This window comes from Manduca sexta, chromosome 17 (assembly GCF_014839805.1).
Source record: "Manduca sexta isolate Smith_Timp_Sample1 chromosome 17, JHU_Msex_v1.0, whole genome shotgun sequence".
Lineage (NCBI taxonomy): Eukaryota > Metazoa > Arthropoda > Insecta > Lepidoptera > Sphingidae > Manduca > Manduca sexta.
The window spans coordinates 11538254-11682432 of record NC_051131.1 but is presented as its reverse complement, the minus strand read 5'-3'; the positions used below and the strand labels follow the sequence as shown (position 1 = coordinate 11682432).

General features: G+C 33.9%; 1 protein-coding gene and 1 long non-coding RNA gene across 2 annotated transcripts; one reads left to right on the top strand and one right to left on the bottom strand.

Annotated features, from left to right (window-relative positions):
• Positions 1-71992: 71992 nt before the first annotated feature.
• On the bottom strand, positions 71993-93045 carry LOC115445281. Its single transcript, XR_003938810.2, has 3 exons — positions 92958-93045; positions 74884-75110; positions 71993-72297 (listed from the first exon to the last, which is right to left on the bottom strand). It is a non-coding gene; the product is annotated as an uncharacterized LOC115445281 (long non-coding RNA).
• Positions 93046-93110: 65 nt separating this feature from the next.
• LOC115445279 (nitric oxide synthase-like protein) lies at positions 93111-129039 on the top strand. Its single transcript, XM_030171498.2, has 22 exons — positions 93111-93722; positions 103155-103291; positions 105060-105222; positions 108165-108256; positions 109232-109373; positions 110230-110369; positions 117734-117908; positions 119434-119615; positions 124810-124924; positions 125108-125347; positions 125419-125523; positions 125610-125671; positions 125756-125859; positions 125946-126175; positions 126381-126629; positions 126704-126857; positions 126993-127162; positions 127252-127462; positions 127705-127792; positions 127868-128138; positions 128212-128403; positions 128920-129039. Exons 1-22 carry the CDS (start codon positions 93198-93200, stop codon positions 129028-129030), a joined length of 3858 nt encoding a protein of 1285 aa, XP_030027358.2. The 5' UTR covers positions 93111-93197; the 3' UTR covers positions 129031-129039.
• The last annotated feature ends 15140 nt before the right edge of the window (positions 129040-144179 follow it).

Here is a 144179-nt window from a genome sequence, read left to right as displayed (position 1 = left end):
TATGTGAAATCTGCGGCCTGGACTAGGGCAGCGTGATGAATCAACGCCTAAAATCCTCGCTGTACCAGGGCCCGTGCTCAGCAGGGGGCAGTGTATTATAACATAGGGCTGGTATTATTGTTATATGGTGTTGCAGAACAGCAAGTTATTTATAGTTCTTGATAAATGAATGAATCGCTTCTAGCCGAATTTCGGCTATGGCGGCCAATCATAATGGAGATCAGACAGGTAAGCAGAAGAAATTATAGTGCACAAGTGTGTCAGCAATACACAGGTGCATTCTCTGTTCTTTTACTCTCACAGTCCAGTTAGGCGGCAAAACGATATGACTGGAAAGAGACTAGGCCCAAGATCAACGGCTTAACGTGTTTTCTAAAGCACGGGGGTATCACACCGCGAACTTCCTGATTCCGAGCTGGGTCTGAGACCTGAGTAATTTTTAAGATGAAAAAATCCAGTCGCAATGATTTTTTTGGCCTGATACGAACCCATAACCTCAGCGCGGTAGTAAATACTCGGTACCATACAAGTAAATTCTCGTATAAGTACAACTACGCAACCGAGGTAGTCAAGGAGATATAGTGCACAAGTGTATGCGTAGTAACTACACAAAAAACGTTACAAGACGTGTCTCTCGTAAAACGAAGTATCGAAAAAATATCAGAGCCCCACTATAGCCGGTATTGTCTACAGCATTAACGGGTCTCGACTAGGCTGTTATTACTGTCTCACAGTACATCGCTATTGCTAAATTGCGTTTTACATGGAGGTGCAAAATTCACTTTCTTATTCTTTATATGAAGTTTAGTTATGCGTCTACGAAGTTAGAGTATAGTAGTATTAATTACAAATTCAGCCCATTTACTAGTTCATAAAAAACCCTGAAATATAATAAACTGTCCCACAGTAGGCGAGCCTGAGAGAGTTTTAGGCCTTCCATCACGCTATTCTACCTAATTCTTTCCTAAAATGTAAACGTATTAATCTAATGTATTACCAAGAACGCGTCTAAAAATAACCACAATATAAGAAAGTTGTATACCGCAACAATACTTTGCTGAAAAAGTTTTGGTGGGCGGAGTTTGTTTGCGCACGCGCGCTGGCCGCGCTGAAGAGATGCTTGGCAGATCCCGTCGGCGTTGAAGAAGCAGCAAGCAGTTGCCGCGATACCTTCGTGCTATACGGACGCATACGGAGTGCATGCCGGCATCTATGCGTAGTGCGATAAAACTTATAAAGTACTTTTGACGCACGCCAAACGAGCGTACAAAGTTTAACAACTTTCTAACATATAAAAAAAGTTGTGCGAAGTAAGAAAAGTTTTGTTTGAATGAAAATTCGTCTTTTTAATGTATGTATTGATTTTGAAATTTAATAAATGCATATATTATTTGCAAATGAAAATTTTGGATATAGGCAAAACAATGATGCAATTATTTTAATGCAGCTAAATATAATAATTTTAAGAGAAAATCAACGGAGAACTTGATTTAAATTTATCTTAGCGCAAATTATAATTTAAAATAAACAAATAATTTTTAAAATACTATTTAAAACTTTTATCAATTTAAAACTATTACGAATCAGTTAAGGTACTCAATACAATTTATTCCGCGTATTTATGGACATAACAATTTAACGCCAAATTACCAAAATAATTACAATTTACTGTAAACAATTCACTTGTTTTCTTTAAGAGCTACGGAAACGTTCGAGATGATATTGCATTGAATTTTTATTTTTTATGAAGTAGATTTTTTAAAGGAAATAAACACTATTAATTTTAAAACAAGGATACACAGGCAGTATTTTATTCTATTTTGCTGTTTTTTTTTTTTTTAAATTCTAACGTAACCTTATTATTATAACAAACTACAAACATAATATCGATTTATTAGAAAGGTACGATGACTGTATTTAAATTAATGCTCGATGAATAACAATTTCAAATAGTTGGGACAACTTCTTTTCCGAAACTGTCACAAAAAAGTACAATTAAAACTTTTTCTTGTTCGACTGCATTATTTTTGGCTGTATTTTAGTGACGATTGCTTATGCGTTTTATAAAGTCTAAAGCATTTGATAGCTTTATTTAATATCTATATAATATTATGAAGTGCAATAGGTTTTGTGGTAGAATTCAAACTAATCGCTTCCATCATTTACATGCATTGGCCTCTGAACTTGGGGGTCCTGGGTTGATTTCTCGGATTAGGTACTTGCTCGACTTCTTCGTTTACAATCTCTTATAAGAGTTTCAAGTTGGGCTGCTGACCCATAGTTAAATATAAACAAAACTATTTTTTTTTGTATTATGGATTTTTACAAACATTTCGTGTCACGGATTATTGGTTTAAAAAAATTTATTATAATATTTGCAACTCGAAACTGATGTAATCTCAGCTTTCCATGCCAGGTGGAAGAGATAATATAAAAATGAGAAGTAAAATTATTTATACGGTAGTATGACCGCCGATAGCTTGGTTCCTAATATGATCCACCATCCAGGTCTTTTGGTTTTTAAGTTTATACTACTAAAACGTACTAGGATTTTTTGTTAGTTCTTTATTATTATTAAATTTTAAAATATGTAGTGATGATATATTACAATCTTATCACAAGATTTTCTTTATATTTTTTCATAAAACGATTTTAAAATTAAGTGGATACTCAGTGATTCCATTACCTTACATACGTGAAAAAAATTATTGCCGGAATGCTAAATTAAAGTAGGAGACGGGCAACTAGAAGAATACGAATATAGTTGAGTTCATGACGTAATAAAAAACCAATACGCCAGTCAATTAAATAAAAATTAAAACTATATATTCTAGTAGAAATTCAAAGGCGCAAAAAGGCGTTGCGAAATGCGTATTACTATTAATTCACTAATCAACAGTTTAGGTAATAATTTTGCACTTTAATAATGTAACCGAAATTAATTGTTACTAATAAAGGTCCTGTGGTCGAAATTCGACCGTCGAATCAATATATTTGTAACTCATACATAATTTCTTTTTCGGCATTTCTTACGAACTTATGTTAAATATCACATTCCTCCGAGCGCGCAATGGGCTAAAACGATTTTAACATTTTATACTAAGATAAAATAAATTTGCTGATCATTGAACAATTGAAGTTAAATTCAAGTTACACAATCGATAATAATGTTTGCATTAACAAAAACCCGTTCATCATAGAAACAAGATTAGGCAAAACTAAAAAGTTTGCTAATTCGTACAAAACTTTTCTAATTTGTTCCCATACCGTAAGTTTATCTTCCACTTCCTTGAAGAAACATCCCAATCTTAGAGTTTCGGAAATAAGGAAACAGAAGAACTCTGATTTGATGGTAAATGCATTATAATTAATTGTAGGTATTAATTGTACAATTTTCTATCATTGTTTTAAGAGATTGCTATATATTAATAATATTATGTAAGGTGTTTTACGAATGAAAGTAGATTCTTCGTTTGGACTCTACATATTTCTTATTCCCTTTTCTTTCATTGTTCTTATTTTTTCCGTAAAGTTAACGGAGAATTTATTATATTTTGTTTATGGGCGGTGGAAAATTCGGCAAAACTACCTGTGATAATAAACTATAGGTCTTATCTATATCAAGCATCAAAGGCCTGGTTAGACTGAGGTAGTTTACTATTAAGAATGAGTTTCGATATCAAGATTGCTGTGGGCTCTAAAAACCTTTCTTCTTTAATCGCTATTAGATTTCTTATAATTAGATATAATTCTTGAGATATTCTTATATTTCCAGAGATCTATTTTAATACGTGTACGTGTTCACTCTGGAATAGACTTTTTTTCACGGTATTTTCTCAGTGCTATGACTCCTCTTTTTCAAACGAAGTTAATTTTTTTACGGTTGGCAGCAGCTTAGCTGTGCCCCTGGCCTTGCTGCGGTCCATGGACAATAACCACTTACTATTAGGTGGAACGTTAGCTCATGTGCCTTAGTAAGCAATAAAAAAAAATCCATCGCGGTGATAATTTCTGTAAGTTATACAGAACAAAAAAACTTACGATTATCCACCAATTTTCTAATGCAAAATTACCCTTACACACAATAAAGCTACCGTAGTAATGACACACGCGAAACGTCGGGCGATTTTAAAGTCATTAGCCCTAAAACAGCTTAGTAAGTCGTCGGCTAAAATAATATTTTCGAACTCACCGCCGGTACCCTAATAATGTCGCATTTGCGGTTCCGTGAGCCCGAAACGGCTTGTAATTATGTGACGTGGATTCTTTCATTGACGTCATGGAACCACTATAGAATATCTAACGGTGTTTATGGAAGGTGTTACTTTTAAAATTTAATCAACGCCATTTCTTGGTTTGAAAATTTTCAAATTTAGAATAGTGATAATTGATAGATTTTGTTTTTTTATGATGTTGGTACTGCAGCCTAAGTATTTTTTTTATTTATAAAAGAAGTTTAGAACAGTATACAGTTACGATGACTTATTTATTTTATTGAATAATAATGAATTAATTTGTTTAATTAAGGATGTGTTTTCTTTTTTCCAATAATTAAGCAACTAAGTAAAAGTCTATTCATTCATGGGATATGATCTTGTTCTTTTAAGTTTTTGTTCCTCTTAAAAGCTGATTGAACTGTCAGATAAAAAACCTTTTAGACCTAGAAAGATGGAAGCCTATAAATAGAAACGGCGAAGATAAATAGAATGAAAGGCGCATGTCATTCGTATAAAGCTTACGTAATTTATTTATGACCCAGAGATTGGTTCATTTATCTATTGCCTTGTAAGAAAAAGGACGTGCGAAACAGTTTATCAAAAATACATACTTTTCACATACATGTAATAGCATAGGATTTGCGTAATCATATTTATGTACGTATTTCTTATTGATTTTGGCAAATACACAATAAGGTCCTTATGCATATCCGGAAATTTTAAGAGAAAACGAATTCCAAATGATCTTCTGGTTACTGCACTGGAGGGGAATGACAGAATGACAATCATCACCACCCTCATTACCGTTTACAATATCATTTACCGTCCTCATTACCAGAGTAAGCCATACATCACATTTTAGTAACTCTCACTGACCAATTTGTTTATTTGTAATTTTATAGCTGTCAAAATGTTTGCGAATCGCATCAATAACCATCGGTTATTATAATTATTGTGTCAAACTGGAATAAACCCTAATAATGAGACACAGAATATAATATTATGTACGTAAATATCTGTCCCATTAGTTAAATAATTCATATCGAAAAACTTTTCCCATTTGTCAGACCAGTGCTCAATTAAAAGAATGATGAATGAACGATTCGAATATTGGATCATAATTTTTGTAATAATATCTAGTGGCGTTAATGGAATGGATAGGTATAATATTTATGATCAATTATCTATGGATATGTCCAAAAACTATTTTTTATTCGATAAAAATTCTAACCAAGATAATTAATATTATGTATGTGGTTAGCACTCTTAAAAATGAGCTTATTGAAATAAATCATCTAGTTCTAAAGACTTCAGATTTTGAGATTTCTGTAATGTTATTTTATTTAAAAGTTACACTTAAAATGAACGCTTTCGAAATTTAAATGTAGTTTGGAACGCATCCCCGAAATAAAATAAGTTGTCCAAAATTTTGTTTATTTGTCTCTGAGAATACCCGCGAATGACAATTGTTTTATAATCTATTTTTTTATATTTATTTAATATTCGGGAAAGACAATAACTGAGCTATGTATAAAAAAATCTAGATAGTTATCTATTCCATCTCTTTCGAGGAATCAATGAAATTCTTTTTATGAGTAACTTCGTTACGACAATTGTTTATTTTTTTTATAAATATAGAAGTCCAAAATTATTATTTTAATGATTCCGAGCTCCATATTTATTATTTACTAAGTTTGAGGTTGGTTAGAATTTGTTTGAAATAAAGAACCAGCGTTCATAGAAAAAGCTGACATGTCCTTTCGTTCGATTATAATAATAAAAGTTTTTAAGTAATGGTACTTATTCAATAGACAAGATGGTTTTGTATACCGATTGTATTGTAATTTGTAAACATACAATACAGTTAGGTGAATAAAGAAAAAATCATACAATTATAGCTTGTTCGAAAACACAATTTTAAAAATGGAATCCTCGCTGCTCGCAGTAATCATTTAATGTAAATTTAGAGGTCATGCTATTTAAATATCAAAGTGTAAAATTAATTTAAAGTACACAGCTTCTTATATATTTAAGAAAAGTATCAAAATAAATCAAAATGAATAGTTTATACATATTAATTAAAATCAGTTATGGCAAAGTATCTATAAATAAATAAATCCTTTAAGCTACATATTTTTTGATTACCATATTTTATGGCAGAATATTTTTGTTTCATCAACATCGCCGGTAGTGCCAACATGACAGGTAAACTTCGTTAGTGCCGTTCACACCTGATTAGTTCACACGATGCCCCCAGCCACTTGTCAAATAGAGCGCTAGCTGAGCGAAGAACCAAGTCGTGCAGGTACTAGAAACATTACGCAATTACTGTCAGTGGAGGTAGTTGGGTAGCCCGCATGATGTTACTAGAGTCGGGTTCAAAGGTATGATATTGAAATACGTTTAATGCTGAAACCATTGATATATATGTGCTGTGTACTTAAATTTGGCGTTCCGAATGTTCACTGTGTTCAACTGAATTGAACTGTTATCCATTCAAACTGATTTTAGTATGGTGTCAATATTGATGCTTTTGGCTGTTTCGGAGTGGCGCTCATAATATAAAAACGCTAGTCTAAGTGCAAACTTGGATGTGAATAAAAAATATTAGTCAAATAAGTAAAATTATTTGTTGTTCAAGTGAATAAATAGATTATAACAGTGAGGTTTTGGTTGCCATTTTAGTTCCGATTTTGAACAAATAGTTTATATGGACGTTCGTGTCTATAGAATATACGTCAATGGTTTAAACACTATTATATTAGATATTTTACTCTGAATTTTGTGATAAAATAGTATATGTAAATAGTATTACTAATAAATCTGTTTTTCTTTTATAAGTTTCTGGTAAAATTAACAATGAGTTTTAAAGCTTAGATGTCTCGAATTTTAGACTAGGTTAGGTTTCATTGTAAGGATTCGTACTATAATAAATAATTAGAACTAGGTGATGCTCGCTACTCCGCCTGCGTGATAGAGCGTTCTTGGTATAAGAGTCTCGGTATGTAAGGGTGAAATTTTCTGTAAGGCCGACATAACATATAGGCACTAATAATATGCATAAATGCGATCTGCTAGTCGTTCTAATGATAATTAGATTTCGGATAAATTACGATAAAGAAGCTGGAAGGAATCGGGTTGTATGGCCTTTTCATCACTGGTGTGCATATTCAAAGTTAAAAATTAGCGTATAATGTTACTATGTAAACCCACATTGTCTATCTATCTGATGCTTTTATGCATTTACTACTAGTCTACATGTAAACATTGTAAAATAAAATAAAATAAAAAAAATGACAAATTTTCGCAATTATAATATTAGTAAGAGTATGATTGCCTCGGTGGCGTAGTATTGCGTTCATGAATTAAGTATTGCTCTGATTTCCCGGGTTCGAATCTCGGGTCGGGCAAGGTAATATTGGATTTTTCTTCGTCCGGAAACTGATATTTGTGGCGTGAGGCGATAGGTTCGCCACCACCCACGTTATGGTATGGAATACACATGATGAAAAATGGGTCCCATAGTACTTTTACCTAGCTCTGAGGGATAAAAGCATGGTGTGTGTATTTTCATTGTGTTTAGGATTATAATAAGTGGGCCATTTCACTACATAATTCTAGTTATCTATTTGCTGTTTGCATCACTTTGAACCCTAATCCATACCATTGATTCAATATTCGACTATAAAGTAGGTCACTGCCAAAACTGTTACACGTAAATAATCAGTTTAGATTTCATTGTTACTTGACCCACAATGACATTCGGCATGTCAAAACACGTCTGACATGTTGTGACATGCGCGTTAATGCCTTTGATCTTTATGCTATAGTTTTGTCGTACTGTTTATCATTGCTAATGTTATAACAGCTTCATTCCAAACATATGTCGTTACTCAGTATTAGTAGTTATGATCCAGTCGAGTTTGGAGATTATGCTTACTGGTAAACAAGTAGTTAGCATGATGTGACGTATTTCACAATATCCAGAGAATAATATTTTTTTATATGCGTACGGCAAAGGGACCCCTCTGTACCTGATGGTGAGTGTAGTGTCCCCACTAGAACTAGAACTAGATCCCTAGAATATCGACTGATGAAAGATGATTACTCTTCGGCAATCGACGCAATTATGCCGGCCTGTTAAAGCCGGATATACACAAGCTGACCCCGGAACGCAGCACACTTACGTGGGAAATTATTCGGGTTTTACACCTTGTGTACGATGGTCGCTAATCGAGCGGATTTTGTTCTAGGTACAAAAAAAAATGTTCTTGGTGCTATGTAATAAATAAAATACGAGTACGGATTAGTACGTTTATTAACTAATTAGGCGGTTTGCAAGCGACTGATATCAACTGTCTTGCATATTTATATACCAACACAGTTCTAACAATTTTATTTCACGTAACAATTTCATTCATTTACGACCGGCTTTCGCTCAGCGTCTTTCATTACCCGCGTCGATAACATAATAAACCAGTCTAGTGTGGATTCTATAAATATCTCTTGTAAAAACATAGTAGAAAATCCAAGCGAAGTTGTCTCTACTGCACTCGCAATGAACTCCCTGTTGGATTTCAAGCAAACCAATATTTTTACTAACACTTGTGCTGCAGGGCTGGGTTTGGTACACAGGCCTATAGGAAATATTGTGCATACAGGTTTTCTACTAAGGCATTTAATTATAGATTAGTTTTAAAAGGTGTATAGAAGAGGTGTAAACCCTTTTTATTTAGTGCTTAAATCCGTTAAATTCGATGCTTTGGTATTTTGATAGTGCTGATCATCATGACTTTAACTTTACCCTCATGTCCATCATGTCCCTTTGGATTATAGTCTACGATTTGATGACAAGTTAATCAATAGTCATGTAGTCGACAAGAATATTTGTTAATAGATTTCATTTTTATTTATTAAGTCAGTTTTTTTTTATTAGCCCGTATCATAATTCTTGGTGAAATTATGCATTATTTAAAGAGGTATATTGCCTTATTTAAAGAACATAAATAAGTAAATAATACAATTATCTATATATATAAAAATGAATTGCTGTTCGTTAGTCTCGCTAAAACTCGAGAACGGCTGAACGGATTTATCTTATCTTGGTCTTGAATTATTCGTGGAGGTCTAGGGAAGGTTTAAAAGGTGAGAAAAATTCGAATAATTGCCGGGAAAATCCTCAAAACAGCATTTTTCTATTTCCCATACAAACGTTTTCTAACTAATGCGTAGAGTCAATTTGAGCTTTATTGCTATTGTATAAAGTTCACTGTTGTCTAAGCAATGTAGGTGTGTTCCTAACATCAAAGCAGTGTGCGTTGGAGCACAGAATATAATAATGTAATGTCGCGTTCTGAAACTCAACAAAAGTGATATCGTGGACCCGACTAAATTGAACAGTCACAAAATTTAATATATCATTAGTTATTTGGTTGGCTTCACGATATTATTTCTTTTGTTTTACTTTAAAATGCATGTTTTCGTTATGGACAATTTTTGAGCTACTTTTGCATATCTATACTTATAATAAATCTGTAGAGAGGTCAATTCTGTACATGAAAAATATTTCCAAAATAACTGGGGGTGATTAGGGATCGATACTGATGCCAAAAATGCAATTAGTAAAATTTTTGTCTGTCTGTCTGTATAACCGTTATAGAAAAAAAACTACTCGACGGATTTTAACTTTACTTGGTACAATTATTTTCCATACTCCTGAGCTGGTTATAGTATACTTTTCATCACGCTACAATTAATAGGAGCATAGCAGTGATGGAAAATGTTGGGAAAACGGGAGAAGTTACTCCATTTTTAAGCTTCCGTCATTTCGTGTGCAACCTTAATGGTTAAAAGTTCCTTCGATTTCACCAGGATCCCATCATCAGACCCTGACCGGACAATCGGACCACCTGCATACCACCATAAATTAAAAAAACATCCCGACAAATTGAGCACCTTCTCCATTTTTGAAACCCGAAATCCACGCGGGCGAAGCTGCGGGCGGAAGCTAGTTACGTATAAAAATACATAATTTTAATTAGTCTTCAGAAAATAAGACACTGACAGCAACAATGAACTTACATAGAAAATAAAATAGCACAAACTCGAAAGCAAAAACAGACTTATTACAGCGTGGAACAGGATGCACCACTGCTCTGACGGAATGTTTTTGCTGTGAATTTCAGTAATTAATAAAAAAACTGTTATTCTTAGATTGCCACAGTGACATAGTTGTATTACGGTACGACTATAGTGATCAGGTCTTGGGTTTGATTCTCGAGCCGGGCAAAGTGATGTTCGGTTTTTCTACTCAGTATTAATCGGTAATCTGGAATTTGTTCCCAATATGGTGATAGAGGCGCTCTCTATCACATCATGGGACGGAATACACACGGCAGAAAAGTGAGTGCACCAGTTAAGGCGTTGCCGATGTGTGTGTGTGTGTCTGTTATCTTAGAGTAATGTTTTTTTTTTAAGTTTTCTTAGCTAAAGAGGTGAAGTGTGGTGTTTTGTTTATCGTTTGTCACGCACCGCTCTAGGTTTGACAACCCAATTATAAAACCAAATCTTCAACAAATAAAGTTTAAAATGTGGCTGAAAATTACGTATGCTATTTCCTAAAGCTTATCATGTCGACAGCCAACAGTTAAGTTATCATATATTTAAAAATGCTCTGCAATTTGACAATGAAAACAAATTGACAGTTCATTTTGAGATTTGGGGTTCCCGGAAGGTGTTTAGAATTTTTGGCAAATTATATAGTAAGTTACGCATTTACGGTTCTCTCTATTAAGAAGAAAAGTAAAGACCGTATTCTCAAACGTTATTGAACTAAGTTCGAAACAATGCTGAGATAATAAGTTTGTTTCCCAGTACTGGCGGCATGAGTTCTCGTTCTGCGTAGGCACAGGGGCGCCGTGATTGGCTACTATTGGAATACATTTTTTTTTATTTAGCACTTCATATACAAATGTATATACGCACTTAATGCCGTAAGCATACTTATATATAGTAATAATCTTTACATACTGTAATAAAATTATCATAGGGCGATGTCTGTACGTAGATATTGAAGAAAAACTAATATTGGGTTATGGTTAGAGCAACAAAACAACAGGTTTTAGAATTTTTGTCTGTTAATATGTTTGTACACGTATCGCGTAAAAATCGCTTTATGGAATTAAATATAACTTTCACCGATGTATTGTTAGGAGTCTAACTTAAAATATAAGCTCCCCTTTACCTTGGGAAAATATAACGCGGGACTTTTATCCCCAAAAAACGTTTGCATGTGGGCGGAGCCGCGCAAAAGCTACTAGAGACTTATAATAACATCCCATCTACATAGTAATATATAACATAAAATATACAAAATATTGTCTATGTCGAAGAAACACTTCTTGTATCAGGTTTAATGAATAGTGAAGTATTTAATTTTGTACACTATTTTATATGTAACAGAAAATACCACGAAAAACAAATTCATCAGTAAAATTTGCATCAAAACGTCACAATTTGCTATTACTGTTATTTCGGATATTTATACTTTTACTATTTATTACGTGGATTTTGAAAACTCTCTTATATTTTGAACGGCGTAAATTTTTTATAAATATATTTTAAAGAAATAATCTATCTTTTTTTCAAATAACATTCGAGTATTGTTCCCACACAAAGATTAATCGGCCAATTTAAAAAGGACGTTCGAAAATCCCTCCATACAAAAAGCCAATGAGACATTGCCACCGCAAAACGTTCGTGATATACATCACGTTACTCCACGGACGTTTATTTTACTCGGAGGACGAGTAAACAATGCACACGTCTCCATCCCAATGATCCGGGCTGGGCTTACGTATACCTGAAATATGGCCGCAGATTTGTCCTGGAACGGTCTTGTTAAGACCGGGTATTCATTGAAGAAATATTTCGTAATTTGTCTTGAATTTTAGTTGGAAAAAGAATTATCTAATTTTTCAAACTACGTTTTTTATATAGCACTATTTTTAAGCAATGTAGGTTGGTATAAAATTAGGCTTATTGATAAAATGAAACATGCCGTAACCATTGCCGTTACTAAATTGCTGAAATAATTTAAATTCGAAGCAACTATTTTGCTCGGTGCTAACTTTTCGGAAGAGTATTGTATGCGGACTCACACAACTATTCAATACACTGCCTGTTATACCTGTTAGGTTATTAGTATCTTATTGTTTTATTTCTTTCTTTAATTTTAAATTACTATAATTAAGTATAATGTCTGTTTATATTTATAATTTTTGTTTAGCGTGAGTTATCTCAATAAATGAATTTCTTTCATTACTATATCAACTGATGTTAGTAAAGTCCATGAAAGTATCTACTAGAGTAAGGGATATTATCTAATATTGAAGCCAATAATACCAGCATATCATTTATTATGTTAATTTTGTGTAATTTTATCCACTTTCACATAACGTCTGATGCCATTTAGACCGCAGTAAGCTAAAAATCTTGTTACCTCGTAAATTTGTATTTAATAATGTCAGTACATTAAACCGCCCGCATTGTAGAGTTTTTAAAATTAAAAGCAAAAATGCCTGCAGGTTAAAACACCAGAGTGGACATTTAGAGGTGTTAAGTATAAGGCTAAATACAAGAGACTTTTCCCTACTAATTGCACTACAGCGTTCTTATTTCTGTGTCATGTGAGTGCTTATTTCTATTTAAGTTATTTGATTAATAAATCCATTCTGGGGAAGAGACATATTATTATTAAGTTTAATTTAATATATATTCATTGTAATTAAAAATATACTGATTCACATAAATTAAAACTTTATTTTCAGGGTAATAAAAGATTTTTTTATTTTTCGGAAAAAGGACATTGTTCTGTGCTCATACATAATTCGCCCTGGAACCAACAGCAATGGAAAAATGTTTATAATATTTAGAATCATTAATAAATTCTCATGACATATTATTTATAAAACGGACAAGCTGGGATATCGCATTAATCCAAAAAGACGATGAGATTTTGAGGTTATAATTGATAGTAAACATTGAAAAGTTTTCAATGTTCAAAGTAGATTTATAGTCCTATCATTTACGCTTTAAATATGCTTTTTATTGATAATATAAGTACCTATCTAATATACATAAGCCCTAAAGATTCATCACTATGTAGGTATCTGATTATTTTTTACTTAAATCAGGCTATTTTAAGACTTGATTCATATAATTTTTATAAGTAAAAAGGTACCTAATTATGTAGTTATAGTATTAACATCCTCTAAGAGTACCCTTCAGAATTTATGTATTTTCTATATATACGTACGTATTCCCCAAAGAGACAGACAGAGGCGCACTGTTGAGCATTCACGCTTCATCAGAAGCATGGCATATTTTACACTTTTGGTAGACTCTTAGGGCATGTAGGATTAAATTAAACAAATAAAAAATATTTTTAGTTCATATTATTTATTTCCTCATCACCTACATTGTTTTATAAAATATTATCTGAGTATTGTACAGGAGGGTTTTTGTTATGGTATTATTTATCAATTCAGTTTTGCCAATCACCATATTAGTTAAATGAATATAATCTTTCATTATATGTACCTCCAATGGTGCAAGTCTTTCTAAAATGATATTTCTGCTATAAACATGATGTGGAGTATTTGTCCTTAATGACATTATTTGATGTGAGCGAGTCCGGAGTTCCAACAATCTATTACAGAGCACGCAGCTTCTACTAACATTCTTACAGCTGAAGTATGTATAGGCTCTTGGGCCGCGGTCCAACATGCTGTATGTACATATAAGATCAAGGGCTACAACCTGAAAAAAAAAACAAACAAACACATTATGCTCAAATTAGAATGGCAATATATTAATATTGTGTCACATGGAAATCAGATTTATGTATTCAAATCTTCCAGCTGAATTAAATGTAAGAAACCATCAAGCATATGACACACATTTTTTAATCAACAATATCCTTGCTAGTTTGCTCTTAAGTTGCCACAGCCACATGCTAAAGTGTGTAGTAGGTAGTATACAGACTCTGGTCGCTGTCTCCATGCAGTTACCAAGAACAGGAACTGAGGAGCGAACTAGAAGTTTGGCGGCAGTTAAACTTGTACGATTAAAGAAAAATGTGCTTACCAAACGAGGCGCTGTCCATTGTTGTATACAATGGCGAATCTGCTCGTTCTCCAACACCATGGACCCGCCAGCAGAGCCAAATTAATGCAAAAAGCAATTTTCATTTCGTATCCGTTATCAATGCCATGTAAATTGTTACATCAGTTCACAAAGTCCAGAAATCACAGCTAGTGTATGTCGATATCGTAATCAATCGCACAGAGTCTTTATAATAGCCGAATCGTCGTATATCATTATATAGTGAGAGTCAGAGAATTATAATATATTATATGGAAAGTGAGAGTCTAGTTTATTTGTCTCTGATGAGTGAAGTGTGAGTGACATTAAATTGAATTGAACAATGAAGTAAGAATTAGGGATACTACTCGACTAGATTCTGGATCGATTATATCGATCATTTATACAAAAATCGATTTTATTCAACATAGGGTTATTTTTATGCGGAAAAATATTTAGCCGGAAAATCTTATCCCGGAAAATCTTTCACACGGGCGGATCCGATAGTAATTTAATACTTTTAATATGTATAATTCATAAATATTTTGTACGACAGAAAAATAAATGTTCGCATAATATATTATGCTCTGCTATCTGTACAAAGCTAGGGCGGGTCGCTAATATAGAATCTGAATAAACAAAGTAACTCAATATGAATCAAAAACTAAAAAAAAACTTTTTTCATAGTCGACTTGATCTATAATCATTTAGTACTAAAACTAACTACTTATTTATTTGAGACGCATCCACTGCTCGATTAAATATTATTATAATAATTAAAGAACATATCGCCTCACAAATCGAATATATTAAAATGATTCAATAATTAATTATCGGTAATTAGATTTATCGTTTTGTCGAACCGTTACATCCCTATACACAATTAGTTGTAAACATGTCGGCGACTTTGACTTTAAGTCGTTACAATACTTTTATATATTCATTTTGGATGTAGCAGCTTGTCCGTTTTATACACATATTTGCAAATAATATAAAAAAATACATAAATAATTATGGTGTTAGTCACACCTTTGTTGGTTCTGGGGCCGTTTTCGACAATGTCCTTTACGTAATACAGATTTGAATCATATTTAATTGGGACTAACGATCTGATAAGGAAAAATTTATATTGTTTAACATCTTAATATTACGGACAGGAATTTGCGTTATGACATTCCTGGGCGAGGGATTTCTTTGGTATATGAGAATCAAAATTACATTTGAAACTATACCTTGTAGATATATTAATAAGGTATTTTATGTACAAAGTCGGCCCTACTTCGGGTATATATTAGAAATTGATTTTGAGACCTTATTATTCTGGTATTTGTTTTATTCTTGATCTTTCAGGCAAATAAGTACCGTGGATGCTTATATAGCTTATATCAGGGTAAGACTATTAAAAATATTACTTTTCAAAAATCTTTAGGTATTTATGCGGGTTTCTTCTTAAACGACCCGGCAAAAGTGCGCCAAAAATATTTTATTCGTTTTTCAAATTTAATTATTCTTAAAATTCAAGATTTTTCCAGCCTATCTTTTTAAGCTCAAACGAATCAAATAATTTACCGATATAATAATCGAATTCACTATCCAATTCACAACACAGATCCAACATAGCTACAGAAAAACCGGTCGTCGCGTCGGCTTAAAATTCATAAAATATTGACAGTGACGTCAGTAACTTACGTATACGATTGCTCTCGTTTTGCCGTCTTTGTTTTTCATGCGAGACACGTCGCGTATAACATATTCATGCCGCTTGCATTTTACAGCGCAACACATTGCGTATTCATACTTTTACTTTGTATATTAACATCAAGTTTGTACGATATCGGACCTTTCTAGAAATTTTGATATTGATCAAATCTGTGTATTACAGATGGAATCATAGATTTCAAACATACAGGAGTTTTTTATATAGTAAAAGATATTTATAATGATGTTTACGTGAATGTTAGACATTATAATAATAATATCAGCCCTGTATTATATACTTACCCACTGCTGAGCACGGGCCTCCTCTACAACTGAGAGGGATTAGGCCTTAGTCCACCACGCTGGCCTAGTGCGGAGTAGTAGACTTTACACACCTTCGAAGAGAACTTCTCAGATGTGCAGGTTTCCTCACGATGTTTTTCTTCACCGTTAAAGCGAACGATAAATTCACAAAGAATACACACATGATTTTTAGAAAAGTCAGAGGTGTGTGCCCTTGGGATTTGAACCTGCGGACATTCGTCTTAGCAGTCCGTTCCAAACCCAACTAGGCTGTCGCCGCTTGTGTTATGTTAGACATTAAATTAAACTATTTTTCAGTTTTTATCGCGGTTTTGAAAAACACATTTGTGTAATTGTAAAATGTAGGTAGATATTGTAACTTTGACTTTTCGGATTACCAACGCCTTAATCCGCGTCGTGATCACGAGGGCTGTAAAGTATTCGAAATTTCGGGAGAAAATTAAACTATAAAAACCGAAAAATAGTTACAAACTACTTATGTTATTTTTGCGGTTTATTGGTTCTAACCCATAGAATACGGTACATTTGAAATACTTTGAAGATCGTTGTAAAATAGACTTTTTGTTTCCAATGCTCATAATAAAAATAATTATACATAATTACAATGTAATTTAATTAAATTCAGACAAAAACTTGAACTTTTAGAGTGGAGAAATGCTTTCAAAATGAAATATGAAAAGCATTCGCGATGCAGCGTACGCGTCCATCACGGTGTATGTAATACGGAAATATGAGATCTCTTTGAGTGTCTTTTTATAGCACGTAGGTAAGTTACATATATTTTAACCGCTTTTATTTTAGCAATAAACACTAACTGCCATTTTCAATAAACAATCCGCTATTTTCGCTTTTTTCGGTTTATCTCAGAAATGGGCCGATCAGAGCAAAGTTTTTTTCAAATGCTTACAAATGAGTTATTTGTAATGGTTCATTTTGGGAATCAGATTGAAGTTTGAGTTTAGGATCGTTTTTGAAACGACTGTTAATCGTTAACAATTTGTTTTTTTAATTAGTTAAATTACTTGAGAGTTAAGAAAAAGAATCAAAACACTAGTTTTCTTTTAGCTATTAACACAAAATATTTTTTTTATGTTAGTCATATTTCTTGAGAATTAAAATACAAAACATTTTATTTTATAAATATGGCCCATGTTTCATTGGACGTAGTTTCTGCCTCCTCGTTCTCCTCTGTCATTATTAAACTACTACAGTTTTTAGACCTTAATAGCAAGATATAAACATGAAATTAATTTACCAGAATTTACCTTATACCTGAAACAAGCCCTTAACTTTTCAAATGAAAAGGATCTCATCGCAAACAATTTGTATCTGGTCAGAGGCCGAAAGGCCATGGTCTGGGGCCTCGATCAACGTCGAACCTCGTGTCTGAGGTCTACCGCAAGATGTTATTCGACGATAATAGTTAATCTGGCCGCAAGATCTCTACGGTGGTAGCTTAACTGCAATAGTATCGCTTTGTAAGCTTTATTTGTCATGTATTTAGAGTCTAAAATCCTCTTTGACGGTATTCGGTGTGGTGCGATCGAGTATGCCTGTTTTGGATATATTAGTGTTTGTTGTCTGTTCAGTTTTAGTAATGCCAGTTTTACAAAGTTAAAATCAATTAAAAAAATATATATAATGCTATTTATAAACTACTGTACAATATTTATTTTTGCATTTGCGTTCTGTGCTAGGAATATGTGAAAGCATGTAAGGTAACGGCACCATTAAAGGCCCCAGTTTTGTAAAGTGTAAAAATTGTAGGGCTATTTATAAACTACTATATATTTATTTGTGCATTTGCGTTCTGTACTACGAATGCGTAAAAGCATGTAAGGTAACGGCATCAATGAAGGCCCCAGTTTTGCAAAGTTTAAAAATTGTAGGGCTATTTATAAACTGCTATAAATTTATTTGCGCATTTGCGCTCTGTGCTACTAATATGTGGAACAATAAGCATGTAAGGTAACGGCACCTTAGAAGACCCACCTAATTAAAAATCTTCATAAAATCATTTCATGAAAGAATATAAAGAAAAAATAAATTACAATGTAACACTACATAAAGAAAAACCTTTGAATAAATTACAATGTAACACTACATATTATAAAATTAATAATAAAACGAGTATCAAAAAATCGTGGAATGTTTTTGCATTAGAACACAAAAAAATACAAAAAACATGTATAGTGGGCGTTGTTAAGAACCGGGCCTTTTTCGGTCACATTACCATAGTTATATTTGTATTTTATTCTCGTTATCAAAACGCTACCTTACATAAATATACGCAATCGCCTACGTTTCAATTCGAATCAATTCAAAGTAAAAGTAGATAAGTGTCATTGCGAAGTTGCCCGCGATAAGGCAACTTGGGCAAAGATCGCGCCCTTTGTGGCAACTTTCTGGCCGCTATTATAACGGCGGTCTTTGTTTTGCGAAACACTTCGCTTTAAAAATATTGCGTCGAATATTTTTTTCGCAATTTCCTTTTGTCCGCGAGGTATAGTGGCGGAAATTTGACCGTTTACAGCTTTGCCAAAGAGTTAACGTCACTTATTTTTTCAGTCTTGGTGTTTATTGTTTCCAATTTTACGAAATACAGAGCATTTTGATATTGAGAAGATACCTTGGGGTTGTCCCGTATGCGCCGAAGAAGGTCACCCCGAGTTTTAGTTGGTATGTCGGTGTAGAGTGGACTAAAATAGGGAATCGGTCCAATATATGCTCATACGAAGCTATACTCAGAGTGTCGGCATTGTCGAAGTTACGTCAAATATGATGTTGCGTCATGTTTTTAGTCAGACATTTATTATACACACAAAAAAATCTGCATTAAACTATAAACTAAAATCGAGATTTTTGGCCAAAATTATTTGTTCATGAATGATTATTCGCACAATGTTAGTAGAGGTAAAGACGAATATGTGGTTTCATCTGCTAACGCAGTCAAGGTGGCTCAGTATATTTTATAATTATAACAATACGGTTTTATAATGTTTATTTGTTACTTCAGTCATATTTTTCTTCAAATATTCACTAATATAATTTAAAATTGCCTCAGGCCTCTGACTTTTCTTACCAATCCTACCTCCATTTTCTCAGAACTTTTTCCATTAGCAAAACAAATCGCTAGTTGCATCCAAAATTCATAAACTAATGTACAATGCAAGTCGCAATATCGCGAGCGACTTGTTGATTCACAAGTTACGCAACTTACGGCAACTTACTAAGTTAACATTAAAATATCGTTCTGAACTCGCTGCGCTCTACGATCTGGATTTATTGTTAACCCTGTTTCACACTGACGGAATAGTGGTACGTCGTGTAATACATGTGCTTTTAGCTTTGAAGGCAAAAAGGCTTCCCTTTTTGCGACTTATTTTTTATGTTTATTTTTAACGTCATCTTGAACTAGATTTTTATTTAATTCCGTCATATATAATTTTTGATTATGGTACCTTCTTTGTAAATGATTTATTTTTTGTGAGTAAACTATATTTACTTAGGATGTAGATCTCATTATTTTTGTCACACAAATGTGAAATAGTTGTCCTTAATGTACAAATTATCTCTCATTTGTATCTTGACGCGAATAATTAACGTTAATGGACTTAAAGCAATGATTCCACTCAGCACATTAAATAAGACATCGTTCTTCCATCTACATAATGTATTAATACAAAATTCATAGTGAATCGCGAGTACACGCGTCAACACAACTTCCCCCGGGCGAGTTCGCCGGATTCCCTGACACTATCGGCCTATGACGTCTTTGTTTTATGCGACGCTCGAGCACGTAACATCGAATCGAACGGTAGGAGAGTTCGCTAAATGTATTAAGGTTACATTTACGTTAAATAAGAGCAGATTCAGTGTAATTATTGGTACAATAGGCCGTCTGTACGCAACAGCTTTTCGTCGCGTGTAGTTTAATTGTCATACGAAATGGTTTACGTATTCAATTCAGATGAAGATGCATGCTATTGAAAAACTCATTATCAATTTTATGTCCTTGCAAAACTCATTTAACAGATCCCATTTAATTTCGAACACGAGACGAATTTTCATTCATCGAAGGTGAAAAATCGAATGATGAACAATAAAACCAGTTAAGTAAAATGATACCTCAAAGTTTTGGTTTCGGATAAGGAAAACAGTTAAGAAACGTCGGCAAAATGATGTCGCAACACTTGACGAGCATGTTCGAGCAGCTCGGTAACTTCACGAAGAACAACTTAACTCATAACAGCAAGTTGATGAAGGAGAAAGAGAATAAGTCGAATGCGAATCACGTAGGAGCGGGAGGGGGCGGGGGAGGGAACCAGCAGCCGTCTCCCTCACACAAACATGCGCAGCCGCCACCGCCGCTGAAGAAGCCTTGCAAGCTAAGGAACGTGGCTTCTAAAGCGGAGTCCTATGATACATTGTACGGGAACAGCACATTGGTGAGTCAATTTAAAATTCTATTTATATCTCAATTTGTTGCAGGTTTTTTACGTCTATCTATTCGTCCTTTAAAGGACATATATTGGTAGGTAAAAATTATATTATGGTGAATATTTTAACAATATCAAACGAATAAAAGAAGGAGAATACTTAAAAAAAGAATACTGGCAAGAAAAGGTGCGACACCTACAGTGCGCGTACAACTCACTTCACTAGATTTTTAATTGCGTATGATTCTCCACTGAATGCAGACATGCAACAAAATTACCAATTAAATGTTCTCAAAACTCGTAAAGTGTATTAATCAGTATTCTAACTGACGTGTTTCATATTTTAGCGTGAACGTAATGTATCGTAATCAGTTTATCGACACTTTAATGTAACTACATCAGTTCGCATTTAAACTAGCGATACCTTATCAACGTCATGTTGCTAAATATATTTTGGTTTCGTAATTGGACGGTTTATTTGAAACCACGTGGTTTTAGTTGATATCTATCGACCGATATCTATATATATATATATAGAAATGAATCCTTATTTCCCTTGGTCATTACATCACGTGTGAATGTGTCATTACATCACTTGTGATGGAACAATTTCGCTTATTTTTTATTGTTCTATTAATTATTGCTCGGAAACCTAAAATTTTGGTGAAAATATTCGTTATCAATGGATGATTTTGGCACAATGTTAGCAAAGATGAAGACGAGTATGTGGTTTCATTTAGTAACGCAATGTCAAAATGATCTTGTATAATTGATTTAGGTTCCCGTAAAAACTATTTAACGTTTATTCCATTCGGATTCTATTTAATTGATAATACTCATAATTTTATTGATTTTTGATATTGATGAGACTTAAAAGGTTTTCTGACATATGTATTATGGACGTCAACGAGTCTTTTTTATGTTTTATCACTGATACTGAATATCCATACAAAATATGGCACATAATTTAATTAAATAACATACTAGCTGTTATCTAGACTTGCCTATTTAAGAAATTTCTAATTCGTAAATGGAAAATATTAATATTTTCCACTCTACAAGTTTAGGCGATATTAAACCATAAATTGTACACAGTACCGGCGCAAAACTATGGTGCAGTTTCTTCTTACAACACAGAAAACAATGTCTTATTATCTGAACGCAAACCATACTCTTTTGTTTACATCGTGTTATAATTTACGATACTGTTTGGGTAACTTTTTTTTTAAACAATATTTAGAAGATTCACGTGGTTTACATGTTAATAGAAAATATTAAAAACTAAAATTCTTTAAAATGAGACCTATTCTAAAACATTGAAGGTACAATTTAATATATCTTCGAAGCTTTTCATTGACTATCACAAACTAATTGAGTCAAAAGAACATGCGATTCATTAGTCATCTCATCTACTATTCAATAATAAATATACGTATTTTTTTATCTTTAATGCAATTATCGGAGTGGAAGCTTCACAAAGATTTAATATTAATTAGAATACTAAAATTGTATGCATATATATCTTTTTTTTTATTTCCTTGAATGACTGAGACAAGCTTGTCGTTCGTCTGATAGTAAGCGATACGACCGCCCATAAACAGTAGAAACACCATCCAACACCATGAATTACAAAGTATTGTTTGGTATTCCACTGCGCTCGCCATCCTGAGACATGAGATGTTAGGTTCTATTATGTCTAGTAGTTACACTGGCTGCAATGTTCTTTAAACCGGAACACAACAGAGACTACACACTACTGCTTGGCGGCAGAAATAGAAATTGCGGTGGTACCTACCTAGGCGGACTTTTAAATATGAGAGACCTACCACCAGTATATCTTTTCATGAAACAAAAAATTGTTAATAACTAATATAGTAATTTTATCAATTTATTGAACTAAAAATAAGCGTAATATGTACAACGTATATAACCATACAAATATATTATAATGAGTACGTATGTACGAATATATGTTTGTATGTATGCGACAGACAAATCGGAACGAGCCACGAACACGAGCCGATTAGGGACAGCTTCTAAAATCGGACAATACTCAATTAAATGGAAAGCTTCACCTATTTTGAGATACGTTTTTGATCGGATTACCTGTTTGCAATAGATGAGATCCACTTTGTAATTTAGTTGCAAATTAAGCCCCTAATACTGGATAAAAATGAAATAGCCAACGAAGATCGTGGAAAATTGTTGTTTGATAAGTATTTGGTATTAGGTATTTTTTGTATGTTTGTTTTAGAGTTGTTTATGTAAATTAACAAATAATTACATATTATAGGATAGGTCTTATTCCTTACCACAGTGTAAACTAGTAATCCGGCCGTGTTACGCTGTATTCGTGAAATGAGCATGGAATTATAGTATTTTGTTTGCCAATTTCTATTGTCTTAATCGCCACGAAGTGCGCATATAATTACAACTTTATACATAAATATAACCGTAATTTTTAATTCATTTATGTCTTATACACACATACCTGTTATTTTTTATTCATTTGCGTTTTTTCCTGCGAATAGCTTTTAGAAGTTTAATATTAAGTACAGTATTAGTCTGTTAAACTCAGTTCATCCTCATTAATTCATTATCATCCTTATTCACTTCATTATGGTAACTCCTATCAATATAAATACAGTATAGTTCCATAATACAACTTCACTCACCATTTCGTATTCATCGAAGAAAGTTTAAAAGAACATTGAACAGTCACATGTTGCACGAGCGGAGTTCCCGATTGTTTTCCCGATAAACATCTTATATTGACATCGACACAGTTCCATACTCCATTTGTGTTCAGTAGATTCATTATAATGGCCCATATTCAGCATAAAAAGGTTTTAAAAGATCTAGGGTTGTTTTTGGTATTTTGAACATAAAATGTTGCTGAGATTTTGAAAAAGTATTGTTTTAGGAAAGAGATTTGGTTTAAGACCTATTAATTTAGAAAAAAAAAACTAAAACAACGTGTACAGTTTTTGCGTCGTGGTGAAAAACCTTGAAAATTTTAATAAATAAAGCAATCTAAAATGGATCCTTATTTATTATAACACAATTACTGTATTAGTTATTTATTTAAGCAATTCTGTTTTAATGACAATTTAACCAACCCTCAGTCCCAAAATTAAAGAACCTGTATATTCGCCCACAGAGAAGATACAACAAATTCACGTAAACTATTAATATCTAATACAACAGTAACTGCACACACATCGACATAAAATGAAGACGCAAAGGCCACAGTCGGTCACGGAACAATGAACGACGAGCGAGTATTGTCTACTGGACTTTGTTTTATTTCTACTCAAACAATCAGATGAACCCCTCATTATAGCTTCAATCTCGTCCCACGTCAAACCAACTGCACGGTGTCACTCAATGCGTAAAATTGCAGGGAGGCTATCATAGACTATAGAATATAACCGTTTTATAGCCGCTTGGTTTCTAATCATGCGATATATCGTGGTCTGGTTTATTCCTATTGAAAGATGGATCGTCTATTCTTAGTATCATGTTCAGTGTTACGCTTAATATTGTCGATAATTTATGCTCTATGTTATGTTATCTTATTGTTGCAGGGAAATGAAATAATTTATCGGTTATCGGTCAAAATATGTAGGATATTTAAGCGGGGTTTTTGCGTGTTATTCATTTTTATTGTAGCGTTAGAAAGTAAAAAAGCTTGAGGGTAATGTGGTGGGTGCCTATTTTCTTATATATTTTCCGGAGTTCGCTACTGGTGGTAGGATATCTTTTATATCCGCCGTAATAGCGTTCACGGTACACAAGGTGTACTACGGTGTCTTCCAACAGGTCGGTGTACCTAATTGGGTCGATTGCCAAAGGGTAAACATATCTCGTCAGTCGTTATTCTATTGGACCTCATTCCACTCATTATTAGGTGCAGTGCGGTCACTTTGTCGTATCAAAAAAGTGTTTTGTCTCATTACAGAGTAGGTTAGGTTTAGTGTTTATTGGATCTTTGACTCCATTGACCGTGAACGTAATAGGATCGCTTGATATACATGCCGATTTTTTGTAAAGTGTACAATGTACAGTCCATTATATGGCAGATTAAACTATTATAGTGTGGGTCTACCATTTTAAAATACTACCACTTGGTTCCATAACCTCCATACAAAGTATTCCGTCTCAAATTTTATTTAAAGAGCTTAAGTAGACTACGAGCGACACAAGTTACCTTTTACAAACGTTTTGACGCAAACGATTTGGTGCACAATCGAAGTGAAGCGTATGTGCAGTTCGTTCCACATGTTTCTCGTTACCGAAAACTGAAAACATATTTTTCCTTTTAAATAGTCCTTAAATACAAGCGACATTCGTTCTAAGTAGTGGTTGCGCAAACAGCGTCGCCCACGTCGCTCGTCGCAGCTCGTCGACAAATAGCTTCGTGATTCGAGACCAGCTCAAATAAAAGTATTTGAGAGAGCACTCCTTGCTTGCTCGGGTTTGCTTTGCGAATATTTTTAAATATTCAACTTTTTACTCTGCGCCTATTTTCGAGATTGTGTTTGTTAAACATTTAGATTATCATATGAAATTTTAATTTAACTTTAGGTATTACGTGCGGAGTTTGTATAATGGAGGATTATAATAAAAATTATTGACTTCTACGTTCCATTAGCTTCAAAAATTAATGGTTGTATAAAAAAAAAAAATTGCCTATACTTTTTAGAATTAGCCCAAAGTCTATGTAGTTACTATGAAATGGTCAGAAAAGGTTGATTTTAACGTACATAAATCCTATAACAGCTATGTCGTGTGCTACCGTCTGCATCAAGACGAATGCTCTGAACAATTGTTCAATTTAATCCCCTCCTCTCCTTTTCTCAGCAGAACTAAGCATGCTGGCATGCGAAACCACAGCTTGATGGTTAAAATCATCACGGCCCGAAACGATAGATTCACCAACTCTACTTTTCCGCACCATTAAGCTTTGGAATAGTTTGCCTGGCTCCTAATCTTGGGTCCTTTCGCTGTAGCGTGAAGAAGCATCTTAGTAGGTTCGCAAGATTGCGTCGAATGTAATGAGATAGTCATCTGTTGCCATTCCATAATTTATTTGGACGGCATCGCGCTTGCCATCAGGAGTAGATGCCGTGAGAGAATAAAAAAAAGCACTAAAATCTATTATTGCTTTGCACCATAAGGACCCATTGAAGTCCATCGATAACTTAAAGTCCGTCCATATTGTATGGCATGTCAATGCTTTTATGAAAATGAAGAATATTCCTGTCCATTATTATAATGCTTTTAAGTGGTGTGCATGAACATTCTATTTTAGTTAAATGACCAGACACGCATGAGTTGCTTTGTTTTGGTATTTTAGGTGAGCTTACTAATATAATATGTTTAAGAGAGAAGGATGTATTGTTTCCATGATTCATAAATACTTTAAGTTTTAAAGTACGCTGACGCTGCATAAGGCCTGTAATCTTACAAAACCACATATGGGATAATTGTAGCAACTTGCTTCGAATTGTTAGTTATCATGTAATTATTGTAAAAATCGTCAACTAATCAATATTTGATTAGTAATGAAATTAATGAGAAAATTCACCTCTCATTGGCGCCACACTGTGTCGAGTTTTTGGCACGTAACAAGATAACATCCATTTCATCACATCAACATTTTTGTCCCCGCATAACCTTTTGCGGAATCATAAAAAAATTTAAACGTCAATATTTGAGAAAAATGTTAACGTATTTTTAAAATATTTGATACTAAACGTAATATGTCACGGCAGATAATCCCCTAGCGTTTTGTTTGTTTATCCAAACAAATTGGTTTCATTTTTATTTGCGAGTGTAGTTAATATTCTAGTTAAACTAGTCACAGCCTTTATAGCTAGCGAGATAGGAAATTCACTTTTATTTCTTATTGTTTTCTAATTCGATTATTCCTTAGTATGTAATATATGCACCATAAATAGTAGATATAGGTAAAATGAAACGAGCATAATTTATTATAACGTGCAATAACTTGTAATTGGAACTTAGACAACCGTATTGTTTGATTAATTATTAAATAGGACACTGTTTGTTTTCCAATAAAACAAAAATTGTTACGTCGTTGCGCTTAGCATACACCGTTTTAAAATATTTAATACATTCACCAAGTGTTCGGCATGATTATTATTAATGACCGGTAAATACATAATTAAACTTTTTTACCATTAATCTTAGTAATTATTTTTAATGACCGGTAAGTTTTGATAATTACCAATTTATAAATCAAACAGTTTTATCGTAACATATACTTAAAGTTTGTTTATAATAATTTAGTTTCCAGTAATTATATTGGCAAATTTTCCTAAGTTATTGAAGCGTAACCAAGTGCTTAAATTGTCAGACACTGATATTGTTCCTCGGGGACATTATTCTACGTAGACGAGACGCAGCGACATTTTTAATCTTTACTAATAATTTATCCTCTTTCTGAAGTATAAAATGCTTGTCTCAGAATAAGATTTAGTATGTTCTGCTTCTTAGTGCAATTAGTCATATTCTGTAGTTTGTGTAAATAATTTACATTTTCTCTACACATTCAAGGAAGGTAAGAGATGGATGAAAATAAATAATACATTTATTAAATAAAATAATCAGTCTGTTAATTTCTTCGAATACTTATTATCGACGGGTCCTACGTTTTTGTACAAGTGCAAAAATACAACTTTACAATTTTAAAATACTGAGGTATAACATTTCAAAACTTCAAAGATTTCTGTTAAACTATAACAAATTTACAAAGTTTAGAATGTTTAAATCGCTCTCCTGTATATTTGTATTTTTACTTATTTATTTGTGTTATCTATTAGAATCCCTAGTAATTCACGCCGATTTTAATTTGTTATATCGGTAACTAAGTATTAACTTAGAAGTCAAGTTATTAAACTTGACTCACAAATAAACGCTTTATTGAAATTTGTTACTTCAAGTTTGTTGCCCCGTTGATTAGTCATTCAATCAAAACTATATTTATACCGTGTTAAATTATCAATGGGTTTCTTTGACAGAAGAGGGGGGGGGGGGGTTAAAAGTTACAACGAATGAAGTCAATTATAAAACAATTTTTTTTATCCTTGTGTATGAAACTGATTGCTTAAAGTTTTCCACATAAGCCGTTTTTAAACAACACTTACATATAAGGTCAGTAATAGTCAAATAAATAGTTATGAGCTATATATTTTGTGGATTAACGCCAGTTATTCCAAAACCTTTCACTAACAATTACAGTAAATAATTTGTACTTCAACATTCATGATTACAATTTGACTGGTAAAATTGAATCCCACTTAAAAATCATGTAAAGCCCGTTTATTGTTATAAAATTTCAATTTAAGTTAAAAAACAAATAAAGCCCGTTTACTGGACAGTAGACACAAAATAAATTATATTTTTTTAAATGACACACATACACACTCACGTCTTTTAACTCCAAAGGGGCAGGCAGTGGCGCAAATAGTGCACCCACTTTCCGCTGTGTGTAATGCGTCCCATGATGTGATAGGCGTCGAGCTCATTGCTATATCGAGCTCAAATTCCAGATCCCGGGCTATTACTCAGTAGAAAAACCCAATATCCCTCTGCCTGACTAGGGAATCGAACCCGAGCCCTGAGCACCACAGTCGCATACGTAATTACGCAATCGACGTAGTAAAATTTTGTCAAAATCTTGTGATATATTCCCAGTCTATTTATAGAGACCGAAAACAAAATCACCCCCAAGGGGTCATCTTTAATAAGTCAAGCAACGGATTAGAAACTTGCTTAATACGAAACTAAGTAACTAGTTCAAAATAATTTTGGCAATATTGTGTTAATGAACGGCGAGTGTGCGGTGAGGGATTAGGAATGCCAAACTGATAGTAACTTGTAAGCTGGCGTGAGATGGACTCTCTAAGCTCCGTGCAGGTGCATCCAAATGTTTAATAATATATAATAATATCAGTCCTGTATTGTATACTGTCCCTCTGTTGGGCACGGTCCTCCTCTACTACTGAGAGGGATTAGGCCTTAGTCCACCACGCTGGCCTAGTGCGGATTGGTAAATGTTGTTTACTTTTACAATATATTTACGTTTCCAATAGAAAAGATTGTCCTGGTAATCAATCCAGAATGTCGCAGTTCCTAGCTTGCTCTAGGTATTTATGAGAATTCAAGTAAAGACAAATCATCATCATCATCATCCGCAGGGTATCTGTTAAACATGGGACAAATATTTTTTTGAAATATTAAGCAAGAACAATAAATATTATGTTAAAGATTGTGCGTTTTGAAAGTAGAATAATTGATTATATTAATAATAGGTTATACTAAATAATATAATGAGTATGTTTTTAAAAAGTGCTTGAAGTTTTATGTGGATATTATAAATGAACTTCTTTTTATATTTTAATTAATTTCGAACTAATGTTTCAATATCTGCATATAGTTAGTAACAGTTGTTGACAGTAGATATTGGTTTACGATTAATTAGAATTGTAAAGCACGTTCATTCAACTTTCTTCATTAACGTCTGGACAAAAGAGGCCAATATTTATGAACAATAGTTAACTAATCTTGTATGGATTGGTTCAATTCACGATTCGTATTTTTGGCTTGTGAAAAAATATGGTAGGTGCATAGGTGACCCTAGAAAATAATTTTTCTTGTTTGATATTAATATTAATAAATAAATTGTTTTTATTTGAGCCATTAAACCAATAATATGCGTACAAATATAAATTAATATATAACATATAACATGTTGATAATTATTCTATAATAGCGTCCACAGTGTTATAAAGGTGGATCATATCATCCTGTTCTTACCCTTGTGAGACGAGAGCCAAAATCTGTATATGGGGCTGCACAAATTGTCATACTTACACAGGAGAATAGTAGCGTGAGATGAAATTTTCCAAAAAGGACCCGACATAATATAATATTCTCGGCCTTTAAGCCGCCCTTGAGGAATTTCACAGCAATTAGCGTGCTTAGGAAGTGAGAGCAAACTAGATTTAGTAGGATAACTACTTATGTATTTGTAACACATTGAATGTCAGAACACGACCATAATAAGACAGTAATAGCACTAAGTAACAACTCTACACTGTTTTATTCATTATCATTATAATTTCAAAAATTCAAATTATATTATGCTGACAGTTCACATAATTTATTTATCATTATTTTTTTTTTACTTCTATGTATAAAATTACCTCTGATTTTTCTAAAAAATTATGTGTGTATTCTTTGTGAAATATCGCTTGCTTTTACGGTGAAGGAAAACATCGTGAGGAAACCTGCATACCTGAGAAGTTCTCTATAGGAATTTCGAAGGTGTGTGAAGGCTATCAATCGGCACTAGGCCAGCGTGGTGGACTAAGGCCTAAGCCCCCTCTCAGTAGTAGAGGAGGCCCGTGCCTAACAGTGGGACAGTATATAATACAGGGCTGATATTACTATTATTAATTTATGTATAATTAATGTGTGTGTGCATACAGGTATAAATACAAGTATATATATCAGATACCAGGTCGCATTTCTAGAGATAAACAAGTATGCAAGTGCCATAAGTATGTTAAAAAATAAATTTTTCGCCCATTTCAGATGCAGGCGAATAAAAAAAGTTACAAACAGTAGCGGTACAGAATTCGTTTCGTTGCGCATCTGTTGAATGTTTCATATTCGAGTTAAAATAAACGAAAACATGTTAATTGCTGATTGCAATTATTCAGCCTGTTGAGTTAATTAAATAACGAGGAATATTGTTTAAAGGTTGGTTTTTATTTGACACAATTGATACGGACAGTTAGTCATGACGAATAAAACCGATTCCTCAACCGTGGTCACTATCGAAGACAAGTATATGTATAAATATAATATGATTTTGATACTAATTTAATGGAATAACTACTACTAACTATGGATAAGTCCTTATTATTCTAAGAACAGTCTCTGTAACCCACATTACTAGCAACGCTAACAGATGGCGCTAGTTGTTGCGATTTAACGATCATAATTCATAACAGTCGGTCATTAATTTTTCCAACAATGTAAATTTATTTAAATGGATAAATTAATTTCCCACCCGGTACACTAATGAACAGTAAATAATACAGACTTAATTGCACTGTTTGTGCCTATGACAAGGAAATTACACATGCAGCGTTGCAGCACTTCCATCAGTTTTGTTGTTCGACTTGTAAAGCGTTTGTAACATCGCTTATTCGTATGATGAAAGCGGTTAAAAAATGCAATCCAATTCTTTGTGTCGGTTACCTGTGAAAGGTTTGAGTTGGAATGTGATTTTGCCTTAATTCGTTAGTCGCGTCGAGGAATTATTTAGACTTTTGTATTTGATGGTATAATAAATGATTGTGCTATTATTTTGTGTCATTATGATCACCATATAGCGGTCTAACACCACGTGGTCTGGTGGTGGGCTGGGAACCGTGAGATTTTGGGTTCGTTGCCTTAACTGGGCAAACACGAGTGTAATTTTTGATTCCAATAAACCTTTTAAGTTGCCACCGTGATAAGAATTTGTCCCTGAAATTAACTGTTTATGGACAATAAAAGGATCAGTTATATTCATTTTTTATGTTAACGCGAATGTTAGACATCGAAATAAAATTAGTTTGCGAATTTTATCGCGGCTTTTTATATTTTATTTTTTTCCGACGTTTCAAAGACTGCAGTTTCCATGGTCACAAGGCGGACTGAAGAAACTAATTTGAAGGCTACAAAGTCTGAATAATAATATTAGCCTTATATTATATACTGTCCCACTGTTGGGCATGGGCCTTCTCTACTACTGAGAGGGATTAGGCCTTAGTCCACCACGCTGGCCTAGTGCGGATTGGTAGACTTCACACACCCTCAAAATTCCTATAGAGAATTTCTCAAGTATGCAGGATTTCTCACGATGTTTTCTACACGGTTAAAGCAAGGTATAATTCACAAAGAATACACACATAATTTTAAGAAAAGTTAAAGGTGTGTGCCCTTAAGGTTTGAACCTGCGGAGATTCGTCTCGGCAGTCCGTTTCACACCCACCTAGGCTACATTAACATTAGGGCGCGGAATAAACATTGCGTAAGTGGTGCACTACTTACGCCTCCGCCTAGCCCTTTAGGATAAGAGCGTGAGCATATGAATGTATCTTTATATAAAAATATCTTACATCGGAGAACGGCCGTGAACTTATGGTTATATTTGCAAACAAAACACTCCACTTATGCCATGTTATTGGTTACGCACATTTTATTGTATCGCTATGAAATATAGCATAGACGTGTAATTTCTGCGGATTCTGACGTTTTATTACGTTCGTGATATATGTGGGGGACGGAAGGTGAATCTGGTGCCCACATTGTTTTATTGTAATACTAACTTTATGTCGCATTGTTAGAGTTCATTTATTAGGGAAGCTATTTTCAGAGCATTGTTAAATGAAATTATGGATACAAGCATTTTATTAGTTCCAAGATAAAAAAGCCAATAAGGTTACTAACCTGTTATGTTAGTTCATATACGGATTAACATCAGACCTTTGAATTAACACTGTAAGACAAAATGCACGTTAATATATTGAATATTAAATGCACTGTTAAATCACAATTAAAAATATATTGCCTGTAAAGACTGAATGAGACTTCGAATGTACTATCGAATGAAAAAGGAACGCATGCATACTACACAACCACATAAAGTCGATATTATTCTGGTTATTTATAAATAGAATTATATTATAATTCTATTTTTAAATGACTAGAATGAATTTTGCATAAATTGTAATTAAAAAAAACAACAGCATGAAGAAATTAATTGTGTTCATATTTATATAATGCAAAAGCATTATAGAAGTAAAATACAACTGATGAATAATAAGAGATATTAATTGAATACGAATTATTGGCATAATAAAGGTATAATAATAGAGGAATTATTTATGCTATGCGATAATATTTTCGTCTTATTGAAGATTGCTTTTATTTTTTTAACCTAAAACAATTCGAGGCACAGATTTTTAAAAATGGAATCCTTTACTTTATTTCCGTTTTGTTTTAAGCTCAAAGCTAATTCCCGAGCCTAGTGCAATTTATATTCATGGATTATAATGAACAACGTTTTTGATAGATTCAATCGAGAAAGCTCTCTCTCTCTTGAATTCGTTGATGAAATCTCATGATAATATTTTTCCATTTGTATTCTGTGGAATCTATATAATAGAACATATTTTGTATTATTCAAAGACTATACTAATAATTCTATAAACGATTGTACATTTAAAAATATTTATTGTTTATGCAAAATACATTTTGTCGAAAATTGGTGGTAATCTGCATTGCTCAGGTTATTGGATCTTCGTTTTATTTTAAGGTACATTGCATTTAAACTGTTTTTTATTAATAATTGTATTACCATAAACTCAATTTCATCGAACATTCTATGTGACCACAAATAAAATTCCATAGAATATCGAATGCAAATATTTTCGCCGAAGATATTTGCATTCATGCCACCCACGTTTTCATTCTAAATCCAATAACATATAAATTCTAATAAAACTCCGAGGCTCGCGGTCTATCGGCTCTACTCACAATAAACGTCATGCATTGCATATGCAAAAACATGCAGCCATAATGCATTTTAGAACGCTACTGAGCTACGAAGCTACACTCGCTACGCTTCTACATTCGCTACGGTTGCTACGCTCGTAGCCCGAAGGGACACGGAGGAACACTGCGCTCTCCGGTTTTAAATACCTGTATTAGGTACAAGGATAGTATTAAATGCGTATTATATTAGTTTAGCAAAATGAGCGTCAACTGGCATTTTTATACTAAAAGAAAGTACAGTGAGTTCTTACAAAATTTGCATCAAAGGCACGAAGAGCAGTGATAAATGTGTTTTAATTATTGAGACATACGGCCCTAATTATAAAATTAACACATAAATTTCATTAGTATCGCGTTCATGCTCGGGTGATTTTAACGGGTCCTCAGATGCCTCTAATAATTGAATTTGTGTTTCAAAAGCGAAATCATATTTTTAAATGTACCTAGGATGGTTAGGATTTACATCCTTTTTCAGTGTTTAATTTGTCTTTACCGCTTTCAAAAACTTATTCGAATTTTTAGGTTTCGAATTTGCATGTTGTCCAAAGATTTTTTTCATAGCCTGGGAAAGTTCGTTCTCACTCCGACGAATACACAAATTAAACCAATTTATTTATGTAAATACCTACGTAATTAAATATTTTTACCTCACGCTGAAACAACAAATTAATTTGTGTTTGACTAATTGCTAAATCCTTGTTAAAACTAGAGCATCCTAAACAAACGGTATAGTTTGTGTTACGTCCGTCCACTATTTATACATTGGACTGTATTTGTCCACCTGTTTCCTCGCAAACATACATTTTTGGTCTTGCTTTGTATCGGCTGTAATTATTTATGCTAATGGCGACGTTCTTAATAATTTTTGGTTTGGATTGATTTAAATTATGTTTTAGAAAATACTTTTTTCTAGGTTTTAATGTAATTTTACGAAATACACATCGGTTGCTTGAGATTGGTTTTTGTTCATCATATATGAGAGATGCATTATGAGAGAAGATAAGCTTGATGCTGTAGGTTTACTATTATGACACTTAATTTAGTTGCAATAAGGTACTACATATATACTTAGTAGACGTATTATATCGGCTACCGTGGCGTAGGGGTAATGTATACGCGTTACGAGTACGACTAGCGCGCTGAAGTCCTGGGTTCGAATCTTGGGTCGGGCCAAAAAGAAATATGATTGGGTGTTTTCATTTTAAAAATTATTTAGTGGCATCGGAGACAGTCATGAAAAGCCATTAGTTCTACGCCTGAACTCTTTCCGGTTATGTTGGATAGCCGTTTCACGGGACTATCAGAGTGAAGGAACAGAGAGTGCACCTCTACGTTGCGTACCCACTTGTGCACTATAATATCTCCTATGTTTCTAGCTAGACAGATTAGCTAATCTCCATTGAGATTGGTTGTTGTGGCCGACATTTGTCTAGGAGGGATTCAATATATACGGTCATTTAACGATAAAAAATCAATGTTATTCCATTCGACAATTCCAGTCGCTCGACATGCGTTGGAACGTCTATCACGTTATTCTAGAATGTTGTTGTAAATATTCTCTACGAGTATGTAAAATGGTGATTGCTTTTTTAATACGAAAACATAAACAATTCGATATAGACATTAGTATAAAGAGAAGTTATAATAATAAGAAAACGTGCACACTTACTCGCGGCTTTTAGGTATTCCCGAAGGAAGGCAAAGATATAATCAAAAGGCGCTTACGTTTAAGCAAACGATTTGCTCATTCTATCATAGAACATACTAATATTATAATGCTGAAGAGTTTATTTGTTTGTTTGCGGTACATACGTACCTATAATATATTTCTTTTATTTTTATTATAATCAATAACACTTAACAATAGTTGATATAGCAAAAGATGTAGCATAAACTAGATTAAGTTTTTGTGTACATCTACATCATCCGTCATCCGCTAAATTTACTAAATATAACAAATACATTAATAAAGAATTGAGTTATAATTTAATCAAGTGCAGTTAATATTAAAGGAACTATATAATGTAGTATAGAAATATTTATAAAGGAGGGTAGTGCGACCCGTCGAGTTCTGATCTACATCCTACACAATATGTTGTGAAGATAATACTATATATACCAGTTTAAATGCGCTAATCTCAGGAACTACTAAACTTATTTTGATATCTTTTACTGATAAGAAGTAACATTAATCCTGAATGCCGTAGACTACTTTAATCCCGGGAATATAATTATCCCGGAAAAAATTTACACGCGGGCAAAGCCACAGGGAAATGCTAGTAAAAAATATGTTCCTAAAACTTTATACTACAAAATATGTGACATTTAAAAAAATCTACATTTGTCACAATAAAACTTTCGACATGGGCACAGCGAGAGAAAATTAGCCCTATCAAAGGCTTATTGGAGGTCCGTACAGTACATAAAATAGAATTTAACGGCGCCGTGTTTTGGGCCCGGTTTTATTATTTGTTTTATAGGTGACGCGAGTTTATTTCGGCTCAATCTCTAAGGGATACCAAAGCTGATGCGTTAGTCGAAATATTTGACTTTTAGGCTTGTTTTCGTAATTTATTGTTTTGTTTGATTTATATTTACTGTTTTTTTAACCATCCTTCAAATCGAAACACAACAGTGATTACACACTGCTGCTTGGTGGTAGAAATAGACATTGCGGTGGTACCTACCTAGGCGGACAAAAAAATTTAAAATTTCTATAGGGAACTCCTCAGGTATTTCCGCACGATGTATTTCCTTCACCGTAAAAGCGAACGATTTTTGATTAACAAAAGTATGCAAATAACTTTTCGAAATAATTAAAATACAAAAATTACAGTGGTCCATTTTAATACATACATAATTTGACAAATTCAGGGCGTGTATGGTTGGCGAGCAGCGGAAGGGACTAATGTTTAGAATAATGTTTCCATTCACCTGCAAACCTTCGCGTATTCAAATAAGAGGTCCATTGTGTTTCTTTCGGTTACTTGTGTTCAAACGACAGTGCGAAATTAAAATGAAACGGACACGCACAAAGGGTTGTTCGTGTATGGCATTATGTTGATCCTTTTTTTAAATGAACATTGTTTCGTATACATTATAGGCGAATGGAGTTTCCATGTCTGCGTTATAGGAAATTGCGGGTTTTTTGCGTGAAGTACTGCGGGTGATCTTTAGAGGCATTTCTTTTTGCCTTCAGGGACCTTATTCTTTATGCCACACATTGTTTTGTCACTACGTAAACACGTAACGCACCGCGTCGCATTTAAGATAGTAGACATTGGTGTATGGAATATTATTTCACGCTAATTTTACAAAGGTGAGAGGTGCGAGACTTGTTAGCCTTTCGGTTTTGAACCAGCGGACATTCTTCTCAACAGTCCATTCAATTCCCAAATAGGCTAACGCCGTTTAATAAGGAATATTAATATAAAAACGATTCACGGAACAGCAATTTAATAAGAATAACATACTTACATTCTAAATCGAATGTAGAACCACAATAACAATAACATTTCCAAAATGTGTTGTCATATTTAGCCGAGAGTTGTTTTACATTCCAGCGAATTGTCGGCCACACAAAGCTTTGATTTTTTTCATAAAAATATACGTGTATTTCCGTCGCAATTTATTCTGATTACGTAGCTATTCTTACAAATTTTATGCTCTGTTCATAATCTGGAATCGTGGGCATTAAAATATTTTGTGCGGCAAAACGTTTCTGAAGAGCGGGTTCGGCCGTTTGCCGTTCTAAGATTAAACTAACATAATTATAATAAAATTCTGCACTCGACTGTCTCGATCTTTAATGTTTTTATCCGGTGTTATTCTTTAAGTAAAATAGTCCCTATTTATATTTTACATTAAGTATATAAGTTCAGTAAGACTGAAGTAGACGTTATACGTGTAATCGAACACGTTGGAGTTTGACCATTGTTATCAAATTAATTAATGTTAAAACTTAACAATACACGAAAATGTTGATGCAGTATTTAATTAAAATCTATGAAATTATTTTAATTATTAATTAAGATTTTTAAACAAACTCAATTCATACTAATGTTTACTTTTTGTTCGCATAGCGACCACCGTACTCAAGGTGTTAAAACGCCATAGTGGCCTACGTAAGTGTATCGCGTTCCGGAATGAGCCTGTGTATATCTGGTACCAACAGGCCGGCATAATTGTATCGACTGTCGAGTGGAAATCATCTATTAGACTCCACTCCTCTTACCACCAGGTGGAATGGGGTTACTTTTGCGTATAAATTTTTTTTTAATAAAAGTTACTTATGCTAGAGCCCCCGGTCTATTCGCACATACGTGGTCGGTTAATTTTCGGTCGAACCACTTGCTCGCAGGAAACAAATATGCAGAACAGCTTTGCTGACGTGTTTCCTAGTTGTACTAACCGGCAAACAGCTTGCTGCTTTGCTTGCGTTGTGGGGATTTTATTACACGTTAGTACACTATCGTTGCTAATACTTGCTTGTTTGTCGCCTATTATATTGGAAGGGTGGACTTTACTCGTTCCTCAATTTTTGATTTCCTTACTTGAAAATTTCCCTAGTTTCATTTTTTTTTTAAATAATTGGGTGTTTTCGTCCGAGGATGATCATTTAGATCTGATGTGATGATGGACGTGATACTTCAAAAGACGTTTGCTTAAAAATCATCTTATTTAAAAATATTATTTATAAAGCAATTACATCTTGCGCTACGCTTGCTATGAAATTTACATTAGGCGTTAAATTTATAAACGTATTTGAATAATTGAGTTTCATAATTAATTCAATTATAACGTATTTTGACACTCGGTGATAATTTGACTACTAAAATTACTTAAGCTCTGGATTAGTGTCAATAAAGTCTATAATGGTGCAGTTATATCGTAAAAATAGGATTACGTTGCGAGTAATGAAACCATATGTTGATATTTGTAGTTGACTAGTTTGGTCTCTTGTTTGCGAGTTCATTTCGTTTATGTACCTCTGTAATATTAAATTATAATAAATAATATATTTTAATATCCTTTTTCTTCTCATATATCGCGTACCTATTAACATACCATATATACCTATTTACATTTTTGGCATCTCTATTTGACAAATTATGCTGGCCCCCAACTATAATTAACCCAGGGCTCCCAACTTTCGGTCCGACTGTTGTGTTACAGTAAGTTATTTGTTCCCGGTATGATCATTGGACATTATACGTTAAAACTAATGGTTCAGAGCACAATTTACTGCCCTCCGTGTTTCACTTTCTTCTAGGTATTCCCTGGACTCTGAAACCCTGCACTTTTTACGATATTCTCTTTAGAGTTGTATCCACTATTTATAGCTTTATTCGCTTTAATAGCGCTTACCTTGTTCGTTTTGTCATTAGTACATAGTATGTACAAATACTTTCCCTTTTTAGGGGTAGACAGAGTATATCATACCAACATCGTGTTGTCCGTTACAGTGCCATCAATACAGGGCGAGCTTTTTGGCATTCAGTCGAGCCTTTACGTCATGTAATTGTATACCTACATTTAAATAGTAAATATGCAGGAACGATATTTTGTCAGATAGTTTCTTCCAACTCTCTTAGTTTCAAAGAGACGTAAACACACTTATAAGTTGTCATGTCGAGTTACCATTTTCTGCCACATATACTATTCATATGTAGTTTCCATGTTTAAGCAGCTTAAATTTCTAGAATATATTATTACATTTATCTCTTCAGAAGTTGAATTATAGAAGTGGATTTGTAGTTGGAGAAGCATGTAATGCACCTCGTTGGGCGCCATTACATAATGGCGTATTTTTATAGCGTGTACTGTAGTTGTTTTCCAATTGAGTAGTTACTAAATATAGAGTAAGATATTCCGGGGAAGTATTATAGAATTAAATTCTCATATATTTAGGAAGTCACCCTTCTAGGAATATACATATAAAAAATCCCATAAATGTCGCTACGCATCGTATTTTACATAAATGAAATACAAGCAATAAAGCCATATTTTTTAATGGAAATTCACATAGTTCACGGTTGTAGTTATCGCATACATGGTCGCATACCGGGCGAATAAAATCTACCGTATATCTAACTGACCTAAATTAATCTTATGATCTTACATTCACTATCAAAATGTCTTCACAACTAAATGAATTCACTGACTTTATTGTGTTTCTTTAAAGCGCTCGTAAATTGCAAAGTAAGATCATTTCCTATCATGAAGTGTTAATATTATTTCCTGTTGCAGTAATTAAGAAGTTAAGACGATCATAACAATGAAATTAAGGAACAATGAGCCTTGAATCAATTATTGTTTGAATATTATCGCTCTTAACTTCAAGCAGTTATGGGAATTTTTGGAACAAGTTCAAAACAGAGTGAGTTTAATATTTTTAATTACGATTTAATTTTGTATAATGTCAAGGCATTGATAGTACTATGATTTTTAATATTATTTTATGTTTTACATTTGTCTGTATTTAGAGTACGTATCCTTTGGTACTGCACAGCACTGCACCTGAAGGTAAAAGTTGAGTGGGGTCCAATAGAATGTCGACCGACGAGAGATGATTGATGATGATGATGATGATGACCGCTCGACAGTCGACACAATTATGCCGGCCTGTTGCAACCGGATGACCACAGCCTAATCCCGGAATACGAGACTTTCCCGCCCTCACACCCACCACCACAACTCCTGCAAGCCAGGATCAGCAGCGGCACGCATTTTGTGACAACGAGCAGTGAAGCTCGGCGAGTCTCAGGGAAAACTAATATGTCATTATCCCGCAACGAAATTAATCAAATAGAAAGATAGGGAGGAGTTGGAAATATTAATTGTCCACTTCCCTCCAGAGCAATGCGGGTGACAAAATCATAATGTAAGGAGGCGATTTAACCTCAAGGATAGGGACGTTTACAACTAGATAAGCTAATCCCGGAATGCGACACACTTACGTGGGCCACAATGGTGGGTTTTAACACCTTGTGTACGGTGGCCGCTATCCGGGCAGATATAATATACTACCATCTGCTAATATATCACCCAATATTGCTTGCATATCAACTAATTTGTATTTAAAGAAACTTTATGAGATATACAATTTTAGAACTATGCTACTATTGCACAGAATTAAAGTATAATAGTGTGAGTAATACTGTTCACTTCTTTACTAATATCTATTATAACAAAATTAAAATACCCACAAATCAATTAACAAATTCAAGACGTGCCCATGACCGCATTCAAAGCTTCAATTTTCGAATACTTCAATAAGCTATACATTATTAATTGTTGGTAGTTAATTGACACGTTATAATACGTTTCTGATAAGTAAGATTATAATTAATGATATTTTTTATTATGGGTGTTTATGGGCATTAACATCATTCAGATGACCATTTACCACCAAAAACATGAACACAACACAAACAGATCATACTTGACCAGCGAGAAGGCAGTGAAGATAACAGTTTCAGAGGATTGCAATCCATTCATGTCACCCGTCATCGTCAGTTGGCCTTCGATCGCTTTTGTTCAGCAGTTTTGGCATGTGATCTCGGAATGGCCAGTTGCTTTTGTTTGTATCGGATAGGGTTTGCGCTTGATACACTTTTTAGGTCAGTTGTTAATGTATCAACACACAAAAAACTTTTACAAGTAACACATATTTATTAAATTAATTAATGATTGTTTACACCAATATTTTGATGCGGAAACAATATCCTATCCTACTAATATTATAAATGCGAAAGTTTGTAAGGATGTGGTATGTATGTATGTATGTGTATTCCTTTTTCACGAAATAGCTACGGAACGGATTTGTATGAAACTTTACAGTACTATTGGTTATACACCAGAATAACACATAGGCTACAATTTATAATGATTTTGTGTAATTTGATCATAATATAACGATAAATATCAAGTAAGTCGGAAAAAAAGTTATCTCGGAAAACCCTTCCCGCGGGCGAAGTCCCGACAAAAGCTAGTAACTTATAAGTCAACTATTTTCTACAGACTTGTTCCACATGCATCAGAATCTGTCTGGAAATATCGTGATATACCTATAATAAAATAATAATATAATAATATATGTTAATCATGTAGCTAGATTTACCCTTCTCGTGTCAGTCATTACAGGAATCAAAGGAAATATCTCTAAACCACCTCTAACAGTTGACGATGTTCATCATCTACAATAGATCTAAGAGGCCAATGAATGAATGAATATGTTTAACTGGTCATCAATATACATTTTAGGATAAAAAGTTACCTATAGCAATCAGAAATAATGGAGCTTCCTACAAATTACTAAAAGAAATCTCTAACTTGGAGGAACAATAAAAAAAACATAACCGTTATTTTTAGTTCTACGTATAAATAAGTAATATTATCAAATATAACTTCCTCACTTTTGTCTCTTTTTAAGGAAGTTTGAAAAAATGAGGTTTGAGATAGGTTGGTAATAATTAACTGACTGCAAATTTTTAAATTTGCCTTGTAAATTTATTTGAAGTTAGTTTCTAATAATTATATTATGTTATTACTATTAAACGCTTTTAGCTGTTTATCTTTTGATAGTAATGATGCATCAGAGCACACCTACTTTAATAAGCGCATAAAACCCTGCCTGGTCTAGGTACCTCTTTGCGTTTTATTCTAATCAACTAAAAATCTTGCGAATAACTCGTTAATGAGGGCCGAAACGTAATCCAAATTAAAATTTAATAAATGATAAATAAAGTATAATTTTGTATGTGAGAAATAAAGTCAAATGGCAAATGTAATCGAGAAGTCTATCAATTATTTCGTCTGGTAAAGTTATGTTGTGTTACGTAAAACCATACGACTAGACAGTAGACACAGTCTGTTATGAAGTTTGCAGACTTTTGTTATGATTTGTAAAGTTTCGAATTCACCTTTCTTAAGCTAAGTTTAGACTAGCAAGTACTGGTGACAATATATTGCGCAAGAATTAGAGGTGTTTACACTAGTGGCAGTAGTGGTGAAAGGTGAAATTTTTCGAAAGGTACCCTGACAGCATATAGGTACTAATATGGAAAAATGCGGTCTGCAAATCTTCTAATGATAATTAGATTTTTTATGGAGGCCGGGAGGAATCTGGTTATATGGACCTTTCGACACTGAGCGGCAAAATTTTAATAAACTATACTTATATTATAAAGCTGAAGAGTTTGTTTGAATGCGCTAATCTTAGGAGCTACTCCACTGTTTGTTTTTCTGTATAGAAAGCTACATTAATCCTACACCTGAGAACTTAGACACCCTTAAAAACAAAAGTCAGAGTGCCCAAAAACTTATTAGACAAGCCCGTAGTAAAGGATGGAGAAACATGTGTTCATCAATATGTGAATCAACAACGGTTAGTGAAGTGTGGCGTCGATTGAAATGGTTGAAAGGATGTAAACAGCCTACCTGTCATGTAGATAAATCAGTTGCTAGTAGACTTCTGTGTAACCTATCACCGGACTACGTTAGTCCCAATTCGCCTGTTTTTACTTCAGTAAATTTGCAACTTGAATGCCCTATAAACATAAGTGAATTAAAAGCGTGCATCAAAAATAAAGATACCTCTCCAGGTATCGATAATATTTCGTACTCAATGATTAAAAAATTACCTGAAAACGGCATAGATATCCTTGTCCAACTATTCAATCAATTTTTAGTATCTGCCTTTGTACCAATCCAATGGAGAAAAATTAGCATTGTCCCTATGCCGAAACCTGGTCGTGACCCATTAAGCATTTCAGCTCTACGCCCCATTTCACTTATTTCGTGTATGTGTAAATTATTTCACATGGTAATAAGAAATCGATTAGAGTGGTTTTTGGAAAAAATGAAATATTTCACTCTGAAACTACAGGGTTCAGAAAATCAAAGTCTACTATTGATAATTTAAGTAACTTAGTGACACGAATACAACATGGTTTTTCTAAAGATCAGATCACTCTGGGTTGCTTTATTGACATTGAAAATGCCTATAACAATATTGATGTATGTGCATTATTACAAATTTTAGATCGGTTGAAAGTAGGTTCAAAAATTTGTTACTATCTTTGGTCATTTCTAAGAGAACGCTATTTAAGTATCCAAGTTAATAATACGTTTATAATTAGAAGTACAAACCGTGGAATTGCACAAGGGGATCCTTTATCTCCTCTGCTATTTAATGTTGCCACAATTAGCATCTGCAATTTAATTACTAATGTTTACGTCTCCCAATATGCAGACGATTTTGCTTTGTATACAGTTTGTAAAAGCCTTGAAGAGGCAACAAGTAAATTACAACAGGCTCTAGATAAAATAGCATTACTATTGCGAGATTTGGCTTTAGAAATTTCACCTTCGAAAAGTAAAGTTTGCATATTCAAGAAGGGAATCAATAGGCACTCTGTATCCCTTAATATTAATAACTTGACACTTCAACAGGTGGATGTGGTGAAATATCTGGGGATGTGGTTGGACCGTTCACTGAGATGGAAAAAACATATAAATGCGTTAGTTGACAAAATCCCTAAATATCTGAATGTATTTAAAGCGCTAGCTGGATCAGAATGGGGAGTTCACCCTAAACATTTACGACGATTGTATATCGCCCTCATAAGAAGCAGAATGGATTATGGTAGTTTTCTATATAACAATAGCTGTCAAAATCATTTATATAAATTAGATAAATTCCAGAATCAATCTCTAAGAATTATAGGTGGATTTATTAAGACAACTCCAATACATGTAATGGAGAGTGAATTATGCTTACCTCCACTATTCGTACGAAGAAAATACTTAGGTAGCAAATATTGGCTCAAATGCCGTTCCTTTAGTAACAATATTACAATTAACTTATTAAATCAATTATCTCAATATGATAATCATCGATACTGGCACAATAAGAAGGAACCACTATTACTTTCAATCCATAACTCTCTTCAAAATCTTCGTATTTACTCCAGCCAGCGGACTGAAATGTTTGCGATGGATACGTGGATAAGCAACCTAAATCTATCTGATGTAATCAAAGTACACTTGAAAGACATTACAGAAGCTAAACGTCAATACAATATTTTTCAATTAAATAACATGTGTACAAACTTTATAAATCGAGAGTTTAAGAACTATTATAAAATATTTACAGACGGTTCCAAGGACGGGAGTTCCGTAGGAGCTGCATTTCTGGATGCTCAGGCAAATACATTCGTAAAATTTAAAATTAAGGAGAATATTTGTATTATGAATGCCGAACTTATTGCGATTTGTGAGGCTTTGTCTTATGCAAAATCTTTAGACAATAAACGAAATTTCGTTATCTTTACTGACTCCAAAAGCGCTTTACAACACCTGGCTCGATGTACCTCGGCTATCCGAGGCACACCGATTGCCTACTCCATCCTTGAACTAGTTCAGGATTTGAAACGTCAATCTAAATCCATAGTACTGCAGTGGATCCCCCTCTCATTGCTATATTGAGGAGAATGATAAAGTTGATATTTTGGCAAAACAAGCTTGTGGTGATGGTTTGAGTTATAATATCCTTCCATTTTACACCGATTGTATTTATTTAATTAAGAAACAGTGTTATATTTATTGGAAAGAATATTTCGATGAACGGTCTAAGGAGAAAGGCATTTGGTATAAGACAGTCCAACCACACCCCCCTAAAATACCTTGGATAGATAATAAGCTTTTAAATAGAGTAAGTACTGTGACAGCAATGAGGCTTCGGTCAGGACACATTCCATCGAAAAAATTTGCTTTTTTGATGAAAAAAGCTACTTCTCCCAATTGTCCCGACTGTAATATATACGAAGATACTTATCATATATTGATGGAGTGTATCCGTAACGATGCTTTTAGAAAAAGTGAGTGTTTACATATTAAAGAGACAGGCAGTGTAAACTGTATTTTGTCTAATCCAATTACGGATGAGGCAAAACTTATATACAAATTATATGATATCGGCATGCGTACTTAGATTGTACAATGTTGTATAATAACTATGATTCTACTTAATCTTAATTATTCATAAGATAATTTGTAATGTCTGTTACGGAGTGACATTATCGCGCAGCGATAAAACTCCTAAAATAAAGAGAAAAAAAAAAAAAAAAAAAAAAAAAGCTACATTACTTTTGAGTGCCCGGGAAAATATTGATTACACTTTTTCACGCGGGCAGAGCCGCAGGAAAAACCTATCCTATATACGTATATGCGACTCAACGCAAGTACTGGAATTATAGAGAGGCAGCTTGCCTGTGTTTACGCCGTAAAAATAGTTTCCAGAAATCAAATTCTGCTTTGTTCTCAGTCTTAACCTCCCTTTAGCATTAGTTCATTATAGTTATATCTCCCTCGTTTATTTATAAAGTACATATTGAAAAAACGGGAAAGAAGAACAAAATACTATATTTCATTAGTAGATTACTTCAGTAGATTATCTCCTTCAAACTTACAAACTGAAAATTCTCAATCATATTTTTTAATGATTTCCATTGTAGGAATCAGTTTGTTCCCAACTCTTATTACTTAAGGTAACAAAAGAATCCCGTGTCGCAAGTACTTCGCAAATTGCCTTATCTCGTTCCCAGTGAATGGAACATCGGCGTTACAAACGTATTTATTGTATCCCTGTTTATCCTCTAAATAGGGTAATACGTATCGCCTGTTAAACATTTTCCAATGACTTTTTGTTCGGTGTTAGACTATGTTTTAGTATGCGAAGTATTTTAATATAACTCAATGGAAAGCGACGTAAGGATTGCTTGCTGTTGGTTGGATGTATTTTATATCCGCCTAGTCAGCGAGAAGTTACAGGTGTTAAAGTCCACCGTTGTAACACGTAAGTGTCGTGTTCCGGGGTCAGCCTGTGTATATCTGATTCTACCAGCCCGGCATAATTGTGTCAACTTTCGAGGGGTAATCATCTCTTGTCAGTCGACATTCTTTGGATCTCACTCCATTTACCATCAGCTTTACTGAAAGGTCACTTCGCTGTGTCCATATAAAACAAAACAAAAATTACATACAGATTATTTAATTATTTGGTAAATTTATTAGTTAAGCTTTTTACATAATCAACTTAACTTTGAATTACAATTTATAATTTAAATTGCTTTTATAAAGGATTTTCTAAGATTTGTAATAACAAAATAACAATAAGACTCAACTGTAGAGAAATTAGGCTGAGATAAAATGATACTAATTATTCGAATCCACCTTATAAAAACACCTCTTTAATGCTAGCACAAGCCCGTCTTCAACGTCAAGACTCCACGCACTTATATTGATAGAAATATTGCAAGCCATTACAAGAAAAGCTTTTAGAGGCACGATGTTGACTTGTTTGCTTTCTATTGCAAGTAAAGTGGTTTTAAATTTTTATTCGTCGGATACGCAGCGTGGTGCCTACGTAAGCTACAATAAACCGACTAATTTAAATTTCCATACAAAATGTTGTTTTAAATCAGTTTATTTTAAGTATGTTCAACGATTTGTGTACAGTATTCTAATGAGGTGGCACCGTAAATAATAAGAAAATATCTAACAATTTTAAAATAATTAAAAATTGCATTTTCACTTGCGCATACGTCGTTCAGTTCATATAGCGATACATTATTAAACATTTGATTAACCTTCAAAATTCTTATAGATAACTATGAATGTTACTTGTTTGTTGTATGTTTTTTGTTTTCTTTAAAATTTAATATGACGAAATTTTAAAGGCAGAAATATCCATGATTATTAATTATTTTTACATTTTTCTTTCAACTGCGAGAACTAATCACTAACTAGACGTGAATTTAAATTCTTTACTTGCCAATACTTGTTTAGTTACCCAGATTAAAGCCGAAACAAAATGTATGAAAATGGACCTTGAGCTACCACCTTAATGGGAACTGTTGACGGCGCGCGCACGTATGACATTATCAGTCTTACTTATAAAAAAATCTTAAAGCTATGCTTACTTACTTCTTGACTAGTCTGCTCTTAAACTTTTAATCACCGACGATGTTTAATTTTGACAGCTATTTAACCACCTCTTAACGCTAAAACAAGTTTATAAGTAAAAATGTTGGTAATCGGTGGTAAAGCAATTGATTAAAACATAAGAGTTTATAAGTAAGAGTATTATCCGCAACGGTTTTCATACATTGTAATTCGTATGAGGCGGGTATCCAATAGCCGATAATTTAACCGCCCGTGCTTACTCTTATCCGAACATTTAGACCTAATAGTGGAACTAACCCTGTAGTTTGGCTTTTCGCAGTTCGCTGCATATTAACATATTTGACATGGAATCAGAGAGCCTTATTGAGGCACCTCGTTATAAAACTTGTACACTTCGGCTACTTTCAATAGTTTATTGATTTAGCTGTAGTTTTAAAAAGTTTAGATTGGTTTTATTGGAATGTAAATTAAAAAGATACAGGTATTTTTGCACTCATCAGATTCTTATACCCAAAGGAGTAGGCACAGTTCTCACCAGTGTGTTTCGTCCCATAATCTCATTTTGCACTAGGTATTAAATATAGTTTTTCGTGTCTGTTTCCATTGCGATACTAAAAATCTTAAGTATATGTATTTATTATTAGTAATAATATTATCTAATTATTATAAGTATAGATTACGTTTTTAAATTTTACTGAAGTCCTCGCGCTGTTGAGTGGTTATGCTGTCACTAGTAATAAAAGTAAAGATCTGCAGTCTCGGTAAAATGTAGCTACCTCGAAAGGTATTCTGCAATAACTATCCAGAAACAGAATTTATAATCTAGCCGTCGAGTGCTAAAACAAAAAATGGTTTCATGGCTGAACATCAGCTACAATTTAAAACTATAGCCCATATTTTTCTCGTTGGTTTTGACACCTATAATATTGGTAGTCGCTATCTTATTATAACCAGATAGGTGGACACAGCCCTTGATCCCAAACTTTATATTAACTTTTAAACAAGATCCATTCGATGTTTTTTTAGAGATCCGACGAATCGCATTCAAATAAAAACATTTTGTGAACTTGTGCGTGTGTCGTTTTATTTACTATATTGAAATTATAAGAATATACATATTAAAGAAATATGTTTCAATTTGAGATTTTCTAACACTAAATTCGGTGAAAATTGTACCATTAATGGACTGGTTAGACAATATAATGTTCATCATTAGTATGTTTGTCACATTGATATCTTTGCAGATACTAAAATTTGTTTTAAATATAATATTCTGAAACTATTCAAAGATGTGCGAATAAAGCCCATATGTGTTGTACTCTAATATTATATAAGCCTCAAACGAGAAAAAGTAATATTACATAATATTATTACGTTCGTAATTCAAATCCCTATTAAGTAACGTTTTTCTTTTTTTGTAATAATAACTCAAGACATTGTGAGCTCATCCTGCGTAGATCGGACTACCCACAGCAAAAATTTAAAAAGTTGTATAATTGTTAAATGTAGGTAGATATTGTAAACTTGACTCAGCGGATGAACAACACGTCAGTCCCCCCTGTGACCACGAAGGCTGCAAAGTCTTCGAAACGTCGGGAGAAAACTAAAACATTAAAACCGCGATAAAATTCGAAAAATAGTTTAATTTTAATAACAATAACTCTACTCTCGTTTTTGTCCATTTCGTGAAATACGTAAATCAAGTTCGAACATAGTATTCTAAACTATTGTTTTTCTTCAACGGTAAGTACATTAATATATTTCCACCTGTAGAACTCAAGAGCGTGAAAATAGTCATTTTATATGACAAAATACATCCATAAAAGAGAGTGGCGACAGTTTGGCCACGCTAAATGAAATCGAAACAGGTGACACCGGTATATTTACGTACGAAGCGTATCCTTTTGTAAAGAGTGTGTCGTCGAAACGGAAACCTTCCTTACCTCGTTTCAATAAATGAAAAATTCCAGCAGAATATTTAGAATGCACCGCGTTTTAGTATGTTCTTTCGTTCCAATACATTTTGTGTCTTGTTTGCTTTACTATTAATTACATTTTGTATTGCACTAGTGCAGTATGGAATATTCGAAGTGAAGATATTGATAATAGATTAGTTATCCGTTAGCTCGGTAGTTTCAAGATGGATGTCTTGGAGGTCATAATTATCTTGAAGACCATCGTCTTAGAAGTTTTAACGAGCATAGAACATTATCATATATCATAGCAAAGTGCAAGCTGTTGTGTTCATGTTTAAGAACTTTTGCCTGTATTATGGAATTAAAACCATATTTTACAACGTTTAAGAAATGTTAGGCTTTAGTTAAAAGGTTTTTTAATAATTATTCTATAGAATAAAATACAAGATTGACAAATTCAATATGCAATTTTGTTGACTCCGCGTTACAAGGTTCTAATTATATTTGATGTGCAAATTGAATCTTCACATGCTTCTAAGTATTTTGCAGTGACAACTTAAGATTTTTTTTCCCCCTTTTTTATATTTCCCGACATTGCTAGTAGTAGAATATATTTTATATCGGCCAGGATAGCGACCACCGTATATAAGGCGTTAAAACCCGCCATAGTGTTGCCAATTTTGAGGGTTTGTGAAGTCTACCAATCCGCACTAGGAAAGCGTAGTGGACTAAGGCCTTATCCCACTTAGTAGTACAGGAGGCCCGTGCCCAACATTGGGACAGTATATAATACAGGGCTGATATAATGATAACTTTTATTTGAAAATTTAAATATTTGACCTAAGGAACATAGTAAGTACGTTATAGCGTACTTGACAGTGTGAGTTTAGTATTTGATCGCCTTTTTAACGATGGGCATTTACAATGTCGCGATACCATACCGTCTCAAGATGGCGAGTGTAAAAAGTGTTACGAATTGTTCTCTAATTAATAAATTTTTTTTGGTATTTTTACTAACGACTCGCTCGTCCTATTCAAGTGCATAAAAAAACTGCTTCCTTTTTCGTATTCAAATCACACTCAAAATTTTGTATAATAACATTTCGTATTGTTGAATTCTTTATTGACTTCTACAAAATGCCGTTTAAAAAGTTCGTTTTATTTAATATTAAAATATATTTCCATCTATGTAACTTTTATTTAGTAATTAAAAAGAAGTAAAGTTTACGTTCTAATTGAGTGAAGATAGTCCAATTTTATTATTCATGGCGGTGTATTTTTACGAGTATTCCAATGTTTCTGAGACGGTAATCCCTGGAGCCGCACGAGATACTAGGCGGTTAAATACGGAACGTGGAAAAGCATGTTTTTTTATTGCTTCGAATGACGAGACGAGCTTGCCGTTCGCCTGATGGTAAGCGATACGACCGCCCATAAACAGTAGAAACACCATCCAACACCTAGAATTACAAAATATTGTTTGGTATTCCACTGCGCTCGCCATCCTGAGACATCTCATTATGTCCAGTAGTTACCCTGGTTACAATGTCCTTCTAATGTATAAGTTGATTTCTTGGCATTTGAGTGGAGGCAGTGAATTTGACTTTTAGCATACACAAATATTAATTAAATGTACTGGTAAAGGCTAATTGATTTAAGCGACAATTTTGCGACACTAAGGCTGACTTGCACAATCACTCACTAAATATGATTAACGCTATCATAATGCTGTCTTCTTCAACTATTAATGAATGAGAGTGACAGCACGAAGTTTTAAATGTGTTTAGCGCTAAACATGTTTAAATCGTTGTGCAAACCGGCCTTAGTTTCTTACATATTTAAAATCAGCACTTTTTTCTGTTTGTTAACCTAGTTCAAATTTTAAAAAAAAATGTCGTTTAAGTCATTTAGCTTTTTAACCGTCGAAATAATTTCAACAGTTTAGACCCGAAGAATGACCAGTCTACTCACCCTTATAAAGCTTGTTTCCATCATAGTGTGGTAGGTGTGACTTTATTGTTCTTCGGAAAAAAAATCGAATTAGTTATTATTATTATTTGTTATCAGGCAGGCAGTTTGATTAACTGATGTGGCTTTGGCCTGCAATGCTCGATCCCGTTTGACTTCCTAGCAAAATATTTGTCAAATTTGTTCTTAATTCATGTGTGTATTTCCGAAACGAAACCCTTGTTGCCTCACCTGGGATTCGAATCCAAACGCTCGCGTTTTACGTCGCTTTACAGTGAGGCGGTTGTATATTGGTTGGGTAGAGTCGATGTATGTGGAAGTTAAGATATAAACTTATACGTAGATAAAATTTATATTAGTAAAATACATTATTACTTTCTGCAATTCACATATATATTTACGTCTTCTCCATATGAACTTTAATTATGTCAAATCACACAACCCTGTGCCCGCAATGTTCTTTTAAAGGGATACAAAGTTTTTTCACGTATATGAATAAGGCGAATCCTTTTAGTAGATAGTCATTCATTTTCTTTGCAAACGAGATTTTTGCAAAATTCATCAGCAGAACAACGTAAACACCGAAAACATAATTTAAGATTACGTAAGATTTTCCTAGTTCTAATAATGAGAAGACATTCCATCAGAACGATGTCGAGATATGAGATTACACCGACACCTGGATCTGTGTAACGAGGCATGAGTACAAATCCCTTGTCGTCAAACGGTAACTCTAAGTCATGACTAATACTCGGATTTGAGCCAAATATGTCGTACCCATTAAAGAAGGGAATTTACAAACAATTCTAGTGAAATGGGTTCGTTCATATTGCGAGGGTGCAAAGATAATTAATTAAAACATATTTCAATTATTTACAATATATTTTAAATTTACAGTGCTTTGTTTGCGACTCTGCCTGCGTTAAAGTTTGTCCTTGCGATAAAAACTGTGTTGAATTTAGTACTTATATACCTTCTTGCTACCAAAGAGTTGTGAACCAGAATTAGCTACTGGAGTTATCTCCAAACGCGTTTTGTCAAAACCCACAATATATCAACAGCTTTATGTAATATAATTTAATATAGGTGTATGCGTAAAGTTAAGTCTGTGATATATCGTACGTTATTTTATTAATTTGAATAGCAAAATTATTTTTCTTTCTATGCTGAGTAGAACCCAAGACTTTACTGTATACAGCCAACGCTGCACCTAACCCGTTACACTGGCACAATGTAATTGCAATTCCCATTTCATTTACAGTAACTCTTTTGGAAGTAACATTCTCCGAAAATAATTCAACAATAAATCGTGCACAACAGACTTAAATGTGTGTTCATTCGCGTTTACTTCCCGTTTGGTGTGAACGAACCTGTGAACGTGCGAGCAAATGTGCTTACTGTTTTTGTTCACTCACATTGTGAACATTTGTTTTACTCTAGAGAGTATTTAGTGTTTTAAAATACAATACATTTTTACTAAAAGTATTGTTTTAATTTTATCGACTCAATAGAGCGGTAGTCAACTTTTGAATTCGAGATCTAGATTCGATGCTCTGGCTGTGCTATTATCTATTTTTTGAATTCCTTACTACCGAATGAAACTGGATACTACGGAAATGACGAGACGGGCTTTCCGTTCGCCTGTAGTAAGCTATACGACCGCCCATAAACAGTAGAAACACCATCCAACACCATGAATTACAAAATATTGTTTGGTATTTCACTGCGCTCGCCATCCTGAGACATGAGATGTTAAGTCTTATTATGTCCTAGTTACAGTGGCTACAATGTCCATCAAACTGAACACAAAACACTACAATACACAACAGTGTAATTAATAGTAAAAAGAGACAAACCTATAAAGTCGCCATGTGTCGGAAAATGTTCATCAAAATTTACTCAAGCGCGGCTAATGAATCGTTTCAAAACCATTTATATTTCACTGCCAAATATAATATCTATTTACAGCTAAATGTGTAATATTTACTGCCGAATACAATAATGAAGCAATTGTTCCAAAACAAATACATTCCGTTATGACGAAACTTGGTTATTGCAATGGAATACAAATCAAATACAAGTTGGTAGCAACGCGTTCAGTGTTCTCTTGACCGGTGCAAAGTTGCATTGGAACTTTGATAACGATGTTTCGAGTTAGCTGAACTTGTTAACAATAAATTAATGTACTCTAGATATCTGTGTGAAATTTTTTATTATTGTCATAGATGTACAGGTAGCTGCAAAAGTAGCAAACAAATTCTGAATTTAAAATTGCTTTTAAACTTTTTTATCCTTATCAACAATCATTTTTTCTTGACTGAAATAAACTTCAAAGGATTTATTTTATTTTATATAAATAATATTATCAACCTTGTATTATTTACTGCTGGGCAAAGGTCTCCTCTGCTACTGTGTTAACGCCTTAGTCCAATACGCTGGTCCTGTGCGGATTGGTAGACTTCACATACCCTTAATTTTTTTGTAAAAAACATCTCAGGTACGCAGGTTTTCTCACGATGTTTATCTTCACCGCAAAGCAAGCGATAATTCATAAAGTATACACATATAACTTGAAAAGTTAGAGGTGCGTGCTCTTGGGATTTGAATCTAAGGACATTCGTCTCGGCAATCCACCTCGCAACTAGGCTATCGCTGCTATTATTGTTATACATAAAGAAAAAGAATATTGCCTTGAAGAGTTTTAATGTTTTGCATTTGTTCAACTACTTTTGTGGCTGACTGTACATGTTATTATAATATTTAAATACGGAAATTTGCGATGGTGTATTGATGTTATTACTACGTTTTCATATTTCATTCTTCTTTCGTATTTTTTAAAAAAATTCCATTACAAAAAATAGGATCGGTGGATTTTCAAAACATAAAATTATTGGAAAACATAGAATTAAAAAAGGGAATAAATAAAGCATGTATCTAAGTCTTAATACAAAACAAAAAAGGTTCAAAATCAGAGAAGCTAGAATGCTTGAATATCAGGGGAGACATTTCTGTTTATTGTCTGCCTTAGTTAAAGTGTAGTTTGAAAAATATTACCCTTATATTTTGTCCTGTCGTGGGCACGGATTTACTCCAATAATGAAAGCAGTAATCTTTGGTCTTCTAGGGTGACTTAATTTGTGATGCTAGACTTATATACCTACCTACCTTTTATAGTATCGAGATTTTCCAGATGTCCAGGTTCCTTCACGAAATAAGATTTGAATTTTAATTGTGAACACACTAAAACTCGAAGTAAGAGATATATTTCCCGAAAAGGTAGTTCTAACGGTCTGGGGTCTAAGCTCTATATCGGTATATATTTGTGATTATCCAGAATAAATGAATTCTGGAATAATGTATGTCTCAACTGCCTCGATGGCGTAGTTGTATCATCATACGGCTGTAAAGCTGAGGTCTCGGGTTTGATCCCTGGATCAGGCAGTGATATTGCATTTTTCTGTCTACCATCAGCTCAGTCTGGAATTTGTTCCCAATATGGTGATAGGCATTCCTCCTATCACATCAAGGGACGTTCACATCACCTCCTATCACATCAAAAGTAGTTGTACTACTTGCATCTCTGGTTACTCCTTTGGGGATAAAAGGCATGTGTGTGTCCTTACAATAAAGTCGAGAGCTAAATGTTAATGTTTGCGTGGTATCGTTTACTAACTGAAGAGACTATTAATTAATAACCCGTAGTTATTATAACGGTCTTCGACCCTAAATGATGATCAAATGGCGGTGCAGTTTATTTAGCAGTACATTTCTGTTTTTCCAAAAATAGCTGTCGATACCAAAAACACCTTCAAATTGCACCATACACTCAAAATTATCTATTACATTATTTCGTACAACCGCGCGTTCTGGGTGACAGTCAAAAACTTTATTGCATTTCGATGTCCCACTATCAGTGTTTGCTTAGTTATCAAGTTTTCGTTTCACTGTCACGTGAAATGATTTATATGACGTCATGAGTTGCGTGAAAGTTCTAATGATGCGCGGATCACGTGTTTATCCCTTGTTTTCGTAATTGTTATCTGTTTTAGTTGGTATTCTAGGAATATGATTCATTGTGTGATATTATTAACTGTGAATGGTTTATTTAGTTTTTTTTTTTTTTATATGTGTATGATGAAGTAACCACCGTGCACCTGATGTAAGTGGAGTGGGTTTATATAGAATGTCGACTGACGAGAAGTGATGCCCCAATCGACACAGTTATGCATGTTTGAACTGCATATACAAAGATTGATGGAATACACGTGGACCACTACTGGGTTTTAACATCTTGGTTACAGTCGTCGCTATCCGGGCGGATACAAAATATATCCAACTGTGGCCTTAGCATAACAAACGCAAATACAATATTTGAAGTCACACACATTTTACATTGAAAAATATTTACGAAACCTCACGCACGAATTATTCCTCTAGACTAAAAAAAACAGCTATAGGAGAACCGCCGTGAAATAAAAAAAAATACAGCTATATAAGGGACAGGGGATTGTGTGGTGTGTCATAGTATTCAAAAATAAATGAAAACAAACTTTAACACATAAAAGTAATGTCACGGTGCAGTTTTGCAACATGAATGAACCGCCTCGACTGGGTCCCTACCACTGTTTCATAGAAAACGTTATATGCACCACCCACAATTATAATGAACCGCGTATAGTACTGCATCGTATTTGGTGCGTTATTAAATACAAAATTAAAAAAAAATACATCCCATAGCGAGAGAGGGCTTTGAAAAATGTCAATATATGCTTTTAAAATTATGGCTAAAACAATATATATTCTAAATAATTAGAATATAGAATTTCGTGATTCTATTGTGTAAAGAGCATACAAAATCTTAGAATAGTGAGAGAGTCTTACGAAACATTTTAAACACATCGCGTCTTTTTATGTAAAACTGTACCCAATTCAATATATTTCCTAAATCAATAGAAATAATAAAATATATAAAACAATATTTATAAGCGTGTATCTTTGATCATATTGTTTGTAATTTTGGAGTGCAATCTAGATTAAGTACTAGCCATAGTCATCATTATTATTTATGTTTTGATTGTATTCTGTGTGAGTCTTAAATAAAATAAAAAAAAAAAAAAATGAAATGTATAAAAATTTTAATCATTTTAAAATACCTAAGTACTAAATCTCACACATGTCAATCAAGCTAAGCTGGATTCCATTTTATAATAATAAAAATCTATCCCCGAACTCATCCGAGAGCTGTGGTTTAATGCGATTCTCCTGGCCCTCTTATTATTCATGAGTATTAAGCCTCTCATAACGACTGCGACTGCTTTAAACTGTGCCTCAAACTTTTACTGATTATTATAATTCGTAAAGTTATATTTGAAATTTTTGGATATGAATTGAAATGGACCCTCGACGTGCTAAGGTTTTTGAATGGTAAGGTTTTATTAAATAATGATTGTATAAATCTATAATAACATTTATTTTACTTGTAAATATAATTGGTGGATTTGAATAAAAAATATAAGTCAAGTAAGTAAAATTGTTTGTTGGTCAAGTGAATAAATAGGTTATAAACAGTGACGTTTTGATTGCCATTTTAGTTCAGGTTTTGAACAAATAGTTTATATGGATGTTCGTGCCTATAGAATATACGTCAATGTATTTCTAAATATTAGCAAAATCTCTAATGATTTGGAATTAGCGCGAGCTTACCAAGCAAATGAATTCTGAGTTCAAAGCTTCCCAACTTATCTAGTACACTGCTACTGGGATTTCGTTAGTTAACTAAGAGCTCAAACTAATGTGCAGGAAAGGTAGAGTTGGCTGTGAGTATTTGATTGAAATTATTGATTTTATAAACAACAAAGTTTTGCTTTCAGGTTAATTTGTGTCAAAGTACTTTTTAGAAATAAAATCATTTTGTAAATCTGGTTTTACATGACAAATATACTTTCTCTGTATCTTGTTATTTATATTGCGAAAACTAAAATATATTTATTTTTTAATTTTCTTCGTTGCAATGATTCTTCATGTCATTCGAGATCCAAATATTCATTAAAAGTAAATTATTTTAGAATAACGTGTAAATGTGAAAATCATGCTTCGTTAATATAATGTTAAATATTTTATTAAGAATTTAATATGTTTTATTTCACCAAACATTAATTCCAAAAGTAAACATAACAGAAAACATGTATTTTCATAATATTTTTATTAAAAAATAAAGGCACATGCTGAACGAGATTCCACCTGTGCCCCATAATACTTTATTAAGCCATTGCCTTCAACATTTCAAACGTTTTTCATCATAACATAATTCCGTAATTACGTACGTCTTACCGACGCGTTTCGAATTTACGAGTTTTGGAATTAGTGGCAGCCCTACGTAACCTTTCGCAAACAATAACAATTGGGGCAACCATAAAGGCACGCATGTACGGTTTTAATAAAAAATATTCGTTGTTCGTTGATCATGTACAATGACATATTTTTTTAGGTATATTTAGACATCAAAATATTAGGGATAACCATACATCACTTTAATTATTCGCATAAAACGTAACGAAGTTTAATTAAATAAGATCCCGTTTACATATCGTTGTGAGAGCAGTTATTGTACTAGCAACTAAGTGTATTTAGTGGCTATCCAACTTGGCCACATTAGTTAATCACATAACTTAGCCGCTCTACTAGAGTGGAGGCAAAATTGTACAGTTTTGCGCGCGCACTTTAATTATAGAAGTACATTGAATAATAAATAAATGAAAAGTACAATTAATATTAAAATTTTTGTATAACTTATAACATTAGTTTATATGACTTTTGTTGATTTATATACGGCTACGTTACTTTAGGTCTTTACATCAAGGATTTTTTTATGAAAATATTTAAGAAGCCATTTTTTTTAAATTCATAATAGTTAAAAATGGGAAGCGTTCCTTCTTTTTTGTAAATAAATCTATCTGTATATATCGCACCAGATTAACAAATGTCACTTATTATAATTCGGTCCCAAAAAGTTTGATCATATTGCTCAAACGATTTTAATTGACCCCAAAAACCTTAACAATTTTCAATATTGGTGAAATCGCTCACTATGTTAATCATTTATACCACCGAAATTTTTCTGGAAAAATCTAAAGTCAAGGAAAATATATATTTTGTAAACTGAGTAAATATTATCACATCTGCCTGGCACTAAACGACTTATTCTAGGTTCCGTTCTTCGACTCTTGTACTTCGTAGTAAGATATGGTCTGGTCTTGCGCATCTTCAATCATATCATGGGCCCTCATGTCCATTTGTAAGACTTCAAACCAGATTTGTAAGGTCTCGTCTTGTTTTGCGCATCCTCGGCGACAGTATAGGCTTTCAAGTCCAGGCTGTCAAACCAGAGATTTTTCGGTGCTCTGCGGGGACCTTTACTCTGTGGAAGTACAGCTAGCAGAGGCAATTGTGACGTTCTCCTCTTAATCACCATACCATCTCAAGTGATATTCCTGAATAATAGAAAAGACAATAAATAACCAAAGTTGTAACATTCTTAAATTACACAAATTACTTTGAACCTGATGGAGTCCCAACAATTTGGCCTTACATTGTATTTCTTAATTAAGTTAGCATTACTTTATATGTACAAGTTACACAGTGTACCCTACATTGTCGAGGATTTGCGGAGTGTTTAAATCCAGATCGGACGATAATGGTCCCTCAGTAAGAGTCAAAATCCTTGTGGTAATTGGTTGTTAGAAACTTAGAGAGTACTGTGTTTAGTTGCAATGCTGTAGAAGTTTTGCTATACTGTGTCTTTGTATTAAAGCCGGTGTGTGGTATCACATATTAGTTGCTTTGTTAAATACTGATTTATTGGCCCTGTTTTACAAGTTTCTAGTAAATTATATTCGACAGTTATCTTATTAACTTACTGGTGGTAGGTCATATGTGAGAATCCGCTTGGGTAGGTAACACCGCAATGTCTATTTCTGCCGCTAAGAAGCAGTGTGTAGTCACTGTTGTGTTCCGGTTTGAAGGGCATTATAACCAGCGTAACTACTGGACCTATAAGACTTAACATCACATGTCTCAGGATGGCAAGAGCATTGGAATACCAAGCATTTCTTTGTAATTCAAGGTGTTGGATAGTGTTTCTACTATTTTTAAGCGGTCGTATCGCTTACCACCAGGCGAACGACAAGCTCGTCTCATCATTCAAAGGAATATAAAAAAATATATTAAACAGCTAATGTAGATAATATTCAGTTTATTGCAATTTGGAAGCATCTATTAGAGTGACTTTTGTATTTGGTTGGCTCATACATTAATGTTACGAGAAACATTTCCTTAGAAGTTTTGAAACAAGCCTTTAGATGAAGTAAGTTTCGAATTTTGAAAATTTATAATCTGTAGCCCTGATTATTGTTAGTTGGTCAATATTTTATAGTTCATTAAACTTATCATTAGATAACTTGAAGCTCTTTTGCTATATCAGCAATAAAAAACAATAATTTTAGAAAATAAAGAGCTCGTTAATATCGATCTTTGCGAAAACATTGCGTGAACTCTTTTGCTTATAAAAGGAATTCTCTGAAAAATAATAGTCTGTATATTGTGTCAAGAGCTGTTCTTTCTGTGACTTGTGAATGTTGCTAACGAAAGGCAAATATTTGTGTGAGGTTCTATTGTATCGCATGTTCATTTGTGTTTGACTTCTCGTATGAAATTAGCTTCGTTCCTTTTTATTTGAAGATATTTCTATTATAGAAAGTTATTTTGTATGAAACATTATAATTGATAGGCATTATTATACTTGTTTAGTATTTTGTAGTATATTGTATATTTACTCATTCGGCAAGCATATTTACACAAAATTATTGTATAGGTGTATTAGTACGGATATAAAGTAATATTCTTATGAAATTTTGTTGAATATATTATCATAATAATACCAGGCCTGTATTATATATTGCCCACTGCTGAGCACGGGCCCTCCTCTGCTACAGAGATGGTTTAAACTTCATGGTTTGGCCTTACCTCCGCCACGCTAGTCTATTGCGGGTTGGCAGACTTCACAAACTCTCAAAATTCTTATAGAGAATTTAAAGTACGTTTGTTTCCTCGCGTTGATGTCCTTCACCGAATAGAAATAAAAGTATTTTAAGAATTATTATAATGTATTCCCAAATTATACAGAAAGTTGAACTGATTTCAGCGAGCTGTTAGCATATTGAATACACAATAGTAATAATATTTTAAAAAATATGTAATATATCTTGTCTTAAATTATTTTACTTAAACTTAAATTTTATTTATTTATTTACCAAGGCACCAACTAATACCGAACACAATCATTCATTAATAATGCTTAAGCACTAACTTACAGATTGCCTTCCTTAAACCTATGCTGTAATTGATATTAAAATCGGAAACTACTTACTCTCCTCCTTACGTCAATTCCCCAATGCTGAGGGTCGTGAGTCATCAGGGAGTCATTTGCGCATGTGGTCCCATCTAGTTCAGTTTTTGACGAAATTAACCGCTTAAGCCACATTAAAAGAGTGTGGTGCGTATCTGATCCGTCTTCTTCTACTTTTGTTAGGATGCTGAAGCTACTTTGAATAAAATAAGAAGAAATATCACCGACTACAGAAATACTTTCACAAATACAACTTTCCAACCAACCGACCAGTACGGCTGTTAACGACGAATTGTCCCGGTCTGTTTTTTTTTTTGTACCTGATTGACGTTTTTTAGCCTGGCAGGGCCGGCTTATACAAACACACCGGTCTTGCGGGTGAGTGCTTTAGGCACTGCGAGCCCTCAAGTGACCATGCTGATTGCGACTCCCTTAAGGGTCATGGCCTCGGCTCAGGACGGCCACTGAGAGAAGATGTGGACATCAACGATTATGGGTAAACCCCGGTCGGTCAACGCTCAGTGTTTTTATAGCAAAAAGTGTCACAAATATCCTCACAAAAATATGTATGCTAACACTTACTCTACTTGTAACACACACACTAGCAAATTTTAGAACTGCGAACACGTTACTTAATAAGAGAGTAACAATACTATCAGCCCTTAGGATTTACAATACAGGTGAACTGCTCAATAGAATATCACAAATAGATCTCAGATTGGCTGGGATCCTTGAGACAGATTTACATCGTAACAATTGTAGCTTGCAAACAATCGTGCTATCGTATTTGTGTCGAGACTGAGCATGTGTCGCCACAATATTTGTTCGTCCAACATTGTACGCTCTGTGAGATCTGGTGGAAACTTTGTTTTGGATTTACGACAATCGAAGCGGTTGTTGCGTTGTTGCATTCTGTTGGATTTGTGTTGGTAACGTTTTTGAACTGTTGTATTGAGATGTCTGCGATTTTGGCAGAACTTAGTAATCTTAGTTGTGTCACAGAATGACTTGGATAATATAATTATTTTTGATTAGTTTCTCCAGGGAATTTCTAATTATAATATAACCATCGATAAATATAACCTATTGAAAACATTGCGAAATGTAATTAAATATTTGAAATCATCAGAAGTTAGTTACAATATGCGGAAATATGGCGTTCGTATACCAATACAAAATGCAGCGCGGGCTAGAGCCATCAGAATTGATTTCTCTATCAAACTATGTGTTCGTTAATCTCCGGCCATTTTGATTGCTATGTTCGGATGTAGTGGCAATGAAAATTGTGTGCTGTAAATAGATCAATTTGCTATATTGCTAGTATTTCAACAATGATTTTAGTAATAAGTTTAATTTGATTGCTATCTGTTTAAATCTGTTTTTGTTCAAGATTCGCCTTCTTGTCAATTTTAATACAATTGGATTTCACGTCTCATTCAAAACCACGTTGCCTTATCATTTTAAAAGTAGGACCAAATTCAGCACTAACTGGCTGGCCACTGATGACTTACGTACCCAGTGGCGACTGGCGTTACTACGATTTTCTTTTAGTAAATATAACATCTACGTGATCAGATAGAATGTATATTTTTCAATCGTATAGCAAAGTTTTGGTACTAGTCCACGCAGGTTACCTATCTTTAATTCATTGGGGCGTATAATGCGGACCATACACTTGAATGAATGGACAGTCTAGCTCTAAACTTTCTAACTAGTGATTCAAGGGATGTAAATCAATTTTATCTGGCTTGTATTTCAATCTAATTAGAATACTTGACATGATTTTACTTCTGTCACCCCTTACCGATTAAAGATGATTTCTTTATCTGTTAATTTAGCACATTTAGACATAAAATGCTAAAGTTGCTTTCGAGTATTCTAAGGTCTGATTAATAAACGCAACTCAGCTCACTCTCAAGCGCGATATCAGCCGAGACGCTGTCATACGAAGGCTGGCATCTTAAGACAGTCGCTATTACATAAATCCATAGTAACACCACCTGAAATGATATTTTAAGTCACTATATGTCTTACTAATCCATCGATTTGGACCTTTTTTACAGCGACGACTCAGCTGAGAATAACCTCTTAAATTACAACTTAAGTTTGATTTATTGAATAGTTCAGTACATTAAATATCGACTTGAAAGGACATTGTTCTGTGCCCATACATAATTCGCCCTGGAACCAACAGCAATGGAAAAATGTTTGTAATATTTAGAATCATTAATAAATTCTCATGACATATTATTTATAAAACGGACAAGCTGGGATATCGCATTAATCTAAAAAAACGATGAGATTTTGAGGTTATAATTGATAGTAAACATTGAAAGCTTTTCAATGTTCAAGGTAGATTTATAGTCCTATCATTTACGCTTTAAATATGCTTTTTATTGATATAAGTACCTATTTTATATATATAAGCCCTAAAGATTCATCACTATGTAGATATCTGATTATTTTTTACTTAAATCAGGCTATTTTAAGACTTGATTCATATAATTTTTTATATGTAAAAAGGTACCTAATTATGTAGTTATAGTATTTACATCCTCTAAGAGTACCCTTCAGATTTTATGTATTTTCTATATATACGTACGTTGTACGTATTCCCCGAAGAGACAGACAGAGGCGCACTGTTGAGCATTCACGCTTCATCAGAACCATGGCATATTTTACACACTTTTGGTAGACTCTTAGGGCATGTAGGATTAAATTAAACAAATAAAAAAGTATTTTTAGTTCATATTATTTATTTCCTCATCACCTACATTGTTTTATAAAATATTATCTGAGTATTGTGCAGGAGGGTTGTTGTTATGGTATTATTTATCAATTCAGTTTTGCCATTCACAATCACCGAGTCCGGATTTCCAACATTCTAGTACAGAGCACGCAGCTTCTACTAACATTGTTACAGCTGAAGTATGTATAGGCTCTTGGGCCATGGTCCAACATGCTGTACATATCAAGGGCTACAACCTGAAAAAAAAAAACAAATAAACACATTATGCTCAAATTAGAATGGCAATATATTAATATTGTGTCACACGGAAAGCAGATTTATGTATTCAAATCTTCCAGCTGAATTAAATGTAAGAAACCTTCAAGCATATGACACACATTTTTTAATCAACAATATTTTTGGTAGTTTGCTCTTAAGTTGCCACACCCACATGCTAAAGTGTGTAGTAGGTAGTATACAGACTCTGTTCGCTGTTTCCACGCAATTACCAAGCACAGGAACTGAGGAGCGAACTAGATGTTTGGCGGCAGTTAAACTTGTACGATTAAAGAAAAATGTGCTTACCAAACGAGGCGCTGTCCATTGTTGTATACAATGGCGAATCTGTTCGGTCTCCAACACCATGGATCCGCCAGCAGAGCCACAATTAATGCAAAAAGCAATTTCCATTTCGTATCCGTTATCAATGCCAGGTAAATTGTTACATCAGTTCACAAAGTCCAGAAATCACAGCTAGTGTATGTCGATATCGTAATCAATCGCACAGAGTCTTTATAATAGCCGAATCTTCAATGATATAGTGAGAGTCAGAGAATTATAATATATTATATGGAAAGTGAGAGTCTAGTTTATTTGTCTCTGATGAGTGAAGTGTGAGTGACATTAAATTGAATTGAAAAATGAAGTAAGAATTAGGGATACTACTCGACTAGATTCTGGATCGATGATATTGATCATTTATACAAAAATCGATTTTATTCAACATAGGGTTATTTTTATTCGGAAAAATATTTAGCGGGACCCTTATCCCGGAAAATCTTTCACACGGGCGGATCCGATAGTAATTTAATATGGAGAGAGTTTGAGGCCCCCGGATGGAGGGACAGAGAAGAACGCTACTTTTTATATGTATAATTCATAAATATTTTATACGACAGAAAAAAAAATGTTCGCGTAATATATTATGCTCTGCTATCTGTACGAAGCCAAGGCGGGTCGCTAATATAGAACCTAAATAAACAAAGTAAATCAATATGAATTAAAAACTAAAAAAAAAAACTTTTTTCATAGATGACTTAATCTATAATCAATTTAGTCCTAAAACTAACTACTTATTTATTTTAGACGCATCCACTGCTCGATTAAATATTATTATAATAATTAAAGAACATATCGCCTCACAAATCGAATATATTAAAATGTTTCAATAATTAATTATCGGTAATTAGTTTTATCGTTTTGTCGAACCGGTACATCTCTATACATAATTAGTTGTAAACATGTCAGCGACTTTGACTTTAAATCGTTACAATATTTTTGTATATTCATTTTGGATGTAGCAGCTTGTCCGTTTTATACACATATTTGCAAATAATATAACAAAATACATAAATAATTATAGTGCTAGTCACACCTTTGTTGGTTCTGGGGCCGTTTTCGACAATGTCCTTTACTCATAGGTTAGATTGATTTAGTAATACGACCCTTAGCACTGACGTTCATGGACGAAGTTCAACTTAAGACTATTACAATTTGCTAAGAATGCCCCTTAACCATTTTTTTTTTGGTTTCGCGGAGAAAGTCCCTTATTACTACCGCCCAGCCTTCGTGGGGGGCGACTGAGCGGTTATGATGGGGTAACCGTGCCTTACGGCCCGGCGTTGAGCCGCCCAGATTTGATGACGACCTTCGGGCGACCGCCGGGCCGAGTCCATGCCCCTTAACCTGCAGTCTCGATAAAATAAACCAATTAGGGGCATTACAGAAGTTTCCCAGGAAATGAGGTGCAGTCAATGCGTTAAAAGTTTAGAACCGAAGCAGTCTTGAGGAGCAATCTAAATTGTGCTCTGTAGTTAAGAATTTAAGTTTTTGATGCTTCGGCTCAGTGTAGACTATCAACTTACTGCACCAGACATATAATACAACATTATGGCAACGAGCCATTATTATTTTTAGCGTTTAAATTTAAGCAACTATTCATTAATAATTATCTGTTATCAATCCTAATAAAGTCTTTGTGTTTATAATACCAAAAAAAACCTCTTGATATTATAGGTATAGATAATTGTGAGAAATCGACTAAAAGTTAGGGCTAATTTCAAGGTAGTGTAGTCTACAAAACGATTACTTCTGACAACTAGAAAAAGATTCATAAGGCGTTGTCACCACCTTTAAAAAGGTTACGCATCGATTTTGCGCTGATCTAGCACGTATTTAAGGTTTTGGAAAATGCTAATATTATATGAAATATGTACGCATTCAAAATACTTATGCGGGTTGCAGACAGAATACTAGCCTAAATTAGTTCAGAGGCCGTATTTAAGACACCTTTCTACAAACGCTAATGATAATAAAAAATGTATGGAAATGACGTATCCTAGCGATAAGTCTGTCATTCGGATATGGTATTCTCATACTTGTTTTTGTTTACTCTAAGCGTAAACGACTGTAGAAAGTTAGCCTCTGCCGTGCTTGCATAGGTGAGAAAATTACAGTATAATAGTAGAATGAAAATAAATCTAAGTATGCGTGTTACGCTAAGCTAGCTTACCTTAGTTTTTAGTCTGCAAATATTATTACGAATGTGGTAAGCCATTTTTATACAATTCAACGATCGGATATTAAAACAAATAATTGATATACAAATAAAAATTACCTATTTCAAACTATCAGCTCCTATTTTGTGTTGGATTTAGCGATACACTCACCTCTATCACATTATGGGACGGAACATACTTTACGAAAAGTGACGGCTCTGGTTGCACATCTGCCTACCCTTGCGGAGATAAATGCTAATGTGTCTTTTGTTTTTAAACTATGATAATTTATACATCGCTAGTCTTATGCGTATTAGTAGAACGCGTCTGCCTATAAAGGTAGCATAACTCATAACATAGAATTCCTAAGTACTGTGTTGCATGCTCATCATCTTGATACGTATAAACGTCAGATATTAAGATTAATGTTCTGTTATTACATTGGCAACAATGTTCTTTACGCCGAAACACTATAATTCTAGCATAGAAGTAGGTAATCGCAGTCCTTATGCGGGATAATGGCCGATTCCTCTAAATGATGTCAAGGCCCTGTTCGCAACAAAACGGTGTATTAACCGTATTTTTAGAAGCTATCTATTCGACAGTTATGAAACATATAGAAGAAAATTAAACATCATATCCCAATATGTTATCGTTACATTAGGTGTTGCAAATTTTAGGATATTATTTCATTAATTTTATTATGAAAGTATCACTAAAATTGTTGATTCTATGTGTCTCCTCCTCAAGTATACATGTTGTTTTTCCAAGTATTTGATAGGCAATTTATTAAGAAACATTTTGATTGTTTAAAATTGTTAAAAGACCTAAAATTAATAATTTAAAGCCTTACTCTCGCGCCACTAATATATGTAATGAATACTCTAGGTCGTTTGCTCAGAAGAGAGCCTTAACTACTAAACAGATTCATAGCGAAAATGGGTCAATCAGAAGTTATTCTTACAAATTGTTTATTTTGATCGCGTAGTTAGCAATTAGCATGGGCGCCGGGAGAGGGGTGCATGTGCACCCCCTCTCCGGAACAAATCACAATAGAAATAACTGAATGACAATGAGAACTATTGACCACAGAGGTTTTATTATTGTTTAGCATAATATACAAATACCTTTGCGATGTTCATTTGAAAAAAAAAAATATTGATGTTATGTAGTAACTACTATAGTGTTCAGATGCAGATGCTGCTCCCTAAAAATAATCTTTGCAGTTAGGATAATGAATTGGAATTTTCTTACATGAATCTAATGAATGGGATATTTTTTTATATTTACTAATGCTTGACATAAAGAGCAATTAAATTAATGGTCTCAGAGCATCCTACTCATTGCAGTTTATATCTTTTTATGTTTTAGTATCTGAGATATAAAACGATCTCTTTTATTATCGCTTGAATCACAGTTTAAGACGTATGTTTCTTGATCCTTGTCGTAACAAGACATTTGATTGAGCGATTGCTTTTTCGTTTTTATGACATTCTATAAATGCATGTTATGATTTTTATAGTGAACTAGTTTAATGTTAGATGAATTATCGCTTGCTTTAAGGGTGAAGAAAACATCGTGAGGAAACTTCCATACCTGAGAAGTTCTTATTAGGAATTTTAAGGGGCTGTGAAGTCTACCATTCCGCACTAGGCCAGCATGGTGGACTAAGGCAAAATCTGTCTTAGTAGTAGAGGAGGCTCGTGCCCAGCAGTGGGACAGTATATACAGTATATAATACAGGGCCGATCTAATTAATGTTAAACGTAGAAATAATAATAATTTTCGGATTTTACTGCGATTTATTATATTTAAATTTTCTCACGACTTTGTCGTTTTGGATTTAATCGTGCAATGCTAAGATTCCAAAGGGACACTTTTTTCATGACTTTGGTGGGTCCGCTGTAAAATAAGGATAGAATATAAAAAAATCATTACAATAAATAAACGTCGAATTTCAAATTATCTGACAAACATATGGGCCTCATTATGTATTGTCACTGTAGAGTATTTTAAGATGTTAACGTGATTTAATTCTCACGGAAATAACTTTCCGCATTACTGAATTAAAAACAGCGCCATCTGTCGACGTATTTAATAAATATCGCACCCATTTATTGTACACTCGCCGACAGATGTTCCTAGAATGCAGATAATTATCTCCTCTCAGAGTCGAGCCTTGATTGGAGATTAAAACAAGGGACGTCAACCCGACAATATCAACTCTAGTCGTGAACACGGCTAATAGAGTGGTACAGTCGCGAACAAAAGGCTGGCGTTTAATATATTATGTATCGAAAGATATTGCAGGCTATTAGTTCTATAAATGCAATTATGAGTTGTAAGGTTAACAATTTATTAGTACCCTTGTGGTCTATATTGCATAAATTGTTTTTTGTAGAGAAAGTAAACAGATCTTATTTTAAACGTTAGTAAAAAATGTAAATTATGTTGTTTAATAAACAACGTATGGATTTCAGCCAATATCAATTGTAGATAAAACCGATAGTTAACATATACTTAATGCTCTAGTGACAGCCGACAAAAAATTGCGTTTAGGTCCAAACCTTCATAACGATGAGAAATAATGAGACAACTACGACACTTCGCTAGCATTAGGACATAAACTTTGAACAAAGGACTCTACGTTTGACAACATAAAGTTAAATTAGTTGTTGCTTAATTCTACCACAGTTTTTTTTATAAAACCTTTTACAATTACGAAATGCCAGTAGGAGTAATGTGTAAATATTTTGAACCTATTTTTAGAAAAACCTCATTTATCAGACGTGGTTCTAAGAACATTTAGTAGAAATATCCGAATGTTTGTAATAAATAAAAATAACACACAACAGCGCACTTTTATTGAGCTCTAAACAAATCGGACGGACGCAAACCAGACAGCAATTTAATAGATAATGGATTCTTATTGCTGAAGTAGTATCGGCTCCCTCTACATAGTGGCAGGCAATAATATTAGTTCGATTCCCAGATCGAACACGCCATCTTTCTTATAATATTATAATATCAGCCATGTATTACACTATGCCACTGCTAGGCACCGTTCTCCTCTACTACTGAGGGGGATTAGGTATAAGTCTACTATGCTGGCCTAGTGCGGATTGATAGATTTCACACACCTTCATAATTCCTATAGAAAACTTCTCAGGTATACAGGTTTCCTCACGATGTTTTTTTCGCCGTTTATAAAGTCTATCTTATACTTATTAATATTAGAAATGCGAAAGTGGGTGAAAAATATATCTTTGTATGTTTGGATGTCCGTTAGAAGTAAACGCAGAAACTGCAGAACGGACGTATCTCCGTGTGCCAAATGTCACCCGAGTCCGTGGATTACCACAGTTTTTATTGCGGTAATTTGCTGCAGTGGGAAATATTTGAATTTTTAAACAGATGTCGCTGGTGTCGTAAATATTATAGTGCTAAAAATAGGTAGTTGGTATAGGGATTACGTATTAATATTTTTAATATTGTTTCTCCTCTAGATACGAAAAGATAAGTAGTAAAAGACGATTATGCCTTGTCAAAATTTTACCTATTTTGATTGCAATATCAAAATCTCGAGCGCCTTTTTAATAATTTTCGTGCCTATCTGTACAAACCTTTACTCTTATTTCTTTTAGACACCGTCGTGAATAACAAACAGATTTGTTCACCAACAATGACTTGTTTGCCGATTCTTAGGAGATATTTACACAAAGCGTTTCTTGTCATCGTACCATTTTGAATCTTCAGCGGGTATCTCGCGTAAATACGCCCCTATTGCTTGCCAACTTAATTGATTTTGCTCTCCGTTTTACAAGGTAATTTTCTTATAATAATTAAACGTGCTGTGTTTTTTTTCCTTGTTCTAAAAAATGGAATGGAATTTTAATTATCAGAATAATATTATACGATAGTTTCCAGTGAATTATTAATGAATACAAAATGCAATGGCTATTGCGAAATGCAACAGTACGCTATCACTTTATATTTTTAATTGACGCTGTGGATGGATGTTACTATCAAAATAAATGCAGTAACTGCTGAACGGATTTCGATGAAATTTGCCCCATGAATAGACCAATATCCTAGCTTAACATTTAGCCTACTTTAATCTTTTGAGTAGACGGGGCTAGGTACCTTCATAGCTCTGGATTGATTTAAAGAGTTTTGAAGGTGGAAAAATTTTTATGCGGACGAAGTCGTCAAACCTTACCAACAAATATGTCTTTATCACTGTTACTGAATTTGTTCGACTAAGCACAATAATTAAATCATTTAAATCTGAAAAGGCATTCCCCGGGTAATGCTGAGTAACGTTAGCAAGTAATTAGTCACGTTAACGTACAGCTTACGCAGCGAGTGTGGAATGACGTATGAGTTACAGAATAAGGACTCAATGACTCCCAAAGGATATAGCAATTGAATTTGAACTTTGTTCAGTGGTTCGTATGTAAGTTATTACAAAGTACTGATATGGCGTGCATGTGTGTGTTTTTAAATAATAAAAAATAATGTAAAATAGTGCTGCTTGCTTTGGGAAAGTTAATTAATTTTTTTTTTACTATTATTTTGTAGACACCGTCTTGAGTTTTTATTAGGTTGTAAAATTGTGTAGTGGCGAACGTGCTTGTAATCTAATTACACAGTAATTTAATTATTAATTTTTACATTTAATCCGATAAATTGCATTTTGCATTTAATGCGAATGAAAATAAACGCTACTTCTTCGAAAGCTCGACAAGACGACGGCTAATTTATATTAATTGTGTCGACTGTCGAGAGGTAATCAATAATCATCTCTCGTCAGTCGACATTTTATTGGACCCCGCTCCACTTACTATCAAGTGCAGTAGAGCCAATTTTCTGTAACCGTATTAAAAACACGACACGCACGCGTGACTATAAAAGTACTGGGGCCCTCTACTTGTGGTGCAACCAACAAGCGCTTTCCATTTAAGGGCTACTTTAGACGCTGCATCAAATCGTTCAAGTTTCCGAAATTAAGGGCACCTTATTGTTTTAACAATGGAGGTGATAAGGTGGTAAGTCTCTCATGTGTGAGAGTCCGCCTGCGTAGGTACCACCGCAATGTCTATGTCTGTCGCCAAGCATTGTGTAGTCATTGTTGTGTTCCGGTTCGAAGAACGCTGTAGATAGTGTAACTACTGAACATAATAATACATCTCATGTTTCAAGATGGCAAACGTTGTGGAATACTAAACAATATTTTGTAATTCAAGTTGTCGAATGGTGTTTGTATTGTTTATGGGTGGTCGTATCGCTTACCATTAGACGAACAGCAAGCTCGTCTCGTCATTCAAAGCAATAAGAAAAACATCCAGCTTGTCCCAGTAGAAACGGACCCTAACGGACTAATAAAAGCGGTTGTAAAAATTTTAACACATTTTAATAAAGGAGTTTATTTTGTGCTGTCCGTGGAGACTTGGCAACGGGCCAACAATCATAAATGGGATTCCAGTTTTGCTTTAAGGGAATGCTTTTGCAGCGGGATTTTGGGTTTGGGTAAGATGATCATCAATACAAAACGTAATTTCTGTGACTGTACTAGATGCGTCTCTGCTTACTCTTTGGGGATGAAACATGGGATTATAGTATTGTATTCCGACGCTGGTAATATTGTGTATCCTTCTGTCCATTGGTTTGTATCCGTATACTACTAGATATAGTTGTTTCCAATATTGCGCCATCTTTATGAGCTGCATGTAAAGTGAAGGTGTTTAAAAATAAAATAAAACAGGCATCAAATATTCCGCTAATATCGTTTACTTTAAAACATGACTGGTAGATAATTTGGGATAATACTTCTATAATAATTTTAGCTAATATTTCTTCCGAAACTGTATCTTCCACCTTACAGTAAATATGACATATTCGAAAAATAATTCCATAATATTTTTTTAAAATATAGCTTCTGAATGATCGCACAACCTATCCATCTCTTTCATAATAATATTAGATAATATACCTTCTGACCTTTAAATCTATCTTCCATCTCCTTTCAACAGGCAAAATAACAATTAAAAACGCTGTTTTTCTTCAAGCGGTAAAACCTGTAAATAAAGTTTCAGATAAATAAATGAGGGCAGTGCAACGTACTCTAACAAAACAATCGTTTTCCAGTCCATGTTTGGAATATCTTTACCGTTATCGTGCTTACGAAAATAGTTTGCGTAAACACTGTCTGCAAATATTATGCTCCAGGCCAACTAAACAGTAAAAATAATGGGAAATTACATTCTATTTTTATATGCAAATAATGGTTTATTGTTTTATTACTTTGTTCTTTGAGTTCTTTGATCACATCGCCCCCAGATCTGGTGATTATTTTTTTTTTGTTGCTTTCATTGACGAAATGAGCTTGCCGTTCGGCTGATGGTAAGCGATATAACCGCCCATAAACAGAAGTAACATCATCCAGCACCTTTAATTACAAAATATTGTTTGGTATTCTACTGCGCACGCCATCCTGAGATATGAGATGTTAAGTCTTATTATGTCCAGTAGTTACACTGGCTACAATGTCCTTTAAACCAGAACGCAAGAGTCACTACATACTGCTGCTTGGTGGCAGACTGTATCGTTGATTACAAGGCAGTGCGGCAATATATTAACTTTCTTATTAGTATACTTTGTTTCCTTGTAACAGAGTGGCGCAGATGTCTTCTGGGCGCAATGTGGTGATTGTATTAGCATTGGAACGAAAACGATATATTTTTCTTTTTAAACGTAATACTGGTTATTGGGAGATATTATTTTCTATATTATCTCTTCTTGAGCTCCTCGATTTTTTTTCTATTCCTAAGAATTTCTAGGATTCTAGAATTATATTCTATTTCTAAATTAGTTTGCAATCCATTCATCATCATCAGCCAGGATGTCAACTGTTGAACATGGGCCTCCCCCAAAAATTTCCAGATCGACCTATTGTAAGCGGCGCTCATCCACCTCCTGCGACTTTTGTTAGGTCATCTGTCCACCCCGTGGGTGGACATCTCACGCTGCGCTAGCCAGTTCGTAGCCTCTTCTCTATAACCTTCTTGCCCCATCGGCCACCAGTTCTGCGAGCTATGTGCCCTTATGCTATGTTTCATCCATGAAGGCTTGAGATTTACAATTATGAACGTTACTAACCTCTTGTATCCCTTTTTTTTCGCGGGGAAAAACGCGTTATCGTTACCATCAAACTTCTTGTATCCCTCTTTTTTTATAAAATGTCATAACTATTGTCAAACACTTTAATGTCATATACCTTAATACTGTTTACTGTTAATGTAAATATTAAACATGAGCATCCTTATCTTGAGTCGCAAATGAGCTTAAGGACAATAAATCGTAGTCTCTGATTTGCGAACAAACACCGCTTAATATTTAGGTTGGTAAAATGTTAAGATAAATGCATTATGTAAATAATCTTATTTTTACTGGTGGTAGATCTCTCATATGTAAGGGTCCGCCTGGGTAGTTACCACCGCAATGTTTATTTCTGCCGCCAAGTAGCAGTGTGTATTTACTGTTGTGTTTAGGTTAGAAGAAAATTGTAGCCAGTGTAACTTCTGAACATAATAAGACTTAATATCTCATGTCTCAGGATGGCGGGCGCAGTGGAATACCAAACAATATACTCGTATGTATATTGTAATTGTTATGGATGGTGCTACTGCTGTTTATAGGCGGTTGTACCGCTCACCATCAGGCGAACAGCAAGCTCGTTTCGTCATTAAAAGCATTAAAAAATAGGAACTAATATTAAAAATACGAAAGTTTGCAAAAGTGTTTGTATGTTTGTTAGAAGTAAACACAATAACAACTGAACGGTTTCGGGTGACATTTACAGAAAGGTAGATAATGTCACATAGCTACTTTTTGATCTGGTGATTTGTTCCCACGGAAAATAATAAAATATTGTAATTTGAATTTGATCGTCGTTCAGTGTTTTAGAATCTTTTGTAGCGTGAAAGGTGTAACGCGTGGGTGAAGCCGCAGGTAACGTCTTAGTTATTAAAAAAATAAGGGAAAGAAAAAAAAAGAAGAGTAATTCCTTTAACTTTTTGGCCTTACTAGGTTAGTAGCTAATTTCGAATTTCGAAACTAAATAACGTAAAAAAACCCTAACCTTACGTAATAAAATAAATAGTAAACACTATTCTGTAAATTAATTGTGTTATTTATACACACATTAGTCGTCTTACATTATGCATTCTCTTCCCGTTGACCTATCATGTTCAGGTAAACACATGACAGGGGCGGAACACATGGTGTTTACGAAGACGTTCCGAATACAAATTCGGTCGCCTTTAGTACCTAATGGAGTGATCTTACAAGACGTATGTATTTACTAGACCACGGGGTAATGATTAAGTGTTGAAGTGATCAATCATGATTAAGTAATGTAGATTCTATAGCAGTTTAGTATAAAAACTAGAGTCTACAGTTTTAAAGCTTACCAGTAATCCTATGATAATGAAATTTGGCTTGCGTAGAGTGAGAAAAGTAATAAATCCAAAATATTTTGCAACTTTCAAATTAAGAACAGGATTTTTTGCATGGTACATTAAATAAGTAAAATCGATATTAAAAATGTTTATCTTATTATTGCCTAAAAGTCTTTTTGAATAAGCGTCGCTTAAAATTCTTACTTTTATATCTCAGTGGAGGCTTTTCCTTCTCTAAATGGTACACGCAGCTGCTTTTATGTTTTCTCTGCCATTTGGCTATTACAATAATTCTCTTTTCCACTCCTATCTAGGAGTATATCTTAAATTAAATTAATTCTTGGGAACCAAATTATAACTGTGGTGTGGCATTCTGCATACCCATTTATTTGAGCTTGATGATATCTGCAACGGTCTGGATGCAGGTGGCGCTGCAAGGTGGAAATTACGAGATAATTATCTTCTGGAATATTCCATTCCACAAAATTAAACAAGGAATATTTATTTGTTTCATTAGATGTGGACGTTGGCTTTCAAACTTCCTTGTTTGAAGAAAATTGTTTTTATTCACGAGTTATTTCTGTATATTAGTTTATCAATAAAAAATTTCATGGGAATTAAATCGAACCGTTACATTGTAATCGACTTTATGAGAAATATCACAGCTATGAAGAGTCATTTTGACATTGCGTTACTAAATGAAACCACATAAGTATTTATCTTCTTGGAAATAACACTTTGCAATAAGTTAGTCGAGCCGTAGATGTAAAATAAAAAAGTGTAAGTTTTGAAAAAAAAAATATTAATGAAAAGTAATTTTAATTTTACCCGCCCTAATGTCACTACTTATTACTCTAAGAGGATTCACGAAGTAGCAACATCATACTTTCCGTCAGAAATACACTCACACACGTGCCATTTTCGATTTAAACTAACAAATGATCAAAAAATTAGAAAAATAAAACTAGGAGTTTTGGTGAAAATATAGGTTATTTATGGATGATTTTTGGCACAATGCACAATGGCGAGTAGGTGGTTGCATTTAGTAACACAATGTCAAAATGACCCTGCATATTATGAATATATTGTACATGTTTAAGCTCACGTATTTACCGTTGAAGGGATACACAGAAGTGCATCATTACACTCAGGGCCCTTATTCTGTATGATAGTGTAAACGCGTAACGCGGCCGTGTCATGTTATCTTCGAGAAATGTGTGTGGAATGGTATTCTGTAAGCCAAATTTCTATAGTCCTAAACATGATGCGTTGTGTTACGTGCTTGTTGCACACTGTCAAAATAACGTGCGGGATAGAGAATAAGGCCCCAGCCCGTCAAATCTTTATGCATCCTGTGTTATAAGGAAAACTCCATATATAAAAATATAGCAAATTCCATGGAACTTCTACCTTTTTAAATATAAAATATCCGCTTAAATACTGACAAAGGTATTTTTATGGGGAAGAATCATCATGGCAAAGATTAAGGAAAATCGTTCCTTTCGCATAATTTGTTACATGTCTAAAATTGTTATTGATGGCCTCAGTACTATCATTAATTATTAAGGTTTAGATATAATTTTTAAAGAAAGTTTAATAGAAAAAGATTTGAGCAAGTCACCAAACATTTATTGTAAGAAATAAACATTGTTATTTACGTTTATGTTTTGATTTAAACTTTATGTCTAGACATTCTGTAATTAATATTGGCGGCGGTCTAGGTTTCAAATAGTTTTTATTGACAGATCTATAAGTAGGAGTAAAAGTCCATATCCATATTATATTTATTATAAAACAAAATCCCCCGTCGCGTCCATTTGTTTGAACGAGATAAACTCAAAAATTACGGAAGGGATTTTGTTCGTTTAGTTTGAGATCTTGGGAAGGACATGGGCTAGTTTTCATTCAGGAAAAATATAAAGCGGGACTTTCATCCCGGGAAAATAAAAAACGTGAATTTTCCCCGATTTTTTTCACGCGGGAAATGCTGCGAACAAACTTAGTTTCAGCATAAGTTTTAAAGTAATAGTAACAGAAACCTGGATAAACTCTCAAAGTATTAGAACGATTTAAAACGGTAACACATTTTCAAACTTTCGCATTTCTTAGTAAAGAACTTTATTACGTCTCAATAAGATTACGATTTGTTTGAAGTTTATTAGTTTGTAATCTGTTATATAAAGAGACAAGAGGAGACCAGCGAGTGGTGTTCCGTGACGTATCTTAGATCGCCTCTGCGTTCGCCGAAATTGCTTATTAATAGATCAACAACGTATCGAGATTTTCATGAAAGTTATGTGATTATTGAATTTGTTAGCATTAACGATCATTTTATATATATGTAGTTGTAGGATATTAAAATAAAACTATTTTCGGATTATATTATAATTCATTCTCACGTTTCGAAGACTGACTTATGTCTAACATTCGCGTAAAAATAAAAAATCATTTTATAGGATCTTTTAGAGATTAATTTATTTAAGAATTAGTAAGTATTGCCATCAAAATAAGTAGTTGAAAAAATTCGAAACTTCGAATCGTGTATATACTTTTGTGTGTAAAAATCACTTTTACTTCACCGAAACAAAGTAAAAGGGATTTACTTTTCTTCACACAAATACTAAAACATACTTGCAAAATTTATTTATTAGTGAGATTAAAATATTCACATAAATAAAAATACAACACGCTTTTTTTATACTGGAGCTTTATAATACGCAGGCGCAAACATATGTACATAAGAAACAAAAGCGGCGATAGTCTAGCTGGGTGTGGAACGGACTGCCAAGACGAATGTCCGCAGGTTCAAATCCCAAGGGCACACACCTCTGACTTTTCTAAAATCATGTGTGTATTCTTTGTGAATTTATCGTTCGCTTTAACGGTGAAGGAAAACATCGTGAGGAAACCTGCACACCTGAGAAGTTCTCTACAGGAATTTCGAAGGTGTGTGAAGTCTACCAATCCGCACTAGGCCAGCGTGGTGGACTGGGGCCTAATTTCCTCTCAGTAGTAGAGGAGGCCCGTGCTCAGTAGTGGGCAAGTATATAATACGGGGCTGATATTATTATTTATTATTAAATATATGTATTAAATACATACCGACAAAATAATAAAATGATGCAAAATGTAGCATGCAGGCTGGTTGAACGCTGTTCCTTTTTCAAATATTGTAACGCATTTTTGTTCCATCGAATTTCAAATCACAACGATTCTAAAGAAGTTTCACTTTAAATAAAACCTATTATCGTGTATAGGCTGAATTTATAAATATGTTTTATTATTTTTTTGGTTGAGTGTACAATGGCATCATATAATGTATTTTTATTTCGCATTAACTTTGCTTAAATGTATTTATTACGAAGTTACGAGACGTCGTATGACTATTTATGTGCACTTAGCATATCCGATAAATTTTACTGTAAAATATACGACAACAAAAAAACAAAATCAATACGTTTACGGCATGTTAATAAGTATCCTATATAAAAAACCTTTATATTTATTTTAAGTATTGGGCCAGCAACTGTTCTATAAGATCTTTTTTATTTGCAACGATTTAACTAGGTTGGACGATATCGTCAAAATTGACGAAGATTAAGAATAGATTAAATAAAATCATTTGCCCGTTGATTTTCATCTTTATAGATTTTTGCTTGACATGTTTAGATACAGTCATGGATGACAACTAGTGAATTTTATGTTGTAGCTAGCATTACACATGACTCCGGTTGAAATATTTTTCCCGGGATAAAATTCCTCTTACTTTTCCGGGACAAGAAGTAGCCTACGTCCTTTCGATGGTCCAAGCTTACTCCCTACCGAATTTTAAGAAAATCGGTCACAAGTTTATCCTTGAAAGCGTAACAGACAGATAGTTACTTTCGCATTTATAATATGCAACCTTTTGGTCCCAACTTCGCTCGGGTGAAAGAGTTTTTCCGGGTTTTAAGTTTTGCTACATATTTTCTCGGGATAAAAGTAGCCTTCAAATTTTAACGAAATCTATCCGATAGTTTTGGAGTTTATCGCGTTTAGAAAGACGCGGCGCGGGGACTTTGTTTTTAACCAACTTCAAATAAAGGAGGAGGTTACCAATTCGACGTAAATGTTTTTTTTTTTTTATATATAAGGAAGAAAGGATTAAATGCCTTTCGGTAGGACTTTCTATTATTGACTAAAGATTTCTGGCTGTATATGTTAGGAATGGGATATGTGGGAGAGTAATAACGCCCTTAGAATTTATAAACTGGATAGTTTATTTACTATTAGCAGAGGTTACGCTACATCGGATGTATAACAGTAACAGCCACTGCGAAGGCCATTTTCTTCTTCTTGTCATTTTGCCATCGTTATGGAAATCCCAATGACGTACAAAATTAGCCAGCTTAATTGATATAATATGAAACCTTCGACAGTATAGCAATTACTAGATGGAGATTCACTTCACTTATTTTCATGATAACTCTCTTTCTATTACAGAAAACACCTAAAATTCAAATCACGTTACTTCATTACAACCGCATCTTATACATTATTAAGATACGTATCTACGAAGTGACACCTTTTTCCTTTTCAGGGGCAAGCAGAGATGTGATATTTTGCCAGCTATGTTAGGTGCTACAATTACAATAAGAGCGCTAATTTATTGCAATTACTAGCAATTTCAGACTGAATGATATCGAATAATAATAATATCACTTTAACATCAAAATACTACATTCAAATAAATAAATGAAAACATTCGAATAAAAGCAACGTTTTGTAAAAACTCGAATGGTGATGTAAAAAGTAAACCAATTGTTTAAACAAATTAAATGCTCAGAGTGGGTAATAACCAATGAACCGTGAATGGCAATCAAAGTATCGTCTCTAGGGTTGTAATCATTCGAATTATTGAAATGTCTAGACATTTAAATATGAATGTGAAATCGAATTATTTCGATACATGACTTTTATATCAAATCAATTAAATTGATAGTCAAAGTAATTATGACGATTTTTGTGGATGTTAGGTATTCAGAATTTTTATTCGTTTATATTTTGTATTCGGACAACCTTTGTTTTTGCAAATAATGCTTTATCGGTATCATCATTTGGTAAGTGGGACGGTTATGTTGGTTTCACCCGTCTTACGGCCCAATGTCGAACAACCCTAAGTACTGTTTATTTTGAACAACGCGCACAATATGACTGGACCTTCAATTTTATTTACAAAACCAATTGTTATTTATTCCTTTTTGTTTTCCATATATTTTTTCTCACAATCCCGTTGGATGTTTTGTACTAAAGTGAATTTACTTTTAGATTTACCGCTGATCGAATTGATTCATAGATAATTTTTTTTTCAAAATAATTATTTTTAAGTGTTTATTCTTAAAGCGACAGTATTGTAATATTTAACAATTGTTATATCCCCTTATAATAATACTAGCGACCCGCCCCGGCTTCGCACGGGTGCAATGCTGACTATTTAATGGATGTTATTATTATACATATAAACCTTCCTCTTGAATCACTCTATCTATTAAAAAAAACTGCATCAAAATCCGTTGCGTAGTTTTAAAGATTTCAGCAAGATTAATTCTGAAACAAATCATCACTTATTCTCGAATCGAATTCTTACACTGAGCCATTATTTACAAGTGCAATAATTTTGTTTACATCTTTTACAAGGCGGGAGTGACATTTTTTTGTTAAAAATATATTTCCAAAAATGTCACAATTCTTGTTGGTATTGACGGTGTAATTATAAAGCGTGACCTTAAATTAATTTGAGGTAAGGGCGAGGTCACATTGCCAGTTAATTTTGCGAAATAATGCACCGGTACATACAGGTTATTGAATTGACATTGACAGCTTCCGTAGCTTGGTGAGTTTGTGACTTACAATGAGATCTAATTTGATTCTCGGAACGGGATTTTTAATATAAGATATTTTTCGAAAATATAGTTAAATCGCAATAGATATAGGTGGTTAGTTGTTTTTTTATAAGATGCAAATGGTTTTGTTTTAGATTTAATTAAAAATACTTTTATGTTGACCACAAATCGCTTGTGTGGCGGTTTTTTATTTAAATCCCCAGAGGTTTTGAAACTTTGAAGGGACAATTCGTATTTTTAAGGATTAAATAAGGATCCGCAATCTTCTCTAATTTTAGTTAAAATCTGCTCTAAAGATACTAGGTTTTGGACTTTAATTAACTAATTGCGTAGATGAGGAAACTTAAGTCCCAAGATATTTCACTAAAAAATTACCAACAATTGTGTTTTCATGTGATCACCATTTTTAGTATACATTGTTATACCATGAATTTGTGTATTAGGTAGTCAATGATTTTAATTGTGACGATCTAAGCGTTTAGCAAAGTTACTTTAGCTCATAGTTGAGATATTTTTTCATATTTATATGCAGACCACAAACTATATACTTGGGCTTTATCAATAAACCTGGATACATTAGATTTGATAGGCTGACAAGAGATGACTAACCCTTGGCAGTCGACACAATTATGCCGGCCTGTTGGAGCCGGATATATACAGGTTGATCCCGGAACGCGACACACTTACGTCAGCCGCTATGGCGGCTGGCTTCACGCCGAAGGGATAGGCAGAGGCGCAACAAGTGCTCGTACTTTTCGCCATGTGTATTCCATCCCATAATGTGATAGGAAGTGAGTCTCTTGCCATATTAGGCAAAAAACCACACTTCGGGCTGATACTGTGTAGAAAAACCTAATATCACTGCCCGACCTGGGGATCGAACCTCAGCACTGGAGTCGTACCATAATACAACTACTCCATCGAAGTAGTCATGAATTAACATGGGAATTATTATGTTAAGATAAGTCATAAAATTCTATTTAGGTATTTTCGGGAGAATATGAATGCATAATATTGTGTATATTTAAAGTGAAATGAACAATAATGTATGCGGTAACACAAATATCATATGACACACAGCACACAGCGCGAGTGATGTAATTAACAAAACACATGAGAATGAGACAGCATTTTGGCACGTGCCACTATCTCTCGCTTTCTAAGCTGATCAGCTACGTCTGTTTTTGCGAGTTCATTTAAAAACAAATTTTGTTAGAAAACACATTGTATTCTAACAACATTTGTATCGTTTTAATCCAATAAAAAATTGGGGATATAAAATATATCCTACCACCAGCAGCATGTGTACTTCAGACGCTAAGCAGCATCTTGCAATGTCTTATTCTGATCTGACAGACATTGTAGCCAATGTTCATCAGCCATTTGAAGTTTCATAACGCTAATTTTTCCATTTATTTATATATCCTATTTATACTTACACCACAATGGCGTTCAATCGCAAAATGTCGCGAACTCTCGGCGTAATCTCAAATTAATTATCTCAGAATTGATGTTTGCAGAACATTCGCCAGTTATTACGATACCGTCTTCGGTGAGATGAATATTTATATCGACAACCGTTGGCCCGCCTGGCTGGGCATTAATTAGAAAACACCCGGCAACTTATTAACCGAGATACCGTAGGTTGCAAATTTCGGCAATATTTACCTAAATATCTTGGCGTAGATGTGTGATCGGTTTTCACAGCCAAAAACCGTTTTTCAGAATCGCTTTTTGGGTCGACCTAATTATCAAACAAGAAATGGTTATTCCCGCCAGATGACACTTTCATTCCACCTCGCTTACTATCAGATGCAGTTGGGTGACTTTGCCACGTATGTATAAAAGTGGGTTGTCTCATGATATATAATTACTGTCCTCCATAAACTCTATAATTGGTACCATATAGACGTAATTCTAAATTCTGATGGTGTTATAGCCATCGGCAGTCCGTGGAGAACTGCGCTCAGGGCAACGGCGCGGCGTATTGATGGAATGATTGCTAGATCAGGCAATCTTCGTCTCTCGCATTCCATCCTCTCTTTGTGGCCATCCTGAGCCGAAGAACGCAACCCGTTACAGGGTTGCCTTCACCTATTTTCAAAGGGTTGTGAGTGCCTAAAGCGCTCACCTGAAAGTCCGTGTGGTTACGAAAGCCGATTTGCGTCTGGCTACTGGCCGTTAGGTCAGTTAAAAATAAGCCTTCCGCAAACAGCAAAAGGCCCACCAACTAGATCAAGTTGTTTGTAGACATCTATACTGTTTGCAAGCAAATTAAGCAATATAGGTTGCTTGGATCGTTATTAAATGGTATGAAAATCTAATGAAGATAATTATTTATTAAACACACGAAATAAACGCAGTATTAGTACAGAAAATGCTGTTACAATACTCTTATCAGTACTAAGGATTTGTTGCATAAGCTAAGGATAAAATAGTGGTAAATTAAATGTAATTTGTAATATTTTTTTATTTATAACTAGCTATTACTTGCGGTTCCGCTCGCGTGAAAATATAATCACCTTCATAAACTTATACTTTTATAATTAGTAGGATCATCATAATCATCAGCCTATATTTTACTCCACAGCTGGACATACTCCTCAAACACGCGCCATTTCACTCTAATTTAACATTATTTATATATTTCATTTAGTAGATTAGTAGAATTAAAATATTAATTTCGTCATTTACCGAATGTGTCAAACAAAACGCGATGGGTGTGGAAATATTTAAAAATCTGTTGAAAGGCGCATTACATGAGTGGCTTCCCCGGTAATGGACAGAAATAAGCTTACGGTGTTAATCCCATCGAAAATATGTGACAAGGGACAGAGTTCGCGACAAAATATATGGGGCTATGTATTTGTCGGCGAAGGAACTAAGATTTATGGATGTAAATATGCGTCGGAGTATTTTTTTTAAATCAGTAAGGCAAAGTCAATAATTTTGTGTCCGATATGGCAATAGACTCGCCCCCTATCACGAGAAGAACACACTCTCACCTTTTCAAAAGGGGTAGGCAGAGGCGCAACTAATGCGGCGATTTTCATTTTTCGTGAACATGTTGCTATATCGGGTACAAATTCCAGAGTCCGTGTTTTACTGACCAGATACTCTCAATATCACTGCCAGGCCCGGGATTCGAATTCAAGACTACAGGGCGAATGTCGTATCGCGTACGTTATACAACTAAGCCATCAAGACAGTCTTTATATAAACAATTCTATACCTTTTTCCAGATTGTGTGCTTAAATTATTTAAGTCGTTTTTACTACGAAACGCTAATGAGTTACAAAAAATACTTTGTTAAACTGACATAATAAACTTTAGTTTGTTTCAGTGTTTTATGTAACTGCTTTGCTGGGGGATAGCGTATCATTCCACATTTAATGCTATGACACTACAACTTTGTCTAACAAAATGTTACCTGAACAGAGTACTTACAAAAATTCCATTTCGACGATGCAAATGTTATAAATAACAATGTTTATTGATGATTTTGTACGCTGCGTGGTAGTTTGTTTTACATATCGAGATCCTAAAAGGGCGATTTCCTTAAGTACAGTGGCGGATTAACCTGCTAACATTTAAAATTTTATTTACATGCTTGTTCTAGTTATTTTAGTTTTAAAGCCAAACTCCTGAATTGATTTTGATAAATGCGACCAATTTAGATGCATTTTCTTTTAAGTAAAAAAATATTTTTTTAATATACCTATGTCGAACTGACAACCACCGCCATTTTTTTAAGAAGGTTAATAAGTGACAACTCGCTTTGTCCCATATAGTTTCCAAATATTTTTTTCTTATAACTTAAGGTGGTGTCCAAAAATATACTCTGCATATAAAACTCCTGGGGTATAAAACATATTATTTATCTATGATATAGAGATGTATTTTTTTATATACTGATTCCAAATGACTAGGTTGAATAAATTAGTCCTTTTAAAACTTAAAAGCCCCTTTGACACATAAACCGATAAAAATGGTTGCCAATTTCTCGTATATTGGGCAGGCCGCAGTGGCTTTGCACGCGCGATTAACTTTTTTATTAATACCCAACGGCCGGTGAGGCTTTGACGCGATATCAGTCAGCTAGGATGATCACGGCTAATCCACTTCGCAACTTCATACCCATGCCTGAATTTATGGAAATGGGTGTTTTGATTTGGTGTTTGTGATAAAAAGTAATGGAAAATCGAATCTTAACCCATTTACCAGCGGAATGTTTGCCGGCAAACATGACAGCTACATGACATTACGTGTGTCACGGGAATATAAACTTATTATATACCACATAACAAGGTTATTTTTCCGTGACACGCGTAATGTCATGCAACTGTCATGTAACTGTCATGTTTGCCGGCAAACATTCCGATGGTAAATGGGTTAAACTAGGTATATTGCGCGATGTCCATGATTAGCACGGAGTAGATGTTGATGGTGTTATTTAGGTATGTTTTGATAGTTTTACACTATTCCTTTTTATTATTTTATTGATTGCTTTGAATGACGAGATGAGCTTTCTATTCGTCTGATGGTAAGCGATACGACCGCCCACAATTTTATAAAACACCATCAATCGCCTTGAATTACAAGTATTGTTCGGTATTTCACTGCGTTCGCTATCTCTTGAGACATGAGATGTTAAGTCTTATTATGTCCAGTAGTTACACTGGCTACAATGTTATTCAAACCGGAACACAAGTAACTACACACTGCTGTTTGGCGGCAGAAATAGACATTATGGTGGTACCTACCTAAGCGGACTCTCACATAAGAAATCTACCACCAGTCATTTGAAAATATTTCTCACGTAACTGAATTTATCTAAAAACCTATGTTTTGATCCCACCTTCGCCTACACTCTACGCGAAAGATATTTTCAAAGTTTATTTACTATATAGCCTATATTTGCTCCAACTTTTGTTAGGTTACCCAAATATCTTCAAGTAATATACCTAATCTAGAAATAAACTCAGCAAATTTCAGCTCTAAATAACTTATCTAAATTTATAGCAATATTTGTAAATCATAAAACGATATCCAACTTCCCAAGTGGCTTTTAAGATGATCCGAAACAAACTTCGTGGTACAATACTCATTAGTATACGATTTAACATAACTCTGGGGTGCGAAACTTTCCACATAAATAAGGATTGTGAGAATTTCGATAAGTTTTAAACTGTTATAAAAACATGGATTATCGATTCATTGTTAGTGTTGTAAATTATCGTTTATTCTAACTAAGTTACGACCGCGAAAGAATCGTGTAAAGTTTGTGAAAAAAAATATTCATGTCAGTTCATTTTGATATAATTTATTTAGTAACACAAACACATTTAAAAACCAACCGCTACAAAAGGAAGTGATTCAAGACTATTGACTCTTTGTTAATCTTCTATTTGTCGCTTATTAATTATGATAAATAAAACACAAAGAAAGAAAAAATTGTGAAAATACATATGTTCATGTTAAGTTGTTGTGATATTTTAAGTAACTCATCGCCCATTTAAAAACAATATGTTACAAAATGAACATTTTCAAGACTTTTTTTTATTCATTCTATAGTTTTTGGTTACATTTTCAATAAAATTAGATTGATAACTCAATTCTTGTAAATATTTTTTAGGGATTTTCCTTACAGGTGCGAAATATAATTGAAATTAAAAATATTACTGCATTTCATATTTTATCCGTGGATCATTTTGTAACTTTTGTATCTAAATTCATCAATATGAAATTACGATTTTATATAATATGATTAATAAACCATAAGAATTTTTCAAGGCATGTGATGTCTGCAAATCTGCACTAAACCTGCATGGGGGACTAAGGCCTAATCCTTCTCAGTAGTAGAGGAGGCGGTTGCCCACTATTGGGACAATATATAATACAGGGCTGATATTATTAATCATACTCACAAATCTATACTTATTGATTGACCATAATTCGAAGATACCAATTGTAATAATGTCCAATAATTCATTAAAATGTTGAACCCGTGTTAGATATATTTGTTAACAACCGCGATGAATTTATGAGCTCTCAACTTGAAATATGTAGAGTCAGCATAAAAAATAATGTATAATACAAGCATAAATTAAATTCTGAAACTTCTTAAGAATATTATGTCATTAAGGAAATTGTATAGACAATCTATTGTTGACAGTGGCCCGTTATTGGTTGTAGGTGCCTCATATGTGAGAGTCCGTCTGGGTAGGTACCACTGCAATGTCTATTTCTGCCGCCAAGCAGCAGTGTGTAGTCACTTGTGTTCCGGTTTGAAAAACATTGTAACCAGTGTCTCTACTGGACATAATAAGACTTTACATTTAAAGTCCCAGGATGGCGAGAGCAGTGGAATACCAAATAATACTTTGTAATTTAAGTTGTTGGATGGTGTTTCTACTGTTTATGGGCGGTCGTATCGCTCACCATTAGGAGAACAGCAAGCTCGTCTCATCATTCAAAGCATTAAGAAAAAAAACTCAAAGGCGAATATCGACAAAGGAAAATTGGTATAATTAAATTGCTGAACATAAAATATTGTAAATCTTTTTTGTAGTGTCATTATATCTTTTAGATAACTGTACGTTAATCAAGTAATAGCTTGGAGTACAAAACATCAGTATAATTAATATATCTGAAAGGCATTACACATGAATTAATTAAATCGTGTATGCCATTATGAAATAAGTTTTTGTAACGTTAGCAAAATGTAATACTTGACGCAGTGTTTCGTTGTGCTTAATCAGCGTTTTTGCTAACCCTACACGCTGGGGTGGAATCGACAAAATTAATTCATTGTTTGTCACGTAGTTGTGTTTGCGTTTTCTTTGTGACTTTTATTATGTTAGAACTATGTTTTACACGCGACTTTCTGTGTATTGAGTTAAGTCTTATATAAAGTAGGAGTTTATTTATAATGTTTTAGTTAGGATAATATATTTTATTGTTTTAAATAAGTAGGTACAAAACGATTTGAAAAATTACAATCTTATTCCTGTTAGAATTTGAAGTGCAAAAATAATTTATTTTTATATTAGTTTTATTATTACCACCTACATATTACATTTTGTACGAAGCGATAAAATTTTCCTATTAAAACTTGCAGCCGAAAATTCAGATCGAGTGTTGTAAAAGTTTTAATCGGATGAATTAATTTACTACCGACCGTTGTTTGGTTTTGCTCTCTTACTAATGAATCTAATTTTTACGATGCTAAGGCAGCATTTACATTGAAAGATGCAAGTTTTGTTTGATTATGGCCTGTTTCATAGTATTCAAGGACATTACAACCGCCAGTTAACGAATAAGAGGTAGGCACTGTTTCACAAGTTTCAAGTAAATTTTATTAGACAGTTATCATATTAAACAGCTAATATAGGTAATATTTAATTTATTGTAATTTGATTAGCTTTTTTTGTGGCTGACTGTACATACCGCAATTCATTAAGTAGATCTTACATAACTCATTATATCTACAATTAGTCAAAACAACTATTGAGGGCCAAAGACAAAACTATTTATGATTTTGCAGTCAAAACATAACCGTCAACCAGTTTGTTTTGATTTAAAAATTCTTAATAGATTATTTAGTATGATTGCGTTCATCGGTTAGGTTAAGAATTTTCTTACTGAGCTTTTACGGTGTTATTACAAAAAAGTTAAATACGCGATGAACATGTGACTAGAAATACGCCAAAGGAGAATGTAATGTACCGCTCCCCCCCCCCCACACACTAGCACGCTGGAGTAATTTCTCTCGGATTGAAGATGTCTATGGGCGGCTGAGAAAGCTTGCCAGCGGGTAATGGGTTTGCTCATTTTCACCTAACCTGCGCACAAATTCTGTACGACTTCGACCATTTTTATATTCAAATTCTGTGTGATACCTAATTATCTTACGGTATAGCTACCTTATTTAAGATTTTTTTCGGTATTGGATACTAATTAAAATTTGTACAAAGTATTGATTAATTTTCTGCCTTATTAGGAAATACTTTATATGGTAGATGATTACTTTTTTAAAATATATGAATAAAAATTGTAGGTCATCCAAAAACGAATGGAAAAAGAATTTTCAAAATCCTCACAATAACAAGTTAGTAAGAATCTGATGGAAAGGGTAGCTACCAAATAACAGTAACAACAAACTGTGTCGTCATCGGCTATTAGGCTACGTAGGTGAGAAAGAGATAGCGCGATCGCCACGCTCCCATTTTTGTTCACATTAACTCAGATATGAATATCTGCTTTATTTTTTAACCAATTTTTATGCTAATTTCACAGAAATAATTATTTTTCGTTTTATTTCTGTTACACATGGAATAATGGACAAAATCAAACCTAAAAAATTAGCCTCTTATAAATTGCTCTTAATTAAAATTCATGAAACATTTTAAACGATTGAATTCGTATGACCGATTTCCTTATACTCGTATGGTTGCTTTTCGCTTTGAAATTGCCTGTGTAGTGTGTAGTGGAACTAATGCCTAGTTTCAGAACGTTATTATGAAATGAAAAACCAGTATTTCGGATAAAACAAAAGCTTGGATGAGTGTTTCAGATTACTTTAAACATTTATTTTAAGCGAAATTTTCCTTTTTGTCGGTGCAGTTTGCTGGCGTATGCTTTTGTGCCTTTTTTATATTGCAATATGTTAATTTATTTTCTGCATACCATTTCATCTTGTTTTGAAGTATTTTTACAGCAATATCATATTTTCCCTAGGTAGTTATATTAGTGGCGTAGTTATATTAAGGTACGACTGCAGTGAGGTCTCAGGTTTGATCGCTGGTTCGGGAAAAGTGATATTGGATTTTTCTACTCAGTATTAGCTCGGAGTCTGGAATTTGTGATTGAATTGGCGTTAGGCTGACCGCCTATCACATCATAGGACGGAATATGAACGACGAAAAGTGGGTGCACGAGTTGCGTCTCTGCCTACCCCTTCGGGAACAAAAGGTATGTGTATTCAGTTTACGTCAGGGTTTGCTGAAGTCGGTCTTTCTAAAACGTTGAACGCTAATTTACCACTGCCTCATGACCCAATTATATTTTCTAATCAGCCTTCGACGAGTTGACTGCTCATCCGATGGTGATCGATCCTCGCCCGCGGACGTCGCCAAGCTTAGCGTGAAATTCTTTTTTTAAACCCACGTACACAGTTAAAATACAAATACATAATATAGTTTCATTAATTAATGTATCGAAATGAAACAACCGCTAGAATTAACAGAGAACGAGAAACAAACAAACCATTACTCTTTACTTCAGGATAATAATCACATGATTAACAACATAGAAACGTTAAATCACACAAACTGCCGTTGGAGGTAAATAATATGATTCCGCATTCGGGGACAACGCAAATGCATGACTTTGTTCAAATATTGTTAATAGTGGCACATGACTAGATACCACGGTAGCTCCATGTTTGGAGAACTGATAACATCGTGAGTAATAATTAGTTTACATCTATTTGCCAGATGCCAAGTTTATGTTAAGGTGCATCGAACCTTTATATTGCCTATATCACACACACTTATGCCTTTTATCCCCGATCTATCCCTTTTATTTTTAAGGGGTAGGCAAAGACGATTGGTGGTCTGAATTTTCGCCGTGTGTATTCCGTCCCATGATGTGATAGGGGACGAGTTTATCGCTATATCGAGCATAAATTCCAGACTCCGGTTATCTATTATTTCGATTTATTACCTATAGCTTTTTTTATTTTAGATAGACAATTTTTGGGAAATTTAGACATTTTAGGCACTCCACACACATTAGCTACTAAATGCTAACACCAGATAAAATGATGAGAACCCAAATATCACCTTATTGTAATTTTTACGGTGTTAATCAAAGTACATGAATTAGATTACTTTGTTTGATATCAAAGAAGGAATATAATGAAATAACTGATAAAATAACATCTTTGTCTCAGGGTGACACGCATGTTTGCTATTCAATGTGTAATGTAATTAAAAAATGGATTGAAATTGTACTTTTTGTATGTGCATAGTAAAGTGACCCTTCTGCTCCTGATGGTAAGTGAAGTGGGTCCAATATAATGAGGACTGACGAAACATCTTTCGTTAGGGGTAATCATCATTACCCCTCGGCTGTCGACACAATTATGCCGGCCTGTTAGAACCAGATATAGACAGGCTCATTCCGGAACGCGACACTTACGTGGGCCACTATGGCGGGTTTTAACACCTTGTGTACGGTGGTCGTTATACGGGTGGATATAAATATGTCCACCAGCAATTAAGTACTTATCAATTCTACAAATAATAATATTGTATTTCTTCATTTGATAATCCTAAGATTTGGTTTTTGTAGGTAACTGCATTTTAGCTAGCAGACGAGATATCTGGTCCCTACCATCAGCATTGCACTCACCAAAGACATTTATTTGTACGCAACGAACTTTTGCTTGTATTTCCGTCCGCATAGAAAACCTTTCCCGGTATAAAAGTAGTGGAAATATTAATCCAAAATTTATGTTTGTATTAAACTGCCTTATGTTTGCCTGGTCCGAACACAGCCCTAAGGTCCTCTGGGTTCGATTCCTGGGTGGGGCAAAATGATATTGAGTTTTTCTGCTCTGTATCAGATTGGAGTGTAGAATTTATGCCCGATATGGCGATAGGCTCGCCTCCTTTAACATCATGGGACGGAACACACATATCAAACAGTGCATCTAGTTGCATCTCTGCCTGCCTCTTTATTGTATTAAACTTCATAATATAAAGCATAGAAAGAAACAAGATTTTAAACCATTTAACTCAAGAAGGCATCAGGAAAGTCGTATACAAATCGATTTCCAATACATTGCGATTCGGGGACTAAATATACCTTCTTAAGTAAAGTAGGAAGATTATTATGACGCTAGATTTCACGGGTCGCTCGTACTGCAAACTTACGATAACCTTTTTAGTGCTATGAAACACCCTATCCACGTTTATGTTCTTTTGTGATAGCTTCGGATTATTTTTCTTTAAAAAATCAACACTAACCTAATCGGAGATATGAATTAGTGTAAGTAGTATATTGTTCGGTCTTATTTTAAATAGTTTTATTGAAAATAAAAAAAAATATTATGGTAGTTGATTAAAATGTTATTTATTATAAGTTTATGAGTTATTACAATCGGGCGTATGGGTTAATTTTCGACACATACTCATACTAGTATTGGGCAAAAAGGAATTTAATTACAAATTTACAATTACGATTACAAATTACACGGAAAAATAATTCTAAATTCGATTAAAGATTACTCGCTTAATTTATTGATTTAACTATATTTCTGTTTAATGTAATCACACATAATGAGATAAATGATCGCTGATCTTGACCAATAAAATGTAAACATTAGGATAAACACATATTAAGTTAAGATTCGTAGTTTAAAAGTAAGAGCTTCACGGAACAGAAGTGAATAAAAACAAACATCCTAACCTGATAGATATGCATTCTCAATAATACAGTACAAGAACATAAAATTAAATATGGTGGTTGTAAAGAATCTATTTTGTAATACTTACCTCCTTTTTGTTATGCTTAGGCTGAATAACACCCGTGCCATTGTCGCCAACAAAAATGGCGGGAATTTCGCTAGTGTCGATGGATGACTATTAATAATATTTGACATTATTCTAAAAAGCCAATTCGTAATGTATTAAAGGTGTAAGTGGCGTTCTTGTGAAATGTTATGTATGTTATTAATTTGTATTAATAATATAATACAGAGATTTTGGTGTTCATAATTCGGCATTTCTCAAGGGACAAAAAATAAATGGCGAGAAGTGGGCACATTAGTTCCGATTCTGTCTACCTCTTCGGGATATAAAGCGTATATGCCTGAGTAAAATTTCGTAGGGAGGCGAAACTCATCTTTTTGCGCGGTAAACATAAATTATATCAAATAACGTGTGCCTCAGTTCCAAAAAAAATTTTGTTACGTTGTTTGACATCGTGCGTTTGTTTTTTTTTTAAATAATATATAAAATTTCCTTATATACAGCGTACATGGTATTTTTGTAGTTAATTACCTTTTTTTTTGATAAATAGAGACTATTGTCCCAATTTTTATCCTTTTTTTATTTGAATATAATTTAATTCTAAGTAATTATAATTTATTGGGTTGTAAACGAACATTAAAGAATATTTCACCTGTCTCTAAAGAGGTAGGCAAAGACATTTTTATTTATAAAATTAACAAGATATTATAACTAGTACATAGAGATCGATTGAATATTTGTAAAATGTAAAAATAGATCTGCAATTATAAAAAAAATATCGCCTCAAATCATGAAATAATGGATCACAATCAATTAAAAAAATGCGCATAAAATAATATCACACATCAATATAACATACCCGTAACACGCGCAATCATCGACCTAAAAACAAATAGGTTCGCACTTTGCAAAACTCACGTCACTTGCTAAGGCTTAACAAATATTAAAAACTGACGCGTCTTAGTTCGGCACGTTAGATAAAACACTTATAAATACATGAGCGACACCTATTTTAGATTAGTGCGCCCGCGAGGACGCCGGTGCCTTATTAAATAACTCTTTGTCTCGCATAGAGAAATATAAACAAAATATTAACACAATGGCCCCTGGTGTCATTCAAAACTCTGAAGCAATTATAAACGATTCTTTAGGAGTTATAACCACGGTACATAATAGAGATCTCATCAATGAGCTGATGAGACCTGCCAAAACATGCCCGTTCGCTACAGCAGATACGACTGTTTCGGGAATTGAGACTCCTGTATCAAATGGGAAAGTTGAGGCTTCTATGCCAGATGAGCAAATTGAGGCTCCTGTATCAACTAGGAAAATTGAGACTACTGTATCAACTGGGAAAATTGAGGCTTCTGTACCAAATGAGCAAATTGAGGTTCCTGTATCAACTGGAAAAATTGAGGCTCCTGTATCAAATGGGAAAACTGAGGAGCTTGTACCAAATGGGAAAGAAACAGTTGTGCAGAATGGGAAAGAGGTCCAACGATGCGTTAAAGTGGAAGAAGTCAAGAGGCCGGTGCGTAAAGTCATTAGACCGAAAGTGTTGAAGAATCATGAGTCAAGAGAGTATCTGTACGATCGCCTTTACGATACTACGTGTCCGCGCGTGGTGAGTAATATATAAAAAATCTAACATATAAAAAATATGAATTAATTTCTTTTAAATTTAGAACGTCCAGAATATTTTTTTCAGTTTGACTATCGTAATTTTATTTAGGATTTTTGGCGTTATTAGTCAAGAAGATACGCAGTTTTCTTTTTTTAAATATAATTTCTAAAAAATGACAATATATGATAAAAATTCGACATAAATATTTAAAAATATAATTCCCTAGTTCCATAGAAAATCATGATTATTTTATACATAATTAATTTCTAAATCGTTATTTATAAAGTCAAATTTATATCCTATTCCAAATCCGTAATGCTATAATAAATAATTGTAAACTACTTATGAATGTAAATGAGCTTGAACATTGTGTACTCACACGTATTTACAAAAGATTTGAGCTCACGCCTGCTTTGTAAATACACAGACCTCGAGCAATCTGGATAAGTCTCACGTTAATTACATTTTTAATTTAAGAAAATGTAAGCAAATTTTTATATAAAAATGTAACATCGCCAAAAGAGATAGATTTTACAATGTAGGGGCCGATGAAAAAATGGCCATTGACAATTAACACACATTGACTATTTAATATTTTATATTGTCAGATTGTATTATGACCATAATATTAAGCCCCGTATATTTTCTTTGTTTTTTTGTTTCGCAGCTCATCGTTGTAAATTCTTTATTCTTCGAATTAAATTAGGTATATCTAATATAGTACCTTGAGGTAAAGTTTAATGCTATTTAACTTTCATGGGTGTGTGAAATTTGCTCTGGATTTTTAATGTCGAACTAAGTTTATGACTTACCTGCTATATTATTCAGACATCGTTACTTAAAAACCACTAGAACCGAGCGAAACTTGAGTATCGTGGGATGTTAGTATTTGATAAACTGAACATATTTTATGCCTTACTCTAATTTTATTTAGAAAACAGGCAAAATTTTACGTTAAAAAGTGTGTTCTTAATTTAAAAATGGATTCCAAATATGAAGTAAAAAATTGTTGCATATAAATTATTCGCGTACAAACTTCTTATCCAGTAACAAACGGAGTCGCTCTATTGATACGGCGAACAGCGTTTCTGATTTTATTACCGACGTAACAGTACGTTTCCACCATTAAACGGTCCGAGCTCATAAACGAATGGCCATACTACCGGCCATTACGGGTAAAAAACAAACACCACGACTGGAGAATTGAAATGTGGTAATTGAAAACATACCGCTTATCTAAATGCGGTAGCGGTGGTTTTACGTTAGAGGGTTTTAAATGGCGTAGAAAAATTATTATATTTTGTAATTTGTCGGTTTTTAATATATTCAAAATTGTATATATTATTATGGCGTAAATAAAATCAAACTGCATTTTAGAATTAATTATATTTCGAATAATTTTAATTAGGTTAATAAAAACATAGAAAAAAGTGCTATTTCAAATTTGTATGAAACTAAGTGTCGCAAAAAAATCTCGCCTAAGTCAATTACTCTTTCAACGGACGATATGCGTTACATTAAGTAAATGCTATTTGATGATGAAATACGTAGTGATTAAACCTCTTTACACATATGTATATTTGAGACTTTTATAAGCCGTCAATCTTACAAAAATACATTTTTTTTTTAATAATTACGTAAGAACAAAATATAGGGAACCATAACGGAATGAATTTTCCAAGAGGAAACGTTTACTTAAAGTAACAAATCTTATAGATTCAGTGCGAAACTTGAAGAATTGTTAACGTTAAAGTTTTAACCAACTCATGCATCTGAAAAATGATACAATATTTATTTCGCATTTTCTCGCTGCGAAGTACTTCGTGAAGTTTACGTGAAACCGCTCCGGGCGTTCCGAAGTTACTGAGCCCAAAACTTTGCCTCTACATACTAAGGATAAGCGGATCATGATGTTCCGTTTTAAAAAATTTCTAAACTCGCAAATGCTGGTTTTAGATTTAGAATTTAGTTTTTTTTTTAATTAAGGCTGGACGGTGTATTCTATTTCTTTTTTTTTATATTGATGATAAATATATGTATACCTAACTCATTTATTAATTCTAATATAATCTTTGAAATTTAAAATTCGAATAGTATTGATATTTATGTGCGGTCGTCAGAGCATCTAAGTCTGGATATCTTGTCATTAGGGCTGATTTTCCAATCATCAGATTTTATTCGTAGGATTAAACACAACACAAACTAATTAAAGATGACAATTGAGTGTATAATATTGTCAATTGGTCTCACTTATATATTTAAATGGGTTATCATTTATTAAATGGATAACTTTTATTTGGTTAATTCAATATTTTTTTCATATCAGCTCTAAGTTGTATAACTATTATCAATATTTTATTAAGCTAATGTCACCCTAGGGACCAATAAAATTTACTGGTGGTAGGATATATTTTATATCCGCCTGGATAACGACCACCGTACACAAGGCGTTATAACGCGCCATAGTAGCCCACGTAAGTGTGTCGCGTTTCGGGTTCGGCACTCATATCCGGATTCCTACAGGCCGGCATAATTGTGTCGACTATCGATGGGTAATCATCTCTCGTCAGTCGACATTCTATTGGACCCCACTCCACTTACCACCAGATCCAGAAGGGTCACATTTCCGTGCCGGTATAAAAAAAATTGCAGAAATAATAGGGTACCGGAATCATTTTTGTTCTTTACTTTTATCAAATATTTACTTTATATAAATTATAACACAGAAGGAATTTTTTAAATCCGGTAAGAAATCAACAAGTTATAAGTCTTTGAATTTCGGTGGAAGGGGTAATTAACAAGAAACAGAAAAGAGACGAAATATCCACATGTGACGTCATCGGGAATTACGACGCGTGCGAAAGAAAGAGATGTAGCGATATCCCCACATCGCGCCCACTTCTGCACATTACAATATTTTAAATATGAATTACTCGCTCATTTTTTAACCAATTTTTATGCAGTTTTCGCAGGAGTACTTCTTTTTCATATTATTAACCATTATATATAGAATAATGGACAAAATCAAGCATAGGCCGGTCCCCTATTATAATTTAATGATGTCAGTTCAGGTACCCGACTATTACTAGACGCAACACCACTTACTGCTTTGTGGGGGTCTTAAAAATTCCAAGCGATTTCATTATGCCACATCACGTAAATGTTGAACAGGCTGCCTGGAAATGTAGGTTACTGTTGTAAAGTAAAATGGAAAATACGTCATAAATCAATCTTATTAGAACATAGATTCCAAAAATACGTGGGTAATCTTAACTAGATGGCGTTAGGAATGGTATTTAAAATGAACGTTTCGTCGTAGCCTGTAGGCTGGCGAGACATTTTGATATAACTGTGTTTTAGAATAAGTTTTTTTAAGGAGATATTTCATTATGGTTTTATAATTCCAAGAAAAATACGCAGTTAGAGATAAATTTTTCTTTTAAATACTTATCGGTGACAATTTGTTAGGGTTTTTAGGACGCAGTATTTCTTTGTGGCTTAGTTTCAGATAAGTTAATTTGTTTGCGTAAAGGTAAACAAACTCTAAATAATATATTTTTCCAATTTTAATAATTTAGTGACCTAAATGTGACATGAGAGAAAAAATGACGAAAATTCCTATACAGAATGGTTTATGTTGAAAAACCCTACCAAGACAAACCATTTGAGACCCTATCTAAGTTTAAATTATCATGTAGAAAGTCATTGTGGCGGCACACATACGTTCTTTATAATTTAACATGTACAGAAGAAATTACTACACATGCTATTAACACAAGCAAATTGCGAATTAGGAATTCAAGATGTTGAAATTACCTCGCGCAAAGCAGAATAACTTTGTGCGGTTTGTTTTATAAGTGATTTATATCTGCTAAGCTTGTTAGGTGCTTATATACTTTTATTTGCTTATATATATTTATTTTTTACTTTATCATTTATTTGGGAGCATTGGTAAGAGTGACTTTTGTATTTGGTCGGCTTATACATTTATTCAGAAGTTATGAAACAGGTCTTAAGTATACTAATTTTATCCTACCCTTTTTATATCCTTTCACTGGCTTACGATCACGGCTTTATCCGTGTAAAAAAATTGAGATAAAAGGTTTTTGTCCGGGATAAATTACAGCCTTTATTTTAAGTCCTCAAACATATTTTGTAATAATCAATATGACCTAACTTAGGTGCTCAATTCCATCATCTTTTGGAATCAGATACACATTTTTATGTTTACCTACTTATTATTTGTCTTCAGATATATCTTATTGTTCTGCAAATTTTATCACGACATGGAATTTAGACACAACTAGAAGAGACATTTGCTAAGCGTGTTGAATTAATAAAGTATAATAAAAATCAAGAACTATTTAGAAATAAAAAATATAATATAGTTTATCAATTTTTTTTTTAAGATATCGTAAGAAAGTCCTATGATAAAACACACACACACACACACACGCACACGCAACACGCATTTATCCCCGAAAGGGGTAGGCAGAGGCGCAACCAGGGCACCCACTTTTCGCTAAGTGTTTTCCGTCCCATAATGTGATTAGGGGTGAGCCTGCCAAGAGTCCTATGATAGACTAAATTAATTAAAATGCTATATTTAGAAAGTAAAAACCCAGATCCAAATATTTTTTTAGTAATGGGAAGCTACATTGTCAGTAATTTTAGCTACTTTTTGACTTAACAGCTGCGTGAAGGCGCGTAACAGCTATATTTACGTGTAAATTGCAATGTTTGAGGGTCTGTAAGAGAACAATTCTCAAGGATTTCAACTTTGCAGCAATCCATCAAGGCATGTCTGGTTTGTTGATGGTATCTTACCCATAACTCAGTTTATAAGCATTCAAGTCACGTGTAATTGTTTACTTAAATTATATGAATACTGTTTTGCGTTAACGCGTATGTATTTTTACACCTGTTGCAATACAGACTTTTAATAACACAATTATGAAGATGGGTTTTACGTTTAAGAATATTATAAACTAGCTGATCCGGTGAACTTTGTACCGCCATATTTTTTCTTCTGTCTCATTCGCACACTCATTTTATGAGATTTTTAAATATTTGCTATTATTTTTTAAACATTTTTTTTCATACCTTCTCCTGACATTAACGAACACATTAAAGAAATATTTATCGAATTTGGTGCAGTCGTTTCGAAGTTATGCGCGTATAAACATTTCGGTGATTTTTTTTTATATAGATTACGTTATGACAAAATCATATTGATTATTAATTGCTTTTCGATTTGTTTTATATTCGTAAACCAAATGCATAATAATATATTGTCATAATAATAATATCAGCCCTGTATTATATACTGTCCCACTGCTGGGCACGGGCCTCCTCTACTACTGAGAGGGATTAGGCCTTAGTCTACCACGCTGGCCTAGTGCGGATTGGTAGATTTCACACACCTTCAAAATTCCTATAGAGATCTTCTTAGTTAAGCAGGTTTCCTCACGATGCTTTCCTCTACTGTTAAAGCAAGCGATAATTCACAAAGAATAAACTCATCATTTTAGAAAAGCCAGAGGTGTGTTCCTTTGGGATTTGAACCTGCGGACATTTGTCTCGGCAGTCCGTTCTATACACAACTAGGTTATCTTCGTCATATGACATTTAAATTTTGTCGTGACCTGTTTGGATTTGTTTTATTCATTCATGAAATAAAAAACCATATTCATTGACTAAACATTTTGGGATTATTTCCACGCGATTGATAAAAACGTTTCTTTGGAATGTCATATATCAATAAAGCAGCTCATCAGAAACAATAATTCTTAATTATTATTTTTTTTTTAACTTATTCTATTTGGAGGATAAGTGGTTTTCCGTCCAATTAATGAGTTAAAAGCAATTTAATAGTAAATTAAGATATGTCCGAACTAATTAATTAGAAGACCCTAAACTTGAGTTGGGAAGCGGATAGTATGGACTGCTGCGGTTACAAAAATATGTTGCGAGTCTAATGTAGACTTCATGTTTATTAGTACATAGTTCAACGAACAAGTTCTAGGATGGGAAACGTTTACGAGCGGCAGCTGTATTAAGTGGCCATTAGAGTCTATACTACTAAATGGATATCTAGAAGTAGTGGTGGTAGAATTGTAGAAAGAGGTTATCAATAAAAAACCGACATAGAAGGATTAATTATAGTTTATTCGGATAATTCCATTTAAATTTTATTTTTTTTAAATTGGAAATGCGATGTATATATATCTTATTGTCGACGGAGTTATACAACTACAAAGATTACTTTTTGAATATAGAATAATTATGAACGTGAATTTACCAGGTTCTTAGAAAAATTAATGCCAAGATTAAAAAAAATTATAGTAAAATTGTAGAGTAGTGCGTATTTATCTTAATTATTAAGTAAATAATAATATGCTTTGTAACGACGTTTATTAAATATCAACATTAGGGATTTGAATGAAGATGGTATTTGTCAACGAAGCTTCCAACTTGATACTCAAATTGAGCCATTGCACGATCAATTTGGCATCAGTTCAATCATTGACTACTGTTGGATATTGACGTTAAGTGAAGTTGCGTTTCATGTGGGAAACCCAAATGTCGCCACTATTATCTACTCCTTTAAGTCTAGCAGCATGTACAATTTTTTTCCCGGCACGAGAATATGACCCGTCCTAATTGTAAGCAGGGTCCTGATAGCGTGTTTGATTGAAACTGGAAACACAAAGGCTGAACTTGGACAGTGAAATATTTACGTGGGCACCATATTTGTCTTTACACCTTGTGTACGCTGGTTGCAATCATGGCGGATACTGTTTTTTTATATGATTACGAAAATGTGACCCCACTGCATCTGATGGTAAGTGGAGTAGGGTCCAACAGAATGCCGACTGACGAGAGATGATTACCACTCGACAGTCGACACAATTATGCCGGCCTGTTGGAACCGGATATACACAGGCTGATCTCGGAACGCGATACACTTACGTGGGCCATTATGGCGGGTATAAATATATCCTACCATGAGCAAACTTGCTACCAGTGTCTTATATATTCTTTCACTATTACGTTCTTTTGGTATTATTGATAATTAGGTGGCCATAATTCCTGTACTCAGTTGGCTTATGCAGCAAACAAAACTTATCATAGATTGTGATGTATGTCTAGAAAAATAAATTACTTGCAATTTACGCGACAGACGGTTTACACGGGTATTCGTGTTCACAGCTACTGACTGATACGTGTTATCAGTATAAACAAAAATAATAAGTATTACGTTGTTTCCACACATAGTGTTAAGTAATTTTATGTTTGAAAGCATTGAAAACGAGTTTTTTACGTCACGAGGATAGGAAAAAAATAATAGTTAACACTTTTATATTTATCGGTTTTATCGTGTAATTCTAAGTATTTCGTTTATTATATCGAATGTTACAATACCTAAGAAAATAATGTCATTTGAGAATTATGACGTAGTTTTGTGAATGCATCGCACAGGTGTAATCAACTAGCTTACGAGAAAAACTAAAATCAAACTATTAATTTCATAGTAGGTTATATTTCTTATCTGCGTGACGCGACCTCTTAGGGCCGTTCCACAACTTTTGTGGTTTCGCGTTAAATATAAGCCGACCAAATATAAAAGTCGCACTTTATTCTGCCAAATAAATTGCAATAAAATGAGTATTTAAGTACATTACCTCTTTAATACGATAACTGTCAAAAAGAAATTATTTAAAACTTTTAATTTTCGTATATAAGGGTTTTTTTATATCGGTATCCCAACTTTGAGTAACATCTCAAGTAGACATTTAATCTATTAAATTATTTAATAATTCACACTTGTGATTTAAGGGCTTCTTTTCAGCTAAGTCACCGCTGTTAAATACAAAATAATAATACAAAACAACTATCAAAATCGATAATGTTGTAATTTAATATTATTTGGGATGTTGATTATTGTTTATTAAACAGCGACGATCTTAAGATGCCGATTTTAATTTGACAGTATCACAGCTGATGTCGCACTTAAGAGCGGAATTGAGTTGCATCTATTCATACGCCCTTAGTGTTTGCTTCACGGTATTTCTTCATTCTATTAGACTAAAAGACCTACTATTAAGTCTAGCTCTCCTAAATCTCGTCATGAATATGATTTTCAGTCTCACATTTATTTTTATTGCTTTGAATGACGAGACGAGCTTACCGTTCGCTTGATAGTAAGCGATACAGCCGCCCATAAACAGTACAAACACCTTCAATTACAAAGTACTCTGTGGTATTCCACTGCGCTCGCAACCTTGAGACATGAGATGTTAAGTTTTATTATGTTCAGTAATTATACTGGCTATAATGTTCTCCAAACCGGAATTCAACAGTGACTACACAGTGCTAATTGGCGGCAGAAATAGAAATTGCGGTGGTACCCTTCCATGCGGAATCTTACATATGAGAAACCTACCCACCAGTAAACGAATTTTTAAAAACAGTGTGTAATCTTGTCCTGTAATATTTTAACGATGCAATATGGAAGATATAAGAACCAGCGTGACTTAACATTAATGTTTTAAACATGCATTAAAACGCATAATTTTCATAACTTAAGAAATATGACATCTTAATGGACTTATTCATAAGTTAATATTAAAATTTTATAAATGGTGTGAATTAATAAGACGACAAAAAAAGAAAAAGCTAAGCTTCTTCACACGGCTTGAATGATGAGTTTGTACGATTCATTTTTACATGATGACTAGCTTTTGTCTGAGGCTCCGCTCGAGTGAAAAAGTTTTTGTGGAATACATTTTCCATGGATAAAAACTAGCGTATAGCACTCAGGAGTAATGTAGCTTCCTATCAGTTAAAAAAAATTAAATGGGTTTAGTAGTTCCTGAGATTCGCGCGTTCAAACAAACAAACTTTTCAGCTGTATACATAAGTATAGATTCGCGCATTCAAATAAACAAAAGAACAATCTCTTCAGTTTCATATTACATTATCAAATTTTTGCTTACGACTTTGTTCGCGTGGGGAAGAATAGCCTGTTTCTTTAAACTTACTCCAGATATACCAAATTTCATTGAAATCAGTTAAGTGATTCAATCGCGAGAGTTAAACAGTTTGGCATTTATAATGTTACTATGAATTTTATTATAAGGTAGTGTGACCGGATAAAGCCCGATTTCTAACAAGGCCCACCATCCACGTTTTTAGTGTTTTTTTGTTTTGTAGTGCAAAAGTATACTTCGATTTTATGTTCCTTTTTCTTAAACATTTATAATAATAATATGTGGTGTTATGCTGCAATTTAATTAAACGTTTTTGTATATTTATTCATGAAATCTTCATACAATCTATGAAGTTCCACGGGTTCCGTTACCTTATTAGATAATTATAGAACATTCAATCTAAAACAAACGTAGTACAATAAATGAATTTTGCCCACAGCCGACATTATGCAACGAGAGAGCGTGTCTTGGCAGCTTGATGGCCATCCCGGGCCGCGGTGACGTGCCAAGAGAGCAGGAGGAGGTGCTAAATGATGCCAAGGATTTCCTCGGACAGTACTTCGCGTCTATACGCAGGTATGTACAGGTACAGTCAGCCCCAAATAGCTGAACAAATGCATAATTTCGAATGGCTTTTAAACTTTCGTGTATTTATCAACAATATTTTTTTCTTCACTAAAATAAACTTTAAACGGTTGACTTTATATTGGATAAGGAAAAAAGAATATTGCTATTCTAGTAATAGCATACATTTTGAAGTTTTGAATTTGTTCAGCTATTTTTGAGGCTGACTGTACTAGCTTGAACTCGCGACTTTCTCCGTGTGAAATACCTCGTGTACTCGTGTAGGTATTTCGTAGGTTGTAATTTGCTTGTGCTCGCGACTCTATCAGTGGTAAAAACCTATTCCTGTTTCATCCTCTTAACTTTTGAGTCTGTTTATAAAAACCAATACCGATAATGATATAACATGTATATTTATAATTTGTGTTTTATTGGTGTTTGGACTGAGCATCTAGGAGTTAGTAAACTAGACAAATCCTGTTTCGTTCATGGTACTACTCATATTTCTATACTAATTGTTATATTCTCATCAATAGAGTTTGTTTTAGGTTGATCTAAGAGTATTATTTGTCACTAATTGCTAAACTAATAGGGCTTTCATGGAAAAATTGACTCACACAAAGCGTCCGTGTATAACTTGAGATTTAAATTTGTCTAATCAGCCCAACACAGCGGGTCGGAAATAAACTCGGCAAAGCGTGGATGCAAGTTCATTAACGCACCTTCTCTTTAACTAAGACCTTACGTTAGGTTAGAAGTTAGTGTGGCTTACCAGTTTAAAATTTTAAGCACTGGTTAACTCGAATCAGTGTTTCTTTTTGATTCTCAAATCTTTATACGTAAATAAAAGTGACAAATAAAGTATTAGAATATATTTTTGTCTCAAATTTGAGTTTGCGTTGTATGACCACAAATAAAAACACATTCGAAAACCTTGTTTAATTCATTGAAAATTAAATTCATTTTAAAACGTATTGAAATATTATTTTCTAGATATCAATGATTAGATGAAACTATAATTCATTTTAATACAGCTTATAATAACCATTTGGCTTGGTATAATACAATCCATTAATTCCATTGCTGAGTTACTCTTTCCCGAGTTGACTAATATTTTAATTTAATTTAAAGTTTCTCGACTTTTATTTCAGCCACGTAAAGTTTTACTGTACAACCGTAAAAATTCGAGACAAAGGTTTTTCGGAGATCTAAAAAGCAGAGTAATCTTGCAAATAACTTTTTGTATCATACGAATATTATGTAAATATCAGTTCTCGTAGCGAGTTTATGCATACACGTTGGGCGCCAGTAGAGACGATTTTCCTTTTATCCTTTAAGTTTTAACCGAGGAAATTTCTCCGCTTTTTTCCCCGTCTATAAAGTAGGTCTTTGAGATTTTCTGTGATAGGTATGACTTCCGTCGCTTTATAAATATGGACGGAAATGAGTTTTGCAACGTAAACGGACGCTGTGATGTTAAGATGCAGTTACTCTTCAGTACGTCGGGGTATAAAATTATGACGTCAATCGGAAGAAGTTTGTAATTCACGTACCAATTAAATATAGTTCAAATATACTTCAAAGTTCAACAAGAATTTACTTTATCTATGATAGCCAAAAGCAGATCAGTCTATCTTATTGAATGTTACGTGATTGGCTTATGAAAGCTATTAATTGAAACGCTTCAATACGGCCGGTTTTTATCATATTTTATACCCAGTTAGTTACAAAACATAGGCATGTATATGATTTGTTAGGTATTAACCGTTTTTTTCCATAGGGCTAACACACCTGCCCACGAGGCGCGTTGGAAAGCAGTCCAGGAAGAAGTTGCAAAAACCGGGACATATCAGCTGACCACCACAGAACTGGTGTTCGGAGCGAAACTGGCCTGGAGGAATGCTAGCAGATGCATCGGGAGGATACAGTGGTCCAAACTACAGGTAATTTATTATCACATGAATCACGAGGTATCAATTAAATTAGCATGGACGTTTTATAACCCGGCGACGCACTGTGACCGACGAAGCGAAAAGTGTTGGGTAGAATTGGAGCGAAATCTACCAGGCAGTCAAGCCCGTACGGATGGAGTCACTGTGGATGCCTGTCTCATCTAGGGCACTCAATGATGATGATGAATTAAATGTCGGTGAAGGTTTTCGTAAACTTTGTTACGAATACGGGTATTATTATTAGTTCGGTATTATATAGCTTCAGAAAGTTTTGGAGTGGAGGCCATTAATTGGCAAGCGCAGCGTCGGACGTCCACCCACGAGGTGAACAGATGATCTAATAAATGTCGTAGGAGGCTGCTGGATGCGGGCCGCTTCCAATAAGATTTGAAAAACTTTGGGAGAGGCCCATGTTCAGCAGTGGAAATCCTGCGGCTAATGATGATGATGATGATTATACAGCTAAAGGGATATAGACGATATGTCTGACTTCAGAAATAAATACATTAGCTATTGTAAAAGTCAATAAGACTTGTGATCTACAGGCGCTTTAAATAAAAAACTTGATAAACGCAAAGTTAATTCAAAGAGCGTGTTAATTGCTATGATCGTTACCATTTACTGCAGCCGCTCGGTCATTTAACTACAGCGCGGCAAACACTTCCCTAGAAAAACTTGAGGCGACGTCAAAGACTCGAATCAATTATAACGTTTCTCACCAAACGCAGCACTAGTGAAACGGCAAATGAATTTGTTGCTTCAAATGAGAAAACTCTCATTTCGAGTTAAGAAAAAATAAGCAATTAACCCGTAGTTTGCGGTGAAATTAATATATTTTCTCACCGGACACCCTCAATTTAGCAAAATGCTATCGCAACTCAGCATTACTCGATTATATTCTTCATTTAGTTAAAGATTAGGTACTTTTCAGTAAAGCTAAGAAAAAATACTAATTCTTTTACGCTTCAAGATTAACTAATTAATTTGGATCAATTTAAAATATACAATTTAATTAAACTGTTAAAACCAGTATTCCCAATTTATCGAGTCTAGACGTCTCTAATTTGTCAATTCTCGATATCGGTAATTAGATTGACTTACTCGATGTTAATTCATTCGTTCATTTCCATTCACTTCCATTTGCGGTTCCCGTAAGAGAATAAAGCCGGCTTCAAAGTACTAAACTGTTAAATCCTTTAAACGCTCGCGAATACATTTTGTAGTGGCTCCGTTTAAATAGATTACTTGGGTTAATCGGAATGAACGATTTGATTATAGAGACGCGGTCGAAAGGGCTTATTCTTGGAGATTGAGTAGTGATGCTAATGGAGACAATAGCTTATGTTGTGCTTTGAAATGAAAACAAATTTCTGTGTTATAAACAAATCAAATAATTAATGTAACTTTTGCTCGTTGCTTCGCCCGCGTGAAGGAGTTGTCCGGGATAAAAGTCCCGCTATATATTTTTCCGGGATGGAAGGTGGCCTATAACCTTCCCAGAGTTTTAAACTATATGCATACTAAGTTTTATAAAAATCCGTTCAGTAAATTTTGAGAAAATCGATAACATACATACAGACAGCTGTTAGGGGCTTTTTTTTATAATAAAATGTATAGATAACGGAAGCAACTTTTTAAATGTTGTACAGGAAAAAACAATTTTCATTGACGAAAATTCTTTAATAATATTCAATATTTTGTTTATTGACCGAAGACACTGACTATGTAAGTGGTAAAGGGCTCATATAACTCGATTACTGCTTTCCTTTCGTAATTTATTAAAATTTTATCATGACAACGATCTACAGACCTCATTTATGCATATTAGTACTTATGTTATATCGGATTCTCTTTCAGAAAATTTCACCCTTCGCCACTGAAATACATATATACACGAATTTATTATAAATATATATATTTTTTATGTTTTTGTTTTTTTTTTGTACACTGTAGTTACACTGCCTACAATGTCCTTCAAACCGGAACACAAGATTGAGTTCACACTGCTGCTTGGCGGCAGAAATAGACATTACGATGTACCTACACAGGGGGACTCTCACATATGAGAGACCTACTAGTATAAAATACCTATTTCTCTCACGAATAAGCCTGTTTGTACCTATTCGTTAGCTTGTTAATCCCACATCGGATGAGGCAGCACCGAGGCCGATTAGCTATCTAGGTGCCGATTGCCGATTACGTGCATTTGTTTGCGCCATTCCAGTACTAATGGGTTTGCACTTTGAAGCTGGGAGTTTGTGGCGCTTGAATCAATGGCTAACACCTTTTAGTGTAAGCGCCTGTTTTAGAATACATTTTCCGAGTAGTAAGTATAGTTTACGGAATAGGGCTGGCACACTGATTTTGATGGAATTATGTGTGGTATTTGAAATTGATTTTTATCGTGGTAACAAAAGGTGTTATTTTTCAAGAAACCGTATTTGAGAATATTATATCTTCGGTTTACTGCAAGAACTCACTAATGGCAAAAAATCATCAAATCCAGTGTATAACGCCCTGAACATTATATAATATTCAACATACTCACTTGATTTTAAGAATAATAATATTCAAGAATATAATAATGTTTTACTTTCTTTTAAATAATTATATCTATGATATAGGGAAAACAATATAACTAAAACTAAAAGTGGCTTAATTCATACTTTTGTATTTGTCAGTTAATGAGTTCTTGCAGTAAGCCGAGTTTTATATGGATAATAAAACATTAATAAGATGTCAAAAATATTTTTGTTTATGTTCCTAACCAATAGATTTTTTGTTTGTTTGATTTATTCCTTAAGGAGAAGGCAAAGGCTCTCAGCCATACAGCCTAGTCTGACCAATAGATTATAATCATTCAACTTTTTTTTTTCAATAATCGCCTGAATATAATACAAACCAAACATAAACTAATACAGCATTGGTTTTAGGTGTTCGATTGTCGACAAGTGACGACCACGAGCGGCATGTTCGAGGCGCTCTGCAACCACATCAAGTACAGCACTAATAAAGGGAATATCAGGTGAGATTTATTTTTTATACGTAGATACTGAATGATACAGAATAGTGTTGTCATAGTCGATAATATTTGTATTTTTATTTTTTTATACGTAGATAAAAACTGATGCAGAATATTGCTGCCATGTAAAAGTTGATAATATTCGTATTTAGTGAAACGATAACAATAACAAACACGTGTTTGTTGAGTAAATATTTTCATAGATTTACAAATTATATTCCCAATCACGATCATTTTTTCTCCACATAAATAATGTTAAAAAGAAAAATAACAGCAAACATGATATCAAAAATAAGAAACACAAAAGTTCAACCAAGATTGAAACGACCAATGCATATTCATATCGTCCAATTAACTTAATGTGACTTGTAGACGATCTGGTATACATCGCTTCAGTTAAGTGATTCGCATTCTCGCTTCTGAGAATCATACGTGAAGTCAATAACATTGAACATATGTTTCCTTATCGATATAATATGAAAAACAGCAACATAGTATTCTCACGGAAACTTAAATTTGATTGATCTATTACGCGCAAGAAACGTGTGAAAATGTAAATCTTCTTTTAAGACGTGTGTCAATTTATTTTATAACTTAGATCAATAGATCGCATCGATAATAACGCACTGTTGGCTAGTCTTTAGTAACTCAATCGACGGCGATTATGACCTTCTATAGTTTAATATAGTGTGCGCACTTTTTTATAGCTTTGAATGACGAGACGAGCTTGCCGTTCGTCTGATGGTAAGCGATACGGCCGCCTATAAACAGTAGAAACACCATCCAACACACTGAATTATAAAGTATTGTTGTTGTACTGCGCTCGCCATCCTGAGACATGAGATGTTAAGTTTTATGTCCAGTAGTTACACTGGCTACAATATCTTAAATTAGCTTATTTAGTCGCTGATCGCTCGGGCGACCCAACTTATATTAGTTAAGCAATTAATTCTTTTGTAATGAGTAATATTTTGCCAGGTCTGCGATAACTGTGTTTCCACAACGGACTGATGGCAAGCACGACTACAGGATATGGAACAGCCAGCTCATCAGCTACGCTGGCTTCAGGCAGCCTGATGGTACAGTGTTGGGAGACCCGATGCACTGCGAATTTACAGAGGTTTGTTATGCTCTTTTGGAAACGTTTTGGCTTCGGAATATCTACTTGAAAAAGTTAATTTTGCCACAATTAATTCCGTGTTTTATAAATAAAAGCTATTTTTATATAATTTATTTAAACGTAAACAAATATTTTGCAAGTATTTTACACATTTCATTCTTCATTTTTTTTATTTTATATTTCGAAAATAATTTATAATTAAAGATAAAAAAAAATTTATGTTAATTAGTAAAATTATGAAAGTAAATAATGAGTATGTTACACTTGAAACAAATATCTAATGGTTAAAATATTATTTTTCTTCGCCAATTTTATACATTTCTTATTTCGTTTACATTTTTTTAAATCAATCCCGTATATTTTTGCCGCATTACTTTTCGGACATGCACTTCAATTTTATTTATTACGCATACGGCGTGTTCGGCTTGACGTTATAAAAACAGTTTACGAGTATTGCGTACTCTAAATAAATCATTTCGTGCTGACAAGTTTCATTCGGTCCGCACCTGAATCGAACTATGGAAATGTAGTCGGTTAATTGAAATTCGCATATGTTTGTTATGTGAGAGTTATTTTGAGTATTATTTGTCGCTTCGTATTTGAGTTTACCAGAATGAGATGCTATTTTAGTTTAAATTTCCTACGCACCTATGTCATATAAATTCATTAATTGATTCCAATATATTTTTTTAAACTTTCTTTTGTATAAACTAATACGTCTTTATATATTATTATTAATTATTTACTTATTTTCTTAAGTTTTGGTTCTTATTAAAGTATTTTTTTTTTAAATAAATGGATAAAGATTTCAATATATCATGATTATTAATTTGCTAACTTCTTAATATTGTTGTAGCTATGCCTTAAATTGGGTTGGAAACCTGCTCGCACTGCTTGGGATATCTTGCCGCTCGTGCTGTCCGCTAACGGGAAGGATCCGGACTACTTCGAGATCCCGCGGGAATTGGTGATGGAGATACATATGACGCACCCCACGTGAGTACTGGAATTTTCTCGAAATATAATAATAAACCGGACCTAAATAAAAAAAACCTATTTATTGTGTCGCCTGGTGAGAATTTATCATTCCTAGTCAGCCGATGTTCAATCGGGACCCCACTTTACTTACCATTAGATGCAGTGCGTTATCTTTGCTGCGCTCGTGTAAAAAATATCAAATATTGCGAATGAACTTACAAAGTTTGTACTAGCGCCATCTGTTAACAGGTAATATAATCAAGAAGTTAATTTATCACAAAATATTTTGATGATATCTCGTGAATAATTTTGAAAAGGAAGACTTTGGTTTGCTGAGTCATATTTAATGTTAGGGAAAAGAAAATAAGACCTATAATAGCGTTTATTTAAGCGTATTATATAAGGTCAAGGGACCCTATTCCGTCTATGGGGACATAATATACGTAGTTAATAAAGGTCATATAGTTAAAAAAAAATAACATTTTTTTTTACACGGCTTTCAAAGCTGTCGTTCTATTAGAACGTCTCTAATTGCTAAAAAATGCCCTCGTAGATGGAATAGGGCCCCTAATTTTATATATTTTACATTTTAATATTCAGCGTATTTTTTTAAATATTGTTATCGCTTTCCACTTTAATGAGAGGTTTTTACAAAGGAACAATAGGTTTTATTACAACTGGCAAAATTAGATTATGCTATGACCATTCAGTTCAAGTTAAATAGGATTTCAAAGACAAATTGAAACAGTTTTATCGCGGCGAAGTTAGAATAATTTGTTTTTTATCTCTATTGCCAGATTTATAGCCTTTACGAATTTGCGTATTGAGGTATTTTTTCCAATATAGAACTAGAAATTTTAATATAACGTAGTTTTGTTATTGATATTTTAGGAAAGAATAACTAAGTAGTTATTGTCAGGAGAAGGTTCTAAGGAAAGAAAAAATTCAAAAAATTGCGTGGAAAATTAGAAAATTTAAGAAAACTTAACAAAAATATTAATTTTATATAACTGTCAATTGTTTGAAACAATTGTCAGCGGTTGACAAAATGCGCGCTGCAAATTCATAGTTATGACGGGACAACGTCTGTCGAGTCAATTAGTAACTTTAATAATTTGTATTGTAAAGCTTGTGTAAAATAACTCTTTCACTTCATGTTACTTCAATAGAATATATCATCAACACACCTTTTTCAAAGAATATATCTTGCAGAAAGGTTTTGGGCACGTTTGTACCAGAGCCTGATGTCAACTTTTTCTGGAGGTTCCATTCTCAAATACTGTTATAAAAAATCTCACAACGTATGTGCGACCCAGGAATTGATTCCATGACCAGGTTTTTACCACAATATTTTTTTATTCGGCCTCAAAAAGCGACCCTCACTGCACCTCTTGGTACGTTGAGTAGTCTAGATAATGTCGACTGACGAGAGATGATTACCCCTCGCCACTCGACACAATTATGCCGGCCTGTTTACAACGGAATATACACAGGCTTAACCCAGAACGCGATATACTTCGTGGGCCACAATGGCGGGTTCTACACCTTGTGTACAGTAGCTATCCAAACTTATACAATTAGGATAATATTATATTTAATATTTAACAAAAAGTAGTCAACTACCCTATCGACTATCACGAGCAAATATCACTACAGCCCCATTGAAACGTAAGATAAAAATTGACAGCAAATCACACGTCTTAGGATTACAGCGTTTATGACGTACGTGGCACCTCATAAAATATCCTTCACTGCTAAAACGTGATAAATTTACAAATCTAAACCAACTGCGCATTTTAAGAACAAAGTTATACATTGTTGAAAAGTAAATAGGCTGTAGTCGTATAAAGATCATTAAGCTGTCAACAGATATATTATTTATTCACATTTATTGCTTTAAGATATTGTTCTACTTTAAAGTATTATTAGTGCTACTTTATAAACGCGTCAGTAGTGTCAGAGATTAGATTACGTAATCAGAATTCTATTATTTTAACCCCCCCCGCCTTGTAAGCAAAAGTAAGCTCTCACGTTATCCCCGCCCTTTGTTTATGTAAGCAAAGGTATATTTACAAATTAAAATTTCTTTATGGGTTTTAATTTATCAAAAAAATATAATACTAACTAATTAAATATTGCTGACGTAATTACAATTTAGACCTCTCTTCCCCTATGTCATCGAAAATACGCAAAGCATCACCCACTTTGATGTTTACGAAATATTTGAACAGCGCCTTATCGTATATCATCAATTAACATGCATAAAAAAAGTATACATTAGTAACCGTAAACTGAGAGTATCTACAGAACCTTCTCGAACCTTCGATTCACATTTTCCCACCAAAAGGTGAGAATAAGGTCAAGATTTACGACACCGAACTATGTATTATACGGCGAAGTGTGCGCAACACGTCGTTCCTAACGTTTTCCATCAGGAATTTATGCCTACATAAAAAGTTGGTGAATGCATCGCCGGCCGAGGTAAAAGACCGCAAATAGGCGACACACAGCCCATCCACTGGATTGCTTATCGTAAACTTTGGTCCAGTGATCTCCAATCTGTGTTTATTGGCCGTAAATTCGATGTCATTCAACTATGCGTGTATTGATAGTGGTAAGTTGTGTGCGATATTTTCATAATCTGATGTTATACTCATATTGACGCTTTATCCTTTAAAGGGTAAGCAGAAGTGTCATCGCACATCGTCGAACTTATATCGGTTTAATGATGGGTTGAGATTAGAAACTATTAACTTAACACAAAGTATAAAATAAACAATAACAATATCAACATTTTCCACCATTTGACTTAGAAAGCACGTGGCGCTATTCTTCAACCTTAAACATAAGATGTTAAGACTCATAATGCCCAGTAATTATTCTGGCTACAATGTATTTCAAACCGTATATAACATTGTACGAAATTTGTTATTTGGCTGCATAATTGAACCATATGACAGTATTTAAACGGATCCTCTTACAAGAGAGGTTATTTAGCAATGATGAAACTATGTACCAACTTAGCAATAATAACACGTCCGAAATTGGCGATATTTTTAAATTTGACAAAGAAAGTTGTTAAATCGGTGTATGATAAGTTTTATAACCCTACAGTCTGCTACAAGATTTGTAGAATTTATTGCCTTAAGTCTTGTAAACTCTGGCGCCACGCGTCGGTTTTCGAAATATTTTATGTCAGATATAAAATTGTGTGTTTCTAAAAATATTGAAACTATATTGAGTCAACATCTTGGTCACTAAAATGTTTATTCTTGTTTTCTGAGTGTAATAATTAAACCTCAAAGAAAACTTAAAGAAATCGTATTAACATCATAGTTGCTTTATATCATGGCTTTATTTCAAGTATTTGATATTTAGAGTGGATATGCACATTTTAATAATAAATTATAGTGAACTCATAATTATCATTTTTTTAAAGTCTAACCCCCTTATTCATAAACGTTTTTTTATCTAAGGACGGAGTAAAGCTGTGATAACAAGCCTGTTTCTGGGGGTTAGGGATTAAATCCATGTAATATTTGAATGTCTGGGTGGCGGAGTTGTGAGTATGCGGTACGAGTACGACTACCGTACTAGGGTCCTGGGTTCGAATCCCGGGTAGGGCTAAAAAGTAATCGTGACTGGGTTTTTCCATTTCAAAAATTACTTAGTCGCAGCTCAGATTTAAGAAGTTGGCGATGTAATACTCCCGTGCTTCGAAAAGCACGTGTTCCGTGTATACCGTGTTCGCGCTACGGTGGAAAGATCTAGGATTACAGGGAGGAGGAGAAAGAGGGACACGCGCTTCAGCAAACTAATCCAAAGCTTAATGGCGCGGCAAAGAAATATCTATAATCTAATACTTATAGCCTATTTTGGCTTGAAATTCACGGGGTTGGTAGACCTATTTATTAATTAATTTGTAGTTTTTTACATCAAACACATACACACACACATCATCACGCATTTATCCCCGAGGGAGTATGCAGATGCGTTACCAGGGCACTCTTCGCCAAGTGTGTTCCGTTCCATGATGCGATAGGGGGCGAGCCTATCGCCATATCGGGCAGCAATTCCAGACCCCGGGCTGACATTGAGTAGAAAAACCCAAATATCACTTTTCCCGACCCGGGATTCGGACACACACGCCACCGAGGTAGTTTTCTATATCAAAATAGAACATATCCACTATATTGCTAACTACACATTAAACAGAGTACATTTTATTTCAAATACCTGGAAATTGTCAAGCTATTCATAAGATAAGTTTGTTCACATACAATCCGTAAGTTTTCCCATTTGACAGAGTACTTGTGTAGCTAATTAAATAAGGGGGACTTATAATCTAGTTACGAACAAGGTAAATTGAAATTTACGACAATGTTTCAAAGACAAACGAACGAAGTTGTATTGATTATCGTGGCTTTTGAACTTGCCGACTTCTAGGTCGAGTGGTATATGAACGATGGGTTGAGGGTTCGATTCTCAATTCGGGAAACAATGTGTATAGCTTTTTTATTACCCCAGAACTTGATCAAGTTGCTTTTCTACAATCGTTAACGCTAACGTTATGAATGAGAATAACAATACCCTTCGATAAGCTTATCGATAGGATATTTTAATCCCATATTTTTTACTGTTTTCCATAGTGCGAATGATAGAAAGGCATCTTGGCGAATACACCAGGATTGGATTTCTCAGAGAGGGTGGCATTCATGCAGGCGGTTGGTAGTAAAAATCAAGCTAAATGCTTTCTAAAATATGCTTGCAAATTATATTGCGACGTCGATGTGAATAAAAAAATTACGAAGACTATTTGATCTCTAATTTCTTACGAAGGTTGATATAGAAACAAAATTGTATAGTTTAGATAACCATCGAATAGATTTATCTTTATACGGACACGCCAAAATGAGCCTTATTCACCTGATGGTATACGGAGATAGTCCAGAGAGAGTGTTGAGACATACTCACATTGTCCATTATGGCGGGTATACCTTGTGTACGGTGGTCGTTATCCGAGCAGATATATCCTATCAGCAAATTCAAATGTTCGTTAGGCTTCTAATAATTATGTCACCACGGTAATTTTATCATATAAAGTTTAATAAGTATTGGTAAAGTTTACTTATCGATAAATATATGATTACATGTAAACGATAAACAGGGCACGAAAGTTTCCTGATTAAGTTATCAAGTCTTAAGTAATCGAAGTGGCTAAGTAAATATTGTAATGTGTACGTAATTATATTTCTTAGTATTATTTAAATACGACATATTTTAGTTAAATGTGAAAATTATCGATAGGTAATGACAATAATAACTGAAAATGTATTTGACTAGCTTCAACTGGCAATTCCGACTGAATTTTAATGGCATAGAAGTAATCAAATGAGAATAATGTCATTATTACAAAGAGATAGGGGAGACAGGGAATGGTCGACCAAATTTTAGTTTGAATTATATTTTTATTATTTGATTATATAATGACATAAAAACTCATAGGTTCGATAGATATACTAATAAGCTTTACAAAGAAATGCCAAGCAACTCGCTAAGTATTATTATAATATAGTGTAGAAAGGTAATTATGTGAAACGAGAAAATAAAGACCACCTACCTTTATATATAAAGATAAAATTAAAAAATAAATAAACAGTAAGTATATATAATTATCAATGACTGTTTTTAAACAAACATTATAAATTTTACACTTTTTGCACGATAAGTGTTAACCGGGTGGATAGAAATATCTTCCTATAGTCGACTATTCCCAGTCGCTTCCACTTAGTTATTAAAATCGTTTAAATACATATATCTAAAGACTAGCATTTGTCTGCGGCTCCGCCCGCGTTTTAAAGTTTTTCGGGCTAAAGTTTTCCGTTATAAAAGTCCCGCTATATGTTTTCCCGGGAGCCTATTTTCTTCCCGGGGTCTCAAACTGTCTCCATACTAAATTTCATCTTAATATGTTGGGTAGTTTTTGAGTTTAACAAGTTCAGGCAGACAGATGCAGCGGGGGACTTTGGTTTATAATATATTTTCGTAGAACTTTTTAAGAGGAACAATCCCGTCATACATCATTGTTGCATAACTTTAACCGTTTACGCAGCGCACGTAACGGAATCTCTCAAAACTAATAAATTTTCCTCGTTTTTGCAACATGTTTCATTATTGCTCCGCTCCTATTGGTCATAGCGTGATGATATATAGCCTATATAGCACTCCACGAACAAAGGGCTATCCAACACAAAAATATTTTTTCAGTTCAAACTGGTAGTTCCAGAGATTAGCGGGTTCAAACAAACAAACTCTTCAGCTTTATATAACGGTATAGATATCATACAAACAAATATATTTTTTTTATTTAGTATACATTTTTACTAAATATTTCTTATAAATTAAGATAGTATTTACCTGAAATAAAATTTCACGGAAATACAAGTAGACAAGTAGAGCAAACAGTTTGAGGATAATTTTATAAATAATAAATCCTATTTATTTACCCTACGTATTTTATAAATAAACACACGTATTAGACGCACGCGGTATTTACATTATTTCGTCACCGGAAAGTTTAAGTGGAAATTATTATTGACTAGCTGACTCGACAGACGTTGTCCCGTCTTAACTATGAATTTGCAGCGCGCATTCTGTCAATCGCTGAAATTAACTTTTCTTGAATTTTCTAACGTTCCGCTCAACATCCATAATTTTTTCTTTCATAAGATTCTTCTCCTGACAATAACAAACACAACAAAAAAAAATTAGTGCAGTCCGTCCAGCCGTTTACGCGTGATGGCGTGACCAAGGGAAATAGGGATTCATTTTTATATATAATCATAATATATATAGATAACCGTCTTCAAAATACAGTTTTGTAATTTGCTGAAGTCCGACTATGTTCTTAATTTGAGTTTTTAAACGAACTTGATCGATATCTGTGGATCGAATTTTAAAAAAGATCAAATAATATTAGTATGAGATATATTTGAAACGATTAAACTCCTGACTGCCTTTATGGCGTAGTTGTATTACGTAACGACTGCACGAGGTCTCGGGTTCAATCTTGGTATTGTATCCGATATTGATAAGAGTAAAAAAGTAACTAAAAGTTGGTGAAATAGTTGCGCCTCTGCCTACCTCTTCGGGTATAAAAGGCGTGTGTGTATCAACTGTGTTGGGTAATTTTCGCAATGGTTTAATTATAAACGATACCATATTGCACTTATTATTTAATCTAATACCACTACGATTCACAATACAGCTACTGATTACATTATACAACAAATAAAAATGAACTTATTAATTTCAATCCGAACATGTAAAGATGGATATCATTATAGTTCTTATACCATTTGTAACATGACTCAAATCACCAGGCACGAGTGGTTTGAAGAACTGGAGCTGCGCTGGTACGCCCTGCCAGCCGTCTCCAACATGCGCTTTGATTGTGGCGGCATTGAGTTTACAGCAAACGCCTTCAACGGCTGGTACATGAGCACAGAGATCGGCTGCAGGAACTTCTGTGACACCAACCGGTTGAATATGTTAGAGGTTTGTATTATTATTATTTTTATTGCTTTAAATCGTCATTCAAAAATTCATCTCGTCAGACGAGCTTGCCGTTCGCCTGATGATAAGCCATACGACCGCCCATAAACAGAAGAAACACTATCCAACACCTTGACAAAGTATTGTTTGGTATTCCAATGCGCTCACTATCCTGAGATACGAGAAGTTAAGTCTTATTATGTCCAGTAGTTATACTGGCAACAATGCCCTTCAATCCGGAACACAACAGTGACTAAACACTGTTGCTTGGCGCTAGAAATTGACATTGCGGTGGTACCTACCCAGGCGGACTCTCACATATGAGAAACTTACCACCAGTCTTAAATATTTTTTTTAAGTGAACCGCAAGAAAAGTGACAGTTTCTTCGTGACGTTTAAAAGTAAAAGCCAAAAAAGTTGCTATACAATACAGCTAAAACACCCTATCGTAGTGTAGTTGTATATCGCGGTACATCACTCTGAGGTCCTGGATTCGATAACCGGGTCGGGCAAAGTGATATTGTTAGTATTAGTCCGGAGTCTATAATTGTACTGACGTATTGCCATGATATGTTTATCATCCATTTTCCCGTTTATTATTAATGTTAACGCAATTGCATTAAAGCACATTTTCCTAATACTTTTACAAGTTATCTATCGAATGCCTGTTTGAAAATAATCATGACGTTAATCTTCGTCACGGCTGAGTGAATTTTAATGATAAAGGGATGGTTTTAAAAGTGTAGAGCAACTCGAGGGGAATGTGAAGTCCTCGATGCGCTGCGGAATTCTAATGGCTTACTTAAACATCGTAACCGTTTATCGAACTACTTTATGTTGCAGTATTAAACTGTTTTTGTAAATTAATATTGATTTATAAATGTGAACGGTATCTGAAAATAGAGTTCGAAATTCATAATCAATGTCAAATAGATTCTAATTTAATACTTCGTTGATTTTTCATTGCTTATAGTATTTGAGTTATTGAGAGAATATTGATTGTGATATGTTACAAAAATGTGGAAATTAAATAAAATTGTCATAAAATATCTTAGTTTAAAAACTAGAACAAAAATACACCTGAACATTTGCTACTGTTGAAGTATATATAAGTGTACATTAAATCGTTCTTACTGTTTAAGTACTGCTCTTACAAATATGTAAATTGTTTGAAACAAGTGGTTCCATGTGTGGCAGGATTCTGATCCTTATACTAAGCTGGTGCCGGGGCCAAAATGGCACGCTAACCGAGGTTTAGAAGCTATCGACATTTATGATACATATAGAAAATATATATCATATGTCTTTAATATCTTTACTTTGGTTGTCTCAAGTTTTTTATAATGTGGATATTATTTTATTAATTACATAATGGAAATGCCACTAAAATTGATGATTCCTTATATCTCTTAGAGCACACATCATATTAATTTGCAACCAATACTATAAGATAGACAATTTAATAAGGAATATTTCGGTACTGCAAATAATAAATACTAGATTAATGATTGACATATGTTTCTAACAGAAAGTGGCTCAGAAACTGGGCCTGGATACCCGAACGCCCGTGAACCTGTGGAAGGACAAGGCGCTGGTGGAAGTCAACGTCGCGGTCCTACACAGCTTCCAGCAGCAAAACGCTACCATCGTTGACCACCACACCGCTTCCGAGAGCTTCATCAAGCATTTGGACAACGAGAACCGGCTTCGGTAATTCCTACTTTTTTCCAGAGCTAATTACAACCATAGCGGCGATAGCCTAGTTGGTTGTGGAACGGACTGCCGAGACGAATGTGCGCAGGTTCGAATCCTAAGGGCACTTCTGAATTTTCTAAAGTTATGTGTGTATTCTTTGTGAATTATCGCTTGCTTTAATGGTGAAGGAAAACATCTTGAGGAAACCTACATACCTGAGAAGCTCTCTATAGGAATTTTGAGAGTGTATGAAGTCTACCAATCCGCACTAGGCCAGCGTGGTGGACTAAAGCCTAACCTCTCTCAATAGTAGAGAAGGCCCGTGCCCAGCAGTGGGACAAAATATAATACAGGGCTGATATTATTTATTATTATTATTATTATTTAATTACAATCATGATGAATCACGACTTTACGACGTATGTGTCTTAAACATTTATTCAACTTTACTAAGCTAACAAATTAAATCAACGTTGCAATATTTTAGCTTCATGATTTTTGTTGAACTTGACCTGTTTGCATAATTACTGTTTACAGTGCAACCTTTTAGATCCTTGATATGTATCTCTTTGATTTTATAAAACTCTCAATTCTAAAACTATAGTAACTCGGTCCATATTCTATTAACGTAGCGGCTGCAATTTTGGTACATTTCTGTCTACCATTTGATCATGGAAAATTAGTGTATTTTAATTATTAAACAAGAAGAATGCGTCTGATCTTGAAGATTTACTGCGTCAGTTGTAATCACGCTCATGAGTTAGTGTTTTTATACAACGTTAATTAATATTTATTGAGAACGCTGTCATTGAGTCAATGAATCAATGAGTGCGAATGAAGTTTTTGTTTAAAAATATTTCTGTGTTTAGTATTAATATCAGATATAGAAACTGTTTATTTAAACCTTTTTGTGTTATGCTTTAGTGTTGTGTCGAAAATCGAGGGGCAAAAGAGCAGGTGGAAACTCAAACTGAATTTTCTGCACTAGTTCGATGTGAAAACATAATAAAAAAAAATATATCTGAATCTAAATAACATCAAGTATTGTGATTCCTAATTTAAAATAATATTACGCATAACTATGGTCGAATTCAAACATCAGGACATTTACAATTGAATGGGAAAGTCTGGGTAATTGATCCTATTTTTTACTTTATTACGTTAGTAAAACTAGTTCTTGACATAACAAATTAAATGGTTATTACAATGTCGTTGGGAAATCCGGATCCGGGACGTAAAAATAATCAAATTAACATTGTAATTTGCCACTTAATTATTCGTGATTACATTAGTGTGAAGGAACGTGAGATAAATTGTATAATGAATTCGTGATTGTGTAATAATATCAGCCCTGTATTATTATATACTGTTCCACTGTTGGGCACGGGCCTCCTCTACTACTGAGAGGGATTAGGCCTTAGTCCACCACGCTGGCCTAGTGCGGATTGGTAGACTTCACAAACCCTCGAAAATCCCTATAGAGAATTTCTCAGGTATGCAGGTTTCCTCACGATGTTTTCTTTCACCGTTAAAGCAAGCCATAATTCACAAAGAATACACACATAATTTTTTAGAAAAGTCAGGGTTGGAATTTGAACCTGCGGACATTCGTCTCGAAAGTCCGTTCCACAACCAACTAGGCTATCGCCGCTTAATTGTGTAAAGGCACTACAAATGTGACTAAAATAAACATACTGTGAACGACTTAAGTAAAACATCGATCATAATTATAGAAATGTAACCGAATGTAGTTAATGCGGAGAGAAATTAAATAGAGAGTAACGCAAATTCTTAACTTAACCAAAGGAAGTTTAATCTCATTCCTGAAGAAAATAAAGACGTAACTAAAAAAGGAGTAACCGAACTAAATCCTAAGACGAATAGCACCAAAAACTGACTTCAAGTATCCTGCATCAAGAAAGAATGTCCAGTCAAAGTTTCAACCAGTCCAGCAAAGTTTGGGTGGAGTCGCCGGAAGAAGTTTGTATGTACAAGGTTATATAAAGGAAAACGATTAAAGGCTAGTGCCGTGAGAAATACCGTAACAAAACGGAATTAGGTTATGACAACATTTATTATGATAAAATGTTTTGTTTACATTCTTTAACATTTACACATACATAGTATATTGCGGTAAGACATTTATAGGTCTACTTATATGTTTGTTTGTTAGTGGCAGTGATTTTTGGATTCCAATATGCATTATATTTAAACTAGCTTTTGCTGGCGGCTTTGCCCGCGTAAAACAGATTTTCCAGGATATGAGGCTCGCTATATATTTTCATTAAAAATAGATTACGCCCTCCAGGGTCTCAATATCAAATTTAATCGAAATCTGTTCAGTAGTTTTTGAGTTTATCATGTTCACGGACAGACAGATGCGGCGCGGCGGAGGACTTTGTCTATCGTATTCTGTAGTTTTTGGTATATATTCCCCATACATTTTCTGATTTATTGCATCCAAATGAATAAAAGACATCTAATTTAATAATTCAAGGTTGAACACAATTCAAATGTAAACAAATATGTTTTGCGTACGTGACAAATACAGTTAAAGTGATTTAAAAGATTCAGCTTGCGGATGAGAATCAAAAACTTAATTATAAACAGGCTTGTCTAGATAATTAAACTGTCATCGATGAAGCCTTGCAACGTGTTACAAACGATAGATAAATATTTTGGCCCAACGAGACAAAGCGGTATAGGTACAATTTTGTATTTTTAGTTCTTCTTGCAAGAGAAATGTCGGACGCCCGCCTACAAGGTGGACGGACAACCTGGCTAAGGTCGTTGGAAGTCGCTGGATGCAGGCCGCTTCCAACAGGTCGATGTGGAGATCCTTGGGGGAGGCCTATGTTCAGCAGTGGACTGCCTGTGGCTGAGATGATGAGTTTTTCTAGCAAAAGTACTTTTTGAATGAACGGAAACAACGATTTCAAACGTTTCAAATTTGATTTAAACTATAAGGATAAAATAATTTTGTGCGTTTAATCTTATTTAGCCTTGCTCGTTTAAAAACATTCAAGCAAAATCAGGAATATTTGGTCTTATTTTTTCTTCCCTAAACTAATTTATAACTATTAACTGCTTATGTCACGTACGAATTTATTTCTTTTTATAAAACCTCAGTCTAATAAAATCTTAAAAAATTTCATATTAATCATTTTGAAGATCAGAACACGTAAACCGTTCAAATAACATCCAACCAAAAAAACTCCATTATTTGAATCCACTTTACATGTCAAATGAGTACATTTTTTACTTACATCATTTTGCCACATGGCGCATCGACATGTGTTGGACAGAATCCGTAAACATTGTCATGTACCCCGTGTGATTGTTTGCGTTTGCGTCTTCACTGATAGGTTAGACGTAGATCAGCGTGACGTCATGGCCTAAATCATTTGCTTTAGGAATATTTGACGACCTAGTATGGCTAGAACATACAGTATCGATATTTTGACTGATAGGAAACATTTATAAATGTATATCGAATATAATGTTATGATCGTGTCAGTTATAATATTTGCGCTAAATATGATTATGTAAGAATATTGTGGTCTGTTATTTACAAAACAAATTGTCACAATGCATTAAGGTTATTTTTCTCGGTTTACGTTTAACATCATATGGTTAGGTAAACTATAAACAATTTTATCGTGCAATTATATTTAGATATGTCATAAATATGACATATCTAAATATAATTTATTAATGTCACCTTAATCCTCACATATCTACATAATATTCTCAACATCTGTATCAGTTCCTTCGAGACATCTTGGTACATTTCCAAAGTTATTAAAACTTATGTCAGACGATATGAGCACTAGAGTTACTCGTAGAGTTTCGGCAGTTACTGGAAACAACATTAAAACCTCCGCTGGATCGCCATCTGCTCCGATTTGGCTTCCGCGAGCATTTCGTATAACAATTAAAACATTTATGGCGTATCAAAACTAATGTATAACAATGTAAATCAAATTGATTTTATCACAATGTAGCCGCAATATTTTTACACTATAATACGGGAAATATTATATTATTTACTGCATTATTATTCGTGTTACATAAAATCAAATAATATTATTTTTTATAGTCATCACTTTGGAATATACAAATATTTCTATGGGATTTGATATCACGACAAACCGGGATTAAATCTATTAGGAAGTAACATTAGGTAAAATTTTGTCAAAAAGAGCAAGACTAATTCTAAATTGAGATATGTAATTAAGGTAATTCTTATTTATAACATTAAGATAATACTCGATTAGTCTTTAGTTACTTTATTTTTTATTGTACTTATTGAAATGATAAAATATTCATAGCATTCTTAAAACTAAACAATATTTTACCTTTACAAATGAATCCGTTTTCCTTATAATCAAGCAATTTGCTGTCGCATACTAATTAGAATATTGATATAAGCAGCAACTTTATTAATTAACATTTATATAAATATACATAATCGTTAAAATAGTTCCACCAAGATACGCTTATTTTGATCGGAAATAAAATAACAGTCTCATACTTCTGGTATTGACTATTGCGTGCGGCGATAGGCTAGTTGTGTGTGGAACGGACTGCTGTGACGAATGATTGCAGGTTCAAAACCCAAGAGCCCACATTTCTGACTTGTCTAAAATTATGTGTGTATTCTTTGTGAATTATCGCTTGCTTTAACGATAAAGGTAAACATTGACAGGAAACCTGCGCAGTGTAAACCTCAAAAATTCTTTATAGGAATTTTGAGGGTGAGTGAATGCTTCCAATCCGCACTAGGCCATCGTGGTGGACTAAGGCCAAATCCCTCTCAGTTGTAGAGTAGGCCTGTGCCCAGTAGTGGGACAGTATTTAATACAGGGCTGATATTATTATTGTTATTACTTACTCCTGGTCTAGGCGATACCCGAAGTCTCATACTGCGATAGTTAAAATAATGCTTCCTACGTAGCTTTTAGAACCGAAATATAACTTTACTAGAAACATAATAATATGGATTGATGAGTGTGTTTCTACATCGGCATCATAAAGGTTGTTTTACAAAAGTATAATCAATTTACGCAATAAAGAAGTAAAAGTTGTTATTTTTTTAAATGCACAAAAATAGAACATTTTTTACAAACATATACAATGTTTTGTCATTTATGCCGCTTTACTGTGAGGTCATCGTAATTCACTATTTCAACTTGGTTTTATAATGCAGGTCGGGATGTCCAGCTGATTGGATATGGATCGTACCTCCGATGTCATCGTCCATCACTCCAGTGTTCCACCAGGAAATGGCGCTCTATTACTTAAGGCCTTCGTATGAATATCAGGTATTCATTCTCATTTATTATGTTAGATTTTAGTAACAATTTACGACAGTTTCTGCTGTGTATTTCCAATAACTTCATTGGCCCGTATAATAAATTTGATCTACCTGTGGAGTAGAGATAGGTATAAATATCTATATAATTTGTACATATTCACATTTTATGAAAAAAAAACTTCAATACCAGGAGCCCGCTTGGAAGACCCATCAATGGCAGAAATCCAAACCAATCACCGGCAAGAGGCCTATAAATAGGAAGTTCCATTTCAAGCAGATAGCCCGCGCCGTCAAATTCACATCGAAACTGTTCGGTCGAGCCCTTTCAAAGAGAATCAAAGCTACTGTTCTGTATGCAACCGAGACTGGCAAATCTGAACAATACGCCAAGGAGTTAGGAGTGATATTTGGACACGCCTTCAATGCGCAGGTAAATATTGAATGAGATTGACAACGCATATACAATCCGACAAGGAAGTTCATAAAAATATATATTCGTAGGTACATTGCATGGCGGATTATGACATAACTTCGATTGAACACGAAGCCCTTCTGCTCGTTGTCACGTCGACTTTCGGAAACGGGGATCCTCCAGAGAACGGCGTTGTGAGTAATAATAATGACGCACAGACGCACCGCTTTGAAGTGTTTTTATAGGAATTATTTATGTAATAAAACTTTATTGCTCTTAGGAATTTGGTGAACATCTTTGCGAACTATTGTATGCTGATCAAGTTGGTGATGACGCCTCTGGGTAAAAACGTTACACTATATTTAAAATGCTATATTTATTCTTGGAGAATAGTAAAAAAATAATTACGTAATATTTTATTGGCAGAAATCAAATGTTGACGCCCAAGTCATTCATAAAAGCGAACAGCGATTTACAACGTTATGGCGCTGGGAATACAAAAAAATTGAGTCGTCTAGAATCACTAAAAGGTAAAGTTAGACAGTTGTATATAAGCAAAAACGTCACGGAATAAGTGTATAAGCATTTCTAGAAAACTAAAACTGTTACATTTTAGGAAGTACAACCGATGCCACATCCATCGATAGTTTCGGCCCGCTGAGCAACGTTCGCTTTGCGGTTTTCGCACTTGGTTCTAGCGCGTATCCAAACTTTTGTAACTTCGGTAAATACGTGGACAAGTTGCTTGGCGACCTCGGAGGTGAACGAATCCATGACCTTGCCACCGGTGACGAAATGTGCGGACAAGACCAGGCCTTCCGGAAATGGGCCTCGAGCGTCTTCAACGTGAGTTCCTAGAAACAATACGTAACTAATTGATGACCGTATCGAATAGCTTGAATCCATTGTTACATCTGCTAATATGTAGTGTCATTATGCTACTTCTAATTTGATTGGTTTTTATAACAATTGCTATTCATGGAAACCCCGCGGCTTTCCATGTCGACTCATTCAACGGAAGCTATAATGATCACACCTTTTTATGTAACAGGTGTCTTGCGAAACCTTCTGTCTGGATGATGATGAAACTCTCCAGGAAGCAAAGAGGGCTTTAGGTACAGTGGCGTTGAGTGAGGAGACAGTGAGGTTCGCCAGTGCGGGCTGTCGTCCCCCAACTCTCCATGCTGCTTTGCAGAAAGCATTGAACAGGCAGTTCGTCACTTGTATAGTGAAAGCCAATAAGGATTTGGGAGACGCCTCAGCCGAAAGATCCACCATTTTCATAGACATGGAACCTAAGGTAAAATGTGCATTTGATATTAAATTTATTTCGAGCGTATTACACGATAGTTACTAATTAAAAATGTTGGATAGGAGGAGATCAAATACAATCCAGGAGACCATGTGGGGATAATAGCGTGCAATCGCAAGGAACTTGTTGATCGTCTATTATCCAGAATGAAAGATGTTGATGATTACGATGAGCCTTTGCAACTGCAGCTTATGAAAGAAACTCACACATCAAGTGGTAAACATATAATTATGTTATTTTATAGACAATTGCTGTGTGATATATTATATCTAAACGAATGTCGAAACTAGTAAGATTTTTTCAAGAGTTGTTCGTGGCGGCAATTATGTTATTTGTTTTTTTTTATAACAGGTCCAGTAAAATCTTGGGAGCCACATGAAAGATTGCCAATTTTGAGTGTACGCGAACTTTTCACTCGTTTCTTGGATATCACTACACCACCAACCACGATTCTGCTTCAGTATTTAGCCACAACTTGTGACAATGAAGAAGAGAAGAAACAACTTAATTTATTGGCTACTGTGAGTATTTATAATACTCTTTTTAAAGCGTATATAGAATAACGACTTTTGGATAATATGCAATAAAACTGATTCATCTTTATCTATAGGACCCAGGAGCATACGAAGATTGGCGTCACTTCCACTTTCCAACATTACCTGAAGTGCTAGATCAGTTCCCGTCAACAAAACCCAGTGCTTCGTTACTAGCCGCGCTGCTGTCTCCATTGCAGCCAAGATTTTACTCGATCTCATCGTCACCAATTGCTCACCCGAAAAGATTACACCTTACAGTCGCCGTCGTTACGTACAAAACTCAAGGTCAGAAAACAATTTTAGCCTTCTACGTAAACAGCGTAATGCATTAATGTCTCATAGTTTATTATTGTCCATTCCCACATACGTTACGTTGAATTCCACTGAAATGTTTACAATATGATCTATTTTTAAATGTCTGTTTAAAACAATGAGGTATGAGATAGCTGAAATTATCGGCATTAATTAGACGTTAATCATAATTATATTTATATTTTTTAAAAATGTATGATGTCATGTTTCTATAGATGGGGAAGGACCTGTGCATTATGGTGTTTGCTCAAACTATCTCATGGAGCGTAAAGCTGGTGATGAAGTTTATCTTTTCATTCGAAGGTAATTATTTTATCGAATATGAGATTTAATTTAATTATACTTTTAAATACCTCTAAAACTCTTATTTTATTTCAGTGCACCAAATTTCCACCTTCCCCAAGACCTGTCCGTTCCGCTCATACTGATCGGTCCAGGAACAGGTATAGCGCCTTTCCGCGGTTTCTGGCATCACCGCAAGGCTCAACTCAATTCACGCACGCGTCCAACCTCGGGACCTATCTGGTTGTTCTTCGGATGTCGAACAAGAACCATGGATTTGTATCGAGAAGAAAAAGAGCAGGCTCTTAAAGAAGGCGTTCTTTCAAAAGTTTTCCTTGCTTTATCGAGGGAGAAAAATGTTCCAAAAGTAAGTGCATTTGGTTTTTTGGTGTTAAAATTTTACAGGATACTGCAAGTTATAACTTTATTTTTTTTTTAAGATGTACGTTCAAGAGCTAGCAGAGAAAGAAGGTGCAGAGATTCACGATTTGCTCATAAATAAAGGCGCTCATTTCTACGTGTGCGGTGATTGTAAGATGGCTGAAGATGTCCACCAGAAACTGAAAGGCATAGTTAAGAAACACGGAAACATGTCAGACGAACAAGTACAGAACTTCATGTTTATGCTTAAGGTAAAGGAAGGATCTTATGATTATTCGATCATTTATGTTGGCTTATTTTCTCTTTAATTTTAAGATATCCTTTGATATTTCAGGTTAATTAACGTAAAAAATCTAAGTATTATTATAATTACAATTATGACTATGCATCTTGACCTGACATAAGTTTTTTTATTGCTTTGAATGACGTGACGAGGTTGCCGTTCACCTGATGGTAAACGATACGATGTTCATAAACAGTATGAACTTTATCCAACACCTTGAATTATAAAGTATTGTTTGGTATTCCCATGCGCTTGCCATCATGCCATGAGATGTTAAGTCTTATGTCTAGCAGTTACACTGGCTACAATATTCTTCAAATGGGAACACAACAGTAACTACACACTGCTGATTCGTGGCAAATATAGATATTGCAACTATGTTCTCCTACGTGACTAATAAATTATTTTATTTATTTACAACATCATTTACCAATAATAAAGATTTTTACGGATCAATCATAATTGGATTATTCTTAATATTTAGGAGGAAAATCGCTACCACGAGGACATCTTCGGCATCACACTCCGCACAGCCGAGGTCCACAGCGCCTCCCGGGAGTCTGCCCGTAGGAACCGCGTCGCTTCGCAGCCATGACGCCGATCCTCCAGGTTCCACACCAACTCGCTCACCAAACCAATCAACCCTCAGATTTTGAACACTTGAAACTTGCAATTTAAAGCTTTATGCTAACGTATATCGAAATGTTTCCATTTTGTTTTACGAGCTGTCAGTTCCTAAGCTATTATTCACAAATTGACAGATTTCTTGATATACAAATGGTCAATTATTTCCCTTCAATTTTTCGCTTTGTTGGAGCGTTTTGTGTGTAGTCATTAAACATTTTCGGTACAGAGGTTGTGTCCATGAGTTTCGACTGTACATACTTACTAGCATTGGAACGATTGGAATAATCGACCGCAATGAATTTATGCATTCCATTCCAGTATTATTTGTTTATGTCAATAGGCTGTTATTTTAGTAAGTATCCTTTTTAAGCAGGGTGGATTATATAACGCACAATTCATCGCTATTTCAACTACCTTTATCTTGCTTCAAAATTCTATAAAATTGTATGAATTAAAATAATTTTGAATACTTGAGAATTTAATAATTGCGTAGTATTTAGGTGTAATTCAATTCCATTTAATATAAAGATACTTGTAATTACATTTTGACTTCATCAAATATTGTCCATTTATCGCTAATTGTATATTTTAAATATATATTTTTGTTAGTTGTTTAAAGTTTTAAATATGTCTGTTGGAATTTATTTTATACAATTGTTAGTTCGCGTACGATTCTTATTTTATTCAAAGATAATATTTATGTAAATTTTACCGGACTGTTAGTATTTTATTGTATCCTGTTTTTTTTTCTTTCCGTGTAGATATTACAAAGAGTTCTAAGATTATACAGAGCGGACATTGGGAAGATTGTTATACAAAAATTTTGAGCTTATGTGATGGTTACTCAATCTATCGTGAAATAGCAAAACATAATGTAATACTTCATATTTTTTCCATATCATGATATGCCCGTTTTTAATGCGAATATTAGCATATTTTCAGTTCATATATTATTTTGGTATTCATATCTAAGGACGTTGTGACATCTTGTCATACGAACATTTCAAATAAGACAGCGACTTGCCAATTGGTGATAACTTTTGGAGTAAAAATTTTACCCTGATGTCCGCTCTCTAACTATATAGTTTAATGTTTTGATTATAATTTTTCCAATAGAATATTCTCGCGTCCGGTTAAACACGTGAATTAAACTTTATTGATGCTAATGCCAAATGTACAGTTGTGATTATTTCGTAATATGTTTGTAAATAAAGATATTTTATTGTTAAGTTTAGTTGTGCAGTATTATTTTTTTTACTTATTTTATCTATAATAATTTGGCACGTTTCTAACCACGTAGTATTATTAAATGACCATGGTAAAGATTTTGTATCAAATAAGTATCTAGATGTGAAGCTTTATTATATTTATTCAACTGTATTTTATCTTTATGTGTGAATGTTAACTTTGTGATTCTATAAATAGTATTAAGAAATGTATTCATATTTTCTATTATTCATATTACGAGAATTTAATATACAAAATGTCTTTCTGATGTTATCTAATATTTCTATAAGATAAATCATGCATTATCTGTCTTTAATATTTACAATACTGATTCCATATCTTCTAATTAACTGCACATTAAAATTTGTGAATTAAAATTGTTATCGGATTCATATCACGCAAAATATTATTGTATCGCACTGTTTCATGTAATGAGAACTGTTTGGAGAATGATATGGTTTACAAAATATTTGTCTGTTATTGGTCAAATAAAGTTCCTTCGTATTCAGAAAATTAATAATGCATTTCATTTGTTTACTCCTTGGCGATTGAGTGAGTCCTTATAGAAGAATAGAATGTAAACAATTCGCTATAATATAGTCTTACTTATAAAAAATTCTCAAAGCTATGCTTAGTTAAAACACAAATTTCTCGATCAGCTGTAAGTCAAAACCCGCCATCTTGCCAGTTAATAAGGTTTAAAATAGGAATCGGTGATGTTTTTGACAGCTATTTAAGCAATTCTTAACCACCTTTTCACGCTAAAACATGTTTATAAGTAAGATAGAGTTTAGCAACCGCTTATAGAAGCGGTCGTAAATTATAGTGATGTTTTAATTATTATGACGATATCGGATTATTGGCCTGTTTCACAAGTTTAAAATACATTATATTTGACAGTTATGGTATTAAACAGCTAATGTAGATAGCACTTATTTTATTACTATCTATTTGGCACTGATTAGAGTGTGACTTTTGTATTTTATAGGCTCATTCATTTATGTGATGAACAGCATTTACTTTAAACTTGTGAAACAGCCCTCAAATATTTTTACTATATGGGGTAATTTTGACATTGCGTTACTGAATGAACCGTTCTTTACTTTATCGCACGGCAAAGCGACGCTACTGTACCTGATGGTAAGTGGAGATAGATTCAATAGAATGTTGACTGTTGAGAGATGATTACCGACATAATTATTCCGGCCTGTTGGAACCGGATATATCTATATATAATCCCGGATCGTGACATTTACGTGGGCCACTATGACGCGTTTTAACATCTTGTGTACGGTAGTCGCTATCCGGTCGGTTGAAAGTATATATTACCACCAGCAAAGATCTACTTCTAAGATCGTGACAAAAATCATCTTTGAAAAGAATATTTCCGCAAAAATACCGGTTAGTTTTTTACATCATTTTCACTGCAAATAAGTGCAAATATTATGATTTGTATAAACCACGTAGGTATATTCAGACAGTTTTATATTAACGGTCCGACGAAATCTCTTGGAGTAGCAGTAGAAGCATTAGGGCTTGTCACAATTAGTTGGTACTTATTTTGTTCTAAAATTACACTTTTTTATACTATATCTATGATTACAGAAAATAGTAAGAGTATTTTAAAGAAATATTATTAAATAGACTATTATATGGTTTCATTAAGAAACGCAATGTCAAAATGACCCTGTATAATATCTTGTTCGCAACAACACAGTTCCATGATAAATAAAAATCTCGAATAATCGCAAAACGCGTGCTGTGAGGTATAATATAGTTTATTTTCCACTCGACAATTTATTTATTTTTATCACCATTATCTAACATGAAAATACAAACAACGTCTAATTACGTGACTTATCTTTGGAGGAGTTACGAGACCATCGGAAAGCGGACTTCGGTATTTTATGAATTATAACATATGATTACTAACTATAAATACGATTAATGTTGACGACTATTTTACAACCCATTTCCAAAAAAGGAGTTACTTAATTATTATATAAATTGTTAAAAACATGATAAAACTAGGTTTGAATTCCTCGCCGAAGTTTATTACCAAAATAAATCCAATTTTCCAGGGTAAGAAACAGTCCATATTATGTTAATTCAGCACTATGGCCATAGTTCCTCGCCAGTAAGAATATTCAAGAGCAATTTAATTACGTAACCACTTTAAAACACATGTTTGACGCAGACATATTCGCTCGGTACGGCTTAATGTAAAAAATATATATAACAGGAACTTATGATCAGCTGTGACTTATGCATTTGTAATCATAATGATTAGACTAGCATGTTTTTGCAGTAATATATTACGGAAAATCTTCCAGATTCAGTTAATATCCGTTCGCATAGCGACCACCGTATACAAGGTGTTAAAGTCCGGTATAGTGGCGCACGTAAGTGTGTTGCGTTCCGGGTTCAGCGTGTTTATATCCGGTTCCAACAGGCCGGCAAAATTGTGTGAGTGGAGCCGACATAATCATAGTTCGTCAGTCGACATTCTATTGGACTCCACTTACCATCAGGTGTAGTGGGGTCATTTTTCCATAAATATAGAAAAAGAAACATTTACACTAGCAGCAATATCTCAATATTAATATTACACATGATTATTGCCGCAAGCCATGCAAGCTTCAAAATGTAGATGCTTTCCATTATAGTTTATAGTTATTATTTATATGGTATATGGTATACATTATAGTTTATATGGTAAAAAATACTGGAGGAAGTCGGTTTCTGCAAGTTTTCTAACATACTTTCATGAATGCGTACAAAAAATATTTTTACGCTGTATGGTATCAATTTGTTCTTACACACTTACTCCCTTATTCATAGACGTTTTTTATCGAACGATCGAGTAAGGCTGTGATAACAAGTCTGTTTCTCAGTGCTGACGGCATGGCAGTCTTCGCAGTGCGTAGACGTAGGGCCGTTGTGATTGGCTAACATTGAAATACAACAATATTAACCAATCACAACGGCCCTATGTCTATTTCTCAGTGCCGTTGGGCACTGAGAAACAGGCTTGTTATCACAGCTTTACTTCGTCCTTAGATAAAAAACGTTTATGAATAAGGGGGTTAGGGTTTCATGTGATCAACCACCGCGTCGGCATAATGAGATAAACTCGTATGTAACCTAGTTGGTCACATTAAACTTTTATAAATACAGTTGAGCTTACTATTCAAAAAGGCCAATTATAAATTCAATTACAATTCAAACATGTAATCTATCAGCAAAACTCAAATGTTTGCTGTATCACAGCAAACACGGACCGAAATATAATTAATGAATACCGTAATGATGCGACTGGCTTCATTTGATAAGCCACAAACAACAAACATGATGATGGTAAACGCGCCATGTGCCACAAGGTGACTGCAAATTTGATGATTTTTCGGATAAGTCGAAGTAATAAAATGATGCCTGTTTACGGTTTTTCCTGGTAAGTTTGGAGAAGACAATTGATTGATTTGCATAAGAATTTAAGTATTTGTTTAAGTGTCAGTATGTACAAAATTTAAATTCATTACCTTTACGGAAAGTAAATATTTCAAATACATGCTTAGCATGATATTTTACGTTACCTGCTTGTAGCTCTGACTACGTAAAAATCCATAGATTCAAGATTCAAAATACCAATTGCAATCCAACCTAAATCTTTACAGCGCTCAATTATATTATAATAGCTCCTTATTTATGAAATAATTATAAGAATCAGAATAGTAGTGCAAAGAGTAAATAAGAAAATAATTGGTATTTAAGAAATGGTATAAGCAGTAGTTTCCTTAAACAAGGTTGGATGTAGAATATTAAAAAAAAAAGTTTTTCTAACCTGGTTTGTACGACGTAATTATTATGTTCCCATTATCAGATTATAATAAAACCAGGCGTTGCTGGCGGCTTCGTCTCTTAAAGAACCTTTCTGGGCACAAAAGTCGCGTTGTGTACTCTTATAATACCAAACTTAGCCTAAGTGAATGCTATTCTAAAACCTAGGACCTAGAGCATTGCCTATCTGGATACCATCCAATACAGTTCATAAAATATTCCCTTTACTTCAAACATTTGAAATATTGACAAATTACTCACTCATATTAGTAATATTAGTAAAATGTGCTTAGTTTCACGTACACAAGATTCTTAATAATGGAAGTTAATTCACCAATTCCTAGTACCAATGACATTTATGCCGAGGTTACGTCCGAAGCATAAGAATTCTATTGTATTAATCTATGACGTTAAGTGAATGGTTATGTTCAAAGAAATTAACCAGGAAATGCTGTTAGATTTTTATCAAGCTAAATAGAGACTAAATGGCTGAACAAGGAAATGAATTGACATTTAGAAAGCAGGAATATTTTATGTCTGAATGCTCATGATTCTAGGGTTTAGAATGAATAACTCGTAAATCAGTTTCTTCATCTATATATATAAAAATGAATCCCTATTTCCCTTGGTCACGCCATCACGCGTGAACGGCTGGACCGATTTCACTATTTTTTTTGTCGTGTTTGTTATTGTCAGGAGAAGGTTCTTATGAAAGAAAAAATTCAAAAAATTGCGCGGAAAATTAGAAAATTTAAGAAAACTTAACAAAAATATTAATTTTATAATACTATCAATTGTTTGAAATAACTGTCAGCGATAGTTAAGACGGGACAACGTCTGTCGGATCAACTAGTAAATTATAAAATATAAGTAAAAGACATAAGTGATGTCACAACGTCATAATTTAGACAAAGTCCTTCAAGCGGAGCGTGAAGAAGCAATTAGGAAGGCCGATATTACTGTGCCGACCGTCCGAGGATGTATGTATCTCTTGTCAGTTGAAATTTTTTTAGGCTTCACTTCATTTAACTTCAGGTCTTTGTGGTGCCACCGAAAAACTTTTCCCATCCGTGAAGAAATTAGCCATAAGAAAGCAGAAATAGTCGCTACTGTCTCACCATTATTGCAATAGTTACAGTACATTTTATTTGTACTGGTAGAATCCAAAGCCAAAGAGAGAAAAAATTCCAATCCCAACGTTTCGTGCCCGAACGGATTCTTGGCTGTGATTGATTTTTTTTAAACATGGCCGCCTGATACCGCTTTGCGATAAAATATACCTCAAGTAACTTACGTCATTCGGATCTAAAATCAGGGCCCTTATTCTGTACGATAGTGTAAACGCGTAACGCGGCCGTGTCATGTTATCTTCGAGAAATGTGCGTGGAATGGTATTCTGTAAGCCAAATTTCTATAGTCCTAAACATGATGCGTTGTGTTACGTGCTTGTTACACACTGTTTAAATAACGTGCAGGATAGAGAATAGGGCCCCAGATGACACCTAACGATACACCGCTTTTATTCGCCAACCGTAGTGGCAATGTACCGCCGAGAAACTGGGAAAGCCCCGGCTTTGATTTCTACTTTAGGCAATGGAAATATAAGTTTTGTAAAAAAAAAAACTGAGTTATTGGTATTGGATTTTTACCAGATAAGCCATTAAGTTCGCCTTATAAATTCGTCATTCGTTCACAGTGTTAAATATATAACGTCATTTGATCGCGAAATGATGCAAGTCTAGAATACAAACAACATAGTTTATATTTAAACTATTTTTCGTATTTTATCGCGGTTTTTATATTTTAATTTTCCCCCGGAGTTTTGAAGACTGCAGTTTTCTCCGTGACTACGTAGACGGAAGTCTACCAATCCGCACTAGGCCAGCGTGGTGGACTAAAGCCTAATCCCTCTCAGTAGTAGAGGAGGCCCGTGCCCAGCAATGCGACAGTATATATTACAAGGCAGATATTATATTATGATGTGGGTGTTAATCGGCAATCATTTCTTACCATCACATATATCCTTATTTACTATAAAAAAATGTCTGGCAGTTTTTTTTATAGTCTCATCAAAGTACATTTCTATGCTAAATACACCTTTATGGAACGAAACTGAAAACTTAGTTAAAATAAAGCTCCATTCACATTCGTATTGCGGTGAATGACCGCATGGATATTTACAATTGCTTTTTATTGAAACAAGGGACCTGAGAAGGAAGGGTATTCAAGTAGAACTAAATTGGAAGAAATTTTGCAGAAAGGAACCAACCAACAACACAATATTTTTTATTGGTATATATTAACATTTTTCTTTGTTTTAGTCGCTGGTTATAAGCAGCTGGAATTTCATAAGGTAATAACCAAGATATCTTGAGCAGTTAGTTGTCTTTAAATGAAAATAAAAAAAGAAACTAAATAAGAGCGTTGCAACTAGCTTAAGTTTGAATTATCTATTGGCTCTTTTTTGCAAAACAATGTCCAATTGCAATACTCATGACTCATGTAAATGAATTCAATATCAATTGTATATTCTGAATAAATAGCTTTTTATACGATAAGAATTTATAGTTAATGCTGAGTAACAATAGTATTTATTAACTTCTTAAATTATAATTTTATTACAAGTAATATGCAATAAAAATGAAATAGTACAATAGCCCTGAATTTGAATTGATATGTTCCTACTTTCCAATTTTATAGCCTTTTTAAATCATATTGCGTGAGTTTTAGATGAAATATCTTTGGCTCAATATCACAAGGCTCCATGATAATTTTTACTTATGTTGGAAAAAATAAATTTTAAATTATTATTTTGGTAAAAATGAGAAAAGACAAGCCAGTGTTCTCCTTTATTTACCTTCCAGGTTATTGGAAAGGATTAATGAAAAATGTTTCATAATGTGAACATAATCATGTTGTTCATAATATAATTCAATTTGTAAAAAAATAATACACGGCACTTTGTCATAGTGAACCAGTGATATATTATTGTCTTAGGGCGTGTTGCACAAGTTGCAAGTTTTGATTTGACAATTATCGTATTAAACAGCTTATGTAGACATTTTATTGTAATTTATTTGGGAGCATAGATTAGAGTATAGGTTTTGTATTTGATCGGCTTATAAATTTATTTAATGAGTAGTATAATGAAACTGTGTAAGGGATTATTATTGCTTTCTTGATCTAATTGATTTAGAGCTCCTGGTTCAAACCCTAGTTCGGAAAAGGTAAATTTGTGTGTCTCTTATCAAAAAAAAATATATATTTTGCATATTTTGGACTTAATCCATACATATTATAAAACAAATTCCCGTTTTCTGTCTGTCTGTATGTTATACATTTTCTCAAAATCTACTGAACGGATTTTTATGTAATTTGGCATGGAGATATTTTAAGAACCTGGGAAGGTTATAGGCTACTTACTATCCCGGGAGAATATATAGCGGGATTTACATTCCGGAAAACACCTTCACGCCGGCGAAGCCGTGAGCAAAAGCTAAGCTTCCTTATAAAATGTATAAAGAAATAAGGAAACGAATCAAAATTAAACCGCAGCGAACGCCATAATTCATACTAATTGGTCAATCTGGGAGAACGCGAAAAATATTATACTTGAAGCTTTAATGAAGATACAGTACTCGGCAGTAAATATTACACATCGAGCTGCAGAAAGAGTTACTTGACAGTAGTTGACATATTGGGTCATAAAGGTTAGCTTCGGTTCGTAGAGAGTCGTTTCTTGCGACTTCCGCTAAATTGCCGATTCCCTTTCTATATCGGGATGTTATATTTATTGCCGAGTACTATAATTTTATTTATAATAATTTATTTATGCACTTTATTTTACACTAGTAACATAATCAGTATAAAAAATTAGTACAAATGGCGGTCTTATTGTTCAGAGGAATCTCTTATAGACAACCATGGGATGGACATGGGAAAACAGAAAAATATGACGCAGTACAAGGTGAACGAAATATATACTTAATGAATTAAGTATATTATAAATAAATATACGTTTTATATTAATACCAGTGGCGAATGGTCCATATACCTGATTCCTGCGGGCTTCCCTTTCGTAATTGATGTAAAATCTTATTATTAGCACTATTTGTAGACTGCATTTATGCATATGAGTACCTATATTATGTTGTATCTTTAAGAAAATTTTACTCCTCGCAAATGCGTATATATACAAACAAACACAAATGGTTATATAAGTACATATAGAAAAAAGAAAAAAATCATGTACCTATTGGTATTGTGTTAATTTGACCAAATATAATGCTCTTTAACGAAATTTATTAAATCTCGTAATTTGTTATAAACATAACACCCATATACCTACATTGAGTATTAAAATTTCTTATTATACTATAAACTGCCACGGTAGCGTAGTTGTACTGCATGCTCGGTACGGCAGCGCTCTGAGGTCCTGGGTTCGAATCCCGAGTCGGGTAAAGTGATATTTGGGTTTTTCTTCTCAGTATCAACCCTGAGTCTGGAATTTGTGTCCGATATGGCGATAAGCTCGTCTCCTGTCACATCATGGGACGGGACACACTTGGCGAAAAGATGAACCGATTTCGCTATTTTTTTTTGTAATATTCCTCGAAGTAAGCGGCGATAGCCTAGTTGGGTGTGGAACGGACTGCCGAGACGAATGTCCGCAGGTTCAAATCCCAAGGGCACACACCTCTGACTTTTCTAAAAAAAAAATCATGTGTGTATTCTTTGTGAATTTATCGTTCGCTTTAACGGTGAAGGAAAAACATCGTGAGGAAACCTGCACATCTGAGAAGTTCTCTATAGGAATTTCGAAGGTGTGTGAAGTCTACCAATCCGCACTAGGCCAGCGTCGTGGACTAAGACCTAATCCCTCTCAGTAGTAGAGGAGGCCCGTGCTCAGCAGTGGGCAAGTATATAATACAGGGCTGATATTATATTATTATATATTTTATATTCCTTGAAATAATGGGATGGTTCTTACGCAGAGAAAATTTAAAAAGTTGCCTGAAAAACTCTAATAACTACACTTTTCCATATTCCCATTCAAAAGATTCGTAACAATACTTAAAAGTCAATTTGAACTTTAATACCATACCATAATGTTTAAGTGTGGAAGAGTTCCGGGAAGGCAAAACAATTGAGTGACGTTAGATGGAACGATGGAAAGAATTTTAAGTGTTTTATAATTTTTATTTTTTGACATAATGTAATTGTTGATTTATCAACTTTCTTTTTTATCTTACTAGCTGACCCGGTGTCCCGAATAGAAAAATAAGTATTAAAAAAAATAATAAAGCATCGACTGATAGGTGGTACTAAGTCGCTGGGTCGGCTATTATACCATAAATATTAATACGTATGTTTTTCCTTGATATTTTTATATCGTATCATTGTGGGCAATGAATTAATGCAACACATGGTTTGTATTCAAATATATTTATCGATAATCATTTATAACAATAGGATTTTTATGTCAAAGCAGACGTTGAGCGACGCGAGGAAGGTATTAATTTACGAAAATAAATGTAAATAAGGTTCGGAATTTCCATTATGCGTACGGAATTACTTCCAAATGCCCTAACATCCTCAATCACGAATATAGGAATGTTTCAGTTATAAAGTCCCTTAAGATTTTACCGTACATTGTACATTAGCGCGGTAAGTCCCTGTAACCACAATATATATCATATCCGCTTTATTGAGAACACAGGAATGGAAAATGTATTATATTCATTGACGTATATTCTATAGACACCAGGGCCGTAGCTAGACTTGAATTTAAGGCAGGGCAGCTGTGGTTACAACTAGGGCTGAAGTAAAAATGTTACTAGATCTGATCTGGTCAATCGATTTGTTATAGCTTAAGGTAAAATTTAATACGACGAAATTTTAAAGGCCGAAATATCCATGCATATTAATTATTTTTACGTTTTTCTTTCAACTGCGAGAACTAATCACTAACTAGACGTGAATTTAAATTCTTCACTTGTCAATACTTGTTTAGTTACCCAGATTAAAGGTGAAACAAAATGTATGAAAAATGGACCTTAAGCTATAACCTTAAATCTCGAAAGAGGTTATTCCACCCATAAATCCGAACAACTCTTACCATGAGACCAACTTCCAAATAATGAAATAAAAACCCGCTGCTCGGACCTGCTGCTCGCGTGGAGATAATTTTTTTTAATGTAATCATAGCGAACTGCAGTATTTTTTTTATATTTTAGTAACGTTTGTATGACCTTTACTTTACTTCAGTCGGAACTTCTACTTTAAATTATCATAAAATGATGTTTTATTATTCTGTTTTTTTTCAAAAATAAGTTATCGAACAATGAACATGTCAAAATGGTGACTCTACGCTAACTGCAATTAGTTCCCTGAGCTAACTGCTAATGACTGAGAGCAATCTCTTAATTAACCTCTACAATAAAGTGCATCTAGATAAGTTTAAACCATGGGTCATTAGTCTGTGTCCACTCGACGCGATTTGCAATGTAGGGTAGGTCGCGAAAGAAACGTCATCAATGAAGAAATAATTCAATATCATTATATAATTAGAAAATTTAGATGTAGTCAATATTGCGGGATTTTTTCAAATACTTTTATCAAAATATATCTCATCCGAAATCTAAGGGAAAAAGAATTTTCAAAATCCAAGCAATAATAAATGAGTTATAAAGCTTTACAATTTGGTGGAAAGGGTAGCTGTTAAATAGCAGTAACAGAAGACAGTGACGTCACGAGGTGCTACCGGCCACTACGCTAGGTGAGTCGGATAGAGATAGCGCGATAACCCCATCACGTTCCCGCTTTTGCTTACAACAATAATTCAAATATGAATAACTGCTTTATTTTTCAACCATTTTGATGGTAATTTCATAGACAAAAATCGTTTCCGCATTATTATCTGTTTATATATAAAACAATTTACAAAATAAAACATAGGAAATAACTCTATTATTTCTATTATAAAGGGAATCTCTTGAATTTGAACAAAGATATTGTATTGCGTGAACGACCGGGGAACACCAGCTTCCAAGAACACCACGATAATAATGCGATGGATTCGTAATAACTAGCGATGCAATTATGAGTAATACTCTAGTGGCACTGGCTGGTAGATTTTTCTTTGTAATGTTTTGTTTTAGTATAATTTCAGTCAGTAACGTTTTTATTTTTTTATATTACTTTGGATGATGAGAGGAGCTTGCTGTTCGCTTGACGGTAAGCGTTACGACCCGCCCATAAATAGTAAAAACACCATCCAACACCTTTAATTACAAAGTATTGTTTGGTGTTTCACTGCGCTCGCCACCCTGATACATGCGATGTTAAGACTTATTATGTCCGGTAGATACATTGGCTACAATGTTTGCAAATCATACATATGAATCGATGACACGCAAGTCGGTTCGATGAATTCATGTGAGCAGGGTCATTTAGGAATTCATGATTCAAATAATTTTTGGTAGAGTTGTGCTCCCTACGTAATGGGTTTATTCGATCTCTCTTTCTTAACAAAACCACATCCATTGGAATTATTGATATAATGTTTCGTCATTATCTTATATTTTTTATTAATATTATAAATGAAAAAAAAAATGTGAGAATGTTTACATTTTTTTAGAAATAAACGCAAACACAGTAGAACGGATTTGGATGAAATTTAGAACATGGGCTGACCATGTCCTGGATTAACACAAAAGTAAATTTTTATTTCGGTAAATATACAAGGAAATCAAGTTTTTTTTTTAATTTGCTAGAATAGATGGCGTTGGCATTGTTCAGTGTTCTAAGGACTTTATCTGCGAGAAAGGCCAGATATATAAGCCATGATTTAAATTCTAATTTGTCAATTTTGTAATCATTCAAGTCAACTTACGAGAGATGATTACCCCTCGGCAGTCGATACAATTATGCCGGCCTGTAAAGTTACTTTTTTTTAAAACAAGCACGGTAAAGTGACCCTGCTGCATCTGACGGTAAGTGGGATGGGGTCCCATAGAAGTTATCAAACTTCCAAATGGGCAGCAGTACTAACTCATACATTAAAATCAAATTTGATGATTTGCGTTTTTTCTGACTTATTCATGAGTTCTAATGTCATGGGCAAGACGAGTGACCACACACACATTTAGTTATATTTGATTTGTTAAATGCTTCCTTTATTAAAACAACAAATATCCATTGAGTATTAAAATGTTCATTATCTTATAAACAACTTCTGTATCTGATCTCATCGTGGTACTGACCTCACGAAGCCTGTAATTACAACCTGATTATATTTTATAACTTTGGGTGTAAATTCATTCATTATTCAACAGCGTTGTGTTTACGATTATTAGTGGTCGAAATTTGACCGGTGTTTTAATGTGTTTGTGACATTTTATATATTATAATATGAAGTCTCGCCGCGTCTGTCTGTCTGAATGAAATGAAAAAAAAAAACAAATATATTGTACAATATATAAAAAAATCTGTATGATGTATGATTAGTTGTGTTTTTTATACAATTGGTGAAGTAACACCAAATTTACTTGAATATGGAAAACTAAGTTAATTTAGTACTAGAGATGTATATTATAAATTGTATTAATATTTTGATTTTGGCATTTATAATTATTATCAAAACACTTTGACAATTCATTTAACAAGAGATGTAGAATAAACTTGATAAAGTTTTGGTGTTTATCACATTATCCGCAATACGTCAATTCTAAATAGAACAAGGTTATTAAGGTATGTATAGAAGCTATCTACTCAAAATTCATAAAACAGAGTAAAAAAAATCACATTATATTACTACAATATGTATCTTAACTTTGGTAGTTTCAAATTTTCTGTAATGTGGATACTGTGTCATTAATTTCACACTAAATTGTTGATCGCATCTTCTTCTAAAATTATTATTTTTATTTGCAATCAACACTATTAAATAGAAAATTTCACAAGGAATATTTAGTTCGTTTAATACTTAAGAAAAATGTTTTTTTAAGAATTTATTCGTAACTCCTTGCATATTCCCACCGTAACTCGTGCGCCGAAGTATTGAACAAATGCTCAAGGTCATTTTCTCGGGTGAGGGTCTTAATGTATAATTGAGTAATGGCTAAATCAAGGTCAATTATAAAAAAAGAAACTATATATTAAAATAATATTTACGCCTCAAGAATTTGTTTATTTTTAAAAAGCTACATCGGCCTACTTCCGTCGATAGTTGCTATAACCAATGACTTAGTGTGAACACTTTTTTTTATTTTTGAAAATACTTGTGTGCCGGTATCGGATCTTAGAGGTGCTTTTACATATTGTATGAAAGAGATTACTAGGGAAATATTGTACACTAGCTGACCCGACAGACGATGTCCTGTCAACTATGAATTTGCAGCGCGCATTTTGTCAATCGCTGAAATTAACTTTTCTTAAATTTTCTAACATTCCGCTCAACTTCCTTAATTTTTTCTTTCATAAGATCCTTTTCCTGACAATAACAAACATAACAAAAAAAAAAATTGTGCAGTTCACGCGTGATGGCGTGATCAAATAGGGATTCATTTTTATATATATAGATAGTGTTTGACAATAGACTATAATGGATAATATTAATTTCTTCTCACTTTGACTACAGGCTTTACCATAAACAAAATCATATAAATGTGTATAAAATGCATGGTAATGTGTGTATTTTTTTTAAATTTATTTAATGTATTTCTAATGCATATTATACTAACTTTCTACACTCCTCAACATTAACTTTAATTGTACCAAATTTCATACTCCTCCGTCCGCGTAATGTTCGTAAAAAGGGTACGAAGTTTCGCTTCACATATTAATATATAGATAATGAAACTGTGCCATTTATACTACATAAATTAGTTCAAAAGATTGATAAAAACTCATTTCCGATGTCGCATTGTAATGATGATAAAAACAGAATTGAGATGCAATACAGTATATCATAAAAACCAGTTTGTAACATAATATAAGATTTTTTCGCACTATAAATCTAATATTGCACGCCCAATGAATATATTAGTTAAC

Excerpts from the sequence above, each read along its gene's own strand:
- LOC115445279 (XM_030171498.2), top strand. The coding sequence starts at position 93,198 with ATGGCCCCTGGTGTCATTCAAAACTCTGAAGCAATTATAAACGATTCT. Across the intron at positions 117,909-119,433 it reads ACCGGTTGAATATGTTAGAG|AAAGTGGCTCAGAAACTGGG; the intron begins GTTTGTATTATT and ends TGTTTCTAACAG. Across the intron at positions 127,163-127,251 it reads AACTTAATTTATTGGCTACT|GACCCAGGAGCATACGAAGA; the intron begins GTGAGTATTTAT and ends CTTTATCTATAG.